Below are 101,044 nucleotides of genomic sequence, written 5' to 3'. Positions count from 1 at the left end.
CGATTATACAGAACACACGGCCACCTTGTTACTCCATTTCTCAATTACAGGACTGGATGAGCGCCGCGAGAAGAAAAGAGAGAAAGGATCAGACGCGTTGGGCGTCCTCTCTGTCGTCTCTCTCACTGGCTCAAATCTGCAAAGTCCCGAGCCGGACAGGAAAGGTTGTAAAGCGCACAGACGTTCTTGCTCGGGGGGGAAGATCAGGCTCAACATTTTTAAATCTCACATGAGGTCTGGTTTTAAAAACCGTCGTGGCATTTTAATGCCTCATCAGAGCCGACGAACACATTTCAGACCATCTGCTTCCTGTTCTCCAACGCCACATTTTGCAGCTTTAGCTTTGTCGTTTGTTTAAAAATTTGAAAATTACAAGAAGAAGCCTTTTTGGGTGGATGATGACCGCGTTTGGCACATGTAGCATTACCTCGGGTAAAGTTGGCTGCAGGTGCAGGTGCGTAAACACTTGTTTTTGGAACGGTCAACTGTACTTGCAGGTTTTTAGACTTCAGCTTATGTGCGTTCTCCCCGAAGACGTTTACCCAATTTGCTCACCTGGACTCGTGTTGTTTAAACATCCAATCAACATGTCCAGTGACGAGAAATACATGCATTTCCATCCAGGATCTCAGGGTAGTTACTTTCCTCAGTCACAAATGTGCATCTGAATAAAATATGCGTCGTAAAATCAGATAACAGGGACTTTTCTAAACCTCATGGGTCCATGTAAAAGTTATACATCACTGATAAACAAAATTAATTGCCCTCTCTCCTTCCCGGAGTTAATTGCCTTTGGGCGTTTCATTCTACAGCTTAGCTCCTTGTTTGTTTTTAAATTATTTATTCATATAGCAAATTATCATTCTTTACGCTCCCGTTTTGCTCTCAAGCTCGCTCCGTTTTTCCTTTCCAGCCTAATCCAGAGGTTCAAGGTGAGCACCAGTAGACATTTTCTATCATGAATAAACCATTTTATGCCCTCTCTCAGCACCACTATTAAGCAACTTACGGTTTGAATCAGTGCAGCTAATATGCCCTCCCTAATACACCACCGCGGGAAATGAGTCATATGGCTATGTGTTTTAAAAAGTAGCACACAGAAGGTGAGAGGTTGAAGCTTCAAAAGGCGTCAACAACAGTCAAATAAAACCTTCTTCAGAGCTCGTCTTCATTCTTCCTCTGTTCTACAACCAGCTATTACAAGCTGGCAGATTTCCATCTTTTTTATTAAAAAGGATTTCTCTGGCAGTGCCGTCTTCTCCATATCAATGAATGCAAGCACGCTTTTTGATTTTTGCGTCACGTTTCAGATTCATACAGGACGAGGTTGTGAAATAGGGGAAAAAACTGTGCACAAAAGTCACGAAACATTGCAGGTGTGTGCAGCTCACATCAGTTACTATACGGCGGCTTTACGGTCTCTAGTTGGTAAAGCGCAGACATCATTTCCTCAGAAAATAAAGGATGTTGGACCTGCTTTTATAACCACCGAGTTTTTTCCTAGCTGCAGAATTTTTGAATAAAAAGCTTTACATTTGTTCACAGAGTTCAAGCGAAATGTCTCCATGAATGCCACTTCAACCAGTGCAGCGATAAAAACTGCAAGGAAAGAATTTTCTTTCTCAAATGTCTGAAAGTGACGAGTGGTTTCTGTGACATTCTTTGTCTCCATTGTCTGCATGTGACAAAACAGTCAAAGTAGAAGTAAGAAAAACTGAAACAAGTAAGCCAAATACTGCTATCCATCCCTATTTGCTCCCCTTTCCCTCTCCTTAGCTCAGTGGGTGCAGGCTGAGTCGCTGCATGTCTTTGTAGCAAAGCTCTGCTTACCCCGTGTTATTCAAACCTTTTTTTCTTCTATCGGCAGCGAGAGACTTGATCTCATGGTACAAGAGAGGAGGCTGCAGCGCTGCTGGTTATAGTCGTACACACTGTTCATCTGGGGGGATTCATGAAGATGTTGGGGGGAAATAAAACAAGAGGTTGAGACGTGTAAAAGGATCGAACCCCCGACACAAGGGCAGCAATTAAAGAAACGGCAATGGAGGAAAATCCAGGAGAAGTAGCTTTATTATCCAGAACATGAGGCACATGTCTGACACTCCAGCTCATTAGTCATGTTTTTTACTGCCAACTGAGCCCAGCACACCGTCACGTCTCCCTCGCCAAGCCTGCGCGCTAGCTTTACCGCTGACGTCGGCTCTCAGCTGCGTCTACACACACAAAAACTCTCCACCTGTGTCAGCTGTGCTCAGTTTGAAAGCACCCTGGAGGGCTGTATTGTCTCTGGTGGATTATCATAATGCTCCAGAGTGTTAGTCAATGTGTTGCTCTGGATTTCGTGCTGTTCCGGCGAATTCCCGCAGCAGGGAGCGTCCCCACGAGCCGAGTCATACCGAGACACTGAACTCACACTGGGTTTGCTTTGTGTGCGGCTACAAAGCGGAGTGTGTGTCAGAAACAGTAAATGGCTTGTTCGCAACGTCCAAGTGTCTATTTTTGTTGCGGTCTCTTGACACACAACTATAATATCCTCTGTGGCTCTGAAGAAATCCTTTCTGATGTCTGGAATAATAATGATAATCATCTCAGTTTAGGCTTGGCAAACTGAGAACAGAAAGCCTGCGTTACAAGCTGGGCGAGTTAGAGAGAGGAGTGCGTTTGCCAGGCAAGGATTTTCCTTTGAGTAGCCAGCCATGTTGCATTATGGGAAGTGTAGGAGCCAGTCCTTTTGTAGCTGAACCCATCCAGAGGACTAAAAGTCAGATTATCTCAGCGTTATTGTGCCGTTTTCTGTACTTTTTTTGTATTGATGATGGTGTTAAAGGCAGAGCTGAAGTCTACAAACAGGACACAGAAGTGGTCACACGTCCTTTATGCTCTGATGCATGCATTTATTTGAGCAGTTTTACATTTAACACGGTAACACATGCACAGATCAGCTGTGCATCTTGACTCCTTTGATTGCATTGCATCTCTAACCAGCTGAAAAACAACAACAGCAGCAGCTACAAGCTAAATAAAGAAAAGGTCTGACCATCACATGAGAGATTTGCATCACAGCTTACCTCACCGCCTCTCTCTCTCCCACACACAAGCTTACATGCAATCACAGTACTTAAACATCCCCCCCACCCGGCGGACCCCGTTGGTGTCCATGTCTCAGAGTGATTAATGGTTGCTCATTGTCCCCACACTCACCTGCATGCAGCTGCTTGATTGATGGGCCTGTGTGCATGACAGATGGACAGATGTGGCATGGCAGAGCAGCCAGGCAGGGAGCGACACCTCGGCTATGTTGCCATCAGCAGCCACTTCCTACTTAACTAGTGCAGAGAGAGGAGAGAAAAGAGGATGGATTTGCCATTTTTCCAAGTTCTAGTGGCTCAGATTTAGTTTTTTTCTTCCATGACCTGGTAAAAACGGAGACTTGTTGACATTTGGTGGAAGCATCAGCGAGAAAACATGAAACTAACGTGACAGGTGACCACGTTTATGCGCCCTCTGAGGCCGTGTTTTCACTATAAAGCGTTTTCATTTGCCTCAGGGCTTCCCGGTGGCTCCGTTGGATTCAGTGTTTGCTTCACAAGTGCACCGTCCCCTGGTTTGTAACACCGGTGTGCTGGGCTCGGGCTCAAAAAAAGATTCAGGAGCCAGATGAGATGAGATGAAACAGTCTTGAAAATCAAGCGGGCCTACAGTCTGTACAAGCAGGAACATAATCCACCAAAGAGTAGGTAGACATACGAATAAAGACCGGAGAGCAACAGAAGAAGAGGGACAACAAACTAGTCAGGATAGTGAGGAACGTCAGGGCACATGGGAAGAACACGGAAGTCAGCTGACAGGAAGAGCATGACCACATGTTGAGTCCCTCTAGTGGACAGGATGGGTGGACCAGTGCTCCTTAAACAATACTACCGTAAAAGCCGGGTTACAAGCCGCTACTACCTTCAGTGGTTGTCCCCGCTGTAGCAAGCTAGCGCTGATGCTAGCTCCCCGCTGCTGCTGCTACGGCCCACGTCCCCTCTGCCCGAGTCGGGCGCCGAGCCGGGGCTGGTCCCACTACCTGGTTGTCGGGGAACTAGCGAGAGCTAGCAAAGAGCTAGCGAGAGTTAGCGGAGAGCTAGCGGGGAAATCGCAGTAGCGCTAGCTGGCTACAGCGGGGAACTAGCGGCGACACCCACCAAACGTAGTAGCGGCTTGTAACCCGACTTTTACGGTACATCTTTGTCCCACAAAGGAGATGCTCACAGCTGCAAAAAGTAATAACACAATGCAGGTGGAGAAAGACCACCATGATGTTGTGCCAAAGTTGCAGTAAGTTTGAAGTTAAACTCATCATCGCATATTTCTGTTGAAATAAAACTGAAATACTATGGAGGTATGTTTTGTATTAATAATATGCCAAATGGAAAAGTAGGTCATGTAACTTGTAATCACTTTTGATAGCTGACAGATTTTTTACGTGTTTGTTAACAGTATAAAATAGATAAAGGTAAAATCTTATGAATAATGTGGTAGTCTCATGTCACGTACTCTATTAGTCGCTCATTATTGGAAATAAATAGACTCTTAATCTCGACAAGTCTGTGCTTTTTCTCAAGGTTTTTTACGATTGACACTTGCTCCACGTCCTCACATTAGCAGCCTTTAAGTAAAGTGGCATATAGCGAAAACGCCCACAGCGGAACGCTTGATTGATATGAACCAATATGCAACATTAGCCACGACGTCTTTATCGCCATTCATCACTCCATCTATTCTTAGAGCGAGCCTTATTTAGTGGTCGGTGACACCCTCTCTTTGCTCTCCATCCACACCGCCGAAGCTCTGCTGCTGCTTTTGAGCATCAAGACACAAGCAGAGAGAGAGACTCTCTATTCTGGGCCGGCGAAGTGGAAGCTGGGTTTCTGTTAGAGCGGCAGACAGAGCCATAAATCATATGTCTACTAATGGCAGCTCCAAATGAGCCCTCTCATCAGACAAGACAAGTGCCTTGCTTTGTGTGCTACTTCAGGCTCCACTATAACATCTGTGCGCTCTCAAGCAACTGTGCATGAGATATGTGTCGTCCTTGTATTCATTAGGAATTGTCTACTGAGCCCTAACAGTTCAATTTAGTGTAATTTGGAGCGTATCTGGAAAGCAGGCTGTGGCAAACAATCAGACGCAGAGAAGTCTGATTCGTGTTTCTGCATTAAAATGTCACATTTTCAACAACCCCGAAAAACTTTCCCCCTCATTGTGATGAAATAAGTGAAACTCAAGTTACATTTTAAGCAAAAACATGTCATACACTGTAGTGTGTTATCAAGATGTGCTTTTTCTTGTATTTTAATGTCAAAAATATCAAATGTTACTATTTTAAGCGTGCTCAAATACATGCTGTTGCGTCCTTCTGTGCTTTTTGTGAAATATTGGTCGTTTTGAGGTCAAAACACAGAGAGAATATCTACATTGCAGTGATTGGGACCATGCAAATAAAAAAGCAGTGACCTCAGCCCAGTCACAGCGAGGGCGAGGGCTTTTTAAAGTGCACTCGTGCCAAAGATGAGGATAATCCAGCGGCTAATACGTCGCCCCGCTCTGAAACCATAAATTAAAAGTCACACTGTATTCCGCGGCCCGGCGGAGAGCGTGGCACAATTTGATGTCTAACCCCAGCTCGGGTCAGTGTCTCTTTTTGAGGGCCAAAAGCATTGAATGTGGGGCTTTTGTTCCATTTGGCAAGCGTATAATGGAGTTTGAGAGGGGTATGCTGGTGCTGTATGGAGATAGGGAATGAATGGAGGAGAATGTAATTACTATACCTGTCTATGCAACAATGGCTAACCACCTTTGTCGCCCCTCACTCCACTCGAGGCAGCCAGACAGCAAGTGCTGTTGGATTGTGGGAGCACAAAAGCCGCCCTTGCTGCGACTCCCAAATCAGTGTCTTGCGCTCGCACTCCGACAAGAGAAAAAGGATACGTCAAAGTCCTCTTTAAGACGCAGATGTGTGTATCTGGATGGGAGCGTCTGCTTTTCTAGCCGCGCTGGTAATTCAGTTTTATTTATCTACGTCGTTGAATAAAAAAAACATATATCTCATTTTCAAGATGATACATGGCCGAGGAAATTATAGCGGGCATAAAAGTTGCAAACATAAAAAATAACTGGGTAATTATAATCGCAACAACTTAAAGGGAGGGATAATTCTATCAGATAGAAGAGTGCAGCAAAAAAAAAAAAAAAGAAATCTGCATTCCTTGTGCACCATTTTGTACTCATTTGGTATCTTTTAAAACGTTGGGATCTCAACAAGATTTCTGAATAAAGCGCTGTAGGTCTGAACAATGTTTGGCTGAACAGGATGAGTTTGTAATGAGTGACCCCGTTATGACATGAGAGAGGTTAAAGGCTGGGTTTGGAGCTCAGGTTCATGCCTCTGCAGACCTCTGATGGTCTGCAGAGTAAAAAAGCATCTTTGTAATATGTCAATACAATCTCCTCCACTCTATATGTGTGCTTTTCAAAGAGCAACAATGGCCACGCCACCCTCTCAAGGCCACGGCTGTGTGTCGCAATAAAATATGCTTGCAGCCACGGGGGCGAACTCACAAAGAATGATAGCGCCATGAACTGTGCATGATTTGCAACCGTCTCAAGGTATATACGTGAAAGAAAAATGCACTTGAAACCGACGTAGTGCGACAGGTATAGTCTTCATAAACTTTTCCATCATTTACAATCCTCCACCCACTTCGCGCTCCATCTTGCGTGAGAAGGACGAGCCGCTCATCAGGTCACATCCTCCCACGACTTCCCAGCAGCTTGTTTGAGACGCCGCTGTGAGTCCTCTGGGTGATCAAGCATGCAGCTGAGCACCCTGCCCACTGCAGCCAATTACAGGGGGGAGATACGCTGTCGGTGCACGGCGATGTCAGGCTGTGATTAGGCAACATGAGACATGATGAGAAGGAGGAGTGAAGGGAAGAGGAGAATATGATGAGCATGATGTAATATGGCCAATAGAATGACATAAGAAGGCATGCAATTACATGAGCTCTTAAAATCTGGGTTTGCTCTTTGGAGTTGCTGTAAAACATTGTGGAGAAGATGCTGTGGCTGTTTTCTGGGATCAGGTAGAACACGTTTTCATTTTTCCTTTGTGGTCAAATTCTATCTATTTTTACATTTCAAGGTCTTCCGCTTATTGTATTGATGTATCCAGAGGGGCCTTGGGTATCATGAAGAGATGTAGTGGCTGTTATACGGATCGAATAAGTGACATTTCAATAAGCTCGTAATATTCAGCATCACGTTGACTGCAGCTATTCAGCACATAGTCTATTATATTGCTGCTTTGACTAGTTGCAAGTTTGATTTCTTAATGCACCCGGTGAATAATAGAGTTCCCTTTCACGTATCGTATTTAAATGCAGTTTTGACAAGCCTGATTTAGCTGAATAATTATTCACTCGTATTTTAGAAAGCACAGTAGAGTCAGTGTTCAAGGATGTTTTCACTTTTTTTTTTGCTGTCCACAAAACATCACTGGAATCTAAATCACAGGAACAGTCGTGACTGTGCTTTTTTAGTGTCTTTTAGCTCATTGTTTTGGTTTTAAAAATCGCACATCTACTGTTTTGGTCAGCGAGGAGCTGCTGAACAAACGCAGGAGAGCATTTAGCAGCTAAAGGGACAGATGTTCCTCATAAGAGATGGTTGATTGAGAGCAAAACTCATCATTTTGAAGAAATTGACCCATTAGAAAACCATAGAAAAATACAAAAGAAACAGAATCAACATCAGGGGAAAATTCCTTATTTTATCTGAAGAAATACTTTGAAGTGTCGACAGAAGGTGTACTGCTTAGCGCCATCTTTGTGGGTTATAGGAGCCAGATGGATCCTGGGTGAAGTGGAGGAAGAGCAGCCAGCGCAGTTGAGCTTGAGAGGCTGAATCACCTGCCAATGAAACAAATAGCATGTAATCCACTGAAACTCATTTATTTAGGTAGTTTATTCATCTCTAATAGAAGAGAAACTCCTCAAAACTGAAAAGGACAAATGTTCTTTATGACTTTTTTAACTTAAATAGTTGAAATTCACGGTTCAGAGCCAAACTTCACATGTCTGTACTCATTGATACGGGGAGGAGCTTCAAGCCCCATTCAGCAGTCATCTGTGTGTGCCTGCAGTCTGTTAGCATCCTTGCAGCCGCTGGGGAGTCGGCGTCTTGCTCAAGGACACTTCAGCAGAGTGGACACTTTGCAAAGAAACAGCAACTCAAGACCAGAGTCTGTTTGCCCACTGGGCCGCTCTGCCACTCATGTTTCGCCGTTCTTGCAGCTTGAGAAATGTCAAGCAAGAAGAGATTTCTTTTCATACACTCTCTGGCCTTCCTCAGTTTTTTTTTCGGTGACAGCTGCTGAGTTGGCACATGTGCATCATGCTCTTAAGCACAATCTGAGCTACGACAGCAGCGCTGACGGTGCACGGACACAGAGGGCACTCGGTGGATCTTTGTGATTGGCAAAAAAGATATCAAGTGGAAGGACCAAAGCAAAAGCAATTTTCAGGAGCTGAGGAGAATATATTGAGGTCAAGTGAACTTCATTTTCTCACATTCTCTTTACATGAAGTCTGGTCGCGAACACATTCATTATGTCGGAATAGCGGCCCCATAAGAGCTCATGGAAAAGTCCTGAATACTGATTTCATGATGTCTTCATGCAATAGTAATGGTACATGTGGCAGCAGTGGGGTAGTCTCAGTCAGAGGTGATGTCAAAGTAAAAGCCCTTATTCAATTGCTTTGACTAAAATGTGAAAAAAAGCTATACAGATGAATGCTTTTCTGCCCGTCTGTGCAATTATTTTGAGCTAAATTGATCAAATCTGACCTTCAATGTCAGCAAATGTAATTGTGATAAAACACAGGAGCTGAAAATCAAATCAAACACGTTTAAAATGCTCATCAGCCGACACCCCTTGATAAAGTCACGGAGGAACACAATCTTCCAGCTTTCGAAAAAGAAATCAAAAACCCAATAATTGCTCAAATTCGGAGAAGTGGGAGCTTATTTTCTTAAGTGTTGGCGTCTCCGTGAAGAGGAGCCCTCGCTGCACACCCAAACACACTCAGACAGAGTGACAGAAAGAGAGCAAAAGGTAAGATGTGCTTGGATGCATGATTTTACAGCACCGGCTTTAATGTCTGCCTGCGATTCTGCAAAAAGGCATCTCACTCTCTGGGTTTATTGACCGGGTCCTTTCTGCCTCGGCTACAATGACCATCAGATCAGCCATCCTTTGCTTCACAGTTTATGAACTTCAAAGCTGCGCGGTCCAGAAGCGAACAGATGATGGACTGCGGGGACGTTTAAAGGGAGATAGCAGCAGAGCACAAGGCTGTGCTCCTGGCTGTTTAATTTCAAATGAGGAGGATGACAAGGCATCCTGGTGAGCGGAAAGTATGGGCGGGCCTGCAGCTAGTAAATAAATCAGAGCAGCAGCACACCGAGGCACACGGCCCCCGCGTTGCTTTGTAAGTAATAAGTGGGAGTTTCTGATCAATACGCACATTTACAGGCCAGCTAGCAAAGTGGAGAGCTTGTTTGTTGGAGCGTCTTGGCTAACGTATGTCGGATGTTTATCAGGAAGGAGGTGGCGGATTGGAGGAGGTGGTCGAAAAAAGAAATCCTTCTCTTGGTCAATAAAAAAGAGGAAACATTTTTGGGAGATATTTACAAGGAAATAATAAGACTTTTACACAGACTTTTACCTGTCCAGACCAGATTGATGCCACTCACAAGTCACAATGGTAAAGAGGAAGAGTTAGCTTAGCTTAGCATAACAACTAGAAATTGACGGAAACAACTAGCTTGGCTTATTTAAAAATAATAAATCATCTATCCAGCAGCTCTAAAATTCAATGATGAAAGCATTAATTCTTGGATATCAATCTGTACAGAACCAATATATGTATAAGACATTCACAAACAAGATGTAATATGTTTATTATTGAGCTTTTAGAGAGTGTTGCTTCATATTTACATCCAAACATCGTTTGGTTCTCATCTAAAAGAAAATACGACAACGCCCAACTTTCCCTTTAAGAGCCAGTTGATGAAATAAAAAGTCGTCCTTCCATTTATCTTTGTTAGCGTCCACGCCGGCCGTATGCATATGCAGTGTAATGGCTGTTTGTTCTACAGTGTGGACTGCAGTAGCGATTTCCATTAGTTTCCATCTAAATTTCTTATTAAGATGAAATTCTATGTTTGTGTTCGAGCGGCGACAAAAGCAAACTTTTAAAGCTGTCCAATTTCTTACAATTAGAGGAAAAGTGCTTTCATAAAACATGATGCATGATAGATCCTCCAAACTTCCTCCAATAATAAAAATGGGCGACTCCAGGGACGGAGACTGGGGAAGGACTTTAAGAAAATAACTAATACACACTTCCAACATTCAGAGTTAAGGCCCACGGACATCAAGGATGTGAACGTGTAATTATTCTCTTTTATTTGAGTCTGAACACATTATTTTGTCTGAAGATCTTGATTACTAATTCTAATCAGACAATTGGATTTGGGGGGCCTGTTGCACACGACTGTCACCCGTTTGTGTGTGCGGATGAATTTAATAAACTTCGTCTTTGTGGAGAAAGATGACCTTCTGGAACGACAACGCCAGATAAAAAGACTTTGTAAGACAAAGCAACAGCAAATGTCATCCCAGAGGTCCCGTGGCTGATAATAGGTTGGATGTGCGACTCTCTGATGTTGACTGTGCCTGATTTAAAGTGATAGTTTTCACACAACACACACACTCACACACGCCAGAAGAAAACACAGACACAAACAACCACCAAAGAGCACAGATTGTCTGGCATATAAAAAAAAATGAAATTGCAGAGGAGTTTCTACTGTCAGCAATTCACTCCCGGCTCCGGAAAAAAAGCAGAAAATCTACATTACGCTTGAAGTGTATTGATGCAAAAGAGCAAAAGGTCCCCTCGTAGTCCACTTCACAATGCGTGTGTTTGCAGTGCTCATCACCATTACGATCTGATTTGCATACAAGCCATATTGCACTCTGATACATTGACTGGATGTGCCATTATGTTTACCATTAGAGAGTTTTAACGGCTTCCGTCACTGAGTGTTTCCTGTGCAACCGTGCACAATAAGAAATATCACCACGTCTGACCTTCAATCATAAATAAAAAAATAAAAATCCCCGACCCTGAGCAGTGATAGTCCGGTTATAATAAAGCCTGTTAAGCCGCTGAAGCAGTGTGTGTGTGTGTGTGGTGCTAATAGCGGCATGCTAACAGACTGAGGTGAATCTGCTCGACGTAAACTGCAAATGTCAGCGTGCCTAAATAACCCAGAGGTATACTACATTATTCTATTGGGCTATATAGCATCCCCAGCTGATGCTAATGTTAGCAACAAGCTAGTGAAAATGCAAACACTTTGCCCTGCTTGTATATGTGTGTAGGCGGATATGCTAGAATGAAATGCCCGTCTGATCTTGTGTTTTTCATATCGTATACTCGGACTAACTAGATCAAAATTGCATGTAGCACCTCGCTGTCAGAACGCTGGATCTGCAGGGCGTTCAGAGTTCAGCTCTCTACCCACGCAGCTGCAGGTTCCTGCACATCCAGAGGTCAACAACAACAACAACCACGTACCTGTTGTGCTTCCTCTCGGGCGGTGAGTTCAGCCTCTTGCGGCCGCTCTCCTCACCATTTTTTCCCTGCAACAACGCAGGTGGAACGGTCATCACACACTCTGACAACTGTTTTTTTTTTTGCACAGATCTTCTTACGCCCACACTGTCCACGCTGTAATTACTTTTGAGACGAGTGCAGAACCTCCGCTTGCAAGACCCGCCGACCTGCAAGCAACAGACGTACAAATTCAAGATATTGAAGCAGAGACTCTCCATTACAGGAAGCTTTTCGCACTCAAACATTTATGATCTTCCTGATTTTATGTCTTCTTACAGCCTGTCATTAATTTTAACGAAGCATGTTAATTTACATGGAGTCACGTGCATTAATACCCCCGAATGTTCCTAGTTCCTTGACAGAACTCAGTCAAGCAGGTGGCTACGAATAAGATATTGTAAGTAGCTTTTACAATCGCCTATATTTAGGCGCTGCATTTGCAACACTTGTGGCGTAAATAACCTTCGCAAATGACGACTGAACATAAGAGGATGTGATTGCCGCTGCGCCGCCTGAACATTATGCATTGATTCGGTGAGTGGCAGGTGAAAGCCACACAGACTAGTGTACTAGGGGCACTGGAAGTGTCCAGTCCAACTCTATGAAACACACATCTCCTGTGGGCCGAATCGCCGGCCCCATCTGTGTGTGATTCGCCCCTCGGGGAGCCATCGCTCTTCAGTGCCTTCAATACCTTTCTGGACGTGTCGTTTCTCTCGCGCCCATCAACGTCAGACGCCGCACGTCTCATGATTTCCCTGAGTTTTGATTTGTCCCGTTGCTTTGATTTGACATAAATCCTCCTGCCCTTCATCCGCTCCGAGTATCACAGAGTCGCCCGCCGCCAACATGCGTTCACGATGCGAAATAATGATTTCCTATCGCAGCTTGAATTTACTGCCACAGCAGAGTATCTGGCCATGCTGAAAATGTGTAACCCTGTATTGAATATATATCTTTTTTTATTTTTCTGTGGGCAGTTGAGTGTCATTTCAAGCTCTACTCAATATTATTGTATTAAAAAAAACACAGTGAAATAACCCACCTCCGCATGTCAGAGTTTGAGCATCTTTAGCTCTTTTTATTTGGAGTTTTTGGGTTTTTCAATTTGACTGTTTTATATATATGTGTCTATATATATGACCGTGGCACTACCTTAACCATCCTGCTACTTAGGGGGAGTTTATTTTACAGTGATGGGAGCAAACACAGTAAAAGCGTGACGCGTGGAACATTTAGCAGCACTCAGATCTGAAGAGTCCTGCTGCGGAAAAGATCAGGAATACACATAACGGAGTCAAAACCATGAGGGGTTTTAAAAGTAATCAAAAGACACTAAACTAAATTAAACAGAGAAAGAAGAATAAATTGAGGTGTGAAAGGAATAAGGAGAACTGCACCTAGAGAGACCTTAGAGCCAAATAAAGCAGCTGCAGCCTGAGCGGTTATGTAATTTCTTCAAACACTTCACTTCACCAACCCGTCTCCACGTGGTTCAAGTGTCCTCTCTGGTTCTTGCATCATCAAGGGTCCAGATCCAGCGTTGTCTTTGTGGGTTTTCTCGTCCTCCCTCTCATCTTCCCTGCTGTCTCTCCTGTGTGCTCTTCAGAAAAAGGAGAAATGCTTAAAAACAACAACGCCGTTGCCTCGCTGCGCCCGTGGAGGACTGACATCACAGTGTTTTAGGTACCCGACAGCTCCCTAATGATTTCCTTTGGCTTCCCTATCCTCGCCTGTCTGCGAGCAAGTAATTACGGCCCAACTCAGCATGGATCAGTCCTCCTGTGCTGAATCGTATGCTTATGTGTGTGTAGGTGTGTGTCAAAATCGCACTTCAGATTAACCCAAGTTATGCGCCGGCTTGCACATTAAATGGAAGAACACACAGCAGCCAAAGCAAACCGACGTGAGAAGCCATACAAGGATGACGCTGCGTGTATTGTTGTTTGGATTTTGGCTAAAGATCCAAGTTTGTGATTTTCTTTCTCTGACAGAAAGAGGCACTCAATGAAAAATAAATGAATACCCGATTAAAACAAAATATTGTACTGCCAATTTCATCCAAATGATAGAAGCCCTGCTTCCTTCACTTTGCTCAGCATTCCTCCTCATCACGTGGTTTGCACCCTCGATCGCGCTGACACATCAACACATGAAACGCACAAAAGCTACTGTTTGATCGTGAGGCACGTACACAACTGTGTCACGTGAACCGATGCTTCATTTCCTCAACCGCAGTATGTTTTATAAGCTTCAGCCTTCTGCTTCCTCATTGGTTGCTAGCCGGAGGAATTTACAAACTGGTCTCTTTTTTTGTTTTTGTGTTTATGTAAAGAATGCCGTGGCCTATTTCTGACCTCAAGTGTTGTCCAAGATTGTGTCCAGTGGATACTTTCTCAAGGCCCATATTCATGAGCTTGCTTAAAAAGTCATTTTTTTGCGAAAAAGAGTCAAGAACAAGACACATTTATCGAGCAACGTACGCTCACTTACGGAGGTGTCGGAGTAACCTGTAGGAGCAGCTCTCCAATGATAATTCATTTTGTTTCTTCACCTGCTCAAACCAAACACACCTATTCCCCGTGTTCCTGCGCCTCATGGCCGGCCCCCTGGTGCTACCTGGATCCGCCCCCTCCCCCTCTCCCCGCCCTGTCACTCAAAGTGCTCCCTCTCAGTCCGGTAATGCTCTCAGTGTGGCTCCTCTCTATCCCCGCTTCTGCTGAGCCTGGCCGAGATACAACGCAACCTTCCTCTGCTCCTTTTTCACCTCTATCTCCTGTCTCCTCCCCAAATTCCACTCGCCCATGATTTGCTCCTTTTCCCTTCTTCTCTCTCTCTCAATCTTCCTGCGAACACCTCATTATCCCTTATCTGCTTTTCTTATTCTCTCTCCCATCTCTCATTGCCTCCCCTCCCAATCTCCCTCTTTTTACTGCCTCCCTGCATCTCCATCTCCCGAGTGCTAACCTCCACTTTTTTTCATTTCTCCGACCTTAATCAAACCGTGCATTGTGTGCTGATACCAAGATGTTGATTGACTTACAGCAGAGTGCATGTGGCACATTAGCGTCATTGTTTTTAGATGAGTACTCACATGCAATGAGGCTATTTGGATCAGAAATGTGATCCGACGTGACTTTGAAATGGTCCCACCATTAACACAGCAGAGTGCATTTGTGGATAAGGGCACTAGATAGCGAGGGCTCTGGCTCACGTGCTCTGCAGGGTGGTTTCCTCATTTACATTAACTGTGTTTATCTTCACCAACAGGTGCAAATTGCTTTCTGAATCTCATGAGCCAGCACTTAAAATCTTTTTAGTGGATACAATAGGGGACGCACCAGCACCGCCGCTCTAAAACAATATTGTTCTATCACTTTAACTGGGTTGTTGTGCCACAGGGCTGCAACTAATTAATTTCATGATTATGAATACATTTTTCCTGTGAATAAAAAGCCCGATATGTCGTCTTCAAACTGCATTTACAGTGATAGAAAGCACAGATAAGCAGACCAACATGCAATCGAACTGTAAAGCTGATAACGTCTCCACGGGGGATGCCCAGTATAATGGAAACGCCACATACAAAATGACTTTCGAGTCTTTAAATCTGCATGGCAGCACTACATGAAGGTGAGTCACTTTGGATTGCAGTTAGCAGGATGTGTCAACGATAAAAGAGGGCCGAGGAATCAGCAGCTTGATATGTGAGTCGAGAAAGAGCCCAAACTGCAGATAAAACATGTTAAAGGAGTGGAATGTTTTACTTATTTCCCTGTTTCCTCGATATGACCGTTAACTAAATGTAGTTTGAGGAATGTGAAGACACCACATTGGGCTCTGGGAAATATTTCCCCCCATTTTCTGTCCAATTTTCTTGCAGCATCTCTGTCTGTAACAGCATTAAAAGTGCATTTAAGCAGCCGTTGTGAACATTTAGCAGCTGCTCTGTAGACTCAGACTAGATCTTTCTCCTTTTCTCCCCTGCTTAGTTACATAATGACACATTACACAGCGCCCATTAAAGGATGAAGGCTTTGTGTTCTTTACTTAAAACCCAGCCTCCCGCTCCTGGCTGGACACAGTAGATTTAGAGTCTCCTGAGCTACATTTTGTTCCTTTATTTATTTACCAACAAGGCTTAGGTCAGACACTGGAAACATCCTTAAAGTCAGCCCAGATAAATGGAGAAGACTCTCAGTTGTCAGCAGTACAAAATATCACCCAGAACTCTGTGCTGTTTAGTGTCGAGCACGGATTACTGGAGCTGCACTGCCCCCCGCAGGCCGGAGGACGCGGCAGCACAGGGTTAAACCCAGGCAGAGCCTCCCTGCATGCTCCCTGTGGGCTCCACCTACTGCCGCGTAACACCCTCCAGCACACAAGCACACCCAATTACCTTTTTCTATCTCATTTTAAAAGACAGATGCACACACCACGAGCCAGAGCACGACTTCATTCATTCATTATTAGCTCTTTCTTCCGCCCTCAGGGTTTTCACGACAGGTTGAGTTCTGTTGACACACAGCTCACCGCTGGCACTTTATAAAAACACGTTACACTGATAATAGAGATCTGATTATTCTAGACACACACACACACACACACACACAGGAGAGCACTGGACTGGATACCCACTCCCTTAGGAGAGTAACTGAGCGATTGTTATATGAAACTGTAAATCATAGGTTGTTTTATGTTTGTTTTTTTAAATAAAAGCCCAATATTTCTGTATTTGGATGTATTGAAGACCATAACTAATATACAAGTCAAATATATAGTTTGGTACATGAGAAAATTCAAATTGCATTCAAATAGCCCAAATGGGCCCCAATGGGCTCCAATGGGAATGAAGATGAAAGGCACATTGGTTGTATAGCGACGGCTTATCATCGTAATGAGTCCTAACACCACTCTCTCCTTCAGATATGGATTATTTGTCCTTTTTCTTTTTCCACCGGAGCAGGAAGAGAGTAGTGAGCTTCCTGCAGTGGCCAGCTGCCTGCAGCGAGCAGTGCTGCTGCATTTAAAGACATGCAGCACAATTAAATGGCCTGATGGCGATACGAAACTAGCATCCAATCAGCTTATGGGGACATTTTGGGAACGGATGCCGGAGAGAGGATTGGGTCCAGATCTGAGAAAATGTGGATGTTGGTAGGCGTTGTTAAAGCCCATGTATGTTCAATTCTGGCGCCTCGTCAATATCAAAATGATTGAGGGGTTTTCTAAGCTGTGTATGCGCAGAATGCGATCAATTTGAAGGATTATTGAAAGGAATATCCACACGCTGAGTGGATTCAGTGGCCATAGATTGGATCTCTGAGCGCAGTTAGAGTCCATCAGCCCACACGTGTCCTTGAGTGAGACACTGAATGCCTTTCTGCTCATCTATTATAAGCCACTTCATATAGAGGAGCTTTACTTCTCCGCATTCAAGGTGTAATAGGGAGCGTATAGACACCAGCTATATGGGCGCTTCGGGGGCTGCGGAATATTTTCCCTCCCATCCTTGAATTCCAAACACTTTCTTTCCTTGAGAACAGTTGTTCATGTTCATTGCAGACAAGAAACAAGAGTTTTTAGACAATAATTTAGGTCTGCGGGACAGAAGGTTGGCTCCGGCTCCACAAACAGTGCTTATAGGATTAAGAAGTTGTTGGTTTTATTCTCGTCATGGGATTTGTGTTGTACTTGCTTAGTCTCTCATGTGGAAGGAAATCATTGCTTCTTGACACTTAAATAAATACACCTACACAATTACGATTCCATCGCAACATAATATCACATGTGAGAAGTATTCAATTGCACATATCTTATGATCTTCCCTGGTTTCTAAAGTAATATACACTTTTTAAATGTATCCAAAATGTATCCGTTTAATTCACCTGCAATATTTAATTAAGTAACAAGTCTCCAGCCACCATGTTCAAAAAGTATTACAGGATGTTTTTAAGCATCAGAGGGTCACATGTGACCAATTCCAACGTGCTATATGTGCAACAAAAGACGGGCAAAACAGCCCACGCATATTTTATCTCAGTTATCGCTGCTCGCTGTTGCCAAGTGATTTAATGCCGATTCAACCTCACGAGAGCTTTTATGTTTGTTGTTTTAAACACTCTGTGCAGCTGTAGGTCATTCCTGTGGGGGATGCACAGGAAGTGATGCGTTTTATGTCTGCAAAAGCAAAAAACAGAAGAAGAACCAAATTGGTGCCGGACACATTTTGATTGAGAGGGAAAAAAAGCGCAACAAATAATGATGAAACTGCAGTAACGATGTGCTCAGATTAAAGTTAGTGGAATATATGTGTTCGTCCTCTCAGGAGAAGCGTCTCAAGCCCAAGTTAGTCCCAGAGCGAAGCCTTCAATGTTCAGAAAGATAAATACCCAGAAGTCTTTGAAAACTCCAAAAGATTGTTTGACAACACTTGTTCTGGAGGTGTTCCCAGAATCCTTCTAACTCTTCTAATCGGACTCTTTTAATGAACCATCTGGATGAAACTCATACCATACAGCTCGAACATAGTTAAATAAATGCACAGTAAAGGTAGAGGTCAAACAATAACAATGTGTGCCAGAGGTCACAGATGACCTCATCCACTTGAAGGTCAAACCACTTTCCGTTCATCTCCATTCATTTATAAATATGCCACCTTATCCATATATATGCTGGCAGACTGTCCCTTTAAAAGCTCCTCGTGTGTCCCCGTGCACCACCTTGATGTCAAATTATTACATCAGCATCAGCATCAGAATCAGAATCAGTTTATTTGCCAGGAATGTTTACACAAACGAGGGTTTTTTCTTGGCGGAAGGTGCATACATTAGACATGAGACGGTAGACGAGACAAACAACAACCAACAATCAACGACAACAACATTATACATTTCCGACGCAGCAACAATGGAGTTTGATAGCAGAACATTTTTATACCATCAAACTCCGCGCCTGCATTTGCACAACAATGCAAATACACCTCCATTGTAGAAGAGGAAGAGATACCAATTTCACCTCTGACAGAATCCTCAATAGACTCAAATGCAATGCGGCCTCATTGTATAATCCTCCGGCTTCGGCTGCTTGAGGCATTTTGGGGTAATTTTAACAACTCACTTTTCCTTGACATAGAAACTTCCTCTCTATACTTCAACTTGCTCTCCACAAACTTTAAGGGGTTTGCTGAAAGGCATTCTGGGAAGTAGCTACAACAGATGCAGACAAGCAGGTTTGGAGGATGGGGAGGAGGGAGGAGTAAATTACAACACTTCATCACAAAATCGCTCCTGGAATGGACTGGACGTAGCAGATTGGTATCGAGGAGTGCGTGCGCATAATGAGCGGGGGATTGATGCTTGAAAGCATCTGCTTAAGGGCACCGGTGCATCTGCCGCCTGCCCGTCCTGCAGGACTCTGCATCGGTGCGCGACTACCGGCATCACTCACTTAAATGAAGGCCCGCCTGTGTGTCGACAACAGGGAGAGCCGTAATGAGACAGCGCGTTATTGCACGCGACATGGCCTGCGGAAGATGCTGCAGACAGATGTTTGACAAAGTCTAAATGAGGATACGGAGAGGCAACTATATCTTCAGAGGGAAGCTGATGGGTGGAGCTTGTTTTCTAAATCGTCTTGCATTGTCTAGAATTATGAAAAATCACCATTTCTCTCTTCTTTTTTTGGTCCTAATAAAGTCCATGCTGTCTCTGGATGAAGAAGTAATGCAGATGTGTCTCATCATCCCTGTGTAAATGAGTCATTACTGTGTCAGCAAGGGATTTAAATCACCCAGCATCCTTTTTGAGAACTGTTTTACTTTTGAATCTCGCGTTATGCATCATTCCGGAGCAGGTGTCACTTTTCTTTTCTTCTTTCTCCCAGCTCATTTTAGCACGAAGCTTTGCTTGTTTTATTATACAGAACGATCCGGCGATGACAAATGTTTTGCCCGAGGGCCGTTTAATTTGTGTTAGTGACAAATGAGCCGCGTGACCAGGACCAAAAGGGATGGAGCGTCCTGTGTGTGTGTTTTATTACCGTAATGAGTTCATTCAGTTCCTTGTGCTCACAAACCATGACTCAGACAACGAGGCAGATACGTTTACTACCGCCAGGACGTTTATTAGCTGGCAAAAATATATGATTAGGATGCAGAACCACGCGACCCAGACTTGATTCATCAAACACACAAGTTCAAATACTTGAATATATATATTTGTTTTGCTTCGGTTCATTTTTGTCATTAGCTGTGGAAGATGATGCCCAGGTGAAACGCGCTTTTTTTTGCCGGTATTGACGATAATTGTGATATTTAAGAATAAAACATTGATATCATGTTAATCATACACACGTGATAATATCACGGAAACAATCCAGCGCCTCTTAAATCATTTTATACACGCGGTTACAGACTCTCTCCACCTCGCTACACTCTTAATTGTAATTAATTTGCCAAAAAAGGGGACAAAACACACAATAAAGATATAATTTTCTAAAAAAATCGAGATAATATTGTAATGTAAAGTAGCTTGAGGCCTTTTTTATAAATCTACTGACGCTAAACACCCCCTAAATATCTTTAATTCTCTCCATAGCAGCTTTTCATCAGTGAGGGTGTTATGACATAATAACTATAATCTCAGCCCTCTGCTCCAGAAGTACTAATCAACATCAGCAGCAGGTGTGTGAGAGCAGGTGCAGGGTGATGAACCAAGTGGTGTTCATGTCGGGCCCAAAAGTAAACCACAACACTCCCTTTCCAGTCCGGTGGCAGCTGCTCGGCAACAGAGGAGCACAAATGACCAGTCAGCAGTCGAGAGTTATATTTAAAACATCTTTAATTGTGCGGTTATAAAAGTTAAACTGGGTAGAAAAAATATGTTTTTCAAACATCTAGCGCATTAAGAGAATGAGTGCTGTACTATAGTTTTGAAAAAAACAATATTGGGAGTTTTTAAAAGTGATATTTCAAGACGATACTTTTGCTACACATGCTCTGGTGTGTTCCAGGTGTTACACTCCTCCCACCGCGCACACGCCTAACTGGGGCAATGCTGCGTTCCAACTTGTTTTCTCCAGAATTGTGTTTTTTGATATGTAATTTTAGATATGTTCAAAAGAGGAAATGGGTGCAGAAGACATGGTGGAGCTCACACCTCGGCGAGTCTGAGGCTGATTCCCGCCTCCAGAGAAATATCACTTTAAAAACAGACACACAGTGTAAACAGCAGAATGCGTATGAAATCTGTAGCCCTGTAGACAAATATACTTTCACATGTTTACATTTTTTTAAACAATAAATAAGAAGACGAGCTCCTTTATGAGGCTGCTGGCAAGAAGAAGCGGAAGATGTTCTTTTAAACAAGTTTCACAAATCCTCTCATGACATTCGTTGCTAAAATTGACCCAAAATAACAACGACGACGACGTTGTGTGAAAAACAGCATAGTGTAGCAAATGACTCCTTTGTAAAAAGGGAAATGTTTGACTTTAAAAAGATCACATTTAAAGCACTCAGCTGTGAAAAAGCCACTTAAGAGCTGAGAGAAATCTCACGCACCTTTTGTTTACGCTACAAAACCCACGGTGCGAAAGTAAACGAATAAAATACGGTTTAATGGCGGCGTGTATACAAATACATTATTCAGTAAAAGACATTTATAAGGTTATAGAGGACATATTTACATTCTTTTGTCAATCCAAAAGCATTTCAGTCGGGTGCCGTCTAACACTGATATTTAAAATACTAAATGAAAAAGTCCCTTTTGCCGAGCGGAGACGGAAACCCGGTGTCTCAGTTTGTGAAAACCACTAAACGGACTCTATTTCCCATGGTGCTCCTTGCGTTTCCTGTCTCCTCCGTCACACTTTCAGGCGCCGGCCGGCGTCGGGCGCCTCTCCGGCTCCCGGCGTCTCTTGCGTGTGCGGCGGTCTACACACCGCCCGCTTGAGACAGAAAGCAAAAAAAGAGGGAGAGCCGTGATTGGAGGTTAGACAACGACGTCGTGAGCGTCGCCGTTAGGCCGCGGCCTGTTGGCGAGAGGCGGGAGAGGCTTGAAAAGTTCTGTGGAGGGGGGGGGAGAAAGAAGAGAAGAGAAAAAAAAAAAGGGTTGGCTACGTTAGAGAACTACATCCACCGAGTCCTGAAATAGAAACACAGCCAATGAGCAGCTCTATCGGGAACAGTGAGCGCAAAGAGAGGATCGGCCATGGCGGCGTTAGACGGAGAACGGGGGGTGAACACACAGAGAAGCCTTTGAGTTGATGAAGATGTCTGCCGCCATGACGGATCCACACACATTCAAGCGTATGCCTGGTGAGATGCAGGAGGAGAGAAGGACAGGGGTGTGTGGGTCTGGGACGCTCATTAGCAGTCGGCACACATCGGGAGACAGACAGAGAACGCCGTTTCCTCCGCGACGCCACATTTAGCACAGCGCCGTTGAAATAATTAGGACTTTCACCCGCGAAGAACTAATGTAGCGATACTATTTACGAGAAGTTGTGTATTTTAAATGATGAAGCTGGGAAAGAACATTCTGGAAATGACAGAGAGGAAGCTCCTCAATGGTGGAATGAAGAAGTTGTACTTTCTTGTTTGTACTCATTGTAAGCGTCAGCTAAATGTAATGTAATGTAATGAAACACAAAGACCAGGTTAGTGACAGAGAGGAAGTGATGCGTGATTGGATAGCAGCGGGGGAGGTGAAGAGTGACCAGACTCCACAGGCATCTTTACCAGAATGTCTCGAGTCCCCGAGTGGTTCTAGTTTTGGCAGCCTAGAAACTTTGGGTGTGGCCCATCCCACTAAAGAAAGAGACAGAACAAACACACAGTGATCAGGACACAGGAAGTGATGCTCAGGCTTCCTCTCCACACCAGACGTCGACTCTGCTCCATCCGACTCCTGTACAGATTCCAGGGATTAAGCACCGTGACATAAAGCCGGACAGCGACACTGGCTACTTCCTGGATAGAAAGCCGGCTTTGTTTTAAATCAGAGAAGTATCAGACGTCTCCACAATCGAGCAGTGCAACAACAGCAAAACACGCAGCGCTAACTCCAGCCTCCTGAAGGCCAAATGTGTAATCGCAATTAGATATTTTTTCTAAAATCGTTCAGCCCTTTAGTGCTGTATTGACGTGTTCCACAGGGGTTAGCACAGCCTGTTGCTCGGAGCCGCACAGAGCCAAGTGTGTCTAGATCGGGTTGTGCAGAACTATTGAACTATTTATTGAAGAATCGCACGTTCTGCTAACTGGGTGATTAACACACTGCTTTTCCTCCAGCCGGTTCTCGAGTGGAACCTCGTTAATGTGAAGCGCCGGCGGCAGGAAATATTCGTTTTGCTTAACGCGGACCGGAAGCGGCCAGGAAACCGTTTCATCGAGCTGAGACTTAAGCAGGAGGGGAAGCTACGCAGAGACGAGGGTCAGAAGCTACAGACGTGGTGCTGACCGGGAGGAGGTGGAGGGGTGGGGCTCTGTGCCGGGACGTCCTCCGTCCTCAGGGGGTCCACCCGGTGCTTCCTCTTCAGGTGCAGCTTCCTCGTCTTCTTCTTGTCCTGCTCGCCTGTTTTAGCTGAAAGAACAGAGACATTTTGATTGTATTTCACTCATGGACACGACCTGAGCAGAGGTCGGCCTCTGTAGTTCTTCATGTTCTCATCTTATTAATGTGTAATTATGTTTATCCATCAGACATTCAGCGCTCTGAGCTCAGTGATGAAAAAGAGGAAACACATCAGGCTTTCTATTGATCTAAAAGTTGATTAATAAAACAATTGAACTAGGAGCCAAGCGATTGAAACCCCGGCTTGTTCTCCAGCTTGAAACGATTGGACGTGAAAAAGGTTCCAGGCTCACCTGAACCGGATTTTTCCGGCGTTTGTCTGGAGTCGTCCGGCTCCTCGTCGTCCTCTTCCTCCTCTTCCTCCTGATCGGCGTCCGTCTTCGGGCTGTTGGCGCTGGCCTCCTGCAGCTCTTTTTGCCTCTTCTCTTTATCGTCGATCTGGAAAAAGGAACATGAGAAAAAAAGTCATCTTTCCTCCAGCTCTTTGGAATAAACTACAAACTACAGCTCTGACTACTACTATACAAACAGTACACACACACGCACACACACACACACACACACACACACACACACACACACACACACACACCTCAGAGACCACGTTGCTGATAGGTTGGAAGGGGACGTGTCCATCATCAAGCTCCTCCTCCTGCATCTGCCTTCCCTCAAGCTCCACCTCTTGCTGCTCCTGCCGGTCTCTGTGGACACAACGGGAAGTTAACTTCTCAGCATAATGATAATGCCCCCGCCCCTCCCCCCCATACTGTGATCTGAGGTCAGATTTAATGACGCTACGTCTGCCATCCAGTGTGGTTTTCTCTTTTTCGAACACCGTACGTCTTTTTTATTGTGACTTCAGTGCAAGAGAGCACGATTAAATCATTTTTATGTATGGTGCAGATGAGGAGATTGCACACTTTTTCTCCACATTTCTTCTCTTATCGGCCTTTACTCCGCTAAACACATCATCCATTATTTCCAGTCGGACGGCGAGTCCACAGATTCGATTTGTGACAGAGTGGGAACTCACCGCTTGTCCCAATATTTATTTATTGATTCGGTGTGACATTCATTTCTTCATCATATCTTTTGCTACTTACCAGTCAGTCGCCCAGCCATTTCTATTTCAGGGGTGCCCACACTTTTTTGGCTCATGAGCTACTTTTGTAAATACATATACACACATATATATATATATATATATATATATATAAGAATCGATCGCCGGCTTGCTCTGATGTCGTGCACACGTGGTCAACGATAATCTCACGAGAGCAAGGCGGCCCTCGATTTCAGAGCCAGGCGCCGCAGTAGCTCTCCACCGAGTGCTTATGTTATGTGTAGTTGTAATACTTAATGCTCGATTGTTGACTCTCGTGTGGTTGATAATACAAAATTATATTTATACAACACACATCAAAACCAGTAGTAATGTATTTCACAGGCAGACATAAAAAGAACAAAGGATGCAGCTACACCCACATTTCTACATAAATATATATTTACAAACATATATGAATAAATCCAAACATGAATCCAATTTTTTTTTGAATGTCTGCCTCCTACCACTTTCCAAGCCACTCAGGTCAGGCTTCACCACACGATTGTTTAAACCTGATCTCCAGGTGCTCACCTCTCCTCTCGTATCTGTCGCACTCTCACCGCCCTCTCCTTCTTGTCCTGGTCCTCCTGGGCGCGCTGCTCGGCAGTGTCCTTCTGCACGCGCTCAGTGATGCCCTCGTAGTCTTTGGCAATGTTGTTGAGGAGCCACTTCAGGCCCTTCCTGATGGACTTGTCGGCCTTTTTGCCGCAGCCTAGAACGGCAGAGCACGGCTCCTGCATGGGGGGGGGGGGGAGGACACATAATGTGAGGTAAAAAGAGAAAAAAGATACCATTTACTACGGGACTGTGCTCCGAAAACAAGCCCGCCTCTTTGCCCATATATGGGAGACACCGCTGTGAAGCCAAAGGCCCTTAATGTCATTCAACTGCCGTTTCGCAACAGGTGCACACACACTTACGATCTGACAGAGACACTTGTTCTCGTTAACGAGCTTCTCCAACGACAGGTTCTCGATGATGTCGGCTTCAGCCAGCGCTCCCTCTTGGTCTTGTTTGTTGGCGAGCCTGAAAGGAGAGAGAGAGAGAGAGAGATGTTAGTGAAGAAAAAGAGAAAGAAATAAAAACTTTGGAATCCCCCGTCTGTGACCACACTAGAGCAGCTTCTGTCCCGATTACTGATGAAGCAGAAGCCTCCAGTTACTAAGATGCACTGCACGTTTCCACCAACAAATTGGACCACAGACTCTTATTATTACTTCGCCTGTGTGCTTTCACAAGTCACTTTTCCATCATTTTACGAACATTTTGAACATAAAACCTTTTTGATTTGTCTTTTTTTTTTTTTAGCTTTTGTCACGTATACTCTCTTTGGATGGTGCAAACGGCTCACACTAGCACCGGTTTCCCGGCGATGCGCGGGTGCTGGAGGACCTCGGCCATGGTGTCCCGCGTCTCCTGGATCCTCTGGACGTCGCTGGAGTCCACCACGAACACCACGCCGTGGGACTCGGCGTAGTAGTTCTTCCAGATGCCCCGGATTCTCTTCCCGCCGCCCAGGTCGAAGATGGTCACCTCGAACTTGCCCTGCTTCAGGTCCACTTTGGAAAAGCCCACGGTGGGAGCCACGTCCTGGGGGTCATCTGCAGAGACCAACACACGGCGACCACGGTTAGCAGAGCCATCATGTTTGATGTAAAATAAACATGATAATGAATATTAAACAGGAGAGTAAGTGAGGTGGAACGAGATGGTTCACAAGCTCAACTTGTATATTATTTAGAGAGAATTTTCAAAACAAGAAAAATGTGCAAAATGCATTATCGTGCATTATTAACATTCATAACAAGCAGCTCTAACCTCCTTGGATTCCTCGAACCGTGGCCGTCTTCCCTGCATTATCCAGTCCAACCATAACCAGAGTCACTTTCCTGTAGGGGGGAGAAAAAGAAATGAATGCACAAGAACACAGACGTCCCCATCCGTCAGGTCCAGAGGTCCCAGAAGAAGAAGCATCTGACGTCCTGCGTCTAAATGTGCAGCACCTGAAGCCACATGAGCTGGCACCAGATCTCATGATGGCGTATATAAGCCAATTAATAATCCGAATGACAAACGCGATCAGAGATCTGCACAGTGGACCGCGTGAGTCAGCAGCAGTCACGTGGCCAGCCAACACAAATAAAGCAAGTCAGAGGTACGGCTTATTTGCTCAGAGCAATATTATTACGAGCGATGGTTATGCTGATCATATTTGGAGGAATAGTGGAATTGCCTGATTTACTTTTCTGTCGTCTGATTACCTGGAATCATTTTCACTGCACATATTGCATCCCAGCAAGTGGACGCATGCACTTTGTGAACGCTCACTGGAAAAATGCACCCGAAGCTAAAAGCGTGAACATAAACACCACCCAGTCGTCGTCGCCTCTGAGCTAAATACTTAACTTTGACACTTGCGCCGAAAAGACATCAACTGCACGATCCATCTAACCGTCCTCTCGAGCCAACTGGTCTTCATCCGGGCAGCCGCTTGGTGTAAACCTCCCCCACACCCCCAAAAAAAGGTGAGACACGGTCTTCCCCCGTGTCCACCGGCCTCGTATAACCCTCTGCTGCAAACCCCTCGGCTGCAGGCCGACAGGAGGAGACCCGCTGAACAGGATTAGGTGAGGATTTCTGACTAAGTCTAGAGGATCAGATGCTTCACAGGCACCACGTGGGTTAAGCACTCGCAGTGACTTGTTTTCAGATGCTCAGATTGTTTTTCCACACTTTGTATTCAGCCCCCAAAAAAACTAATCCCGAGAGTAAAGTTGTGTCGCTTTTTAATGCATAGTTTTAGACTATGCAAAGATGCATAATCTATGCATACTATTATCATTTTTGTTTGTGCAATACTGTTATATCGTTTATATTTTGCGCCTTATTTTTATTTATTTTTTACCTTAAGTTTATTCTGATTCTGTGTGTTAGGAGGACCCAGCAAAATAAGCTTTTCATTGTATAGAATTACTGTTATCTGTGCATATGACAGTAAAAACATCGTGAATCGTTGGCATAAAGCAGTAATACGAGTATTTCTCGAGAAATGTGTTGTTGATCAATATGATTAATAGATTAACGGTTTGCTCTGTAAAAAGTGAGATAATAAAGAAGACAAGGCTATTCAAAGTGCTTTCCATAAAGCAGGTGTCTGTGACAGCTAGACTATCTCATAATGGACTCATCATGTCCCCTTTATGTGTCCAGAAACCACTGATCTCAGATCTGGTTCAATACACAGTGTATACAAAGTGGATTACACAGAGCATCTTTGATCCAAAACACCAGACCAGTCGTGTGACAGTGACTCCAAACTTATCTGATTGTATTGATTAGGACGCGCTGACGTCATAGTCAAAAGCCAGCTCACCTCGCGGGCTCCCGCCATCGCTTCAGCCAGTTGCAGCAGTTCGCCATCAGGCTAAACATCTCAGTCCGAGTCCGGACGATCAGCTGGGCATGTCTCTCTCCACAAGACGATCGATTACGGACCTGGTTCGGCTACATGGCGAGCTAAACTCATGACAAACACCCGGTACCGGCGTCACCGACGCGGATAAATCAACAGACGTGTGATCGATACACGTGACTACAGGTGACGGTCATTTATTTGACACCTAAAAGCAGCTGCGAGACGTCTTTTACTCACGAAACACGAATGAATGCAGCGTTAGCGGCGCTTGGAGCCCGTCCGCTTTGTTTACGTGGTATTTTTCGGCTGCTAGGCTGCGGACGTGATGACGTCATGTTACGTCAGCGACAAATCAGCGTCGACGGAAGCCGTGAGCGTTTGTAGAAAGAGCGCCTCCTGTGGTCAAGCAGTGAACCGACAGTTGTGATGATAAGTTTGTTAAATGTCAGTTATTTAAATGTGACAAATGTATAATCTGTATTATGTATCTGTCTATTAGTGTCCACCAATGTTGTCATGATATATATTTGTTCTTATATTTTCTTAAATGTAATATATTCTGCTCTGCTATTTTATTGTATTATATATTGAGTATTTGACATACTTCATATTTTTATGTTTACTCTGTAACTTTGCCTGGGGATGAATAAAGTATCTATCTATCTATCTATCTATCTATCTATCTATCTATCTATCTTTTTTGAAGTGTACATATCATCAGCCAGCTAAACACATAACAAACAACAAAACATATATTTCATATATCCCTTTTTAGCTTCACCAACATAAAAGTAAAAAAAGAACTGGATCAAACCATCAATCAAACCTCACAAGCACTAGGTAGAGTGCAATAAAACATAGTATTTATGTAGTCTTCAGCAGATAAAATGCCACAATATCTATTTTCTAGAAAAAGAGGACAAAGGAGGACATAGTTAAGAGTAAAAAAGTAAAGATAAAACGAAATACTCTATGATAATAATACAACAATGATAATAGTACAACAACACATTATTATAACCACCACTTCCACCAGCATAATTAAAAAAAAAACACACAGTAAATGTACTGTGTTCCTCGTCGCTGCTGAGTTTCTACTGCGCATGCGCTGTTCACTCGCATCATAATGGCCGCTGAGTTGCTGACTATTCCTCCTCAAGCCGAGTCTAGTTTTAATATACATACGAGCCATCGTCTTCATCACGTTCTGGTGAGACTCCTTTAATGTAAGATATTACATTGTCTTTTCTTTCAGCTGTTTTGCGTCATATCACAGTTTATGCAGTTAAGCGGAGCTTTGCTGGAGAGCTGTTGTCACGTAACAATTAGTATAGTCTACAAAATGTAAAGTTATTGCACGGTTTCTATTTCATGTTAATTTATTCTTTTCTAACTGTATTTGAAAGCTGTGGTTACTTTGTATATTTATATTACAAAACACAATTTACTAATTAATTATGCAATTATTATATTTAAGCAAATATGGTACTTTTAGTAAAGTAACATTTTGAATGCAGGACTTTTACTTGTAGCATTGTCCTATATCTACACTGTGGAATAGTAATATACGAAAACAAATATATATATATATATATATATATATATATATATATATATATATATATATATATATATATATATATATACAGTTTATGTTGTTGAATGACCTTTCCCAGCTTTAATGATTTCAAGACAACAGTGTGTTTCAGAGATTATCTCACAGTGAATTATTTATTGAGCCGATGTACTTCGCAGTAACAAAGTCCAAAGAGCTTCAATAGAAGGATCCTTGAGGTCCCAGAGACCCGTTGGCATGTCAAACACCTTTAATCGGGTCAGAGCCAGCGGGGAGACTTTTACAAGATAGTGTTTTAGTTTGAGTCAACTGTGGAAGCTGTTTGTTCAGGAGATCCATGAGGTTTGCAAAGCGACATTGTCAGTTCTATACCGTTTCTACAGGTGGGGTTTACATTTCCAAATGTTGACATGTGACAAACAATTTCACTATTTCCTCATGCTATTCTTTATGTGTTAGGTTGTTTACTACATTTTCCAGTATTGACAACATGCATGGTTCAAGGCATCATTTTCATTATAAATTGGTTGTTTTCTTTATTAATTCTTTTTTCTACAACAACAAAAATACTAATAAGAACTTATTACAGCTCATTAATTTTTCAAATGTATTACTTTATTCGACAAACAGATGTTTGACAAAGAAAAGCAGTAAATCCTCATATGCGAGCAGCTGGAACCAGAGCATGATTTGCTTAAAAAAGTGAGTAAAAAGGTAAATTGATTCCCAAAATAATATCTTAATCATTCTGCCAGTCAGCTAATGGATCAGGCCCCCAGACCTCCACAATCGTACGATTTTATTTACACTTCTGCTTAATACGCTTTTATTTTGTCGGTCTAATTGTTGCATTAAAATGTGTCTGCACCAGCCAGACAACACGTTTTGACTAAAACCCACAGGGTGATTTATCAAAAACAAACATGGTGGCATGTTGCTGAATGATGCCCTTGCTGTGTTGGACAGGTGCCTGCCGTCCTGCATCCACATGGCCCGCGTCTTTGTCTACGGCACCCTGAAGAAGGGGCAGCCCAACTACTTCTATATGATGGAGAGCGCCAACGGGAGGGCGGAGTTCCTCGCCTCGGCCTGCACCACCCAGAAGTACCCGCTGGTGATCGCCGGCGAGTACAACATCCCCTTCCTGCTCAACCTCCCCGGACAGGGCCACCGAGTCCAGGGTGAGATCTACCAGGTGGACGACAAGATGCTGGCATTCCTGGACGACTTTGAAGACGTCCCCGCCATGTACCAGCGGACTCGGATCACACTGGAGGTGAAGGAGTGGGTGGGGAAGGCGGAGGGAGTGGAGAGGCCGGCGGCGGGCAGCGTCACCGAGGCGTTTCTGTACAGCACGACCACGTACCGGCCGGACTGGCCCTCGCTGCCCCGCTACGAGAGCTACGACACACACGGAGCTCACGGGCTCCAGTACGTGGACCGGAGAGAACGGGACTGATGCAGGGACGGGACCAGCAGATCGGTGTTGCGCAATGCCTTCTACCTCCTGATAAATCAGCCCCCAGGCATACTTCAATACACTCCTGTATCTACTTCTGACTTAAGTGGTAGTACTTCATTATTAAAGATGATCTAGAAAGCATGAATTTATGAAAATAAATGAGTTATTTGATGAATTACAGCTGTGCAGTAGTCGTTTTTAAAAGAAAACTCAACCTAAATGAACATTCACACTCACATTTTTTGGCTGATAGCACTTACGATTATTAAAAATCTGCTCTGTCAATATGTAACCTTTTTTATTGATTTTACCTCGTAAATAATATGAAAAATTATTTAAAAAGCTTAAATTGCTAAACTCTTTTAAACAGTTGCACACGTTTGCAATGCTCGGCGTGCTAAAAGGCACTTTGATATTAAAATGCATCATAATCTTATCATCTGCAGTCTGACATTTGCAAGCATTCATTTTTATTTAATCCATGTTCCCTTATGATATCACTGAAGTATGGAGGACCGAAAATGACTTAAATAAATGCAGGAATAAATACAAGCATAAATAAATTAAGAAATGTAGAAATAGATTTATTTAATGATGTCCTGTTTAGGTATAACTTGGATTTATATATTCCTGTATTTATTTATACATTTATTTAAGCATTTATTTATTCCTGTATTTATACATTCATTTAAGCATTTATTTATTCCTGTATTTATACATTTACTTAAGCATTTATGTATTTCTTCCTGTATTTATTCATTTAAGCATTTATTTCTTCCTGTATTCATACATTTATTTATTCCTGTATTGAAACATTTATTTATTCCTGTATTTATACATTTAAGCATTTATGTATTCCTGTATTTATTCATGCATTTATTTATTTATACTCAAGTCATGCTCTGTCCTCCATACTGAAGAGCTGCAGTGGTTTTACCTCCACTGCTTAGCGTTCCTCTTAGCGTTCCCCAGTGCGTCCCGGTCCCATCTGCGCTTCCGTCCCTTTGAAAACTAGAGAGCAACATTTCATATGAACACAATCTTGTCTGATCTTTATTTAGAATAGTAAAAGTACAGAAGAGAAGGTATTTGGCAAACGGAACCAGTGAAATCTCTGTTGGCGTTGGAAGCAGTTTTGAAGCCATTTGTCCCTTTTTAAACAAAACAAAAACTACTGGAAACATGAAAATAAACAACAAAAAGCATTTCACAGTGTATCAAAGTACTGTACAAAAAGTCGCCTTACAAAAAGAAAAAGATGGATTTTTTTCTAATTGTGACCAAACTGGCATCACATTGAATTCATCTAATTATATTTAGAAGTCGGCAAGAGTGCGTTCACATGCACACCGTTTAAAATCTGGGTTCAGGTCTTATTAATACATGTTTTACTCTCATCACAAATATGTCGCATACAGGAATATTTACCAGTCAAACATATAAGATGCAAAAAAAAATACTGTGCACAAACTCATGCTTCAGTGTCCCAAATACTTCTGAAGAGTCCCGTGACGATCACTCAGGTTTATCATGTAGATAAAATCCTCCATTTTGTAAACACGGTATGTTGTTCGTGGTGAATATTAAATATGTGTGTGAACAACACTCAATGGCACAAACACACACAAAAATGAAAGGAAAACCAAAAAGGACTTTGTGCTGCCAGTTTGGAGAAAGAAACACGTGGACGACCGCCGTCACAGACACTCGCGGTGCAGAAAGTGTACTAAGAGGGGAGGTGTGGGAGGATGTGTGCGCGTGAACCAGCTCCTCAGAGGCATGAGGCCCGATCCTGTGTCTAGAAGGAGAGTCTGTTCTGGTGTGTGTGCAGTCGGGGGTTCAAATCTCGACCCGGGCGAGTGTCAGTAAAGCTCCTTCCTGGTGCTCGGCACGGAGCGGCTGGCCGAGCAGGTGGCGCTGCGGATCACCTCCATCCACCTGGAGACGCACATTTCGGAGAACGATCATCAGTTGCATTGAAGTCAAAAATACAACACAGACAGAGTGAGCTAACTTAAATAGATAAGAGATTAGACCTACTAAAAAACAACAAAATTAAAGCTCAATAAACACCAACTCTGACCGTTGATACCTCTTCCTTTCACATTAATAAATGAATCAAACAAGACATCCATTATATAATATAACACAGACCTTTCAAAGGTGTACTCGCTCTCTGATCGGAAGTAGTAGACGTGGGATTTGAAGTGGAGTTTGAAGACGTAGTCTTTGTGGATGTTCTCAGACTCGGCCGGGACGGTGACGGAGTAGCCCAGCAGAGGGAGGCTGGCCAGAGGGTAGTCGTCCTGTGGGCAGACGGGCCAGAGGTCATATTTACGCGTCAACGCGCTACACCCTGAACGCCACACGGCCACAGTGTCCTTATATTCTCACTGTGTCTGCACACATCTCACCTGGTGTGACTTGTAGAAGAAGAGGCTGAAGTTGGTGAAGACCACCCAGAGTTTCTGCCAGCCGTTACTGTTCTTGAACTTCCTCAGCAGGTTACCAGACAGCTGGTTCTGGAAAAGAAAAGAGCGGAAAAAAGGACATGGAATATTACAATAAAAAGGGAAACTTGTTGGCACTGTACTCTTGGAACTAATAAAAGGTAGTTCTCTCTGTTAATCAGTTGCATCGTGTCTTGCAGTGAAATATCTGGAGACTAAATAAATACATTCTCAGCAGCCGTGGCTTTTGCAGTACCTCTCTACTCCAGCAGGAGTCACTAAACGACAGGCTGCGTGCTCTATAGTAACAGACAAATGGCAGATGGAGAAAGGAGAGAGACAAGGTGGAGGAGATAAACAAGAAGGTGTGGAAGAGGAAAAAGAGGACAAAAAACACAGACGTGAGAGGAAAAAGTAAGACAAAGGACATTGAATCAATGGTCCTTTGCCGATGGAGACGAGGACCAGGACAGACGGCACACAGGAAGAGGAAAACAGTGTGACGTGCGGAGAAGGAGATTCAAAGAGACATGAACACGGGGCCGGTACCTCCACGGCGACACTGAAGTCCACCATGGACACGCTGGTGTTGCGGTGCCAGCAGACGTGCACGGTGGTGTTGCCGCGGTGACCCTGGCGCTCCAGAGACGAGCGCGAGCCGCAGAGCTCCTCCTCCGACTCCAGCTCGGCTCCCCCGTCCTCCGACAGCTCTGGGGACCGACGGGGAGGTCAAACGTTAGAAGGAAGAGCCGATCTCACTGGGCAGAAGTTATGACAGTGTACATAAACTATCTGTAAATTCATTTTTGTGTGTAATCTTTCATCTTTCATCAAATCCCAAAGAAACCATCCACAACACACCTGGAGGACTGGTACTGGCTAATTTTAACTATTTTAACTGGTTGCAGGTGCTGGTAAAAATTGCCACTTGATCCAGAAATACCTTTTTTGGCTTCTTTTTTTTTTTTTAGGGGGGCTGCTTAGATTAATAATTGGACTTTGTAACAACAATCTGGCTTTAATTAGAGGTTTGAAGCCAGATTCAGTTCACAACAGTCTAACAATGTGTGTGAAAACAGTCTCAGAAGGTGAATTATCATTACATAGTAGCACCACATTAATGGTTTTTAAAATGGCTGCCAAAGCAGAGATCAAACTTCAATAAAGTCTGGACAAAAAAAACCAAAAAAAAAAACCTTTGTTGTTAGTTGTAAGCCAATACTCTTTAAGAGTTTGAGTTAAAAAAGTACACAGCAGGTGATCTCGCTGAGGGACAATGGAGACGTCAAAGCGAAAGGTCACCAGGCGGAGGCCTCATTGAACGCCGTGACAGGCGCTTATGATGAAGAATGAGAAAGAGGAGCGGAGAAACAGTGTGGACAGCTGGTGCCTGGACCTACATGTATCAGGTGACATTAAAAAATATGATGAAAGACCTCCTGGAACAATCCAGAGGGATTATTCATGGAGGCGCTGACAGCGGCCGTGTGTCCAGAGGCAGGGAAGGAGGTGTGTACAGTTATGTGGGATATAGACAAAGAGGATCCATTATTATGATATCAGATCCCAGCTGTCACACGGATTTCAGCTGGGAGTTTTTTTTAGCAAGAAAAGCCATCGTGGGTTACAAATCCCATGTGGAAGCATCTCCAGAAACTCTCTGATGGGCTTTTCATGACTGGACTCTCTGGTTCCCACGGCGGCTGGACGGTCCTGCAACCCTGACCGTGGCGTTCTGACAGGAAGTGGTTATTTGGGAAGGATCCATGTGGACGTATGTTAAAAAGGCAGACTCACTGTTGTCAGAGAGGCTGGTGGGCAATAGGTCGGTGTCCGTGCCGCTGCTCTGCTCCGCCAGGTCGATGGCCATCCGGATGTCCTCCACCCACCGCTCCATCTCTGACGCACAGCTGGACGCAGACAGAGAAGAAGACGGTTATTTATTTATCTGCATGCCGTGGAAATATTATATATATATATATATATATATATATATATATATATATATATATATATATATATATATATATATATATATATATATATATATATATATTTAAAAGTGTGTGCTTACCTGGCTGCCACCACCACAGACTGGCGCTGTCCAAATAAGGTGAAGGAATGAGGAACCCCCCACTCCTCCTCACTTTCTCTGATCTGCAAAAACAAAACAAAAACACACACACACACACACACTCCTTAGACATCAGTAATCCTAAATATGGTGGATGCATGAAGTAGTTTTTCTAAAAGCAGGTTGTTACGGTTACGTTACGCACCGTCATGCCGTACAAGGGCAGCTGGCCATGAACTTTGAACTGGTTGGACGGGGTCATTCCTCGACTGGTGTACACCAAAGAATCACTGAACTGGAGCGGAAGGAAGAAAAGAAGTTAAAGTAAAGTTCTTTTTGCAGTTATTCGATTCACTTTGAAAAGAAGCTGAAGTTTCATACCAGGAAGAACATCCTCTGCTGAAGGCCCTTCCCTGACAGCTTGCTGAGGCAACCCAGCCTGATGAATTCCTGAACACAAACATACTCTAATAAATATGAAGCCAACTGAGGGGGAAGCCAAGACTCATGCATTTTGCATTTTACGGAATATTTTCCAGAAACCAGCTATTTAAAAAGTCAGTCACGTCTATTAAAAAACATCCAGGTGAAGAGCCTCACCCTCCCGGGGATGGCGAGGTTGTCGATGCCGGTCAGATCTTTCTTCAGCTCCAGAAGCTTCTGGAAGTTCTCCATCTTCATCATGGTGCCTTGGAGCTGCAGCACCATCTCGGAGATGTCCGCCAGGGTCGCTGAAGGCGGATGAGAAGATGGGTGATGAAAAAAACTATGTGCAAATGAAGAAATACATCAAAGTGAAGCATGCGGACCTCTGCAGTCCCTGAAGTCCTCGTGGGTGGGCGGGTAGTGCTTGCAGAGCCTCTCCAGGATGAGTTTGTAGTGCAGCAGGCGGTGGAGAGGACGGAGGAGGAAGATGTTGAGGGGCAGGTAGCAAACTCGCTGCTGCTCAAAGTCTCGGCACACGGCCTCCGCTTTCCGCCCGGACCTGAGGAGCGGCGAGGGAAAGAGGAGGCGAGTGATCCAAGTCAGGACGAAGACACAGCACTTCTTCCTTGAGATAAAAAAAAAAAAAAAGCTAACCTGCAGACCCGCTCCAGCTCCACCAGGCACTCGGAGTGCTTCTGAAGATGAACCGTCAGATGCTGCAGATGCAAAAGACAGACATGTGAATTATAAAATAAGAAAAAGAAAAAGAAATAGACAAACTATGATTTCTGATGTATTTACCCTCAGACCCTGAATGTTCTTCAGGAGAATGTCACCAATTCGCTGATAGTCTCCTTTAATGTGGGCATTAGAGCGACCCTCCCTGAGGAAGAGGAAACACATCAAGGTCTTCTCACGTGCAGTTACACCTCTTCACCAGCAGATGTCAGCCTGCAGCTACGCGTGTACTACGACTGGAAAATATACACTCAATTCCCACAATCCCATTCATCTCAACAGCAAGTCATTGGGCCCTCTCTAAGTCAAGGTTTGTGTGTGTGTGTGTGTCATTACAGAAATAACCTAGACGCGATTCCCACAGGAGGAGACGCATGTGCACATTTAGTTCCCATGTGTCACCTAGTGTGTCCTAGTTTTTTGCATTTTCAACTTATTCCAATTTCTCTGAAATGAATGTTGTTAAGTATGTGTGTATATAAAGTATATAGGTTCATTTCAATGGAGCCGGATTGCATCGTAACAGGTGCTCGTGTCAGTGAGAGTTTTCTGGGTACTGACCACTGAGCCAGCCGCTGCTCCACCTCTTTGAGGAAGCCCTGGTGAAACTTGTGCACCGGGTCGTAGCTGGCAGAGATCAGCTTCTTCACGGAGTCTGGGAAGGACTCGTCTTTCCCCGCGGCACCATGGAAGGACTGCAACAGACAACGCTGGTTATACATGCAGGCATGTGGAGAAAAAGATACTGAAAACAGTGACATTCATATTCTCCATTTTGGGCCAAAAGCTCATGTTTTAGGGTCCATACAGCAAAGAGAGCCACATTGAGGAGTAATATTCAGACGGCTCTACAGTGAAGCAATGAACAAGTGTGTGTGTGTGTGTGTGTGTGTGTGTGTGTGTGTGTGTGTGTGTGTGTGTGTGTGTGTGTGTGTGTGTGTGTATTTGCTGCGTTTATTTGTCTCGTGTAATAGTAAATTGTATATTTTAGGGCTTTGGATTTTAGGCGGTTTTCCCCCCACTTTTTTTCTGATATCTAGAAAACAAATGACTAAATTAATTAACTGAAAAAAAAGTCAGAATAATCAATAATGAAAATAATCAGTAGTTGCTTTTACACACCAGATTTCTATAATAAAATGATGCTTTAATAAAATAAATGAATATACTATATACCGGTACACACACACACTTTATTTTTTTGGCATAAAATTATGTGAATGTAATTGAAATCACTAATAAATATAAATCCACCAAAAACAGACACTTATTGGGATTACAAGTGACCTATATGAGGAACCACACCAGGCATGGTCCCAGCAGACCCACACACACACACACATACACACACACACACACACACACACACACAGCTATATTCCCCGTCAGAGTATGTCACACACGATTACGACAGCTCGGGCAGACAGGAGGCCGTCCAGCTGTTTCACAGAAGGACCCGGTGGTAGAGAGGAAGGGTGACAGAGAGAAAAGGAGAGGTGGAGGGAGGGAGGGAGCGAGGGAGTAAGGGAAGGACAGGAGGGTGTGGGATCTCAAGCCTGAGCGGTGCCAGCCAAAGAAAATATTCAAGAGGTTTAAAAAAAGGTTTCGCCAGTTCCTCCCACATCAAAGAGGGGTGGAAACTACTGTTGGGAAGAAAAACAGCTGAGGGAGGGGAAATATGATTTTTTTTATTTTCAAGAGGTTAGAGGTCAGCTTCATTATATTAATGCTGCAGGTGCTGGAATCTGTGGTTTTTTTCTCTTCTCCTGCAGCTAATTCCCCCTCATTTGTTAGGAGAAAGTAAAAAAAACACACACAGACAATAAAGTTGAAACACAAACGGTAAAAAACAAAAGTGGCCCACATTAAGCTGCACTTTCATCCCAGGATTTAAAATGCAGACGGAGCGGGTTCTCCCCCCGTGTTGACTCTAGTGGTTTCACTTGTAAACTAAAAGAGCCCGGAGCTAATGGTCTGTGCCGTCTTCAAGAACAAACAACACACGAGGAGGAGGTGAAGTACAACACATGCGTTGCTTTCTTGTGGGAAACAACAAAGAGAATGTCATTTAGAAAACACGAGTAACTTAAATACGCTGAGAGGGAAGCTGTGATGCGTCCCGCGCAAGAAAAACGCCCATACAGCCTCAGATGTTGAACCGGTCGTCAAACTAAATGCACACAAAAAGCCCAAAATCAAAAATACTGGACCAGAGAGCCGAAACAGCCAAAGTAACTGATTTCATACAGCTTGTGACTTCATCAAAAACATCAAAAAGCACGTCCTGATTCCAGCACAAACCACCTCTGACTCACTGTTCCAGCAACACGGCCTTAAAGAGGCCAACGTGGCTGCGCTTGTCTGGGTTGCCAGATTAGCTCCTGGCTTTTCAAAGATCCCCCTCTTTCAGCAACATGGCAAAGGAGCCCCTTACCTCCGTGATGACCTGCAGGTCCTTGAGGTAGGTCCGCTCCGTGGTCAACAGCTCCTTGGCTATGAAGTACGCCTTGTCTGTGGGAAACTTCTGGACACAAACAGAAAGAGCCATTCACCGACTGATGGATTCCATTTTCATTCTTGTCGACGTTTTTTAACAATTTAATGGCGAAAATTGCAAATTGTTTGCATTCAACTAAATATCTCCTAAACACCAAGGTCTAATTTAAAAATGTTAAAAGCTATAATATACAGAAAACCCTTGTGAATATAGATAACATTGGTGGATGCAGTAGGCTCCAAGGATTCCAAAACTGTATGGTAATCCTGTGTAGCTTCATGCTATCGATATGAAATGGCATATTTTCAAAACTGGGTGCTTTCCCAAGTCATACTTATGGTTTATGTTCACATCTATTGTGGAATAGTGTCATAAGCATGACACATTGACTTATATTGACTTGTAAGGCCAGGATGTGCTGCATGACAGCAGAGGCTGTATTTGGACTGGTTGGGCTTGGGAGATCGACGAAGGGCTCTGGGGTTCAGAAGAAAAAAAAATATATCTATCTATCTATCTATCTATCTATCTATCTATCTATCGTCCACCCTCGCCCCGTCTTTACATCTACCTTCCTCCTCGCCTCCTCTTCTTCGTCGTTGCGGACACACCCGGCGTCAGTGAGCAGCGGGCTGGTGAGAGGCGATAGGTGCCGCCCCTCAGGACTCTGACCCAGGACGCCGGTGCTGCTGTTCACCGAGCCGGTGCCGTTGATGACCACCTGGGGACTTCCTGCCGGAGAGTCCTCCGAACCGGGACTTTCTGGAAGAGGAGAGGAAAATAGGGAAATTGGAAAATAGGGAAATGCGAGGGAGACGGGAATAGAACAAAGAGTGAGATAAGGGAGAAGATGGGAGGAGATGATACAGGAGCAAGTTAAAATAGATTCAACATGTACTCTGCTTTCATGAAATGCACTGCCATCTCCCTTATCATTTAATTCTTATTACGTTATCATTCTTTTTTATTCTCAGTAGAGGAAAAGTCCTCGACAGTCACCCTGCTTTTAGAAGCACAACACATTGAATCTCTAAATGTAAGCAACGGTCACTCAACTATGAAGGAGGCTACTTCTACTCTATTTCTCCATTGGGATTCTTTGCTAAAAAATTTAAAAAACAGTAAAAAAGGATCAAAAGAAGGTCAAATTTCAATTAAATGTTAGTGAGGAGCTATGGATTCAACATATCCGTGCATCATAAGGGTAATGCAGTCATGCATGTCCGAAATGTCAAATTGTCAGATACATTTTCAGTGAATCGTTTCCCTGGTAGAAAACACGTAGTGACAAGCTATGAATCCTATTTCATCTTTCCATGTCCCTTACAATACACAGATATGATCTATAGCCGTGTGATAGTCTGGCTAGTTGAGATGAGTCTGGTATGATTGTAGTTTTTTGGGGGGGAAACAGAAAGTGAAAGCTACCTCTCACTACAGAGGTTCTCTACAAGGTGCTAAGTTGTGACTGTATACTTGCCCGGGTGCAAAGTCTCCAAAGAGTCCACTGTTACACACCCAACTGGATCATGGGTAAAAATCATGGCAACCACTGAGTGCAGATCTGTGACGGGCGCTATAAAGGAACTTGCCACCATACAGACAAAAACAACAACTACACAGCACACACACACGTGAAACAACAAGCTAGACAACAAGCACAGACAGTGCACGTGCACGTGCACGACCCCGGACGACCTCTACTCTACAGGCTAACTACCACAGCACAAGACACAGTAGGGGGGGGTCTGGACTCAAGCAGGTTTAGGGTTTTTTGGGTGGGGGGGGTCGGTTCACTCTACAGAAAATTCTGGAGTCCCTTTTCTTGGAACAGACACGGTAGTTTTTTATTGACACTAGTGCACACAGTTACAGTGTTAAAAAGAGAGATGAAGGGTCAGGAAATAAAAGAGTAGAACCTCAAAGAAGTCACAAGAAATTAAATCCAGTGGGTGTTTTTGTAATGAAAACAACAAGGACAGGTGTGCAGGAATTCAACGTGTTACAAGGGTGGCAAAGAAAACCAGTGAGTCAGTGCAGGGGAAGAATAATCACTTCCTTTCTTTCGGAAAGAATAGAACGACTTTTTGGCAGCTCTTCAGTTTGATTGGCAGCAGTTTTGCACTTTTTGCACGGTCAGCGTTTTAGAGATGTTGCAAAACTGCCACCAACAGGAAAAGGAGAAAAGCCAGAAAGCCGGTTCATCCCGTCAAAAGAAGTCAGCCAGTCGGTGAAAAGCGTGTTACGTAAACAGAAAGAGAAGCACATGTGTGATGCTAAAACGCCACCTGTTACCAGTTAAATACTCCAAACTGAAGGAAATAGTTTGACATTTTGTCAATGTGCTCGCTCGCTTTCTTGCCGAGAGTTAGAGGAGCAGATCGATACCACTACTGAACTCTTGGCGAGAAACCAAACGAGTGTATTTTCCCAAAATGTTGAACTATTTTTGCTTTGAGCAGCACGATCACATGACATCATCACAGCGAGTACACCGCGGAGGAAACGACAATCTAGCAAATTTGGCTCTTATTAACCTCATTAACATACAAATTACAATAAGAGCACGAAATCACAATCGATCAGTCCGTTACTGTATATACAGTACATTAAAGTTACAAAAAGCTTTAATGGAAGAGACTGCAAGAGCCGTTTGGTGACAGTGAAAGTGAGGACATCTCAACTCCAGCGTTCATGTGTGCGTCCATCTTCTGACAATACTCAGACTTTCACACTTTACCAAATGCATCTCAAAGATATCTTTGTTTTTTTGCACTTACGGTTGCATTAAGTTTAACTTCACTTGTGTCTGTCGACCTTCGCCCTCTCACTCAAACAAAAAAAGAAAAACCCTGGAGTTGAGTCGGCCCTGATTTGAGGAGCGAAAACACACAAATGGTTTTCGAAATATTTGAAAAAGGACAAGGTGCAGGTATTAATGACGAAAAAAAAAGGACTTAAAGTTGTAATATCCCACGAGGAGTGAAGAAAGGAACAGGAAAAGCGACACATTTCTAGAGTCGTTACGTTTAAACGCCGCACCTCGCGCTCCTCAAACGTTTGAAACCATTCGGCGCCCCGAGACGGAAACACCGAGACACCAACTGAGCAAAAACAGGGCAGAGAGGCAGAAGAAGCAGGGACATTGCTCGCCTGGTTAACATGCATTCAGAGTAAAGGAAAGGAAACAGTTCCCACTGACATGCTTTAAAAAGAAAAGATTAAAAAAGCAGTGCATTTACAAGGAATGAAGCATGAACATTTGTTTCAGGAAGAAGTAGAAGCTCTGAGGAGAGAACAGGTGGTTTGACTACACAAGAGATGCTTGTAGATTGAAACCCTTAAATCACTCGGATTACTACCGTAAAAGTCGGGTTATACGCCGCTACTACTTTCGGTCATTGTCCCCATTTGCACCCCGCTGTAGCCAGCTGGCGCTCATGCTAGTTCCGCGCCAACTTCCGCTAGCTCTCCGCTAACTTCTGCTAGCTCTTCGCTAGCTCCCAGACAACCACCAAAGGTAGGGACCAGCCCCGGCTCTACACCCGACTTGGGCAGAGGGGACTCGGACAGTAGCAGCAGCAGCGGGGCGCTAGCAGCAGGAGCGGGGAGCTAGTAGCAGAGCTAGCTAGTGCTGCTTCTAGTGTGCAACAGCGGGACACTGACCGGAGGTAGTAGCGGCGTATAACCCGACTTTTACGGTAATAGAGATTTCTGATATTAATATTAATTCCAATGCATGCTATTTACCAGTCAAATGTGTCTGCTACAAAGCAGCTAACGTACAGAAAAACAAATAAAAGCATGCAGTTGCAGTGAGCAGACAGCCAGCAAATGACAGTGACCGGGATGGAGCGCCAGCACGCCTTCGATAAGCGGCATCGTACAGCTGGGAGTGGGCACAGGTTTAAGGACGATGGTTGGCGGGTTTGATCGTTGCTTATTGCGTGGTTAAAAAAAAAAGAAGAAGATAGATAGAAAGACTGAAAAAATGCCCATGACTAAACAGCGTCAGATATTATCAAAAATACAAATATAAACGGTTAGGGTCTTCCTTCTCTCCCTAATTGATGCAAATGTATTCAAACACTTTGTCCTCCAACTAGTTCTAAATACAAAAAGAGAATTACGACGTGAAAGTCTCTACCACAAACGTCCAAGTTTACAGTGCAAGTTGCCCACAACAGACACACAGAAATCCAATTAAAGCATGAAAAAAGTGCTCAGAAGAAATCAGCTGGGCTCAAAACCGAATGAGAAAGGCAGAGCGGCCCGCTAGCTGCAGCCTCCCCACAGCCTACACATTTAACACAATGAGCTACGTGTATTACTCTACAATCCATCGTCTACCAAGAACATTCAGATACACTGTACAATTAAAGGGGGATATCTCTCCGTTCAACAATCCAGCCCCGACAATCACAAACTGTATATAACGTCTTTAAACCTCCATTAAAATCCTTTCAATAATGGACTCCAGCTATTCTCTTAACGCCCGCCTATTGCACGAGACAACAGCGAAGTAATTATAAGAGTGTGATTTAGAGAAAACCCTACATTAGGACACTAAACATTATTACATCAAACAATTAGGAGGTGATGACCAAGAAAGGCAGCAGATCCTGGCCAACAGCTTTCAGAGTCAACGCCACCTTAAAGTCTATTATCTCTTGCTTCAATATCTCGACAACACAGATTTACAAAAATTGAACTACAATCAGCAGAATCCTAATTCATCCTCAATGGAATAGATTTCAAGAATGTCAACGCTATTAAAATATTTATGAAGACAAACAAGGAGGAAGTGCAGATATGACTTCCCCATAAAAGCTATGATTCTACATGTGAAGCTATTTCTAACTTCTCTACATAATCTGTATTTCTCATCTACACTAAACACTTAGTTTTTAAATTATGGCACATTGTAAGGAAGGTTACCTACAGGAGACTGATTATTGAACTTAACCTCCAAAGAACCAGCCAAAATGTTTAATATGTGTAAAGTTGTTCAAACGTCAGCAGTTTGCATACAAAAGTCAATACAAAAATTAGGATTGCGTGGTTTAGAAACAATGGACGTGTTATTGATTCATCTAAAAGTGAGCCAGGTTACAAACACACAAAATGTGTAAATTTCCAAACTGCAAAAATATGTTAGAACCTTTACACAAAATGTGTTTGTTTATATAAGATATATCAAAGCTAACCTGGTGTAAAACTTGAGCTGTGTACTTCTTCTACTAATGTAGCTGTAACACACTAAATAAATCCAATTCCTACACAACAGGATTATATTTATTGTGCATTTAAACGCCTAACGTGAGGCCAAACTACTCGCCTATCTTCACCCTTCAACAGCTGAAAACCCGCCCTCCTACTTCTTCCTCGTTAAAGCGGTAGCACCCTTCCTCCTCCTCCTCCTCCTCCCCGTCTTGCCCCTCCTCCAGCTGGAGGCTCCCGAAGGAGAACTTGCTGCACGGCAGCGGGGACGAGTGCACGCCGTTCGAGTTCACCGAATTCCTGGAGCTGACCGCGGCAGGGTTGCCGTACATCAGCGGCTGGCTGTACGCGCTGCTGCCGGTGTCGGACTCCGTGTCGCTGGTGTCGCTGCCGCTGCTCGTCGACCCGTCGATCATTTGGACCGGCTGGTTCAGATTGTTGTGGTTGTCGCGAGACGGGTTGCTGCCCGGCTTCCCCTGGCGGCCGAACAACCGCTGCACCGCGTTGGACCGCGCCTGACCCGGGACCGCCAGGTTGCCCGCGTGATTGCCGTTGGTTATAACCATCCGCCGCTCCGTTGGCGCGGAGCACGGGGTCGGGCCGTGCGACCCGGAGCGGTGGGGGTCAAATTGGCGGACCGGCGTGGACGTCAGCTGGCTGAGAATGAACGGATCCGTGTCCGAGCGGTTGCGCATGTTGTTGTTGTGGTACGGTTTGGCGAAATGTGGCGGCGTGCGGTTGGAGGTGATCGGCGAGTAGCTACCGTAGTGGTTTAGCGGGACGAGCGTCGGCGGGACAGGGGGAGCCTCCATCGGGACTAACCCTGGACGCTTACTGAAATAATACCCGCCGTCGTCCCAGCGGCCCGAGCGCGGCTGCCCGTTGGCCATCTCGGCGTGACTGAGGGAGTTTGTGCGGTTGTGGAAGCTGCTGATCACCGGGCTGGAGCACTGACTACGCGTCCCGGTTCCCAGCGGCCGCGCCGACCCCGCGCCGTGCTTTTCTCGACCCTGAAAGATCTCATCCAGCAGCGTGCTGTGGAGCGGGAGGCGGCCGTGAAACGAACCGCCGCCGTTGGGCGAAATCTCGTCATTCGTTAGCTCGTGGCTCGCGTTTAACTTGTTGGACACCGGAGACTGATCTACAGCGCTTCTGTTACCCAGCATACCTTGCTGCTGCTGCTGCAGCGCCATCATACCCTGCTGTTGATGCTGCTGCATCAGCCCCTGGTGATTGGTGTGGTAGAACCCATTTACAGACCCAAACAGACTCCCTTGCTTGTTGCTATAATCACTCGGCTCATCCGCACTGCTGTCATTTGCACCGCTGTGGCCCCTGGGAGCCCTGCTGCTCTTTGTCACATCACATTCACTGTCTATGTCGCTGCAGTCTATGTAAGGAATAGAGGAGCTGCTGCCTTTGTTTGCCCTGCAGGATGGACCTGGGTTAAGGAAGTGCGGGTCCGGCGCCGATCCGGTGCCGTGGTGGTTCTGTCGGGACTGAATCGGGTCCGAGCCGGGCGCCGTCGCTATGTCGCGGAAGCCGTTGGCGGTCGACGTGGCCGCCGGCGGGTCCTCCGAACCGTTGCATTCGGCTCGATGGCCCAGTCTGGTCGAGTCAGGCTGGTCCGCTAACTGCACGGACATGGCGCTCTGCGAGGAAGACAGAAAGAGAGCTTTTTAAAACTCTGGGCGCATTAAACTGAATTCCTGACTTTGAATAAAAGACAAAAAGAGAGGAGCACACTCCCTCCCCAGAGCTGCTCGGGACAAAAACAGCTTTGTGCTGTTGGCCACAGAGCAACTCCAGATTTAAGAGATTGAGAAGTAATAAAAAGAAGACACAAAGAGTCCGTAAATCTGTACAGCGAGTAGAGTTACAAGGACATTTAAATGAAATTAAAAAGACTCTGGGAGAATGAAGGTCCGTGCATCACCTCTTTTGGCACTTGCGATCTGAAGGACGAAGACTGAGGCGACATGCCGCTATGGGACAGGATCTTACTGTGCTTCCTGAAGAGAGAAGAGTGGGCAGATGAGGTCAAAGCATGTGCAACTAATCAGGGAAACAGATGCACGACTGTTATTTCTGCTGTTGGGAGCTTCACCTTTCAAATGGAAGTTTCTTGAGCTCCGAGTCCTTCACATAGTCGATGATCTGCTTCTGGGTTCGACCGCTGCGGGCGACGAAAACAAAGTAAAGCACACATGCACACAAGTAGTTTTACCATCCGATCCCCGTCTGGTCCTCTCCTCACCTGAACCGGAATGAAGATCCTCTGGTGAAGAGGATGGGTTTGGGTTTGGCCTTGGGCTCCTCGAAGAGCCGGAAGAAGGCGTGATACTCGACACAGATCTTCCAGAAGACCTTACAGCAATCCCTGCTGGCCATGGCGAACTCCAGTGTGTCGTGGTGGGCGCTCTGCTGGAGGAGGCAGGAGGCAGGCGTGAGGATGGAGGGAGGGAAGAAAAGACGCAGGACAGGCAGGGAAAACAAGAGAGGAGAGGGATGAAGGAGTGGTGGTGTGGACTTACTGCGGGGTCCGCTCTCAGCTTGATCAGGAACCTTTTGCGTTTGAAGCTGAGCTTGCGAACCTTGGACCAGTTGAAGGCGTTAATTTTTGTGTACCCCTGAATAAAAGGAGACGGTTAAGAATGAATGATTGTGTATTATTTGATTCCTGTAAATCCAAGACACATGCCTTCTACATCCTATCCAAAAGGTGATGAAGAGGTGAGGAGTCAAGGAAAAGTAGGCTCTACAAAATATAATGCATGCCCCTTTTCCAGGAAACATTTGAGGAATTTCCAGCTTTGACGCTCCCTACGCAGCCTCGACTAGCACTAGCACTTCAACCAAAAAGAATTACAGGTTTGAGGTAGAATGTTGGGTATTGATATTTCGGGTTTTACCTGAAAAACCAGCACGCCAATGTGCGCCACAGCCAGGCTGAGTTTAGTGCCCTCTCGGTCCTTGGCCGGGTGCAGACGAACGCCGTACATCTCCAACCGGCGAGCGATTTCCAGCAGCTGGTAGTCTGACTCTGCAGGAGTCTGCCCGCTGGGGAGGAGAGCGATCAATCAATCAATTCATTAATCAGCATACCGATCAATCAGCTGCTCATCTGTGTCAAGCCGATGAAAGAAGAATAATCTTATTTGGTTTCTTCTTCTGTTGGCTTGCAGATAAGGTTTCTCCACTGATAACCCTCCCCAAGTGTTAGACAGGGCCCATTCCACAATTATATTGCAGATGTATTGTGAGAACGGTCTTAAAATACACCACGGGATCAGGTGGCAAGACCCAGTGTGGGCGGAAAGAAATCTGCCACATGAGAAATTTGTTTCCTCTCAAATCTGAAAATAGCTTCCTGTTTCCTGTATGAGCTGCTGAATTAGCCACTTCCTTCCTGCGTCGGCTAGGGAGGTGGAGATCAAGAGCCCGCAGACGGAGTGTGTGGTGCACAGCGTGACTAACCATCAACACGTCGGCGTTTTCTTTTTTTGAATCTCCGGAAAACAAGGAAATGCATTTGTCATATATTTGCAAAGAGCTATAATGTAAATGAGAAGAGCGGAGTGTTGGGTGAATGTGTGGCCTCGGAGCCCAGAGAGGGCAATGTGGTGTGTTTGCAGACAGTCAACTCTGTGGGGGAGGGTGTGTGTGTGTGTGTGTGTGTGTGTGTGTGAGAGATAACAGTGGTTAAAGAGATAAACATCTCTGCAGGAGGAGCAGAGGTATGGGTTGGGTGTAATTGTGTAATGGGAGTGTTTGTGAGATCACAAGAGATAAACATCTGTGTGTGTGTGTGTGTGTGTGTGTGTGTGTGTGTGTGTGTGTGTGTGTGTGTGTGTGTGTGTGTGTGTGTGTGTGTGATCCCAAGTCAGACTACAGCTCTGCTTAGATTTTTTTTCAAGCGAGGATAATCTATTTACAGCTGAAACAACTTTTTAAATATTACATTTTTCATGTGAAACTCATATCAGACACAAATTAATAATCAAAGCAGTGTCTTCCTTTATGCCTTAAAACATGTCTGCAGGGGTTTTTACATGCAGAAGTATTCTCACAGTGGAGATAAAACGCATAAAAAAAGCAACTCCAAGAAAGCATAATTGTATATTTCTATTAGAGCTGAAGCAATACGTCCAATCATAACAAAAATGCCGAAATATATAAAGCTAATTCCAGCTTCTCAGAAGCATTTGCTGCTTTTCTCAGGCGTAGATCACTGCAAAATTAACTTTGGCTTCTGGAATGTTTGCAGACAAAACAACTGATTTCAAGATACCACGTGAGCTAAATTATTGGCAGTATTTTCTGACATGTTACATACTTTACACAGAGATAGAGATCCATTTGCCCTCTTTTTATCGTCTAAAAGCGGCTCGTGTGAGGCTCCACATGCAGTAATTGCATGCGTGGACATGTGCGGGGTAACTCACACATGCTTGCGGTGGCAGTCGGTGATCTTGTCTCTGATGGCGTCCTGGTCGGGCAGGTACTTATTGTGGAGGAGATGCTGCCAGCTCTGCGTCTCGTCAAAATCTCCTATCTCGGCTGATGGAGGAGGAGGAGGAGGAGGAGGAGGAGGAGGAGGAGGGGGTTCGATATTTATTTGGAGTAAAAGTGAAGCAAGAAATTGGTTGAGTAGATTCAATAAAGAGTGTTGAGGAGAAAAGGAAATTGCCAAGATAAAAAGGACAGTGGCAATATCAGCAAATACAACAAAAGAAAACACACTTTTGTTTTCCCCGTCTCTATTCTTCTTCATCCTAATCTATTCTACAGGAGATCAGATGAAGTGAGCTGAGGCGTGCGTCCTCCATCTGTCCCGACACCGGGATCACACACACACACACACACACACACACACACACACACACACACACACACACAGTTACCGCGGCAACCGAGCGATGTTCTTTAGCATGCCGAGCCTAGCCGCCGTCTGCCAGACCGAAATGAACCCAAACGTTCTACATCCTTCACATACGGTGCTGAATAAATAACAACGGCCACGATGAAAATAAAGCGTTCATCAAATTCAAATATCAAATAAATCTTCATGTCACTGGAGAGGTGGTGGAATAATGAAAGAGGGACATGATAATGCAAAACAAATCTGTTTAGTTCACTGGTTAGAACTTAAACTCCCACACCTGCTGCTGAAATCCCCCGAAGGGAATATCTGTCATGTGCTGGAGTATTTGGTGATTTATAGTGAGTCTTCCATATGCTCTTTCCTCACACTGGGTCCCACAATGACACTGAAGGCCATTTTCAGAAGTGGAAAATGCTAAATTGCTGGTTTCATCAAGCTGTTAAAGCTTCGGGTTTCTGTTATTCAGACACTAATTGTGCTTTGTGGCCTCAATTAGCAGTCATTTACATTTCCGGCATGATATTCGATGTCCTTTCACATGCGTTTCAATTTTTACATGTGTGTGTTGTACTCACACTGAATGATGTGGGAGACCATGAGGGCGGCGCTGGTGTCGTTGCAGATGAGACGACCGCAGGCCAGGTCGCGTTTTATCTGCAGGGCAAACAGATACCTGGAGGGAGAGAGACAGACAGAAAAAGAGGAAAAATAAAAGGTCGTTAGGTTAATGCATAATTTATAAACTCAACTGTTAAAAGCAACTCCATTGCCATCAGACTGCTGGCATTTACATATATCCATTTATCTGATTTCCAACCCATCTCTAATTGAGTTCATGCCCTTTTCTGTTAATCATTATACAGTCGGCTACTTGAAACATGATCTGGGACACACACACACACACACACACACACACACACACACACACACACACACACACACACACACACACACACACACACACACACACACACACACACACACACAGCTGCATTTCCATCCAGACACAGCAGATATAGCAATACATGGGAGACTGTAGGGAAGTAAGACAGCTGACCTTGAAACCTAAAATCAGCTCAAAAGCAGAAGTCACATGAATTCTGTCTGCAATCATTTTGCATGATTTTGTTACATATTTCAGGATAAAGTCAGTAAAAAAGGATCCCGTGTTTGTAGGATTCTCCAGCTCTCTACTTCAGAGTGCATCCATGTGTGTGTAGGTGTGTGTGTAGGAGTGAGAGATTAATGGTGCACAGCAGCCTTTTATGCGATAAGCAATTCAACATTTGTATTACTGCATGATTATCACTCTAATAAAGGTAATGAGTTTTGATATGTTTTTTTTTTTTTATTTGAGGCTGAAGTCACTGCACTATTTAAAAACGCCAGAGTCACATTTATGATAATAAATGTCCAATATGAGCCTGATAGGAATCTTCCTCCCGTCTGTCCGTTAACTGTCAAAGGAAACGCTGCCAACAGTTAAACGCTGGGAGAGCCAAACAAAGGAAGAAAAAAGAAGAAGAAAGAAGCTGTGTGCCCACTTCCTGTTTGACGCTGGAGTCGGCTGGCTATTCCAAGACGACATGAGATCAGTGGAATAAACCGGGCAGCTGAGAGGCCGAACAACGACAGCGGAAAGTATGCAAAGCGTTCTGTACTGGTGACGATATTCTGTCGTGAAATTAAAGCAATAATCTTCAAGGTTTCAGTCCTGGTTGACCGTTGCATTTCCTGCAGTAGGCAATATAATGATATGCATGCTATTAAAAGGTCTTAAGAGTCTTACATTTAACTTGGTGAAACGTGGAGGTAATTACAGATCGTCAACACACCGAATAGCTAAAAAAAGACTGAATCGGGGGTTTGATTACAACTCTATTACATCTCAAGAGGCACTATGCTGACTTCCTGATTGGCTCTGGTCTCAAGTATACCCAGCTGGGAGCGACCCAGTGCATCATGGGTAAACGTGTCCGGTCAAATGTGGTGTACTGTCGCGAAAAACTGAAGTCCTTTATGAGCTCATGCAGAATGTGGAGCCCGGCTCTGTCAGACTAAACAAAGCAGAGAGGCAGACAAGATGGGGGCCGGTAATCTGCTCCGTCTGAACAAGGAGTTGAAAAGGAGGCAACATTTTCTCTATAATCGAATCTTTGTACGCTAACAGGGGGAGAAAAGAAAAAAAAAAGATGCTCTCTAGACGCAGCTGGATGTTTGAGATTACTACAGCATGAACAAATATCACGTGTCAGTCTTTTTACAGTTAAAAGAGCCGGTTTTCCAAAGCTACGGATCAAAAGTGGTCAAAGCATTCATCTCTTGGAACAACAAATGTGCTCATGAGTCTGGTTTTCCCAGAAGAGGAAGAAGAAAAAAAACTAGTTTGATGTTATGGCATGTGAATATGAATGAGGTATAAATGCTAAGTGGCTGGCTACAAAAAAAACATGCAAACATATTGCAACAAGACTTCTGCTTTATGTCCACACACACAGCTGTGAAACTGCTGGAAAACATGCTGGCCGGACAGAAAGCCAAAAAGCAGAAAGCATGGAGGCTGGTCCTCAGATAGGTGTGGTTTCTGAGCAGAGACCTACCGAGTCAGCTCCTCCAGGAGCTGCGTGTGGTCAGGAGGGAAGAACTTCACCACAAAGCGAAGGATGGTGTTTTTAGGCCCTGAGGGACGGAGAAAGGCATAAAAATATAAGAGAAAAAGTTGTACAAATCTATATTGACGCTCGTCATTTACTCGTCTTACTTACGTCTGATCTGTTTCAGTGTCGGCTTCAGCAGGTCCAGCCACACCTAGGGAGGACGGAGCGCAACTTTACTACGATCACTGCACATCAAACACTGACGTTGGAGGACTTGAATGTGACTGTGGTGCTTCTGGTTTAATAGTTCAATAGCATAGTGGCATATTAGAGGGCAGGTCACGACCACAGCATCCAGAAATAAGTATAATTGTAGCTGGGACTGAGTAACTTAAGTTAATTTGTACTCAAAATGGCCTTTAATACTAAAATCATATACTTTGGTTTATTTGGGTTGGTGTAAAAAGCTCTACATGATATAAACATGTACAAAAGATCACATGTTTGCAGCTACAGCAGACAAAGATTAGTCTTTATTTCCCTCTGGCACATACATTTGAAGAAATAAAGAAAGAAATTACTCAGAAACGATGGACCAAATGCTGCTTCTAATGGCTTCTGATATGAGTAGAGAATGCTTTGATGTGGGTTACTTATTACGTCCATAAAAGTCGCACTCGCTGACACGCACAAGATAACAAAGGCTCATGATCTTGAGCTCCGTGTATTTACATGTCTGTATCTTCCTGTCCATGCGTGCCGACAACGTTGTCACTATTTCCTCGGCATTACATCATTTGTTCCATCGATCCCGTTTAAAAGCAGACGCTTCTCGAGCCCGAGGCGTTGAAATGCACAGTCAGACTCTGTGTGTGTGAGAGACCGTTGTCCTCCGGCTAACTTTTCCTTTATTAATAACTGTGTCACGCACTAATGCAGCAGCAGAGACAACAGCATCTGCAAACTATTACAACCAGCTGCTCCTTCACGAGAGAGGTGGAGCGGCCGAGTCCAGGTTAAAACCACAACGATGGAGATGAAAGGGAGCCACGCAAAACAGGAAGTGTCAGGAGTCTCCGAGCCTGCAGAACGTGGACCCATGTGATTAGAATTAAAGTTAACTCGAGAGCAACCTCGCCTCCAGCACTGAGGAAAATCCTCAGAATCATTTAAGATGCTAAATGTAGAATGAGCCACATGGTTTGAGCATGAGAAGGCTTCTGTTGAGAGTTCCCCTTGAGGTTGTAGACGAAGGCAGTCGTTATTTATTGTGTGAATTTTGTAAATAAAACAAGCTAAGAAATACTGCACTAAAAAGGAGTGAAAAATATGAATATTTATTGTACTTTCATGCAAAGAAACTATATTGTACATGTCAGTCTGCAAAAATAGCAAGTATCACGCCAGCATGCATGATCATTATTAGCGCTGCATGCGTGTCTCACCGTCATCTTGCGGTGGTCCTGGTACTCCAGTCCAAAATAGTCTCCCTCTGCCAGATTGACGTGGACACAAACCAGGTCAAACAGCACTTTGCCGGGGGAACGTTGCTGCAAGAGAGGAACAGAGGTGGGAAAAGGCGAATTAGATTAAAAATAAAGGAGGAAACTGGAGGATGGGAGAGGAAAGTGATGCAAACGTCAGACAGCATCTCATCAGGAGTCTTCTTCAAAGGTTATCTGTACCTAAGGCTGGCGAGGAAGGTGAGAAAAAACAGACTCGTGGACACCATTTCCTCTAACGAGCATCTCCTCGCCTAACGAGCCCCTGACCTTTGACCTGGATGAGAGGTCTAGGCTCCAGGTTTGTGTCTAATGAATAGCTGGAGGCTGAGGCTCAGCTGGGAGTGTTCAGAAACAACCACAACGCTGCAGGAAAAGCGCGTGTATGTATGTATGTATGTATGTATGTGTGTGTGTGTATGTGTGTGTGTGTGCTCCACCTGACGCCGCTAATGCGGAGAAAGCATCTATTTGCTGGCATGTGCACGCCGGTGTTTTGTCTGGACTCACTCAGCAGCAGGAGCTTTACAAGCAGCAGATAGACGCTCCTTCAAGGTTTGGGATTTTCCAAAATAGACACAGACATGGAACTAAACCCCAAATTAGCCCAGAATAATTCTCTCTCCGAGGCAGTTTGAGTTAAATGGCACCACCCTGAAGAGTTACAGCGTACTATTATACATGCAGGGAGTCTGACGAGGCTGTGGAGAGAGAATGTGTCACATATGATGGAAGATGTAATTACAGGAGATACACTTTTACTCTTTATCTAGATTGTCCCATCGCTCTTCTTTCCATTTCCTTAAACACAACTTTATATTCGAGGAAACTGTGAAGACAAATGTCAGGACAGATTAAGTGATTTCAAATGTTTTGAACATAAAAACTGGAAAGGAGGCAGAGAAGACAAGTGAGGGAGGAGAGGAATCAGAGCAGTGAAGGCCAAGGTGTTAGCCAAGTCTGTCCCCATCTGGCTACCGTGTGTGTGTGTGTGTGTGTGCGCATCTGTTTCTGTGTGGTCAGCCTGTCTGTAGGGACACACCCACCCACCCACACACACACTAAATGGGCCTCAATAAGCAACAAAGTCGATCGCAACATGTGAAGTTATTCAGCTGTGAGATACCAAGATACAAAATGACTGAAGTCCCGTGTGCGCGTGACGGCGGAAAGACTCGACAGACGCCACCGCGGTCACGAGCAAAGCTCAGGGATCCCTGGAGTTTGGACGGGCTCCAGATCGAGTGGTAATCTTGGTTTAAAGAAGGTTAAGAGGAAGTGGGAGAAGAGGTTGGAGGAGAATCACAGAGATTCTCTGCATTTATTGTACCGCAAAAGTCGGGTTATGAGCCGCTACTACCTTCCGTCAGTGTCCCCGTTAGCTCCACGCTGTAGCCAGCTGGGGCTCCTGCTAGCACTTCGTTACTTCCCCGCTAACTTCCGCTAACTCCCCGAAAACCACCGAAGGTAGCGGGACCAGGCTCGACACCCGACTTGGTCAGAGGGGACGCGGCCGGTAGCAGCAGCGCTAGCCGCTAGCTCCTAGCTTGCGCTGCTCTTAGCTTGCTACAGCGGGGACGCTGACCGGAGGTAGGAGCGGCTTGTAACCCGACTTTTACGGTAGTCAAACCCGATGTTTTTGTTCCTGCACAGAAGACGATCAGCGACAGAAAACCTGGGTGCCGCAGGTCACGTCAAACAATATCAACTGAATTAGCCTGAGGGAAGATTTTACAAGTATGTTTTTGGGGAGAAAGCAATTTCCTTTCCATTCAGCGACCCCTGTTCCTCCACAGGAAGGCCGTGTGTGCATGCATCGGGGAGGTAGACCCAGATCCCGCTAAAGTACCGCAAGAAGGTGGAATACCATTGAGGGGAACGGTGGCGAGATGTTGAGACATCAATACCGGTAAGAATAACACGGGCGTGACACGAAACAGAAAGCAGCATCGAGTCCGGAGCGAACCGTGATGCTAAACCTTGTTATTCAAGCTGGCGGCTAAATGTTACCTCAGGAGCTGTAATGAAAAGGTGAGAGCAGAAGTGCTGGAAAGTGAGGAAAAGCTGGTTCCCGGACGGTCCTGAACCCAATAGGCGTGCTCGGATTCCGCTCTTTTTCGGGCACCGAAGCAACTCTTTAAAAAAAAAAAAACATGGCAGCCGGGCCAAGTTCCCCCGATTCTGGTCCGCAGAGTGATGATAGACGAAGACTTCAAACTTCAAAGCAGTGTGTGGAGAGAGCGGAGACGAAAATGAGACTTTTAAAGCTCGATAATCTCAGAGTTGATGCATGGAGGTTTATAAAACCGAAACCACATTTAAGGGGAGAAGCAGGATGATGGGAAACTAAAACACTCATCCTGTTCGAGGGCCACGGGCCCGATGAGGTGACCGGCCAGAAGAGGACTCTGAATACCGGGTAGCCTTCGCCGTTCACGCACAGTTATAGTTTTCGCTTGAGTCTTAAATGGTCAAGATCACAAAAGGTCAAAGACTCTCCGGATGCGGAAAGGGATGCCGTTTATCTCTTCCATGGGAAAGTTGTGTTTGTAAGAGTCAGCACTCCTCTTCTTTCTGCCCTTTTATGACATTCCTAGAATCTCACAATAACAAATAAAAAAGCAGCCCTGGAAATGGAAAAAAGAGGAAAATCTGGAATTCTTTTGTGAATTCATCAGCATAAAACGCTTCGTCTTTAAGTGTTAAAACGTCACACGTAATTAACGTCTACGTGTTATAATCCAAACTTTCTAACTAAAATTCCTACTAAAAGGTAGTTTGGGTTTGTTTGTTCAGGCTGTAAACTGGGCCAATGCTGCTTACTAAACTAAAGTGGCCCTTTGAATGCAGCAGCCTGCTCTTAATGATCTTGGCTCCAGTTCCAGCAGAGGAAATGGCCAGCAGGCCGAGGTCAAACGTGATAAATATAGGTCTTGTTTATAATAAAACGGCAGAATAAAAGAACGGGCCAGGTGTTGCACTTACTGGTAAACAACCGAGGAGTTTGCATCTTCTACAAGTTCATAGTTTGAGAGTTTTATGATCTAAAAATAACCGTTTCAGCTGAGCAGAGCAGACCGAGGGCCTTTCAGTTCGGATCACAATCCCTTCATTCAGCACCTCATCAGTGAGCCAAACACACACTTGCACACAGGGACACGGTTTCATCACTGGTGCTCTGCAAACCCAGACATATTGAACACTTGCTCTGTAGCGCATTGCACACACACAGTGACACATTCATTGGCATGTGTGCTCGCGTGCAGACACACAATTAAAAGAGTCTAAAAAAAAAAAAAAGGTCTGTTGAAGTCAGATTTTCCTGCTGCAACTCTGGACTGTAAAAGCCGCCTTGCAAAAGGCCAGGGTCGTGTCCTTAAAGGCAGGGTCCGGTTTCACACAGCTGTCCCATTTGGAGCCTCACACCGACATGAAGCTTGTCTTTTAAAAAAGATAATTAGAAGGCGAGCGGGTCCTGCAGTGAGTTGTTTGTTCATACATCGGTGGATTCTGGCTTCGAGCCTGGCAGCCGTCATCCAAGCTGAAAAAATACTTCCAAGTTGAGCGAAATAGATCCAGACATGGGAAAGGAAGCCAGCGTGTCTGTTTGCGATGCATGTTTTCAGTGTGTGCTTATTTAAAAGCATGTTTGTGAAACAAAAACGCATCACATTTGTATTAAAATCGGGCATCAAAATGTTATTTTTTCAGCGAGGCTCTATGCAGCTGCAGCGACTGCTTCCTCTTTCTGTTTACGTTTCATAAAGTGACTCAGGCCCTTTCCTAGGCTCAAATTACAGTGGTGCCCCTGAAGCAAAATGCATGTTAGGGGCGCTGTGTGTCACAACCGAGTGTAAAAATACCCACTACAGTCAGCCGGCACAGGGATTGCGGTAGAACCCACGCAGACAGCGTTTCTGGTTTGTGTTACAGACGGTTGGGGGTGAAAAAAAAAGGCAAAATCTATGTTGAATGTGTCGGTTTAATCTTTCTGACGGTCTCACTCGCTTCCTGGTCCGGTGTCCAGACTGCACTCAACCCCTTAAAATCAGGGACACTTGCCAGTGAGATGTCCACGTGCCCGCCGTCCTGTAACCACAAGGTAGTCGGTTCGCATGTCAAGTGTCCTTGAGCAAGAACCCCCAGTTGCCCACTGCTCCTTAGGATGGGTTAAATGCAGAGACCACATTTAATGTACGCATGTAAATATGTAATATGACGAACAGATTAATGAAAAGACTCAGACCGTCTCTCTGCCAAAGACACCCTTGCTAAATCAACACCCGGCTGCAAAAACACCCAGAAGATTCAGCAAACAAACTCCCTCTCACTTCCTAATCCAAGACCTTGGCGTCTGCGATGCTGTATTTCAAAGTAATTGCTCTCCCTATCCGGCCATCCAGTCGCCTTCAGCCCCTCGAGGCCTATAGCGAAGACAACCTTCATAGAGTCTTTATTCTGTCCCATTGTGACCGTTTCTCTGTGGCCTTTGTGTAACGGATGAATAGCTAATGAAAACGCATCAATTATACTAAGAGGCCTCTATCTTTGTCCGAAGCAGAGGTTAGTAAAACAGTCACACCAGTAGTCTGCGTGTCCTCGACTTAAAGTACAATCTGGATCTCCCATTCGCTCAAAGCACATCAGTTTTCGATTTCAGAGCGGACATATTGTACCTATTCATTGTTGTGTTTATCTTCCAGTATTTTCCTTCACCCTCCCTTTCTTCAGATCCCGTCTTGCCCTGCATACGCCGGCCAAGACAAATATTCTCACCATCTGCCGCGGTGTGCCGAGGGTTTACAGAGAGCCCCGTGGCGTCACTGGTGCAAATGACCTATGAAATCACCCCCCGCCCCAAAAAATTAGCACACATGGCATTGGAAAAGATATTTCTTATGGTGTCAAGGCTTATCGAACTTTCTGGAAATGAAAATCGAGAAATCTTTCTGCCCCTGCAAATTCGGGATTTTCGCAAATAAAAGAATATGACTCGAGGCAAACTGGCATGAAGTGAGGGGAGGTTTGAAAAGGTACCTCTCTGTCATCCTGCACTCAGGCTAATGTCAACATGGATGGAAACCAGATGGCTGAGACTGATGATAAGAACTCTCCACGGGGGGAAGAAAAACACCTCAAAGCTGCTCAGTGTCTCGCTTCAGTCCCTTGCTATAAATTCCAGCAGGGATCGTCATCAGGAAGACGAGCGAAGAATACGATTATTACTTGCAATGGCCCAAGCCAGCTTTCATAACTTGAAGGTTATGTGGCGATGGGACGAGCAGAGAGAAGTGAGGGATGTGGGAAGAGATGGTTCCGCCCTGCTGAGCCAGGGAATCACCTGAACCTTAACTCAACCGCTGTCTGGTGCGTACAAAGCAGTAATTTGAGCCGTAAATCTCTACAGTTCTTCTTTATTCTCATGGTCGACATCATCATGAAACTCTGAGGGTGTAAGCCGTGTCCTGCTGCTAAACTGCAGGTCAACATGCCCAAACAAATCAACTGAGAAGACACAGCATGAGTGACAGTACGACCTACAGATACTTAGAGGAAGTTTGAATCCTTTTTCACGAGAGTCTTCTTGTGTTTCTTTCCACTGTATCCGTTATCTGCACGCTACCCGTTTGTCCTTTCCAAAGACCGTTTCCTTGAGGAGTGGTTCCCCCAAGGCTGAAAATAATGAGTCTCTGCCATGTTTAATAGCCTGTACACATGAGCAATCTTCTAAAAAAAGGACTGCGCAAAGTAGTCCATAAAATCTGGTTTAGTAGTGTCGTGTTAAAGTCATTGTCAGAGTGCGAGTTCTACAGCTTTATTTGATGCCGAGAAGACGAATCACAAAGATCCCCCGCTGCTGATCACCATCCCCACTGGGTTTGCGTTTTCCTTAAAGCCCGTTGGCGTTGGGGGGGAAATGTGAGCTATTTAGCAAAGGGACAGGTTTTTGTATTGCTTGCGAAACACTTGTGGTGCCTGTGCTGCAGTCGACACCACCCTCGGTATGAGGATAGAGAACAGTTCAACTTCCCCTCAAGAAAAGAGTACAAACATACCAGTGAACAGCAGGACAGCTGGGAGAGCTTCCTCCCTCCTCGACCGTCCACCAATCACATCCCCTCGCTCAGATTAGGTTAAACGGCTTAACCCACTGGCAAGACGTCAGAGCCGGCTCCTCCACACTACCAGAAGGGAGAGGCCTCTGGGTTCACACACACACACACACACCTACCTAACTGGACTGTTGAATAAACAGCATGTTGGCAAAATACCGGCTCGCATTGTCAGCAGTGACAGCAAGGCACTGTGGGAAATCAAACTGGCAGCACCCGTGATGGGGGAAGATGGAAATGCCTACAGGCTACGATGAAGACAACAGTGTGTAAATGTGTGTGTGTGTGTGTGTGTGTGTGTGTGTGTGTGTGTGTGTGTGTGTGTGTGTGTGTGTGTTCACAGCCCACTTGAGGCAGACAATTAAATCCAGCAGCAGATGGCAACACATGCACGATCTTGTACCATTAAAAAAAAAAGCAATTGGCGTCTCGTGTAGGATGGTGGTGGCTGCGTCTGTAGTCCGCCTCGCGCTATAATGAGGTCTGCAAATCTGGCAACGGGGCTGCTTTGTTTCCTAAACAGCCTCCGGAGCTCCGTCGAGACACCGGCTGAGAAAATGGAAGCTCTTATTTGCCATTAGGCGCACACTTGTAGCTGAACACTTTGGGGCTCGCGTGCCAAAGATCTGTCGTTATTAGTTATGGAAGCCGGCCCTGCGGTGGAGCATGCACGTCCCACATATCTGGCATTCTGAGATTATCTTCACGATGATAACACTTGATGCTCCAAAGCAGAGGTTTTCCCAACAGAGGGAAGTGAGGCAAAGGTGAGAGAAGGTGGGATTCAGGCTTCCTAATTATTGCAATAACTTCTGGCATCTGAACGCAGACACTCAATGTACATATCTGTAGATTCAGTGTCTCCTTTCTGGTGGATATTATCATCTCTGATGTCCTGATGTCAGAGAAAAGAAATACTCTACTTATAACTGCAGAACCTGCCTGAGAATCATCACGTTTTTAAGTTTTCTTCAGTGTCACAGTAATCCAGTGGTAGTTCAATGGGTACACTGCAGATAAGGGCTGCTAATAGCTAATTCGGTATACATTTAATGGTTCAATTCGCCAAAATATAGGCTCAAGTTATACCCCACAGTATAACTGAATCCATAAAAGCATTATATTTCCTGTTAATGTCCCCAAAGCATCATGGGATTTGTAGTTTGAAAACCTAGAGCATGATCGTCCCCCAAATAGAAGTGAAAATAGGAATGACATAATCCACCCGCATCACACACGTTGTGGCTGTAGGTTCCTCACCCCGTTTAACCTCACAGCGGAGAGCCGGCCATTAAAAGCCAGCCACAGATGCTAAAGCTTGGCATGTGTTATTGTTTGTGCACGCGTTGCAGAAACGGATTATTTACAAGCCAAAAAAAGGGTGTGGAAACACAATTGAATAATCAACTAGGCCTGCGGTAAACACATATGTGTGTGTGTGGTGAAGGAGATGCCCGGATGATTTACAAGGAAGGAATCACGTTTTTAATTACCCCACAGGCCAATATCTTCAGCGCAATTCAAAGTGGCATCAAAGCATGTCAATCAAATACACACATATTACCATAAACACCAATTTTACAATCTCTGCAGCGTCTCCACTTCGAATGAAATGTTCCCAAATAGCACTGATGCGTTAAAAAACTCACTCAATCAACTTGAGAGGAAGAAAAAAAAACACAGCAGAGTGGTGACAGTGATTCATCTCAGGACACAACACTGGAAATTCCTAATTAGGGCTGTAAAGGAATAGTCCGCTCTAAAGTCTGCAGTGAATTATGATGGAATGATGAGACTGAAGCAAGATGGCCTGACAGTGGGAGAGGCATGGAGTCGGAGAGAAAGAGGGGAATTAAATACAACAAAAAGGTGGCGAGAGGTGAAAAACTAAGCTTCCTTTCCTCCCAGACATCTCCTCGCAGGCTGCATTCCTCTGCTCGTTTCTCAGAGAACCGAACGGCTGGAGACTCGGGGACCCAGCAGGGGAGACGCCATTGAATTCCACCGAGGCTTCTGGAAAACATCCAGAACGGAGACGAGGAGGGAGCTTAAGAAACACTTCACCTATTGAAAGAGAACCCAGTGCAGCATGCTCCCAACACACACACACACACACACACACACACACACACACACACACACACAGGTCCAGATTTGTGACAGAGATGGAGGGAGGCCGTTAAGGAGCCATGGTTAACACTTATCAAGGGGGAGAAATCTCATTTAGGATACTGAAGCGGACACTTGGGGTTTAAGCTGCTTTCTAAACTCTTAGCATGCCCACTTGTGCATTTCTTTCCTCATCCAATAAGGACTGGTTCCCATCGCTAAATTCCAGTTTCAGTTCTAGTCCTCTCCGTACACGATGCCGACATCCAAACTGCACTGCAAGCTAAAAGCAAACCATAAATATGAAACACTAAAAACCTCGACCTCAATTGAACTGACCATTGACTTTATCGCCCATGCCCAGGGAAAACCTTCACAAACTACTATGCAGTATGTCATCGGGTGCAAACATACAGCCGGGAAGAGGAGCCTAAAAAAGCTGCACATATAGACCGGTCCACTGCACATCTTTTCCAGCTCCCCCTCACTGCATCGCTCCATTAAATTAGTTTGTAGTTGTTTTGTTTAATGTGATGCACTGGGAGTTATCTGATGAGGAAAAACAGGAGCGCCAACATGTAAGTGCAGCTACTATTTTCTAACTTTTTTTTTGTAAATAACAGGAGCTGTAAATGACTGCTGGCTACCATCCAGGCTGCCTGATCGTGAGGATAAATAATACCAGCATTTGGCTAGCGGCGGATGTTAAATTACCCATCGTGCTTTAAAAACAGCGACGTTGAGGTGTTGCCATGCCAAACAGGAATAACGGTTTCGAAGACAAGGAGGCTGACATGTTATCTTAGCATGTCACGACTCAAAATCAAAAGGAAATAATGAATATCCCACCTGTAGGAGCGGAACAACAAGACAAACCAGCGGTGCAAATTCATCTCGACTGCCACAAAAACTACCAATTTACTGCTGTGTGTTTTTTTTGGGGGGGGGGTGTCTTTATAGCGTAGCACAGTGAAACAGAGGCGATTACCCTAAATGGGGCCCAGCTCTTCCACTGTTGGCTTGGCTAGCCTCCTCACTGGGGACCTCATTCACTGCAATTACAAAGGAAATAAATAAATAAGGATCCCCATCTGCGGCCAAGCAGAGCGCACAGTGTTTGCTCGCTCGCTCGCTGGCTGCCGGATGTGTGCCTCCCTGTATGCGTCTTCCTCTCCTTCTCCCAATGCTGCAATCCCCCTCTTTCTGCAACACAGTGAGCGGAACAGCACGTCTCTCATTCGGCCCTCAGCGGGGGCCCCCTTCATTTATTTCCTGCTCCCTTTCGGGAACAATCCCCCAGTAATTGTTTCTCCATCAGCGACGGTCTTCCACTCACTAAGTAATAATGTCTCTTTCTCGGAGGCGGCTCCGTCTGTGGCCCCGTCTTTGAACTCGCCGAGTCTAAATGCTTCCACGTGGCTCCCCGTGTGCACTCCCACCTTAACAAGGAAAAACAGTAGCACCTTCCTGTGCATGTCTTATGTGCTAATCCATCCCACAGAAGGCCAGTAGAGCGGCGAGATGACTCTCCTCTTTTCAGGATGCGACACCTCATCGGGTAAACTTTCCATTTGCGGTGCAGAGAGGTCAAACTTTGGGGTCAGCGACAGACGGAAAAATACGGATTGGAAGTAGCAGAGAGAGAAGTCGGGCCACAGTCAGAAGCTTTGGACCACAGGAATGAGACGGCGAGGGCCAACCATTACATAACACAGCACCGAGCCTCTGCATGCAAGCATCCAAATGTTTCTCAAAAACGTGGGGTCGGAATGTCACAGAGGGGACTAGAAATTGCATTTTTAAATTTAAATATATATATTGATTGCACCACCTCCATCAGCAGGTACTGCTACATATACCCTCCAGGAAGAAACACGCGTGTGTATACTGCAGGAATGACGGAACATAACACATAATAAAGTATATATCTATCTATAAGATGGCTAGCCTTTGAAAAGAAGAGTCCCAAACAGGAAACTGGAGTTGTCATTTCAAAATAAAAGCAGATAGTAACAGGAGCTTAATAGGGCTTTTGGAGGTGGCTGGAATTTTTTTAATAAAAGGCCAACAGGACTGCTGTGCCGAGAGTTGATAGACCATGACTGACCAATTGTGGTTCAGGGATGTTTGTGCGACCTCAAAATGGTACCGTGGGCCAGAAAAGACCAAGAATGCACGATGTACAAATAGTCAGTGGTGTGATTCATTGCCGGAGGAGGAGGATGAATCACACATTGAATGAATAAAAGCCCAATGGATTATTCAGCCATGTTCATTCCCCGTCCCCATCAATGGGGCATTCATGAAGGAGAGGATATTACATCAGCACATCTCATTAAATATTTATTTTAATTGGACTGGAATTAACTCGTCTTAAAGTCAGCAGGCCGTAGCATGCACACACTGTATACATGTTCACACACACTGGCCTATAAACTCACATCCCTGTAACGCGGTTTTATGTGGCCCTTGTGAGCCCATATAAACAGCATCAACATTAGGTTTAGTATGCTACGTATTGGATTGAGCGGAGGCTTCAACACACACGGAGCCGGTCTCTGCGGACGGTGATGGACGAGGGCTGCCGCCAAAGCTACCGATAGTTCTGTAAGCGCTCCAAGAGAGCTGGATATTCTGCTGGATCAGAAGCAACGGTTTGGAGATGGGATGGATGGAAGGAGAGTAAGAGAGAAGGGAAGAAATAGAAGTATAGTGGGACGGTGGGTCGTAAAGCGGCAGAGATCACAAAGCCGGTGTTTGAGCCTCACCCCTGAAATAACTACATGTTACTCTCCCTAAACATCACCGTGGCTCTACCCACACACCCAAACCACTTCGACTTAACTACCGGGACTCCTGCCAGCTTCACTAGTCAGAGAGAAACACAATCATCAGAGTTTGGCTCAAAGTTTCTCTCATCACTTAAGTCTGTCTCTCTTTTCTCTCTCCGGTGGATATATCAGGGGGAAACGCAAATCTATTAAAAAAAAAAAATGGCGAAGATAACTGGCTCTCAGCAGAGTTAACACGCTTCAGGGCAAAATACTGCGGTAGAGGAGGACACAGTCAATGTGCTGATTCTAGCCCACTCTTGTTATTAAACCAGTTTGTTGCTCAAACCGAAGCTTAAAAATAACAAATGGGAGGCAGCATTTAAAACTAATTTCCTCTGCTTGTTAGGGCCTCGGCTGTGGAAGCACAACAATGAGACAGTGTGACGAGGGATGAGACAGTTAACCCACAAAAGGCTCAGAAAGCTCTTCGACAACATGATGGATGGACTCTCCAACATTAAAAACAGATGAAATAACAAGAAACATCCTGCTGTATCTCTTTAACTCTGAAGCTGCTTCTGTCTTTTTAAACACTTCTTTAAAAAAGGTGCGACTGACTCGCCGTCTTCTCTTCTCATCCCTTTCATATCCTTCCACATGTCTCAATTCCCGATGTAGGCGACAGCACAAAGGCCCATCCATTTAAAATGTCAACCGCTCCCCATCGGCGCTACGGAGCGTGTGTGTGTGTGTGTGTGTGTGTGTTTGTGCATAATGTGGCCGGGGACTTGTAGCTCATTTATCCGAGGCCTCGGGGGACCGCTAGTCCATCACATGCCGCCGTCTATGAAGCGATTCCATCAAACTAATCCTCACAACCCTCCCCCCTGCAGTCCTGCATCTTTCCCCATCTCGCTTTTTTTAGTCGCACACATTGCATGCACGGTCAAGAGACACGCAGATCAAAAAAGCAGCAATCCAATAATGCAACAAAACCAACACAGGCACACCTCCCAAACACAGGCACACACCCGTACAGCCTCTGCTGCTCTCAGACGGCCGGGTTTAAAGCTTCTGTGAGAAAGTCAAGTCTCCATGTGTGGATATGGTGGATGGTCTTGCAGGGATTAAGGTCAATAAGCATGCTGGACATGGAGAATATGGACCGATCACACACACTACTGATTGATAGATAACCCCAAACTCCCTCCATGTTGAGACTTAGTCAACCACAGCTGCCATCATGGAGGACCATAAGGGAACAAGGACACTGGTTCCAGTGTTCCCAGTCATTGTAAACTCACTGTCACATTGTGTTGCCGTCTCTCTGTGAGGATGTGAAGTGTATTTTGTTCTGGTTTTGGTTCAGATCCATTTTAAGGATATTTATCTCATTGTAAACAGTCTCTCAATACTTTCCAGCTTCTCAATGTGATACTAAACCCAGAGCCCATTCATTCCTAAAGAAGTACATCTTCAAATTGCTATTTTCTAAAGCCGCTGGGCAGAATTTGTTGCACGAGAAGGAGTTTGTTGGGGACTACTTTCTCCCGCGGATAAATACATGTCGTTCTCGTGAGTATTTACAGCAGCAGGACGATGCATGTGTGTATTAACTGAAAATACGCTTCAGGAGCTCTATGGCACAGATGAATAACTTATATTAGGGATACAAAGACAGTGTGCAAAAGGACAACATTATTTATATAAGAGTATAAGAGATAAGAGTTATCCTTAAGGTACTTTCACTAAAAGGGCGATATCTAAAATCATCGTATTCCCTTTGAGAAATAGGTGCGACTTACAGTAAAGTGCAATCACTTGTTCCTTTCTTATCGTTTATTTATTTATCTTCTGCACCACAACAACCAAAATGGTTTCCTTTGTAAAATTCCCCTCAGTCACTGGATGCTGTGAGCTCGTGATAAGCAGGAGGAAGCTGTACTAGCGAGGGTAAATCATGCAGCCTTTCCCTCTGACATACAAGTAAACACTGCAGTGTATCAATAGTGTACATCTGTGGCCAATGCAGTCACATTCAAACTAGTAGGAGAATGCACAAAAAGGCTGTGCATGGTTTCACTGATACTGAAATACTGGTACATCAAAACAGGTGAAACCAACTGAAAGCAAATGAGTAACATACATCGTCCATTATTCACCCAGTATGTGCACACACACACACACACACACACACACTTCAATTATTCACCAGGTGAGAGTGAGCGAAGATGTTCTGCACTCATACACTCATCTACCACACTGCCTGCCACCACACATTAATAATAGAGTCTCCAGTGTGTGTGTGTGTGTGTGCCACTAATGCAATGTGTGCCAATGGCTTGTCGTCATGTTTAATTAATGTCATGTCTACTTAAACAATGTACATTTTCTCACCGCTCGCTCAAGTGAAAATGCCGATAACTCGTAAAAAAAGGTGAACCATCACTAATCAAACACTTCACTATGCGATACGCAGAAGCTGAACAGCCTGGTGTTTCACTGCATGAGGGGGAAGGATTTGATTGAAATGGTATTCTGAGCTCTGCAGGATCTCCTTTTGATCCAATGGATGAAGAGAAGCGAGTCCGTCCACATTCCCGACAGAGCCAGAGGATATACAGCAGAATTTAAAAACAGCAGAAATATCAGAAGGACAGGAGAAGTTTTGAGGATGACTGTCTGAGCCCTCAATGTCAAACCACCTGGATCCAAGACACGTTATTGAAGCCGCATGTTGCACCAGAAGGTTCCGATAAGAGTTGAATTGTTGCGCAATCCGCAAAACAACAATACAACAGCACCTCGGCGTGCCATCGCCGTTCCTCAAAGTGTAAAGAAATGTGCCCGTTGATGATGGAGGGCCCGATGTTTAGCACGTCTACGATGCATTGCTCCTATATGCGGCCCCCTGGCTGAGGCTCGGAGATAACGGCTCGGCTAACGAGAGCCAGCCTTCCCCGTTTACCTCCCCATCGAGTGCCAACGTCAGCCGGGGCTTATCTCTCGATTCACACGTTAGACTACACCTGCTGCACAAATACACCGGCAGGCAGTGTGCCAGGAAGGAGAGCCGAGCGCAGAAAGACAAAGGCTCCCATATTGCACAGAGTCTGCGATAAGAACCGAAAAACATTGCAAGTCATTCATTTGGTTGATTCACTTTCAATGCTTTTCTCCTAAAACTCCAGCTTTCCTTCCTCTTAACCCCTCGTATCCTTACATCCTTACGCCCCCACACCCCCTTCATTATTATTCCTAGCCCAGTCTGCCGGCTCCCTTTTTCGTTCGTGTAGCAGCAGCCAAACAACCTCAGAGTGCAGTATTAGTATTTCGTGGTCATGCCGCCAGTCAGCTGATGCATTCTGAGGACGTTCCACAGAGATATGACATTTCATTTGTGTGTGTGCTCTTACGCCAACATGAGAAGACATCAATTTAGGATTTTGAAAAATGCAATATAATAAAAAAAAAAAATAAAAAAACACACACACACACACACACACACACACACACACACACACACACACAAAGATGCCATCGCTCACAGACACCAGATCCCAGCGCTCCGACCGTCCACAGGCGCATCCTGAGGCTCTGACACACTAACAACCACATGCATTCTTGGCATTTCCACAAGAGCCAATTACGGCGCCCACCGAATTTGCAGCTCTGGATGTTCTACAAGCCAGCTGAGACAGACTCACTCTTTCTTAATTACCGTCACACACAAAAACTCCCTGAATTCTAAGCTGATAATGCGGCGGCTTGTTTTTTTTGTTCTAATCGCAGAGGAGGGCACAGGAACCCAACTCTCCGTCAGCCTGCGGCCGACATGAATTCAGAAACTCAAAGCCTACTCCCACCCGGGGGGGATGACATACCGAAAGCACCGCAGCAACGATGCCATTAAAGCCGCTGCCTGTGCAGCCTCTCAGAGGACCCCTTTCTCTAAACAGCATTAGGAAGCCGAGGCGCTGCCAGAGACAAACGCATGCTTCAGACTCACTTAAATGCAGGCGCGCGCACACACTCGAGCTCGCACGAAGATTCGATACACATGAAAACACTTCGCCAGATCAGGGAGAATACTGGCTGCTATTATCTACAAAGGATGCACGTTTGTGCACGTTTGTAATGCGAGTAAAGGAGGGAATGGAGGAACATAATGGTGGGAAGCAACAGACAGCAACAGATAGGAGTGGCTATCGTCAACATGCCATGAAAGCAGACATTTTTAGCATCAGCAGCCTCGGTGGGCATCGAATCAGCGCTCTGAAAAGCAGAGGATGGGATCCAGTGAGAGAAAAAGACAGGAATAGAGCAAAGGCTGCAGCCGGTCACGGTGTGTAGGTGTGGTGAGCCGAGACAGGAAGCTGGTTTCTACTTCCTACTTCCTGTGCACCTCCAGGACGATACGGCGAAAGGTAAATGGAGCATATTAGAGTTTTCTTACACATTTTGGTGAAGATTTGCTCCATCACATGTAACTCACCGATATCTGGAAGACTTCCTGCGTGTCATCGAGCATCTGGACCCGGATGGAGACGAGTCGCCCTGGAGCCTGGGCCGGAGGACGCAGGCCCGGCTCCAGAGTGGACACCCCGAAACTTTCCGGGGCGCTCAGCCTCTGCCCGGCTGTGGACGGCTTGTCGGCTGGTTCCACCATGGCGGCGGGCGCGACGGCGAGGGGCTCTCGAGCTGCAGGCGCCTCTGTTCACGTCTGGAGGAGAGAGGAAAGAGGAGCGTTACTCAAAATTCGGGGGTGCAGATTGTGTCTTTTTACGTGCTTCGAGCCAATAATCTGCTGACTGTGATTTGGGGGGCATTTTGGGCTCCTAAAATACATAGCAGGCAGTTTTCAGCCAATCCCAGCTTCCACATAGGCCCTGATCCTAAATAGCATCACATCCTGTGTGCTGGTAAAGCATGTTTCTTGTAACATATTTGTGTGTTTTTATGGGAATTGTCAAATGCCTTTTTTTTTTTTTTTTTTTTTTTTTTTGTATTTGACAGAAAATTGTGGGGGAAAAAAGTGTGGAAAAAAAGTACAACATTTACCTCGTGTTTATAAAAGGGAGTGAGATGTTCTCATGTAGAAAACTTGGGGAGGGAAACGTTGTGCTTAATTAGTTGAAGAAATGTGCCAAAAAAAAAAATCATGCCACGTTTATTCAGCCTGGATTAAATTGGCCTTGCACAATGTAAAACCACCAGACCTTTAGTCAGTGGGGATTTCTTTTTTGGTCAGGATGATGACACGAGTGTTTAGACCCAGCTGAACTCAAGAGACGCAGACAGACGTGTCTCACACCTTGCTGGGCTTCCCTACAAACCAAACACAGGGCTCTCTGTGAGACACGTTCAGACATGAGGCAAAGCTTCACAAGTAGGGCAGATGAGATACGGTCTGAGAACGCACAAAGATGCTCAAACACACCCCCACCCACACACACACTCTTCTTTCACACACACAAACTTCGCAGCGCCCCCACCTCCATCCCACACTTGATCAACCTCAACCTCAGACAATAAATATGCTCTCAGACGGTTGGTGACATCACGGCTGAGGAATGTTCGAGGAGACAGTCGGGGGCGATGCTGCAGCGATGAGGGCCGAACAGCCCGGACTTACAAACAGTCGTTTCTACGCGAGTGCAAACTGAAGCTCTCGGATCCCTTTTAATTTGCTTTGTCTGAGGGGAAATTGTCCTCAGTTTGGACAAACACAATAAATCAGTAAATCAATACGTCATTAGGGACCTATTGGGCATCCCGGTGATTAACAGGTTAGCGCTTTCTTTGAATGCCAATGCATTTAAAGGGTCCATGTACAGTGTCAGCGGGTTGGTGGGGCTGTCAGATTTGGGCCTGAGAAACACAGCTTGCTTTTGCCCAAATCTGGAGGATAAAGTTGGGCTATAATTTGCAGTGTTTTGTAGACGGTCCTAATAAAAAAGAAGAAGATCCACAGCGTGACGGTCACGTTTTCTCCGCGAGGCGGGAACACAATGAAGCCTCTACTTTGGGGATTAGTTAATTAATCGAATAAAGAGAATAATCTGCAACAGTTACGATAATCTTTTGGGGATTTTAGACTGGTGGTCAGACAAAAAAAGCAACTCCAAGATGTAATTGTGTGCATTAGGTAACAGTCACTGGAGGTTTGTACATTTATAGGCCATTATCTTATCAGTTAATTAAGAAAATAAGCAGCACATTAATTGCTATTTGGGAGTTGCAGCCCTACAGCAGAGCCTCCAGTTCTCTGAAGGCCAGATAGTCGTAGTCCAAAAGCAAGAGGCCCCGGATATGGCCCACGGCCAGCGAATGCCTCCGAGCTCCAGGGGAGCTGCTCCGTAGCCGACCTCTGACCTCAGAGAAAGTGGACTTCTTCCTCCACCTGAATCCCTTACCACACAGATACACTGCATGCAAAATGAACCACAAAGCTTGTGCGGTGATCTGTGAGAGACGTCCCTCTTCCTCGCTCTTTCACGCCTCGTCTCGCCTTTTATGACCAACGTGAGAACAGAATTCCTCCAGGATTCAAACGCCCGTCGTTGACTAATCCCTCCACCTGTGAAACACAAACGAGCGCCTCTCTTCACCTCGCTGACTAAAGCTGAAACTGGAAACTGGCCAAGGAAGTGACCTGACAATAAAAAAAAATAAAAAAAAGGGACCCGATGTTCAAGTTACTCATTACACCTGTGGGAAAAACAACCCTTTGTTCTGGTGTGCTACTTGGCCGCTGCCGCTCTGCTCGGCTCGTTGTTCAGTATCTGAGTTTAGCCTCAAAGAAACGCTTCAAAGCTCGACCTCATCCTTCTCTCGCACAAGCAGGTGCCAATTACCCCGACAAACACCAGCTAGCACGTAACCAGTCGGTTTGTCTTCAGTCTCTCTGCACGAACTCATCAACGAGGAGCCCAGAAACCACCAACACTAAACAGCAACTAAAGCAAGAGAGAACAGTACAGAAAGCTCACCTCGGGGCTTGGAATGGCCCCAAAACACAACAAACAGGAGATCTCCCTCACGTTCTGGATCCTTTTCACAGCTCGAGGGTTTGAGTCGCGGAAGCAGAAGTTTCATCGTCTCCCGGGGTCGGGGCTGGGGATTATACGCGAGCTTTAGTTGGGAGGAATACAGAGCGCTGGGCACACAGGCACAAAGGAAGCCACTGTGGGAGCTTCCAGCAGCGGGGCTTTAAAAACGCAGAGGGACCGAGGCCTCTCGAGCAGCCTTTGAACTGGTGTTAGCTGAAAGTTTCCCAAGAGTTTGAGAGAGGGAAGCCAGGCTCTGGGAATCGGATGCGAGCGAGTGCGTGTGTGTGTGTGTGTGTGCGCGCGCGTGTGTGTGTGTGTAAAAACACAGAAGGCTTTATCTCTCACAGGCATTAACACGCAAATCTGATTTTAACTCTTGTCGACAATTTGTTTTTTCATCAAATGAAGACGCTATAATGAACCATTATGTAAACTGGGTCAGAATATGGAGGTTTGCATTATAGGAAAACACTTGCCAGCTATGAAACAGGTCCGACAATCAACACTTTGATGAAGTGGATATTCAAAGCAACGTGCATGAGATGCAACATGCAGTATTGATCGTGTGAAGAAGAACATGACAACAAAGAGGGATGTGGTGGAGATATTATTCTATCTATATGTTGTGTGTGGCTGCTGCTAACGAACACATTTATAGAAGTAGATGATTATTGTTGGCCATAAATCCCGACAGCCCAAAAGATTTCTGTTAAAGTCCCATTTGGGCCGACCAAACATAAAGATATTCTGATTTTCGACAGTAAACAAACAAAAAAACAGCAAAAAAAAACCACATATGAGAAGTTGGAAGCAGTGAAATTGCAGCTCTAATAAACAGCTTTGGAATCCAAACAACTGCAGTAACATGTGGATCATTTGGACAGATGGAATTTGGATTTATATTAGAAAATTAGAAGATAAACTATGTGACAAATCTTCACAACACACAGTCAAATAACTATCTAACTAGACCATCTGGTATCACTTGAACGCACTCCTGCATTCTCTGAACGACGCGGTCGACCTTGCATTTAGTATTTTTACCACATACTGAAACTGTTTGAGTGCCCAAGGTCAAGAATTCGTCTCAATGTGGAAAAGGAAAAAGCAGCTGTGAGTGTGGAGCTCCACACACACAACACCATCACCTGCGTGTACTTGTCACCACCTTCACAACAGGGAGGATCCCATTCAATAAACATCTGCTGACTGAGTCCGATTAAACAGGAGAAATGACACCCTGAAGCACCGACTCCAACCTGACAAGCGCCCCAGGTGAGGTGGAGATCAAGGCAAATAACACGCTCCTCCACGGGTCAATAGGCCGCGCGCTCGATGCCACGTTATGCCAAGGTGACACCCTGCTCTCTGGGGAGCTTCCATTGTGAGAAAGGGATCGTAACACCAAGTCTCCCGGCGTTACAAGGGTGCCATATCGATTGTAAAAGTAGTGATTAGGCCCAGCAGCCAGGAGGACAAAGCTGGTCCTGGTTGCTGCGACCCGCTGACCCCCGAGCGCTGACCTGCCTCCGAATGGGGGAAGGAACAGTCATACACGTACACTCTCCAGAAGGAGAAGGAGCTTTGTCAAGTGGAATGAAACAAACACACCCCTATAGATGTATAAATAAATAAATATAAAAAGGCATCACAGCACGAGATCCAGGATGTAGGTTAGCAGAGTAATCCTTTAGGCCAGGAGTAAAGAAGTCAGTAGGCTAAAGCAACCTGGTCACACTGGAGACAGGGTTAGTGTGTGTGTGTGTGTGTGTGTGTGTGTGTGTGTGTGTGTGTGTGTGTGTGTGTGTTCGATATTAATGTGCATGTGATGACAAGCCTATTGTGAGCTTTGGTGAATGGAAAGGACAGCAGGGAATAACTGAGGAGGAAACAAACAAAATCCATAATATAAAAAAAAAAACATCACCAAAGTAAAATGCCAGTTGAAACAAATTAAATGATACTAAATTACACAATATTAACTATGAGAACAATGTTGCGTGTGGATGATTGACGCACGGATTGGAGATCCGTGTCTATAATTAAGCTTACAGTAAAAGAAGAAGCTGCTGGACCTTAAAGCTCAGCCGATTAGGGAAAAGAGCAGGCTGCACTCGAGGCGAGCTTATGCTGAACATATCAGCTCGTCAAACACCACGCACGGTTGCATAAAGAAGCCAAACAGGAAGAAAAGTGTTGGGTTTTTTTGCAACAAATGTGGCTAAATCTAAAACACAAGTGCGCTCCATACCAGGAACACCAGCGCGGCGACGTGTAACCTCGCTTCATAATCCGGATAGCATGATTTCCTTACCCCCTCTTTCTCCAGGAGCCACAGATTGTCCGTCAGTAGGAGCTTTTATGTCCAAAAGCAGACGCTTAAATTCCACGCAGCGCCGGAAGTTTTCGCTCAATAAATCCCGTGTTCGCAGCCGAGCCGCTCCCTCTCAGGTGGGACGTGGTTTCGCTGTGGAAGCCATTGCAACAACTGTGGGGGAAACCGGCGCATTGAGCTTTCTACGGGAACAATAAAGAGCTACACGCCGCCTCCAGCACCAGCGCCCCGGCGCCACAGTGTAGGCAGGAAGGGAGAAAGTGCAACCAGGGCGGCTGAACAGCGCCACCACATGGGGGTGTAGGGGGGTGAATGGCAGCGTGGAGGCGAAGGTTTGGGGTCTGTGCTGCGTTTATAATACTCAATTATCCGCCTTTTAGGTGTATCATGCATAATTAGCCTCTATAGTTGCCATTCCCAACAACTTAAGCTGAGGCCTTGTCGTTGTGACCCGGGTTCGAATCCGAGTCGCAGTCCTTTGCTGCATGTCCTCCCTTCCCCCTTTCCTCTCTCTTTGCTTTACTATCATAACAACGAGAGGTGTCTGTTCCCTTAATGGAAAAGTTAACTGGTATAAAGGTTAGACAGGGTTTCTTTTCGGGGGTTGCGCCATATTAAGTCAGAAAACCATGTATTGGAAAGGCTAAGAATGGAAATGTAATATTCTTAAGATTTCTGTGGACATATCTGTTCTTTCACTGTTTTTACGTTCTAGAAATTGACTGTCTGAATAAAACCCCAAAATAAGGTCACCCAGAAACGTTTTCACGTAGTTTTTTTGTAAATTATGTGCACATGGCCTTTCTAATTATTTAAAACATCTTCTTTCACTGGCTGCATACTGGTACTGTGATTTGCATTTATTGAAGTACTGTCACCAACTTAAGTACTAGTTTACTAGGTACTAGTACTTGTATTAGGTACTTTACTCAAATATGTTCTTGTCATGTTACTTTACACTTTTACACTACTTCATTTCAGAGGGAAGCGTTTTACTTTTTACTCCACCAGTTACTAAAAAGATGAAGATTTTACATGCAAAACAATGACTTTATAGAATAGAATACGCTGTTGTAGATCCAATAAATGAATATATGAAAATGTAATATAATATTTTATTTGAGTGTTTTCACTTTTCATAGTTTAAGAATATGTTTCTAGTAATACTTACCCTACATAATTGTACTTAAAGTGGCATTGTAAAAGGACCTTTACAGGCAAAGAGTATTTTAGATTGCAGTAATGCTACTTTTACTGAAGTAACGTAGCCTATATGATTACTTCTTCCACCGCTGCTGTTAGAATCACCTGTTGTAGCCTGTATATGTGTATATGATAACACAAGAGACAGAATTTCAGGGTCATAGTGAAATTTGACAAATATGAACTTTTCTCAAAAAAAGAGAGAAATAATTGTCCTGCTTGTAAAGGAAAGACGGATAAATTAGCTTTCATATCCGCGTCACTCCTAAATCCTAATTATTAAAGCGACCACACGCAATGGATGGAGAACAGACCTGACAGTGTCAACTTTTTAGTTGTTTACTTGTTTTATTTTGAGCAGAAGGGAATAAGATTGTGATCAACATTTCTATCTATTTTGTTGTCCGAGTAGTTTTTACATTCCATGCCATGGTCATTTGGACACTATCAATTAGATAAAGATGAACTAGTTCAGTGCCAAATATACCATTCAATGGAAAAAAAACGGAATAACAAAAAATATATATGATTATTGAATGATAAACATTGTATGATGGGCTGAAATGGAAGGCACCCAACGCATTCACTATAATCAAGTCAAACTAGGATTGCAATGTACAGAGAAAAACACTATCGGACTAGATCCAGGATGCATTAGAGGCAGATAATAAAAATATATATTTTTAAATAGCTTGCTTAGTGTTAACATAGCCCACTATAGTATTTCCTTTCATTTGCCTCAAATATACCTACATTTAAGCAGGTAACAACTACAGATAGCCACATTCTGTAACTACCTGAACATACAATTCACTCCGTGCATCATTTACTGTGAGCTAAACGCCTTGGTGTAATCCTGCTGTCTTGACGAGAGACGTTTCTTGGCAGAGTGAGAAAGCCAGCCCCCCTAAAAGAGGCCCGACGTTGGTAGGTCTGCCTAAAATTGGAAAATAGTACAGTTAATATGAAATGTACTGCCTTCCCTGTCAACACGTTTTACCTTATAATGAAAGTGATCTTTTATAGGCCAGAAGTACTTTCTTGTTGCTCATTTGTATATCTGGCCAAAAGGTATATCAGTAATCTTGAAAAGGTACTGGCCAGTACGGGGGTCGAACCCGCGACCTTGGCGTTATTAGCACCACGCTCTAACCAACTGAGCTAACCGGCCAATTACGTCAAACGCGTAATATTTAGCTTATGTATTCAACATACATGGCTTGTAAACCAAGAAGAGGATTGGAGAATTATTATCAACAAGAATTATAGATATATACATGTTGAATATTTTAACAACCAGGGCATAATGTAACACAAGTGAAATTATTTTATCCATTTATATATATTAAAACAAAAAAAACAAAAAGCAAAAAACGTTAAGTTAAAGTCACTTTAGGGAAGACGTCTTTCGCGGAAAAAGCCCGTTGCCATAGTTACTCATGAGAGAGGGCGAGACTGCTCACGTGACTCAGCAAGATGGCGACCACAATGCAGAATGGATCTGAGTGTGAGTACGCCGTATTATTAGCCAACTCTTGGTGAATAAACCCGTGTTTTAATTCACGTTGTTTATGAACCGTCGTCAGTGCAACTTTCGTTGTACTCCAACGCACGTTTTCGCATTTCTGGTTCAAAGTAAGAAGACTTCCGTTTGTTCCGTTTTTATCATTTATTGTGCGTCGTTACTCAGCTGTTTTTACTTCATGCAGATTAGTTCACACACTACGTTCACCTCGTGCTTTAAAACAAATATATTTTCTTTTGCAGGATTTCAACTAAGTGGGTCCGTTTGGCTGGAAATGTAGGATCTGCCGGTTAATTGATCACCGTCATACTAATCAAATCACAGAATCAAGATGGCCCTAAATGTCTTCGGTAAGCAGCACTCCTCTGATATTGGCCTTTGTGCATGTCGGCCACGTCACTGTATTTTTATTTTCCTTGTTTTGTGGTGGGAGTCATTTCTATGGTCTTGTTTTTTTCCCTTTATTTATTAGCTTTAGGTACAACTGGGTCAAGGTTTTCCAGTACTGTACTTCAGCAAACTTGAATACTTCAATTTTGTTGAACTAAATACTTCTTCTCCAGTCATTTCTGAGGCAATTCAATACATAAGTACTCTGCTCTATGTACTTGTTACTTTGCAGGCCTAGATTTCACATACAAACCAAAATATGATGCTTTTTATTCAACAGTGATTAAAGTAGTTAAATCAGATTTACTATGTCCTACCACAACATTAAAGTGCTGCAATAGTAATTAGCCTACATAACAATATGAACTATAACAGGACTAGCATTAAAACACTGGTTATTCCTTTAACCAGTAAGCAGTATATATGTGTTCAAAGTTTTCTAAAATTGGTCTTTATTTCCTGTTAAATGGTACTAAAGTATGGCTTTGTATTTACGCTTTTTGGTCAGCTTTCAAATTAAATCTCAATCTGTTGCTAAAACATTGCAGCTGTTGGGAAAAGCACAGTATTTCTCATTTAAATTGAGTCTCATTTCGTAAAAATCTATGCTCAACTAAATCACCAATGCAGTACAATTGTCCTTGCATCACTTTATTTCCATCCAGCGTTGCAGACACTGAGTTGTGAGCAGGCGATGTGTTTAGTCTTTGGTGCGTCTCACTGTGTCGTTTTGTTGCCTTGAGGATTTTGAGTTATTTTGAAGACAGGATACCGGGAAGACAAGTGTTGAATAGATAAGGCTTGCCGAGTGAACACAGAGTGCACGGAGACAGGAAGCAGGCTGTTAGTCTTACCCGACGCGGAGAAGATGGAAGAGGTTCCTGAACTTTAATAGATGCATTGAGTTTTCCTCATCATAAAAATTACATTTTTAAGGAAATAAACGCTTGTTTTAGAGTGCAGCTGCCATTACACTTATACAATGATACTTTTATTTGTCAGGATGTGTTAAGTTAATATGTACTAGCTGCTGCAGAGCTCAGCCAAACTCCACTTGAGAGCTTGGGGCTGAAATATATTCGGTTCCTCTCAGAGAGTCTAATATTAATGTCGGCTGTTGTTTATGGTTCTGCAACAGCTGAACAAGCGGCGGCGACGCACTGCTAGTGTTGATGATATCCATCTCCCAATTTATTTGAGACGGGTAAGCCTGAAAGGGGGCGACGGCACAATCTTGCTTGACAATAAGAAAGATAAACATCGCAGCGAGAGCTCATTTACAAGCCACCGCTTTCTGCTCAGCAATGGAAATTAATCTTTCACGGCTTTTTATGCTTTACGGAGTAGATTTATTCACAAAGTCACTTAGTCACAGTTTTATGCTCGGGGAGGATTTTGCTGTTGGATTTACCCCGAGGTAATTGCAATCACAATAGATGAAGTAAAGAAGCTTAAAAGGCTTCTCCTCATATGTCTTTGTGTCAAAACTGTTTATTTTAATAAAGTTAATAAATCTACAAAATTCCCTTTAGCAGTGTCAGTTTTAAGCAGGTGCTCTTCTCATCCGTTCAACCAACATTTGAGTATGTTTGACGGAGTGAAAAATGTCTGTTTTGTAATATATTGCGCTTCTCCTGCAAATAGATATTTTGTTGTCTGATTGGTTTAAAAAAAATAAGAAAAGAAGGATTAAATTAAATGAGTCCTTTTATATCAAAATTAAGACACAGAACAGGCAGATTAAATAAACTGTGTCGTGTTCTGTCCACTTGGGGGCATTCGGAGTCTCTGTTCAAGAGCTTGTGCTGTTTCTGTCCTCAGATCACGATGAATACAGACCACCGGTGTGGAAGTCTTACTGTAAGTATTAGTAGAGCATTTATTGTGTTATCACCCTAATTATTACACTTTTTTTAAACGCTGATATTCTTACACTGAGTGTGTCTCTATGGTGGCTATTCTTTCTGCTATCATAGTGTACCAGCTCCAGCAGGAGGCGCCTCACCCACGCAGACTCACCTGCACCTGTGAGGTGAGAACACGCCTCCTCTTCCCGCCAGTCTGCCATGTCATTAGTGAGCGGCCGGACTTTACACTTTAAGCATGAGGGCTTGTGGATGTGCTGTCACTGTGCATGCAGTGGCAACAATCCCTCGTCCTCTTTGGGTTCACGCATGAAAAAGTGGTTGAGATGAGAAGCAGGAGACTTGCGCGCCAGCTGGGTGTTTCCCTGCACACCCTAAGGTGCTCAGTTTGCAATGCCATTAGCTTGTATCTGCACTTATGTGTGTTGTTTGCTCTCCAACATCACTTTCAATCAAGAAACGGTAATACTGCGGTTTAAGCCTCAAGCAAGCTCAAGATGTCTGTGTGTGTGTGTGTGTGTGTGTGTGTGTGTGTGTGTGTGTGTGTGTGTGTGTGTGTGTGTGTGTGTGTGTGTGTGTGTGTGTGTGTGTGTGTGTGTGTGTGTGTGTGTGTCGTCTCGTCTCGTCTCCTCAGAGACAACTATCCGCTGACTCGGCTTGTAGCCGATCTGATTGTTTTTGCTGTCGTTCACCGATCCATTGTCTTCAGGGAAGGCATCTGTTAAGCAGGATTTCTTTGTGTTCATGTCTGTAAAAGCACCTTCAGTGTTATTAATGGAAAACCAACAACGTATTCGGGCCCAGTCAGATCCTATAAAACAACAACAATGAGCCGAAGCTAAATCATAGCGGCTCTTCACTCCTGTTGTTCCTCTTTTTCTTAAAAGGATCGAGCGCTATTCGTAATATTGGTACAATTTAAATTCTCTTTGCGACATCTGGGGACCTTCAGCAAGCACCCAATTCAGTAGGTTGAAGTGTTTTTGTAAATTTAGTTTGTGATGAGTAGAGGCTCCGTACTATCCGAGGGCGCCCACCTAATGCCATGCACCAGCACCTCTGCCCTCAGGGTGTGTGTGTGTGTGTGTGTGTGTGTGTGTGTGTGTGTGTGTGTGTGTCACCAGATGTGTGGTTGTGGGGGGGCAGCACGGTTTGGGGGGAATCCAATGGGGGATTAAAGACTGGGGGATTGTGCGTCTGGTGTTTGTGTTAATCTGTAAAAGACAGTCCTCTTAGGGTGTGTGTGTGTGTGTGTGCGCTAAATGAACAGCTGTTGGCTCTGATGCCCGGTCAGGTAGTCGGTGCTGACCCAGTTAAAACCAGCAGACAGACTACTGGGAGTTGAGCCATATGTGAGTTAATGATGCACCAATAAGCACTTATCTAAAGCTGGTACTTTTTAATGTGTGGCATGTCAGGGTAGTTTAAATAAACGGGAGACTGTCCTTTAGCCGTAGGATATCGGGTTACATTATTAATATACAGCTTGATCAAAGCACTAGGACACACATGTATTACTACTAGGTGCCTAATACTCTGTGTACACAACTGGAAACACTCTTTAGATTATTGTTCCATGTGTGTGAATCCAGGTAAATGTTTCTTTCACTCTGGACCTGCTCAGTGCAACATTTAATTCAAAATACAGAGACTGTGTGTGTGTGTGTGTGTGTGTGTGTGTGTGTGTGTGTGTGTGTGTGTGTTTGTGTGTGTGGCTTATTCCCTCCTGCTCATTCAGGCTGCTGTGACTGGAATCCTCTCAGAATAGGAGACTGTTGCATCATGCACATACATGTGCCCACTCACACACACCACACCACACGCACACACACACACACAGAGAGCATCCAAATTCATATTGTTGATTTATTGGCTCCACAGCAGTTTGAGAGCAACACAATGTTCTGCTTTTTATACGACTCGTGCAATATTCTCCGCGCCCACACACTCGCCAAAAGCACTGTGTGTGTGTGTGTGTGTGTGTGTGGTGGCGGCATTTCATACATTCTATTGTTGTTGTTGTGAGGAAAGAAGTGCCGTCCTCCAGAGCAATATGACATTGTAATACTGCCATGTAAACATTCCAGCTGTAGCTGTTTCATCCTTCCGCCCTATGAGACCTCACAATAGCTTTTTCTTACCACATTTTTCTTCTTCCTTTAGGGGGACAACCGACCTAAATACTATGGAAGAGAGTAAGTCGGCCTTCTCTTTATCGGTGACGTAGATGAGGCACATTCCCTCAATTCATTGGACTCCATCTCCACGCATACAAAAGCATGTTTTTGGAGGAAATCTTAATATTTTGCTGCTGTTCACGTCCAGGTACCATGGGATGATCTCAAGGGAAGAGGCCGACCAGTTGCTGAGTCAGGCCGAAGGCAGCTACCTCATCAGGGAGAGTCAGAGACAGCCGGGCACGTACACACTGGCTCTCAGGTAACGTTTAGCCAGATTGATCAAGACCCCAAACCTGAGCTCAGTGGGTCTGTGAAGGCTTCAGTACCGGAGCAGGCATCGCGTGCTCCGAGGTGTGGGCAGCAGTTCAAGCTGTAAGCTGCTCAGAGGCGTTAGCTCTGAACTCACATGGCTCCACACACCTGTCGCCAAGAGGAGAGGTCGAAGTGTCGATCTCGCTCAGCGGCACTGCAGTTGTGTGGCGGTTTAATGCCGTCGAAGTTTTCGTTTCCTCAGAGTACGTGTCACACTTTTAAAATGGGTGCATGACATCATTTTAATTTGGTTTTGGGTCAGTTTGCTCTATTCATAGCCACGTCATTCTTCCACCTGCACACGCTTCTCTCTCCTCCCACGTGGTTATAATTACCTTCCATAAATATCACTTCCATACGCGGGGCGTCCCGCTCTGGGTCGGCAGAAATGGAAAGGTTGGGTTTTGGGTTAATAGTCTCACGGTGCCGTTTTCTCTCGCGGTGGTTTCATGAGGAGACGATAATGCGTTGGCCCAGTTCAGAGTCTCTCTGTCACAGAGTTTGTGCCATTTTTTTACTCTGTATTATCTTAGGAAAGGGATGCAGTATGTTTGTGCATTAATGGAGGAAACATGATTCAAGATATTTTTTTATTGTCAGTTACTCTGTACAATGAAACGCTTATTTCGCTAGGTCCTCCTTACACACAGAATTACAATAAAAAAATATAAATATGAAGTTTACTGCTCATGTTTACTACCGTAAAATGCGGGTTAAGAGGCGCACCCTTTTTATAAGCTGCATCTACTAAATTTAAAGAAAAAGTTGTATTTAATCCTAAACAAGCCGCGGCGGTTTATAAGCCGCTGTTGCTGCTGCTACCGCTGCATCCCCGAGTCGAGCCGGGCCTGGTCCTGCTACCTTCGGTGGTTGTCGGGGAGCTAGCAAGCGCTGACAACACTGCTGTTTACTTGAGCTCAAACAGTGCAGGGCAAACTCCCTGTGCCTCTCACCCAGCCACCCAGCTTGGCTCCCCGGCAGCACCCACCGGCGATGCCACCACGCTCACCCGAGGAGGCGCGATGGAAAACGGGTGTGCGCTACAGGTCTGCGCTACAGGTCAGTGCTAGCCCGCGAGCTAGCCTCTCCCACCACCCCAGCTGTGGTGGAGGTGTCACAGGCAAATCCACCAGGACATTGTAGCTTCTGTTGTCCTTTCTGCTCCTACATCACTAGCTAGCTTGCAAGCTAGCCCTGTGGAGGTGGTAGCATTGTTAGCTTGCATTGCTAGCTTGCATTGCTAGCTTGCATTGCTAGCTTGCATTGCTAGCTTGCATTGCTAGCTTGCATTGCTAGCTCGCGAGCTAGCGCTGACCTGTAGCGCAGACCTGTTTTCCATCAAGCCTCCTCGGGTGAGCGTGGTGGCATCGTCAGTGGGTGATTTATTTATTTTTTGTCCACAAATCAGCCGCACCGATATTTAAGCCACACGGGTCAAAGTTGAGGAAAAACAACAACAAAAGTAGAGACTTATAACTCGAATTTTATGGTACTTAGTTTATTACTTAGTTTACTACTCACTACTCAAATATATATGAAACATGAATAGTTTGTCCATCAACTAGCCTATTTTTCTTTCAAACAAAAACTAGGCGCGGTTGTCATTTTGATCAAATCTTATGAATACAAATGACTGTATCTAAGACTTTAGGCATCAATGTTCCAACTAAAGTGTCCTCCTTCATTCCATCCAGGTTTGGGAACCAGACAAGAAACTTCCGCCTCTACCACGACGGGAAGCACTTTGTTGGAGAGAAGAGGTTCGAGTCCATCCACGACCTGGTCACGGACGGCCTCATCACGCTCTACATCGAGACGAAGGTGTGTGTGTCCACGAGTCCCCTCACCGTGACAGAAAACACAAAAACAACACAGTTGGACTCATTAATCAGGGCTGTAGTCAGTGGCTGTAAATGCTGATTATGGATGATTACAAAAAGGAAGCGTTTGAGCTTCCAGCCCATGTTTACCTGACCTTCAGCTCGACTCGCGTGTGATTACCTTCCTTATCGGCTTGTTTACTGGATCATCCGAGTCCCTGGATTCTTTGAAAATAATCAAAGAAAGAAGTAACACCACCATTAAATGTTTCTTTGTTTATTCTGTCAAATCAAGAATATTTTTGTGCCGACAGGCCGGAGAAATAACAATGCATACTGTTTGTTAGGGGAAATAAACCTGCGACCTTCTCTTCTGTCAGGCAGCAGAGTACATCGCTAAGATGACCATCAACCCCATCTATGAGCATGTCGGCTACACCACCCTGAACCAGGAGCCCACCCTGAAAAAACATCTGCCACAAAGCCCCGAGGCCCCAAATGGACCGGCGCCTGCCAAAGACGACCATAACGCTGAGGAGCGGGTGAGGACAAACACACACACACGCACACACACACACGCATGTTTAAGCGTCCAATAGAGGACCTGTACGGACGACGTTTTGTCACTTTCAAGTTTAGACATTTCACAAAATGATTGTCGTTCAGAGGAAGTATCTTCAGCTAAAGAGTGACATAGCGTAGCTTTTCATAATAAACCTCAGGCATTGATCACAAAAACTATTTTATCAGTATCTGCAAAACTTATCACTCTCTGCAAGAAATATGGAGATGGAAACTGTGTCGGCACTCGGGCCAAAAGCATCCTCCAATTTTCATATGTTTTTGGCAAACTGACCTGAGTTGACTTGGCTCCTGACCAAAGAATATCCGCTTCAGGGACCAGTCTGAAATGAGGCCTTGCAAGTAATCACTCTCAGTAATTTAATCATTCATCGATTCTCTTTGGCTGTGTGCTTTGCGAATTGTCTTTGCACGTTTTAGAAGACTATAAAATGGTGAGTAATCGTTCATATTTTTGAGTAGAGACATTGGCATGGGAAATGTGTTGGAAGGATGACAGATGCAGAAAAGCAGTGAGAGATGAAGAGCATCTTTAAATGTGTGCTGCTGAATCCAAAAATACATCAATTGGAAAATGTTCTGAATTTCCGTTTCGGTTCCGCAGAGGAAAAGAATCAGGAGTTACGCTGTGGAAAGAATTCAAAATAACCTGGAACAAGCAATCTCTTAAAGTCCCCCTGATCTTGCCTCCATAAATAACGGTTGAGTAAATTGTAAAGCGGTAAATGTTCGCGTTTAAACCACCGTAACGCTTCCAGAAGTCTGGTGGAAAGTTTAAAGCAACAGTAGATAAATGTTAAGAAACTCTTCAGAGTTCAAATAACTGCAGGGAAAGTTTCTGTATGCACAGTACTGAGATGGAAGGATGAGAGTTGAGGAACATGGAGGAGGAAGAGGAGGATGGATGGATGCAGAGGAGCGATGGCCTCCAGCCAAAGGCTCTGCAGTAAAATTACATAACAGCAGTTTGCCTGCAGAAACCGGCTATCTCCTAAAAGCCGTCTCCTCAGTATTTAGCAATCAAGTTAGTTGTCAGCTCATTAGTTTCCATTCAGCTGTGAGATAATTGTTTTCTCTGATTTGTTTTTTAACCAAGAAGACGGACGGAGAAACTATTTCTATTTATTTAAGAGATGGAGCTTTTTTGAGAGTTTGAAAACGAACATTTTGGAGATGTGCTGTTTACTGCGTGATGCAGTAGCCAACTCGGATGCTTATCGCCGGGCAACATTTGATCTAAATCTCCGTTCTGCAGCTTTGTGTGTGTGTGTGTTTGTGTGTGTGTGCGTGAAAGTCCAGTCGAAACGGACGACGCAAAACAACAACACAAAAGTAGTGTGCGCAATGTGTTTATCTGCTACACCAGGGCTGAGCCTCCAGAGGCCTCATGTGACCTGCAGTGCATGACCACCTACACTGCACCTCGTACATCATTGTGTGTGTGTGTGTGTGTGTGTGTGTGTGTGTGTGTGTGTGTGTGTGTGTGCGCGCGCTTTGGTAATTGGTTGGATTTGCAGACAAAGCAGTACGGCTGTGACATTGAGACCGGAGGTGGCTCTCTCTCTGTTGCGAAGACAAACGCAGGAGAAATGCCTATTTTCACACAGCCAATCGGCTTTCAGCGCCGGTTAGATGCAGGTTTGATGGCCCCTGTGGGGGTGATGAAGACATGCTTGTGGTGATGGCTTTTTAATTTTTAATTTTTAGTACGATTCGTATTTTGGTGAGAGATAAATATGTGAGCTCAGCAGAACTCGCTTTCTTTCTATTTTCCTTTCTCTGTTGTTGTTGTTTTTTGTCTTTCTGTCTATAATCAGAGGGTTTCTTTGTTATCCAGCCTCCTACCCGCCATCCCATCATTAAATATCCATGACCAGTCATACATATTCACTGTGTTGTGTATATAAATTGAGGATTAGGGACTTGAATACATGCTTGCTGGTGATAATGGAATTTTGTGTTAAAATTCAGTTTTCCTTTGCCACAAAATAAGATTGTTAATGTCTCGTATGACATGTAAAATATCTAAAAGCTTGTCGTAAGGCTTGTTGACAAAGAAGTCCAAACATCCACCCACCAGAGGCACCACTTACTGAGAAACCTCCAAAGCCCTTCCTGAGTGAAGATGCACCTTAAACTGGTCTTATATCGTGTTACTGGTGTTACTGGTGTGATCTAACACAATGGAGGAGGTTGTCCTCTCCAGCGTGAAGCCGGATGTTGCAGGTAAAATGACAAAAGAAATGAGAACCACACAAAAAAAGCATGAACGAGTGAATGAAGCGATCGCTCGTGAGCTCATGCTTTTTCTCCGTGGGACAATTCTGGTGGCAGAAAGTGGTGACAAACAACAACAATCCCTGCACTGTGATTGGCTCGTTGTCCTCTCAATGCGACCTGTTAAATTCACCCGATGCTGCAGCTCGGCCCCTCCCCCGCTCCTCTCCTGTCTCGCTCCGCCTCTAACACCTCCCTCCTCCACTCTGCTGCCTGGTGAGTGTGTGGAGGGAGAGAGGATTAACACACACACACACACACACACACACACACACAGAGCCATGTGGGCTGAAGCGCTCACCTACAGGGGACTGAGAGACGGGAATGCACATTCGGCAGCATCAGTCCTGTTTGAAGGAATTTGTGGGACGCGTTTCCAGAAGATTTATTGAATCTTATTCAGAGAACTTTCTTTTGCAGTATTTCACGTGGTGATTGTCTTTTGGCTCACCTTTTTTTGTTTTTCTTTTTGTTATGAAGTGGAATTGCACCATGCAGCCGCATCAGTACGCAGAGCTGACCTGATTGGCTGATCTTTGTACAGCAGGATTGGTCCTCGGTTTGGGATGTTGTTGTCGGACGGAGCTTTTGAAATTATTTGAGAATCTAGCTGTGTAGTTTTCTACTTATTTCTGTTTTTGTTCACTATTTTCCATCATTTTAAATACAGCCTTCAGTATTTGCTTCCTTTGGGAGGGTTAGTCTTAGTCTCAGAACCAGCGTTTTATTTAAACCTCCAGTGTGAGTTAAATTCACACCAACTTTACAAATCCCACGATGCCGAGCAGAGAGTCGTACGTGGTTAAGAGAGGTAGAAAGCAGTCGCGCCGGCGGGCCGAGAAGCAGGCGGGTCAGAAGGGCTCTTTGTTAACCGCGGCTCTCGGTCTGAATGCCAGCGCCGGATCGATTCCCTCCCTGCCGGACCCCGCCGCGGGCTCGGGGACCCGTCTCCACCGGGCGCCGGCGCCCTCCAAACCCACCTCGCCCGCTTCCACCTTCTGGCAACCAATCAGATCCTTTGCCCTTTCGCAGCTCACGTCGCTGGTGCGGAGGGCCACCCTGAGGGAGAGCGACCTGGCGCCCAAGTACGAGAAGGTCCACAACTTCAAGGTGAGCCTCTCCTTTGCTCCTCCACCCAGTCGTGTGTGTGTGTGTGTGTGTGTGTGTGTGTGTGTGTGTTGAATGCTGCCAGAATTGCTGATTCAGCTCATGGGGTCTTATTCAAATTCACCTCAGATAGCAAAGAATGCATTAGGACTCACGCACACATACACACTCTCATACACACACACATATATATGGTTCTGCATTTACATTTCAGGTTTGAAGCTTTTGTGTAGTGCTTTAGATTCCCACATGTCCACATTACCAGTAGCCAATCGTGAAGAGCACAAAGGTCAGAGCCACAATGTCCTGAGCTCAAGGGAAATATGCATGATGCACACACACACACACACACACACACACACACACACACACACACACACACACACACACACACACACACACACACAGCATTAGCATTTCATTATATAGAAGAAAATAAGAAGATTAAACTCGGCTTCCACTCTATTTCTTTCTAGAAATGCTCTTTCAGCTCTACTATTGTGTCTCCATTGTTCTACCAGTGTCTATAATATTATAATATTATTGCTGGTATTCAGGTATTACTTGTTCTCAATATAGACCTCAACATTTCAAGTGATACAATTGTGCTTAATTATCTCTGTCTCTTTAAGGTTCATACGTTCAGAGGCCCCCACTGGTGCGAGTACTGCGCCAACTTCATGTGGGGTCTCATCGCTCAGGGAGTCAAATGTGCAGGTAACACACACACACACACACACACACACACATCAGTGTATAATGCCTCCTCCACTGTATTCGTCATGTTGCGCCTCCTCTCTCTTAAACCGTGACTCGTAACTTGGACGGCTGCCTTTTTAAAGTTAGTCACAGTTGCTGTTGACTCATCCCCGCTGTGCATCGTGGCTTTTAAATGTTAAAAGATTCACTCCGGTGCCAGAGAACACACACTGTGTGCCTCTGCAACGCCGACGCTTAATCGCAACTTTCCAGTTTTTATGCCCTCGGTATCGGAGGCAGGATGACGCTCTCTTCATACTTCTGTTCGGCCTCCAGAGCTGATTCCCTTTCCCTTGTTCTCTCCGTCCGTCAGACTGTGGGTTGAACGTCCACAAGCAGTGCTCCAAAGTCGTGCCGAACGACTGCCAGCCGGACCTGCGGCACGTCAAGAAGGTGTACAGCTGCGACCTGACCACGCTGGTGAAAGCCCACAACGCCAAGAGGCCCATGGTGGTCGACATGTGCATCCAGGAAATCGAGGCTCGAGGTGAGAGTTGTGCGACTTTGTGTGTGTGTGTGTGTGTGTGTGTGTTAAGACGCACACGAGCGGAATAACTCCCACATGTGAGAGCGGGAGCGCTACAGTCTCCCTCCCCTCACGGGATCCGAGTAGTTTTATTGACCGCGATTCCAGACCCGAGTGAAACTAATACGTGCGATCAATAAAGACACCTGAGTTGAAGTGATTGAACTTGACAGGAGCCGGAGAGCAATTTACGTCTCATCCCCCACGGTCTGTTTCAGCCTCTCATCAACCTTCTCTCTTTTCGTTTATCTCTCGTCTGTTTGAGTTCAGCTTCCATTTCTGCCTCTCCTCCCGTTGCGTTTGTCTTAAGCTGTTCTGTTGGCAGAATAATCAACTCATCTGAGACGTGTCAATGCGAATGTTTATTTTCCTTTTTGATCGTTCTGTTTTACGCTCGTCGAGCTGCAACATGAAATAAAATAGTAAGGAATGCTTGTCAGGTGTCAAATGAAAACCCAAAGCTATTCAGTGAACTTTGGCATTTTCAGTTAGATAGATAGATGTTTTCCCAAGGGGAAATGTGTTTGTCGTAGTAGCAGCTTACAGACACAAAAATAACAAGGATGAAAGATGCTCAATAGTGAGTGTATTAATTTAGGAAATGTAATTTAAACAATAGAGAAAGTGCAAAAATGCTAAGTATGTATAGTGTGTATGACGCGTATATAAACATGTACAGTGAGTAACAAACAACAAAAGCGGTGCAAGGCCTATTGATGTTGATTAATTAATTTACAGAGGATCTGGCCATTGAAACGCGTGTAATCAGTTTAGGTTAATATATCAAATGAACATATCTCGTTGTGTGTCTCAGGTCTCCAGTCGGAGGGCTTGTACCGGATCTCTGGCTTCAGTGAGCTGATTGAAGATGTCAAGCTATCCTTCGACAGAGGTGAGTGTCCCGTCTTCCTTTTCGACAACTCTGTAGGCCGATATTTTCATCTGGTGACCGTAATCTGGGCTCATCCGCTCCACAGACGGCGAGAAGGCGGACATCTCGTCCACCGCGTACGAGGACCTCAACATCATCACCGGAGCCCTCAAGCTCTACTTCAGGGAGCTGCCGATTCCCCTCATCACGTACGACGCCTACCCGCGCTTCATAGAGACAGGAAGTAGGTCCTCGCGCTTTATCAGGCGTCTTACGGTCATGGAAAACATGGAAAAGTCATGGGATTTTGAAATGGTTATTTCCAAAATGGGAAAAGTCCTTGAAAAAAAAAAAAAAAAAAAAAGTTTAGTAAAAGTCATGTAAATGTGTTATATTCATGTGTTCATGACGTTCATTTACGCTGAGTTTGAAATAATGAATATGCTTTTAAAAGAGACTCAGAATATAAGCAGGCATACATACAGGCATCTATATAAATGTTTATTCTTTTAATCAAACTATTGTCTCATTCATTTGTGTCATTTAAGGTTTACTGTATGCTTTGTATTCTCATTGTTAGTTTAAATACTACATTTACTCACTTTTTACTGTTTACACCCAGATTTCACTAAATGTTTTGTCATGGAAATTTGGTTTAGTCATGGAAAAGTCATGAAAATCCATTGGTCAGAATGTGTATGAACCCTCCTTCTTACATCAGACGCCAGGATGAATGGAAAGGGAGTTCATGCATGTGTGGAGAAATGAATGTTGTTTGTTTGTTTGTTTACATTTTATTCTATTTGTGTTGCAGAGATCGCAGATGCAGAAAAGCGTCTGGAGTCTCTCCACGAGGCCTTGAAGCTGCTGCCGCCTGCTCACTGCGAGACGCTGCGCTGCCTCATGGCTCACCTCAAGAGGTCTGAGTTCCTCTCCATCGCATGCTTCAAGTCCTTTAAGATTCCGCTTAATGGACGGGGGTTTAATCACCTGATCCGGAGTCGTTTCTAGTTTCGCGGTCCGCTTTTTCCGTCTGGTTACACGTATTTTCCTTCCTCTCTCATTCCAGAGTGACCGAGTACGAGAAGGACAACCTCATGTCCAGCGAGAACCTGGGTATCGTCTTCGGCCCGACGCTGATGAGGGCGCCCGGGCTGGACGCCATGACGGCGCTCAACGACATCCGATACCAGAGACTCGTGGTGGAGTCGCTCATTACCAACGAAGATGTGTTGTTCTGAGAGGAGAGGAGGAAAGGAATCTTCCAGCGAGGAGAGGAAGGACAGACTGATTGGGACGCACTCCTGTGAAAAGATGGAAGGAAAAAGAGTGACGGAAAAGAACGAGGAGTGTTTTTTTTTTGTGTGTGGCGTGGAAGGAGGGACAATGAAGGAAGTGACTATTTGCAATGAAGGACACGATTAAAAAAAGGGAGAAGAAGTCGATGGAAGGAAGCAGTGTTTCCCTCCATCATTTTAAGTTACATTTTTCCAGCCTCACTCGATAGAAATAAACAAATATCATCTGGAAGAAAGGACAAACATGTTCTCCATCTTGAGGAGGAATGAATCAAACTTTGTCTCTGTGGGGGAAACACTGTGGGATCCATCTTTTTAAATGGATGCCTTGACGGTTTTTAGTTTCCTTTCTTATTAGTCATGTTGTCCTCCAGCTGTTGTAGTAAGAGATTAGCTTGTTTGCTTTTGTCAAGTTATCCACGTAATCCTCCTTAGGAGGAGGAGGAGAAGAAGAAGCACTGACTTCCTGTCAGCAGACAGCTGGATGAATGAAAGGAAGGAGAAGGGGAACGACTCGCCCTCGTTCCTCTGAAGGGAACGAAAGAGACGTCGGACCTATTTGTGTTTTTAAAAACTCTTTACTCCTCAGCTCCCTCATTGTGTCATTTTACACAAAGCACGTTTTTAGTTGCTAACATAGAAGAAGAAACTCACCCTTTTGTTTTGTGCCATATCATAAGCTGTTTGTTTGAGAGCTGTTGCTGTATAATTACACGAGCCTGGACATTAAATGGTTAAACGTCTCCTACTCATCTTTTTAGAGGTGAAATATTCAATTTGCAAATATGCATTTTTTGAATGCTTATTGTGAACACGCGACACAAAATCATTGGCAGACGTAATAACCATAACATAAGCTTCACGTCGTTGCGGCTTCGCTGTGCTTTGTCATTTTGCACAAAGCAGTGTTGTCATTCAGCAGATGTTGTGCTCGAAAATACTCATTTAAATTCCTGATCGCTTTCCTGAATGCGATTCAAACCGATTGCTGTAATTGTTTCTGACTTTATTGGCCTGAGTGGATTTTGAGATTATTTGAAATTTGATTAGCCCCAAAAAATTAAAGCAAAGAAGCTCAATAAAAGAAAAGCTAATGTTAATAACTCCGTGTCCGTGTTTGACAATGAGGCCATAATTGTGATAAAACTGTGAAATAGTGAGAAATAATATTGTGTATGTATAATTAACGGACACTTAAATGTGACTAAATGAGATTTTCCTTAATTACAAGTTTTTGTAATAAAATGCCGTGCAGATGTTTCTTCTGGATATGTGGAGACGGTGATGTGATGAAAGCAGTATTATTATTAAACGTGGGATGATGTTGCGTCTCATCTGGACCATGACGGAGTGTCTTCGTCACAACTTTTATCTTTTAAACTCGTGCCATTTGAAAAGAGGTGGAGTCGTTCTGCATGTGTTTTCTTTATTTTGACTGTGTTGTATTCTAACTACTTTCATCCTAATCCGATGATAACATGGGACCTGTGTTTTTTTTTTTTTGGCATCATGAAACGTCTTCTTTCATTTCTTTTTTTTACTGTCATTGCAATACTGTCAGAAAAGTATTTTCTATGGTTTCTGCATGATGAAATTAAATTATTAAATATTTCTGAGTTGGTGATGTCTTATTTTGTTCAGAAACAATTCCTGGTTCATGTGCACTCAATTGATACTCACTTAAATCTACTAAATGTCCACGTCAGCTGTTTCAGTTAACTTTTTTTTTCACCTCATGACTCCTTAAAATAAAGCACTCCTTATAAACAGTCAATGGAACCACGGAGCTATATTATTCTGGGCTGGTGCAACAATGTATCATAATAGGAGAAACAATATTGTTCACAAACTGAGATTCCACCCCTCAGAAATAAGAAAGAACTCCAGCTACAGCTATGAAACTCATATATGACGTAGTCGCAGATGTTGTTGACATTTTCAGCTAACTTTCCATCACATAGTGCGGTGTGCACACTTGAGCTCGGCTCTTCAACACGTGACGTGAGATCGCGTTTGGCGTTCTCTCATTGGCTGCTGGATAATTGAAGGCGCGCCCAGAGGCTGAAAGGTCGTCACTTCGCTGACGCACGGTCCGAAGATAGAGGCTTATTAACCGGCCACGCCGCCGTTATTACCGGTTTGTTTATTTTAGCCAGAAGGGGTTATGTTCTTTTGTTGGAATTATCGGGATAAACTGCAAATTTCTGGCGGAGAAACCGGACAAGAAGGCCGAGGACACGGTTCAACGGGCGGACGTTTTTTTTGCACTGGACCGTCGACCGGACTTTTGGAGGAAAACTCGACAGAAAGATGTTACAATGAGCCTTTTTTCTTCTCCAGCGGCCGGTGGGTGAGTTACTGCCAATTCCTACGGGCCATATTGCTTGTGTGGCTTTGTTAAATTGTTCATGTAAACGTGCACTAAATGGCGACTTTGTTGCGTCGTCGTCACGCTGCGTGCTTTACTCGCGAATGTGCAACTAAATACGGCCACGTGTCAGCGCTCCGTTTTTAGGTAGGTCGGTTTAATTTATATATATATATATATATATATATATATATATATATATATATATATATATATATATATATATATATATATATTAAAACAAATATTGTTCCATTTTGAAGTTAAACTATGACATCACACTCGTGAACTTCGTGTAAATACATTCATGAGAAGTGGAAAGCAAGTTGTGGAAAGTGAAGATGGGTTTTTATTTTATTCTTTTATTTCTTTTGGTTTGGCTACATTTTAATCCTGACCAGCATTCAATTCACTTGACACATTATCCAGAAATGATATCCATTTTGTGGACTCTACGGCGTTAATTGAAGCAGGCTCCAGATGGCAGCTTTGCTTCCTTCACGTGGAAACAAGAGGAACTACAACCACATGTAGATTTGTTTTGCGTTTATTTAAGATAAAATAAGATAATCCTTTATTAGTCCCGCAGTGGGGGAATTGCAGGATTACAGCAGCAGTGCACACAAGAAACACATAGTAAATAATATCAATAAACAGGAATGGATGATATAGTATATTATCAAACAGTATTCATAGTTAATATTCTTCTACACTACTTGTGTATAACTTAAGTAGTGTATAGTATGTCCATGCAACGGATACAACGCACTATACTTGTGTTGAATACCTTTTAGTGGACAGTATAACGTTAATGTAATACAAGTGCAGCGAACGGAAGGCTGAACAGTGACAGCGAGAAGAGCTTTGCCTCCCTCTGGCGGAGAAGGGTGTTTACTACAACCAAAATACCATACCATACATGGAGATCCGATTTAAAGACTGCCTGTTAGAGCGTAAATGTAGCCTCGTTGGCGCAGTAGGCAGCGCGTCAGTCTCATAATCTGAAGGTCGTGAGTTCGAGCCTCACACGGGGCATTCACTTTTACGAATTTAAACCTCACAATGGACATGTGTTCTGTGGGTTCAAGTCGTAATTTTTGCTGAATTAACCACATTTTATTGACGTGAGCCCCTTTATTGTATAATACTATTGCATCTTTATATTTTACACTTTGTATTACTGCTGTTACTACATGTGCTACTACAACTATACTACTACTGCTACTACTCATACTGCAGCTGCTACTACTTATATTTCTGCTACTTCTACCACTACTGCTGATGTTGTACCACTGGAATTATTACAACTATACGACTACTGCTACTACTTATACTGCAGCTGCTACTGCTACTACTGTTGCTACTACTACTACTTATATTTATACTACCACTACTGGTGCTGTTGTACCACTGGTATTACTACAACTATACTACTAATGCTACTACTTATACTGCTGCTACTTCTTATACTGCTGCTACTACTACTACTTATATTTCTACTACCACCACTGGTGCTGTTGTACCCCTGGTATTACTACAACTATAATACTACTGCTACTACTTACAATGCAGCTACTACTACTACTGCTGCTACTACAGTTACTACAACTACTAATATTTCTACTACAACCACTGGTGCTATTGTACCACTGCTATTACTACAACTATACTACTACTGCTACTACTTCAACTGTTGGTACTACTACTACTACTACTACTACTACTAATACTAATAATAATATTTCTACTACAACCACTGGTGCTGTTGTACCACTGCTATTACTACAACTATACTACTACTGCTACTACTTCAACTGCAGCTACTACTGCAACTGCTGGTACTACAGTTACTACAACTACTTATATTTCTACTACAACCGCTAGTAGTACTACTGTAGTGCTACTACTTATACTGCAGCTATTGCAGTTACTACTACTACAAGTACTTATATTTCCACTACCACCACTGGTGCTGTTGTACGACTGGTATTACTACAGCTATACTACTACTGGTGCTACTACAACTGTTACCACTACTCATATGTATACTAATACCACCACTGGTATTAATGTACTATACTTTTGCATAAAAATGTAGATCTTTTTGGTCTTCCCTAGGCCTGGCTAGCTCAGTCGGTAGAGCATGAGACTCTTAATCTCAGGGTCGTGGGTTCGAGCCCCACGTTGGGCGCAATCATTTTTTCTTTTCTATTATCCTCTGTGGGTGTGGAACATTCAGAAAGGAAAGAATGTGTGTGTATGTGAGCTTTGGTGGATCAGTTTTAGGATTATTTTATCCAATCATTGTTTTTCTATTGCTCTCTGAGACTCATGGACCATTCAGAAAGGGAAGAATGTGTGTGTATGTGAGCATTGGTGGTTCAGTTTAAAGATTTTCGCATGCAGAGATTTATTTTGCAGTTTAGGCTGTGCTGTGTGGACCTTTTATGAAAGGTAGGTGTATTTATCATTCTATGTGAGCATTGGTGGTTCAGTGGTAGAATTCTCGCCTGCCACGCGGGAGGCCCGGGTTCGATTCCCGGCCAATGCAACATCCCTTTTGGGAAAAGGGAATTTGTGATTTTTAGTTTTTTTAGTCTCTTCTACGTTTTATATTTGTGTTATTGTCCCAATCCTGTCTTGTCATGTTCATTGTTTATCTACATTTTGCATAAAAAGCTAAATTTTATCTATGAAGTAGGCTTTAATATTGTCTTTTTGGAAAAAAGGAAGGACCCAGCTGTGATGATTTTACAAGGGCTGCTTACATAACTATGATTTTAAAAAAAACTCTGAAGGGGCCAAGAATCGGCGAGTCGCGCATGCACAAGCGAAACCTATTAACGGCGTACGGGAAACATTTCAAATCACTTTAAAAGTACTGCCATAGTTTGATAAATACTGACTTAAAAGAAGTAGGAGGGCTTTGGCCATTGTAAGTCTTTTTTGGCAAGTAGTTCTTCAAGGGGGCATTTCACTGTTCACATAGGCGATGATGTAGAAATCCGTAGGAGGGGGATTAGGAGCAGCGGCCTGTTTGATCTGATCCTAGTTGGTGCTTTGTTGTTGGACTGATGGGCTTGTCATTGGTCATAGCACACACCATGTTCATGTACAGGGCTATTCATAAGTGTACTTGGTACCAGAATAACCAAGGCCAAAGATCGATGATCAACTTTGTGCTGGATCATCAGAACTTTGGTCTAATGTCTTGGACGCCTGGTTGAAGAGAATAGCAGAGCTGTCTACTTATATTCCCCACCTGATATGGAGTTGAATCTGACAGCCAGGAATGCTGCTGGAAAGACCGGGTCCACCCAATTGCCTACTGAGGGTGAACTGGGAATTTCTAACAGATCACCTGTCCGTGATATCCTAAACTCCCTCCTCCGGAACGAAAACATGACTTGTTATCTTACACTATCGCAACTCCTCTGGAGATGTGGGTCGTGCCATGTCCAGATGTGAGCTATGTGAGCATTGGTGGTTCAGTGGTAGAATTCTCGCCTGCCACGCGGGAGGCCCGGGTTCGATTCCCGGCCAATGCAACATCCCTTTTGGGAAAAGGGAATTTGTGATTTTTAGTTTTTTTAGTCTCTTCTACATTTTATATTTGTGTTATTGTCCCAATCCTGTCTTGTCATGTTCATTGTTTATCTACATTTTGCATAAAAAGCTAAATTTTATCTATGAAGTAGGCTTTAATATTGTCTTTTTGGAAAAAAGGAAGGACCCAGCTGTGATGATTTTACAAGGGCTGCTTACATAACTATGATTTAAAAAAAACTCTGAAGGGGCCAAGAATCTGCGAGTCGCGCATGCACAAGCGAAACCTATTAACGGCGTACGGGAAACATTTCAAATCACTTTAAAAGTACTGCCATAGTTTGATAAATACTGACTTAAAAGAAGTAGGAGGGCTTTGGCCATTGTAAGTCTTTTTTGGCAAGTAGTTCTTCAAGGGGGCATTTCACTGTTCACGTAGGCGATGATGTAGAAATCCGTAGGAGGGGGATGTGGAGCAGGGCCTGTTTGATCTGATCCTAGTTGGTGCTTTGTTGTTGGACTGATGGGCTTGTCATTGGTCATAGCACACACCATGTTCATGTACAGGGCTATTCATAAGTGTACTTGGTACCAGAATAACCAAGGCCAAAGATCGATGATCAACTTTGTGCTGGATCATCAGAACTTTGGTCTAATGTCTTGGACGCCTGGTTGAAGAGAATAGCAGAGCTGTCTACTTATATTCCCCACCTGATATGGAGTTGAATCTGACAGCCAGGAATGCTGCTGGAAAGACCTGGTCCACCCAATTGCCTACTGAGGGTGAACTGGAAATTTCTAACAGATCACCTGTCCGTGATATCCTAAACTCCCTCCTCCGGAAAGAAAACAGTGTACGGGAAACATTTCAAATCACTTTAAAAGTACTGCCATAGTTTGATAAATACTGACTTAAAAGAAGTAGGAGGGCTTTGGCCATTGTAAGTCTTTTTTGGCAAGTAGTTCTTCAAGGGGGCATTTCACTGTTCACGTAGGCGATGATGTAGAAATCCGTAGGAGGGGGATGTGGAGCAGCGGCCTGTTTGATCTGATCCTAGTTGGTGCTTTGTTGTTGGACTGATGGGCTTGTCATTGGTCATAGCACACACCATGTTCATGTACAGGGCTATTCATAAGTGTACTTGGTACCAGAATAACCAAGGCCAAAGATCGATGATCAACTTTGTGCTGGATCATCAGAACTTTGGTCTAATGTCTTGGACGCCTGGTTGAAGAGAATAGCAGAGCTGTCTACTTATATTCCCCACCTGATATGGAGTTGAATCTGACAGTCAGGAATGCTGCTGGAAAGACCTGGTCCACCCAATTGCCTACTGAGGGTGAACTGGAAATTTCTAACAGATCACCTGTCCGTGATATCCTAAACTCCCTCCTCCGGAAAGAAAACATGACTTGTTATCCTACACTATCGCAACTCCTGTGGAGATGTGGGTCGTACCATATCCAGATGTGAGCTATGTGAGCTATGTGAGCATTGGTGGTTCAGTGGTAGAATTCTCGCCTGCCACGCGGGAGGCCCGGGTTCGATTCCCGGCCAATGCAACATATCTTTTTGGGACTCCGGAACGTGACCAAAAACGTCCTCCGTGTAGGAGGGCTTTGGCAATTGTAAGTCTTTTTTGGCAAGTAGTTCTTCAAGGGGGCATTTCACTGTTCACGTAGGCGATGATGTAGAAATCCGTAGTAGGGGGATGTGGAGCAGCGGCCTGTTTGATCTGATCCTAGTTGGTGCTTTGTTGTTGGACTGATGGGCTTGTCATTGGTCATAGCACACACCATGTTCATGTACAGGGCTATTCATAAGTGTACTTGGTACCAGAATAACCAAGGCCAAAGATCGATGATCAACTTTGTGCTGGATCATCAGAACTTTGGTCTAATGTCTTGGACGCCTGGTTGAAGAGAATAGCAGAGCTGTCTACTTATATTCCCCACCTGATATGGAGTTGAATCTGACAGCCAGGAATGCTGCTGGAAAGACCTGGTCCACCCAATTGCCTACTGAGGGTGAACTGGAAATTTCTAACAGATCACCTGTCCGTGATATCCTAAACTCCCTCCTCCGGAAAGAAAACATTACTTGTTATCCTACACTATCGCAACTCCTGTGGAGATGTGGGTCGTACCATATCCAGATGTGAGCTATGTGAGCATTGGTGGTTCAGTGGTAGAATTCTCGCCTGCCACGCGGGAGGCCCGGGTTCGATTCCCGGCCAATGCAACATATCTTTTTGGGACTCCGGAACCTGACCAAAAACGTCCTCCGTGTAGGAGGGCTTTGGCAATTGTAAGTCTTTTTTGGCAAGTAGTTCTTCAAGGGGGCATTTCACTGTTCACGTAGGCGATGATGTAGAAATCCGTAGTAGGGGGATGTGGAGCAGCGGCCTGTTTGATCTGATCCTAGTTGGTGCTTTGTTGTTGGACTGATGGGCTTGTCATTGGTCATAGCACACACCATGTTCATGTACAGGGCTATTCATAAGTGTACTTGGTACCAGAATAACCAAGGCCAAAGATCGATGATCAACTTTGTGCTGGATCATCAGAACTTTGGTCTAATGTCTTGGACGCCTGGTTGAAGAGAATAGCAGAGCTGTCTACTTATATTCCCCACCTGATATGGAGTTGAATCTGACAGCCAGGAATGCTGCTGGAAAGACCTGGTCCACCCAATTGCCTACTGAGGGTGAACTGGAAATTTCTAACAGATCACCTGTCCGTGATATCCTAAACTCCCTCCTCCGGAAAGAAAACATGACTTGTTATCCTACACTATCGCAACTCCTGTGGAGATGTGGGTCGTACCATATCCAGATGTGAGCTATGTGAGCATTGGTGGTTCAGTGGTAGAATTCTCGCCTGCCACGCGGGAGGCCCGGGTTCGATTCCCGGCCAATGCAACATATCTTTTTGGGACTCCGGAACGTGACCAAAAACGTCCTCCGTGTAGGAGGGCTTTGGCAATTGTAAGTCTTTTTTGGCAAGTAGTTCTTCAAGGGGGCATTTCACTGTTCACGTAGGCAATGATGTAGAAATCCGTAGTAGGGGGATGTGGAGCAGCGGCCTGTTTGATCTGATCCTAGTTGGTGCTTTGTTGTTGGACTGATGGGCCAATTCCCGGCCAATGCAACATATCTTTTTGGGACTCCGGAACCTGACCAAAAACGTCCTCCGTGTAGGAGGGCTTTGGCCATTGTAAGTCTTTTTTGGCAAGTAGTTCTTCAAGGGGGCATTTCACTGTTCACGTAGGCGATGATGTAGAAATCCGTAGGAGGGGGATGTGGAACAGCGGCCTGTTTGATCTGATCCTAGTTGGTGCTTTGTTGTTGGACTGATGGGCTCAATTGCCCAATGTGGGAGTCGATTTCATCAATATGAGCAAAATTGTCCGATTAACCTTTTTTTTGACTAAACAGGCCAGCTCAATTGCCCAATGTGGGAGTCGAACTTGCGACCGCAGATAATTCAAGGCAAAGATGTCTCAAAACAATTGCCCCGTGTGAGGGTCGAACACACGACCTTCAGATTATGAGACTGACGCGCTGCCCACTGCGAGGCACAAAGTTCAGTCTACGTTCACGGTTGAAAGCTAGAGGTTCTTTTCATCAATATGGGCAAAGTTGACCGATTAGCCTTTTTTTTGACAAAACAGGCCAGCTCAATGTGGGAGTCGAACTTGCAACAGTTTTTTTCATGATATTGGTGCATTGGCAGTCTGAAGCAACCGTGGCAAATATTTGTGGATGACCACAGATGATTCAAGGCAAATATGTCTCAAAACAATTGCCCCGTGTGAGGGTCGAACTCACGACCTTCAGATTATGAGACTGACGCGCTGCCTACTGCGAGGCACAAAGTTCAGTCTACGTCCATGGTTGAAAGCTAGAGGTTCTTTCATCAATATGAGCAAAATTGACCGATGAGCCTTTTTTTTGACTAAACAGGCCAGCTCAATGTGGGAGTTAAACTTGCGACCGCAGATGATTCAAGGCAAAGATGTCTCAAAACAATTGCCCCGTGTGAGGGTCGAACTCACGACCTTCAGATTATGAGACTGACGCGCTGCCTACTGCGCCAACGAGGCACAAAGTTCAGTCTACGTTCACGGTTGAAAGCTAGAGGTTCTTTTCATCAATATGGGCAAAGTTGACCGATTAGCCTTTTTTTTGACAAAACAGGCCAGCTCAATGTGGGAGTCAAACTTGCGACCGCAGATGATTCAAGGCAAAGATGTCTCAAAACAATTGCCCCGTGTGAGGGTCGAACTCACGACCTTCAGATTATGAGACTGACGCGCTGCCTACTGCGCCAACGAGGCACAAAGTTCAGTCTACGTTCACGGTTGAAAGCTAGAGGTTCTTTTCATCAATATGGGCAAAGTTGTCCGATTGGCCTTTTCTTTTGACTAAACAGGCCAGCTCAATTGCCCAATGTGGGAGTCGAACTTGCGACCGCAGATAATTCAAGGCAAATATGTCTCAAAACAATTGCCCCGTGTGAGGGTCGAACTCACGACCTTCAGATTATGAGACTGACGCGCTGCCTACTGCGAGGCACAAAGTTCAGTCTACGTCCATGGTTGATAGCTAGAGGTTCTTTCATCAATATGAGCAAAATTGACCGATGAGCCTTTTTTTTGACAAAACAGGCCAGCTCAATGTGGGAGTCAAACTTGCGACCGCAGATGATTCAAGGCAAAGATGTCTCAAAACAATTGCCCCGTGTGAGGGTCGAACTCACGACCTTCAGATTATGAGAC

General features: G+C 44.5%; 4 protein-coding genes across 9 annotated transcripts; 2 read left to right on the top strand and 2 right to left on the bottom strand.

Moving 5' to 3' along the window:
- Positions 1-20,582: 20,582 nt before the first annotated feature.
- On the bottom strand, positions 20,583-27,886 carry arl13b (ADP-ribosylation factor-like 13b). Of its 3 annotated transcripts, none has more exons than XM_079236895.1 (10): positions 27,784-27,886; positions 26,229-26,299; positions 25,762-26,011; positions 25,331-25,436; positions 24,942-25,144; positions 23,898-24,006; positions 23,599-23,743; positions 23,192-23,314; positions 22,471-22,539; positions 20,583-21,795 (listed from the first exon to the last, which is right to left on the bottom strand). In XM_079236895.1, exons 1-10 carry the CDS (start codon positions 27,840-27,842, stop codon positions 21,722-21,724), a joined length of 1,209 nt encoding a protein of 402 aa, XP_079093021.1. In that variant the 5' UTR covers positions 27,843-27,886; the 3' UTR covers positions 20,583-21,721. The 3 variants fall into 3 exon arrangements, with proteins under 3 accessions (XP_079093021.1, XP_079093022.1, XP_079093023.1); XM_079236896.1 differs by having other exon boundaries at positions 20,583-21,677; XM_079236897.1 differs by lacking the exon at positions 22,471-22,539.
- A 1,060-nt stretch (positions 27,887-28,946) lies between these two features.
- On the top strand, positions 28,947-31,032 carry LOC306752918 (gamma-glutamylaminecyclotransferase-like). 4 transcript variants are annotated; one of them, XM_079236749.1, is made up of 3 exons: positions 28,947-29,035; positions 30,032-30,103; positions 30,368-31,032. In XM_079236749.1, exons 2-3 carry the CDS (start codon positions 30,087-30,089, stop codon positions 30,858-30,860), a joined length of 510 nt encoding a protein of 169 aa, XP_079092875.1. In that variant the 5' UTR covers positions 28,947-29,035; positions 30,032-30,086; the 3' UTR covers positions 30,861-31,032. The 4 variants fall into 4 exon arrangements, with proteins under 4 accessions (XP_079092875.1, XP_079092878.1, XP_079092877.1 ...); XM_079236750.1 differs by having other exon boundaries at positions 28,963-29,051; XM_079236752.1 differs by lacking the exon at positions 30,032-30,103 and having other exon boundaries at positions 28,954-29,035.
- An 855-nt stretch (positions 31,033-31,887) lies between these two features.
- LOC306752860 (FERM, ARHGEF and pleckstrin domain-containing protein 1-like) lies at positions 31,888-73,747 on the bottom strand. Its single transcript, XM_079236681.1, has 28 exons — positions 73,615-73,747; positions 68,744-68,971; positions 53,196-53,300; positions 51,919-51,961; positions 51,754-51,832; positions 49,729-49,826; positions 48,714-48,828; positions 47,181-47,328; positions 46,803-46,898; positions 46,526-46,692; positions 46,376-46,444; positions 46,205-46,280; positions 45,710-45,920; positions 39,620-39,810; positions 38,986-39,075; positions 37,109-37,246; positions 36,615-36,692; positions 36,468-36,529; positions 36,197-36,372; positions 35,988-36,118; positions 35,769-35,837; positions 35,593-35,682; positions 35,388-35,470; positions 35,111-35,223; positions 33,863-34,023; positions 33,278-33,385; positions 33,018-33,169; positions 31,888-32,801 (listed from the first exon to the last, which is right to left on the bottom strand). Exons 2-28 carry the CDS (start codon positions 68,915-68,917, stop codon positions 32,726-32,728), a joined length of 3,099 nt encoding a protein of 1,032 aa, XP_079092807.1. The 5' UTR covers positions 68,918-68,971; positions 73,615-73,747; the 3' UTR covers positions 31,888-32,725.
- Positions 73,748-76,694: 2,947 nt separating this feature from the next.
- LOC306752990 (N-chimaerin-like) lies at positions 76,695-90,302 on the top strand (the record flags this gene model as incomplete). The annotated part of the gene is made up of 14 exons (XM_079236822.1): positions 76,695-76,713; positions 78,575-78,613; positions 78,730-78,785; positions 80,782-80,813; positions 80,944-81,057; positions 82,805-82,931; positions 83,311-83,472; positions 86,822-86,899; positions 87,529-87,613; positions 87,969-88,142; positions 88,996-89,073; positions 89,159-89,296; positions 89,867-89,972; positions 90,122-90,302. 14 exons carry the CDS (start codon positions 76,695-76,697, stop codon positions 90,291-90,293), a joined length of 1,380 nt encoding a protein of 459 aa, XP_079092948.1. The 3' UTR covers positions 90,294-90,302.
- Between the last annotated feature and the right edge of the window lie 10,742 nt (positions 90,303-101,044).

The sequence above is a fragment of the Taurulus bubalis genome (assembly GCF_910589615.1).
Source record: "Taurulus bubalis genome assembly, chromosome: 21".
Taxonomy (NCBI): Eukaryota; Metazoa; Chordata; class Actinopteri; order Perciformes; family Cottidae; genus Taurulus; species Taurulus bubalis.
The sequence above is the reverse complement of the archived record's forward strand: the minus strand, read 5'-3'. Positions and strand labels throughout refer to the sequence as shown.

Excerpts from the sequence above, each read along its gene's own strand:
- LOC306752860 (XM_079236681.1), bottom strand. The coding sequence starts at position 68,917 with ATGGTGGAACCAGCCGACAAGCCGTCCACAGCCGGGCAGAGGCTGAGC. Across the intron at positions 49,827-51,753 it reads CTCCTGGAGGAGCTGACTCG|GTATCTGTTTGCCCTGCAGA; the intron begins GTAGGTCTCTGC and ends CTCTCCCTCCAG. Across the intron at positions 39,076-39,619 it reads AAGAGGAGGCGAGGAGGAAG|AAGTTTCCCACAGACAAGGC; the intron begins GTAGATGTAAAG and ends GTTTGTGTCCAG.
- arl13b (XM_079236895.1), bottom strand. The coding sequence starts at position 27,842 with ATGTTTAGCCTGATGGCGAACTGCTGCAACTGGCTGAAGCGATGGCGG. Across the intron at positions 25,145-25,330 it reads ACAAGTGTCTCTGTCAGATC|GAGCCGTGCTCTGCCGTTCT; the intron begins GTAAGTGTGTGT and ends CCCCCCATGCAG. Across the intron at positions 23,315-23,598 it reads GCCGGAAAAATCCGGTTCAG|CTAAAACAGGCGAGCAGGAC; the intron begins GTGAGCCTGGAA and ends CTGTTCTTTCAG.